The 140,240-nt window shown below is 44.0% G+C and overlaps 2 protein-coding genes across 2 annotated transcripts in view; one reads left to right on the top strand and one right to left on the bottom strand.

Moving 5' to 3' along the window:
* The window catches only part of calcr (calcitonin receptor), a 137,162-nt gene extending 133,208 nt beyond the window's left edge, over positions 1–3,954 (top strand). Inside the window, exon 19 of the mRNA XM_079570544.1 lies at positions 3,312–3,954. Coding sequence (XP_079426670.1) covers positions 3,312–3,530 — 219 coding nt within the window. The 3' untranslated portion in view covers positions 3,531–3,954. The remainder of the gene's footprint in view (positions 1–3,311) is intronic.
* A 16,437-nt stretch (positions 3,955–20,391) lies between these two features.
* On the bottom strand, positions 20,392–126,243 carry vps50 (VPS50 subunit of EARP/GARPII complex). The gene is made up of 28 exons (XM_079570538.1): positions 126,090–126,243; positions 123,957–124,025; positions 120,697–120,819; positions 119,764–119,835; positions 119,622–119,675; positions 118,903–118,973; positions 118,258–118,375; positions 116,550–116,585; positions 111,066–111,148; positions 103,832–103,874; positions 102,652–102,750; positions 97,559–97,699; positions 90,027–90,153; positions 88,621–88,706; positions 88,445–88,539; positions 87,800–87,898; positions 86,168–86,258; positions 77,970–78,152; positions 77,532–77,650; positions 75,281–75,387; positions 72,375–72,496; positions 60,938–61,018; positions 48,812–48,957; positions 45,602–45,698; positions 44,079–44,237; positions 33,161–33,282; positions 22,233–22,422; positions 20,392–21,363 (listed from the first exon to the last, which is right to left on the bottom strand). Exons 1-28 carry the CDS (start codon positions 126,120–126,122, stop codon positions 21,244–21,246), a joined length of 2,886 nt encoding a protein of 961 aa, XP_079426664.1. The 5' UTR covers positions 126,123–126,243; the 3' UTR covers positions 20,392–21,243.
* Between the last annotated feature and the right edge of the window lie 13,997 nt (positions 126,244–140,240).

Here is a 140,240-nt window from a genome sequence, read left to right as displayed (position 1 = left end):
GGCTCTTCCTGGCTGGGCCACTCGCTTTTGGCATGTCTGTACAGTATACAACTCTGAGTAAATGGCCTAAGTACCGTTCCTCTGAAGCTGCTGCGATAATGGAAATCCTTCACCACCGCGCTCTACCAAACCATAGGATTAGGATCATGGAGATTTTCCAGTCTGGATGACATGAAAAGAACTGGGACATTCTTTCAAACACTTTTGAATAATTTAGTCAGAACCAGAAAACCGTGTTCTGTATTCTCTTCCTCATTAAGACTAAAGTTCTAAGACTAAAGTGGTGATGGAGCAACAATGAAAATGTAACATAAACGTTAGTATCATGTGAAATGCTTTTGTGCTTGTGAATAAACCACCATTACGTGTGTTATTTGGAAATGCAGTATTGGATTTGAGCAGCTGTAGTCTCTTCCTGGAGCCGTTGGTCATGTGTTTCAAACGTTACATGGCAGTGTGCCGCAGGAGCTTCTGAGCCTCTGAACATGAGCGCATCAAGCTAACACCTGCCCGCTGCTGCTAATCTCATTACTCTCCACATGGCTTAGGGGTTAGACCACACTCACCACAGGCATCAGGAGTAAGACCCTGATAGTTTGCCCAGTGACCTGTCTGTGTAGCACCTGCAGCACAGTCAGGTCTATGTTTTCTTCGTACTCACGCAGTGTTCTCCCATGCACGTGTCACACTCGGGCCCTAACACCAGAACACAGGCTATGTCTGTATGTATATAGAGTCATTTATTTCACCTTTGTGCCGAGGATCACAAGGTGCAGCACTAAATGGACTGCTACAAGAGAAAAGCCTGAAATGTTCAGCATTTCATCCGTGCCAAATACTACTACAAGCCCAAACTTATTCCGTATACTTAAAGCCTGATTTAGAAAATGTGACAAAATGGGTATTTTTACTGTCATAGTCGTCCTTCAGAGTCAATATGTGACAAAAAGGTATACCCCATTTCATCAGGTATTGACTATTTGGGTTGACCATACACGACATCAACAAATCATTAATGACTACTTTACAACATACTTGTATGGGGAAGAAAGTGTGAAAATGTTACATTTCAACAGGGAAAAATGTCAGGTATAGGGCCTCTAACTTTTTACCATAACTTATTAAAGCAGAACTAAGTAACTTGTTTACCTTAAAGGGGGTAATATGTTTTTTTCAGTCCCATAGCACCAGTCTATATCACACTACAATGATGACAAACCTTCTGTTGGTCTGTAAATGCAGTAAATTAGAATAACTGCCTTGTATAAAATGTCTCTCTCAAAATGGCTGTAGTGAATGTCTTGAAATAGGCCTCTGTCTCTTTAAGAACCTCTGAGCCTTTCCGACACGCCCCCTCCACACGCTGTCTGTGGCATCAGTGGGGAGGGGGTTCTGCTGAGGAGCAGTGGTTGGTTACTCGCCTGGTGACGAAAGCTCGGAGGCGTCTCCAGGAGGTGGGGGCGTTCCTAGGAGGACTCAGGCAAACCTATCCCTAAAATGGCCGCCATCAGAGTTTTTACAGATGACTCAGAAATACGTGAATGTGCCAAGGCAACACTTCAGCCATGTTTTTACTGAGGGAATGACATAATAACATGATGGAAAGCTTGAAAAAGTCGATTTTGCATAATACCCCCCCTTTAATAAAGCCTTTCCGTAGTCCCTCTGGGGGTAATACAAGTGTTTATGGGATGATTGGAGGGTCTTTCATCTCCCCCTGGTGTCTCTGGCCAGAAAACCACAATTGCAACTTGACTGCCACCGGACCGGAGCACCAATACACACTAATGCGCTAACAAGGCAAAACTAACTGCGGGCTTTTCTGTCAGCGTCGTATTTACTACGGACAATTAATGAGTAAAAAAACGCAACATGCTATGACACCTGCAGTGCCACTTTAGGCCTCTAGGGGCATGAGTTACTGCTTTAAACAATGATACTTATTTATTATAACAATCAGCCCTTAAATATGACTCACCCGGGGTTCACAAAGAAGATTTAAGGCGGATAAATTGAATGATTGCATTGAAATCTGATTGAAATCGATGAAACTTTATGCTCCTCTCTTTAATCGTTAGCACGATCTTTTGTCAAAGGTTTTCAGCTAATGTTAAAAAGCTAATCCAGACTTTTTTTTTCCTCAGCTCAAACAAAAACAAATGTGCTCCCCCTCATTTCATTTAACATGAAAATCTCCCATTGTCTCGTCCAAACCCCAAACCCAGGTGCTGTTTCTGACGAAGAAACAGCTGGCGATTTTAAAGACGATTAATGAGATTGCGATTTTGATTACATTTGCCCAGCCCTAGGCGCCCATATAGGGATGTGTCCTTGGGCAAGACACTTCACCCTCCTTGGCTCCAGTGTCTGTGTACACTGGTGTGTGAGTGGGTGACTGGTTCCTTGATGTAAAGCGCTGTGAGTGCCTAAAGCAGGTAGAAATGATAAACTGCAGCGTGGACAGCACCCACCACCCGGACACGATGCTCATAAACCTACAGCGGAGTAGAACCTAGGATTTAGGTTCTAGATCAGGAGTGTCAAGCTCATTTTGGGTCGTGGGCCGAAATAAAGCTCTCACGGCGGGTCGCGGGCCACATATAGTAGAGAAAATGTTTCCAATAAATGAATAATAATAAGCTGTGATTTGGTCAAAACCCAAACTTAACTGTAGCTTCATTAATACACTTGTACACTTACACTTGTATTGCACTTTACAAGCCTGTGTCACAAGTTCCTCAAAGTACTACATAGTCGTCATTATTCATTCACTCCACACTCGGTGGTGATAAGCTGTTATTGAAGCCACAGCCGTCCTGGGGCAGACTGTCCATTTATCACGTGGCTATATAATGTGGTGTTCAAATCCTGAGCTCTTATTATGTCAGTGCCCTCTGCTGGACACGTGTGTTTTACACCCCTAGTGGCGAGAATGAGCAATCTGTTTATTCTTTAAAAAAACATAACTCCGCACAGGAATGGGCTAGAGACTTACCTGATGAAATGATGATTTGTTTGTGCAGTTTCAGAATGTATTTGTTGTAACATCTGTGTTATTTATGGGTCACTCTGTTCTCTGCATTGTGGGCCGTATTTTCCGCAGGTTTATTAGATCCAAATCTGCACGTTTGTTTGTCTGCTCAAATCCATATGACCTTCCCTCATCCTCGATTAATTCATTTAAAAGTATAGATGTGTTCTCCATCCATCTCTGTTTGACAAGTGGAAAAGCAAAGGAAAGCTGAGGTGAAGTGGCTGGGGCTTATTCATATTTAAAAATGTGCCTTGACCCCGCCCCCTCCTGTGTGCAGGTGCAGGCGGCCCTGAAGAGGCAGTGGGTGCAGTATAAGATGCAGTGGGGCCAGCGGCGGAGGGAACACTGCTCCATGCGCTCCACTTCCTACACAGCCACGTCCATGACCGAGGTGCCCGCCTTCATGTTCCCCCACGACGTGCCCGAGACGCTCAACGGGCGCCAGGCCGACCACTCGGAGCTGCTGACCCTCAAGACCGCCGACACGTACGCATGAGCCCCACGCGGCTCTGGACAGTCACCTACACTGGGACACGAGCCTGACACCGCCCTGGCGCTGGACCACACCTGCCCAAAGTATTATATATATATATCATCTTTGCTCCTGTAGATATGTTTGTGTGCAGTGCAGGGGCTGTTTCCACCACAAACATTACAACACTGTACAAATCCTCTCTCTGAGCACTGGAGACTCAGTGTGAGGCAGCAGCGAGGTGCGGCGCCCCCTGCTGGTGGTGGTGTGTTCGCCCGCTCCCACACAGCAGCTCCGGGGCTGAGGACTGCTGACCCAGCCTCTGGACTGACGCCAGCAGACGGCGGTGAGACTTTCTTTGGACACGTTCCTCTTTGTAAGACTTGTAATCAATCCAGCCGCTCGGCGCTTATTTAATATTCATGACTTTCACATGGGCGTGTTTTTGTTTGGGCGCCGCCTTTGTGTTCACGCCACCAGGATTTACACAGATGTGCTGTCACACATGCTTTGAAGAGAGGAATTAAAATGATGTGCGTCCAGTGAAATCAGTCGAGTGGTGAGTGAAACCTGGAGATGTTCTGTTTGAGGGCCATGGGGGGGGCCATGGGGGGGGGCGGACATGTTCCCGAAATCAACACGCTACACCTGGGCATCCTTTAGGTGCAGCTATTTTTCTCTTTTCACGTTTCTATCACACTATCTACTCAGGGTCAGTGAGAATATTTCAGTCACAGTAAAGTCACGTATTTGAGGTCTGTGTTTTTCTGGTTTAGTTCCGTTCAGGTCGGTTGTGGAGCCGCTGTAGAGCCGTTGTGGAGTCCTGATTTGGTCCAGTCTGAGAGCCATCCTATCATAAAACAAACGGCTGGTGCCAGATCACTGTATGTGTAAGCCTTTTGTGCAAAGCTTTGAGCGCACACGAGGACGTGGACTGAATCTTTTTTCATTTTCAGTGCACTCTCTCCTATAGGTGCTCACTTATGTCTGAGAGGTTTGTGGCTCTGATGAATGGGTCGTTTTCACTCCTAAAGCCGGGGGTTTACCACACAAACCCGCACAGTGTGGAATTAATGCCCTTCCTGGGAGAAAACATCCCACAGTGTTTGGAGGTGAAGGATCGGGGAACTATTTTGGAACATCCTGCAAAGATTTGAGATGAAATAATGGGGTGTAGTGGGAGAGCACAATCCAACATCAGTGATGAGAGCGCTTCATGCATCGATTAGCCGTGTGCTTAGTTTTTCACAGGTCTTAAGACATAATGTGATGGACCTGAATGACCTTCAGAAGCAGATTGAGCTGGAACTATAATATCTGCCTTCTCATTAGAAATTCAAAGCTAAATTCAAAACTTGGATATACCGAAAGGCCTGTAACAGCCTGTAACACTCACACCCCAGGACAGACCTCAGGCACTGATGGTCAGTGGGGAGTGAAGTGTAGAGTCCAGCTTTAGCTCAGTCTTATCGTCATGTCCAAAGCAGACACAGCAGAACCGTTCATCATTTGTTTTATGACGGGTTTTGTGGTGGTAGCTATGGTAACCGAGAAAGTGCCATCTGTAATTCCGGGGCCTATCCACATGGAACAAAAACTGGCACAACATTCAGGTCTTTCTGTCTGCTCAAATGCTATAGGTGTGAAAACATTTTTTCTGTTTGGAGATATGTTTCAAAAACTGTCTCACCCACGTGGAGTGTTGATGAACAGGGCCGTAGCCAGGATTTTAGAAATAATGAGTGCAATTTAGTGCAATCTGGTGTATCTGAGACAACCGTATTTCACATGAATCAGTGTTTTACACAGTAATAAGAATCAACAGGCTACATAATAATAATCATTCAGTGGAATACATATTTTTTCTCTTAAAATGAATGAGGAAAAATGCATATCTTTTTTTTCAAGTTGATTTTTTTAATCTAATTTGAATGTAATGAGATGTTTTTTCTTCATTTAAGCACAGATAGTTTTTTTTTATCAACTCAAATCAAGGGAAAATGTGACTATTTCAAGAAAATGTACTTCTGGCAGTGTTCACAGTTAGAATTATTTTTATGATTATATGATGCTATAATTATGTACAGTAAACATCCAGAGTTTGTGTTTTTCAATGGGGCCCCTCAGTCTCTATGCTGTGGGGCCCCAGACCCTCTGTTTCCCATGTCTGCTCCGTCTGTGAAAACTGTCTAAAACTAAAATCTCAGGATTCATGACTTTCTGTTTTTGTTGCTTTCATTTCGGATGGATTCGGAGGAAAGACTGAGGAGAAGGACCCATCACGGAAAGTCCACAGTGCCGTGCTTTATGACGTTTCCCTCCACAAACGCCGCTAAACCCATCGGCGAATTAAACCGCAGACAGGTGGCTGAAGGTTATCCAGTAACAGAGAACGGCTGAGGAAGGTACAGAAGCTGTGACTGAGGCGCGTTCAACCTTCCCTCGCCGGGTGCATCTTGTGCACATTACACAGCTCCGCAAAATGAACAGTTTGAGCTGCCTTCATAATGTATAACAAACCTCATTTTAGCTGCAGATCAAAGTTCTGCTCTGCTGCCCGGAGTCTGAATATCCTGTGTCTGCTGGAGCACACTCACTCAGCAGAGAGAACAAAGAAACGAGACCGAAAAGCCTGACCTCAATGACTGCATGATGACACATTCTAGAATAGGGGTGTCAAACATACGGCCCACGGGCCTGATCCGGTCCGCGAGTTGGTCTGGCCCCTGCCCTGTAGAGCATAAATTCCAGAGTATGTAAAAAAAAAGTAAGTCTCTAGCCCATTCCTGTGCGGAATTATGATTTTTTAAAGAATAACCAGAATGCTCATTCCAGCCACTAGGGGGCCTTACATTTAAAAAAAAAAAGGATAGAGTTCCACACGTGTCCAGCAGAGGGCAATACAGTGCAATACAAGTGTGAGCCGAAGCTACAGTCAAGTTGGGACTTTGATCAAATCACAGCTTATTATTATTCATTTATAGGAAACATTTTCTCTATTATAGCGGCCCGCGACCCGCAACCCGTGGCCCGCGGCCCGCAACCCGCCGTGGGAGCTGAATTTCGGCCCACGACTCAAAATGAGTCTGACACCCCTGATCTAGAACGTAAACACAACCTACTGACCGCTCCGCTGTGTAACAATCAAGTGCCAAAAACTGGCTGATCTTTTGTCCTGCTCTAACTGGCCTGTCCAGCTCGGTCCATGATGCCCCCGCTGCCCCGAGACAAAGACCTGACTCTCCGACTGTCTCCATAAGAACTGTATTAGACGTGTGAGAGACATGCATGAGGGCCTGTTCTCTCAGTCCTAACACTGTCATGATGAAGAGTCACAGTGCTGGTGACGGGAGCCTCCATCCTAACACTGTCATGATGAAGAGTCACTGTGCTGGTGACGGGAGCCTCCATCCTAACACTGTCATGATGAAGAGTCACTGTGCTGGTGACGGGAGCCTCCATCCTAACACTGTCATGATGAAGAGTCACTGTGCTGGTGACGGGAGCCTCCATCCTAACACTGTCATGATGAAGAGTCACTGTGACGGGAGCCTCCATCCTAACACTGTCATGATGAAGAGTCACTGTGCTGGTGACAGGAGCCTCCATCCTAACACTGTCATGATGAAGAGTCACTGTGCTGGTGACGGGAGCCTCCATCCTAACACTGTCATGATGAAGAGTCACTGTGCTGGTGACGGGAGCCCCCATCCTAACACTGTCATGATGAAGAGTCACAGTGACGGGAGCCTCCATCCTAACACTGTCATGATGAAGAGTCCCTGTGCTGGTGACGGGAGCCTCCATCCTAACACTGTCATGATGAAGAGTCACTGTGCTGGTGACGGGAGCCTCCATCCTAACACTGTCATGATGAAGAGTCACTGTGCTGGTGACGGGAGCCTCCACCCTAACACTGTCATGATGAAGAGTCACTGTGCTGGTGACAGGAGCCTCCATCCTAACACTGTCATGATGAAGAGTCACAGTGACGGGAGCCTCCATCCTAACACTGTCATGATGAAGAGTCACAGTGACGGGAGCCTCCATCCTAACACTGTCATGATGAAGAGTCCCTGTGCTGGTGACGGGAGCCTCCATCCTAACACTGTCATGATGAAGAGTCCCTGTGCTGGTGACGGGAGCCTCCATCCTAACACCGTCATGATGAAGAGTCCCTGTGACGGGAGCCTCCATCCTAACACTGTCATGATGAAGAGTCCCTGTGCTGGTGACAGGAGCCTCCATCCTAACACTGTCATGATGAAGAGTCACAGTGACGGGAGCCTCCATCCTAACACTGTCATGATGAAGAGTCCCTGTGCTGGTGACGGGAGCCTCCATCCTAACACCGTCATGATGAAGAGTCACAGTGACGGGAGCCTCCATCCTAACACCGTCATGATGAAGAGTCACTGTGCTGGTGACGGGAGCCTCCATCCTAACACTGTCATGATGAAGAGTCACTGTGCTGGTGACGGGAGCCTCCAGGTGTGGTCTTTGTCTGCAGCTACACACGCTCTGGAAGATATTTCCTTTTCATCACAGCATTATCATATTCCAGCCTCACTCCGCACACGCCAGCATTAGCATAAGTGTCTGTGGCCCTGCAGATGATTACCGCCTTCTGCCGCTCGCTCATTCTGCACAATAGAGGACTTATTCATTTCACCCGCGCCGCGGCGGCACCTGTCCTCACTCACTTCTACAACGATGTACTTTTCCACTTCACTCGCCCCCCCCCCCCCATGCTTTTGTCGTAGCATATTTCTAACATCAGTTCTTCACGGGGAGCATGTTTCAGAACTTTGAGGGAGCAATACTGTCACGTTCATTCCAACTGGGATTCCATCTAAATTTCTCTGAAAATAAAAGCACTGCTCGTCCATTTTCACTCAAAAAGTCTGTTCCAAATCCCACTCTGCTGCAGTTTGGCCTGGAATTGTGCACTTTTTCTTTTTTGTCAAACGTTTTCTCTTGTGTGTGATGTTGCTTTTGAAAGTCTCTTTGTGGCATTAAAATAGTATTAAAAAAGCATTGAATTTGATTTGCTGCCGCCTGCATAAACCCCAGGTAATACTGTATGACTTTATGAAGACTTTAATATCGGTGCGTTCCAGCAACGAGCAACTGCTGCTCACTGGAAAATGACGAGTTTCCTCCTCAGAGCGTTTCAGCGAGGGATGCACCGATACCAGTATCGGGTATCGGGCCGATGCCACATGTTTGTACTCATTCATCAGGTCCCGATACCAGAAACCGATACCACTTGTCGTGTGGCCGGCGCTCCTACAGGAGCAGCGAAAATAACAACAAACTGGAGAATTGTTTAGTGTTTAGCTCGGAGACATAGTCCCACCGTGTCCTGGATCTTCCACGAGGCCTTGTCCCACTAGGACATGCCTGGAACACCTCCAGAGGGAGGCCACCTCCTCAGCCACCTCAGCTGCTCCTTTCGACGTGAAGGAGCAGCGACTCTACTCCGAGCTCCTCCCGGGTAACTGAGCTCCTCACCCGATCTCGGAGGGTGCGCCCAGCCACCCTGCGAAGGAAACTCATTTCGGCCGCTTGTATTCGCGATCTTGTCCTTTCGGTCATTACCCAAATCTCATGACCATAGGTGAGGGCGGGAACGTAGATCGATTGGTAAATCGAGAGCTTTGCCCCGACTCAGCTCCCTCTTCACGGATGGAGTGAGATCGATTGTTGTAATAAATAAAATAAATTCAAGTATAGGGCCTTTAAGTGCAGTACCTCCGTAAACATCACTGACCACGTCCTCTGACCGCAGCTCTGGGGGAATCAGAAGGAGCTTCACCCACACCCGTGCACACAAGTATTCACTGAAGTCACTCAGCATTCAGCGGCTGTGACGATTGAAAGTGCACCTTCTTTTGGCTCCTTAAGCGCCCTCCGCTGGCAGCAGGGGGAATGAACCATCATAAACAAATATAAGCTGCTATATTTGTAAGGTGTGTCTCCTTGAAGCTTGTGAAAACAGAGCATGGTCCGCTCTTGTGCAGACGATGTACAGACTGGTTTCACGCTGTGGAAGACGCCGGCAGCCATTGTTCCCCTTCGTCCACCTCCTTCTCATCGACCGGCATCACCCAAACAAATAAAAGCCTTTTCTGAGATCCATGTTTTCTGCTGTCGTTGTTTGGATGTAGTTCACAGCAGCTACGCTCATTTCATCTCTGTCAGTAAACACAAATAACAGCTCCGTGTATTCAGCCAGTGTCACAAAAGAACTTCTTTTTTCTCTATTTTAACAGCAATATACAAAGCAAAGGTTTCCAAGAGTTTCAAATGGCACGTGCTGCACTGATTTCCGCCCTGTTTCATCAGTGAGTGACCTTCCAAACCTAGTGCTTTGAGGCCACGGAAAGATTTAAGATTTAAGACATGAGAAAGAAGAGAACCCTGTGATCAGTGTGGAGGAATGTTAGTTTCACAAGAATCTGAAAGTGCCTCGTGCTACTTTAACACAACTATCAAGTTTAGAGAACTTGGGACAACTTACTCTTTTCTCAAGTCATGGTTTAGATTAAAGCAATCACTTTGTTTTGCTGTGGATTAGTTTTTGTTGCTTTAAATTGATGACGTTCGTGCTTTGTTTCCAGTTCATGGGTTTCAAACTTTCAGAGTCGGCCCAGGCACTTTTACTAATGAAAATCGAAGGCGAACAGAGCAGCTCTTGGATGTTTCTGACCCACTAACTGTGAGCATTTGTTCACGGCTTCAGGCCCTGGGTTTATTTCTTTATTTATGAGTTTATTTGACAGGGACAGTACACATTAATGAACATTTCTGTAAATGTGTCAGCATTAGCAGCAAAGCTAGTTTTCAGCTGTCGTCCGTGGTGTATTACGCCAACAACAATTATAAAACATAAAACTATTTTAAAGTGGGAGCTACATACTCACATAACAGATGTTGATACAATTCATACAGTGATAACATCTGAATGTTTGTTCTGTGTCTTGCACAATAGAATGGATATTTTAATGCAAGGGCAGGTCATACAGTTGAAACAAAGGACATTATAAGGATAAATATGTACAATTATTTACAAGAAACCCCCTGTGCAGGATCCTCCTGACCCTCAGCTCAGTCCTGCATCAGGAGGTCTGTGCAGGGTCTAATGAGACATCGCTGAGTGGATTTCAAACAGTTTTTTAATTGAGTCCTGAATATGTTAAACATGGGGCATTCTCTTATCATGAGAGGGCTGATGTTCCAGATGTTACATCCTCTGAAAGAACAGTCTGCCCAAAGGTGGTCTGTCTGAAGGCACTTCACAGTCTCCTCTAACCGCAGACCGAGTGGCTCTGCCAGAGGAGGATTTCATCTTTATGACTTCCCTTAATGGCGGCGGTGCAAGTCCATGAAGTGTTTTGTAAACCACACAAGCAAATTTAAAGTATTTAAAATGTTCCCAGTTTAGAAGGTTATATTTCTCAAGAATGCGACAGTGGTTATGAAACAGGTTTTCTGGCAAAAATGTTAAAAGCTTTTTTATATAAAGATTCTATTTGCCTAAAAGTGGTTTCATTTGTAAGAGACCAGTTTGTAAAACAATATTCGATGTGTGAAAACACCACAGCAGAAACATCCTGGTGCCTGAAGTGTCATTGATGGCGAATATATCTGAAGTTATGAAGACTAAATGTAACAGTTTCACACATATTCTTGAGGTGACTTTTGAACGAGAGAGTAGAGTCTAGAACCACTCCAAGGTATTTGAGCTCTTGTACCAGTTGGAGCTCGTGAATGAGTAGTTTTTTTATTTTGTTTGGAAAAGATCATACATATGTGGGTGTTTCTGCTTCTGGAAGATCATTTATGTAAAGGAAAAAAAGAACCGGTCCTAAAATGGAGCCCTGTGGTACTCCCACTGTGCACCCTCGATAGACACTGTTGACCACAACACACTGCTTTCTATTGGTAAGATATTGTTTCATCCAGTTTATGGCGTTCTCTGAAAAATTAAAATGAGATCATTTGGTTAGCAGGGTTTTCAAAAGCCTTCTTTAAATCCAGAAATACGGCACCTACACAAGCGTTCTTATCTGAAAAGCTTTTGTTTTTTTTCTAAAAACACACTGATAGCACCCTCTGTTGAGTGACTCCTATTAAGATGTTTGGTTAATAGATTCACAACCATTTCTCTATCATTTTTGAGACTCCAGGTAAGATGTTAATAGGTCTGTAGTCATGCTTGTCAGTTTTGTCCCAGTTTTGAAAATTGGACTAACCACACCCACTTTCCAGGTGTCTGGGCCCATGGGGTGCTTCATTCACCATGTGGGTGATGGCCGGTGTCAGTGTGTCTTTATGCTCTTTTATAAAAGTGACATCAAGATGGAAGTCATCTTTAGCTTTGGAGCTGTTCAATGAACTAATAATGTCTCATCTATATTAAAGATCGGCTGTGCACGGCTTATTGGATTATTATTATTATTATTTAAGAGAAATGGGTCTATTGTGTTTTCATGTCTTTGAGTCCAGCACATGAAAGTGTTTCCCTGGTGTTCAGTCTGCTCTGCTCACAGGAGGTTCTTCTGTTCGCGTAAAAGTGCATGAAAATATAAAGGAAAGATCCCTCTCTGTGCCGTCCAAGATACTGAAGGTCAAAGCTACACGTAAGAGAGTGTGTGTGTGTGTGTGTGTGTGTGTGTGTGTGTGTGTGTGTGTGTGTGTGTGTGTGTGTGTGTGTGTGTGTGTGTGTGTGTGTGTGTGTGTGTGTGTGTGTGTGTGTGTGTGTGTGTGTGTGTGTGTGTGTGTGTGTGTGTGTGTGTGTGTGTGCGTGTGCAGAAACACCCCATGTAATGTGCTGATATAAATGCATGAGGCCCCGGGAGCCTGGGCAGACTGAGAAACAGGGGGAGTTCTGGGGCTGGACAAATCTAAAGGTTGCTATTAGGGCAGTTCATCCACTCCCTGAAGAGCACACACACTGGGCCTTTGTTTTTCTCCTCTCACACATGTTTTAGTTCTGACTTTTCTGACTGTACATTTAAGTGACATTAGGCCTTTCCCACTTGTATCCTCTCAGCCCTGCTCCGCCTACAGACGCTCACACCATTTACCACCACTCACATACATAAATAAAGAGGGAGCACGTTTAAATACTGACTTCTTTCCAACATCCCGATGCAGGAATGAGTTTAAAGCAAGTTTCACCATTAAATCTTTACCTGCCATGACGTGAAGCCTCGCTCTCATTGAGACGTTTTGATATCAAAGAAGAGCGCGGGATCTGCTTTACCTGCACACCCGCCCCAGGCCCAGCTCCAAACAAACCACCTGGAGACGCTTCTGTGCGGAGACTAACTCTTCTTGTCGTGAAGATCATCTTTCGAGCTGTTCATCGGAGCGTCCTAAAAGTGACACATGAGACACAACTTAGACTAAAACATCGTAAACACAGCCTTTAGTTTGACCATTTTTGTACTATTAGTATTTTGGACTTTTCACTTCCTTTTTGGACACTGACATAGAAAGTCAAACCCTTTTAAACCATGTTGTTACAATCAGGATCAGAGGGAGCGGCTCTCTGCAATGTCCCGACCAGGAACCAGGAGTCCCAGGAATGGAAAGAACCAAATTTACTCTTGTGAAATTGTAAAAGTCTCAATAAAAAACAAATACGAGTCAAGCATTTGGTACAAGACTCTTTCATGAGCGGCTGTTTAATAATAGCAGAGATACAAGTATGAAAGGCTTCACAGTGACTGTTCTGTTCATACATGTGGAACATTAAGGGTTGTGCGTGTGAGGGAGTTCCATTGTAAAGGTCCGTGTACTTCCCAGGCTCCGGCACGTACCTGGCACACACCGGGCCCTAATGGCTCAGATCACATGAGACGGGGCCTCCTCTGTCGTCTGGCTCCTGACTTCAGCGACTCACGGAACAGAACAACGGACCCGAACAGCTCCTCAGAGCAGGGCCGGCATGTGGCCTGTTTGTTCAGCAGACGGAGCTCCAGAACACGGGGAAGAGGAGCTCGTTTACCCTCACAGGTCTCAGCTGGGGCAAATACATGGCGTCAGTTCTGATGGAAAAAGATAATGTGTTTTTTCATTACACCGGCACAACAGACACCAGGGAACTGCAGGCGTGTTACTGGAGGGGCTGGCGGATTGTTACCAGTATCGGATTCGGGAAGAGATGGGATTTACGGCTCTTTACTGGGATTCATTTATTTCAAAGAGCCGGTCAGAATACTGGCTCTTTTAATAACGCCAGAAAACAGAGACTTTTTCTTCATTTAAATCATCTAAAATGACAAAGGGGCTGATATTTAGGCTGTGAAAAACCTGTTTGTGAATCCAGTCTAATAAAAGAGGCTGTAACTTTCCGGGGTTGGGCTGATTCCTGTGATTGTTCGGGAGGTTCAGGGGAGTTCAGGGGGGTTCAGGGGGGTTCAGGGGGGTTCAGGGTCACCTTAAAGAGCCGCTCGGTCACTAATCAGCATTTTACAACATGTATTTTGAATCGTTTTCCACTTTTCACTTGAAGCTATTTATCTTGATGACACAGAAGTGGATGGTCTTAACCAGGAGTGCCTAAAGTGCGGCCTGGGGGCCAAGTGCGGCCCTCCGGCTTCTTCTGGAATCTGCTCACATCGCCAGAGATGGTACGAGTTTCATGATCCCACACAAGTGTAACGAGAGGAACTCAGTCATGATCTTTGTGCGTGACTGAGGGCACGCACAAAGACCAGACAGGTACGGATCAACTCGTCTAAGCTCAGGTAAGAACATATCTCAGTGTGGAGAAACTGTGGCCTGTTCCTTTAAGGGAGAACAGTCTCACACCGCCATCGTCTCTTTGGCCTGAGAACTTCACTCAGCATTTATTGTGCTCAGAGACGTCTCAGTGTCTTACATGATCTTACGTCAAGTGCAGGATTAACATAAACGTAAACATTCTGTCAGCATCCAGTAAAAAGGAGACAGCTCCAGCCTGGAGAAACAACAAACCACATCTATGTCGTGGGAAAAATGTCGTTTCAGCTGAAATTTCAAATGGACTCATGTTATAGGGTTTGATCAAAGTGGACAGGAGCCTTTCAGATGTAAATACTGCTGTTAAGTTGCACAAGGCAAAAATGGAATGGTCGTTGGGTAAATGTGTGTGAGTGACCCTCCTCTGGACGTCCCTGGAGATGAGTGTAACCCGTCCGGACAGCGCGGTGTGATCCGCTGCTTTGGCTCGCGGCCCGGGTTCTTAGAATGGAGACTTTCTAACATTATTCAGTCCGTTTAATAAACAGGCAGTTCTGTTCCAGCGTATACGCCTCAGAGATGACTCAGCAGGTCCGGTGCCAACGCGGCTTTGAGGTTCTTTTCTGTTCAGTCCATTACTCAGGCTCAGTCTGTGTTGAATCTGCACTTTGTTTCTGGTCACCTGTTCTGCTGAAGCCTGTTCCATGTCACTCCTGGTCTATGTCTGTGTGTCCTGGATGTGCTGGGTCTGTGTGTCCTGGAACAGGCTCTGCTGCGGCGCTGTCTGGACTTGACGTTCCAGAATCCGGCGCTGTAGAAAAGGCTGAGCTGTGCTGCGCACCTTCACCTCTCCTCAGCTCGGCCTCGGGTCTGATGTCAGGCTCGGCTGGGCTCGCGGGCGGAGGCGCGTGGCTACGGCATGATCTGATAGAGCCGTTAAAGAGAAACATGAGCTAAATCTGAGCTCTATATACACTGGAGCCGCTAACTGTGGAGACAACCCCACAGAGAGGAGGAGTTCAGAGGTTCTCTCTTCATCTGGTCAGTCCAATGTGCACATGCAGAACAAAAAGTAAAGCAGCACAAGGTCAAATGGCACGTCAGGTGCTCGCCAGCAGCTGAGCAAACATAGCAACACTTTTGTTTTTGGTCATTTCTCATGCGCTGAACTCAAAGACGTTTTCTATAAACACAACTGACCCATGAGCTCCATCATCCCCCTCTGAGTGAGACATGTCAATGCTGATCAGACTCATGAATATTGCACAGGAGCGCTCGCCACTGTTTCAACTGTTAAACATCCCACATCAGCCTCTCCGCTCCGAGGGGCCTCCGTCCCCCCCCGACAAAAATACAAATCAGCTCGATTTTCAGCTCCTTCAGAGTCCGGCTCGATCAAGCTGTTCAGATCACATCAGACAGACAGGAAAGAGAACGGCAACAACATCCAAAATGTCACTGTTTTACACAGTGTAACCTGGATATTTCCCTCTGAGGAGTTTATCACAAAAAACAATCACACATTCATATTAAGCTTCCTTTGCTCTCATTCACGGGACCTTTTTTGCCCCTTCAGCTCCTAGTGCAGCTCCTCGTGCAGCTCCTCGTGGAGCTCCTCGTGCAGCTCCTCGTGCTGCTCCTCGTGCAGCTCCTCGTGCAGCTCCTCGTGCAGCTCCTCGTGCAGCTCCTCGTGCAGCTCCTCGTGCTGCTCCTCGTGCAGCTCCTCGTGCAGCTCCTCGTGCAGCTCCTCGTGCAGCTCCTTGAGGACTGAAGAGGAGGGAGTGGATGTCCATGTCGCTGTGAGTGGAGCTGAGTGACCAGGAGGTCCTCAGTCACACTGCAGTACAGGACGTAGAGTGGACATTTCGAACACTCAGACACTCCGTGACCATCACCACATGTGGCTGTGTGACTGTGCACGGCCTCATTATTATCATTAGTATCATTAGATCTACACTGACAGTAAGCACAGCACAGGTGTGACGGCCGTGTGTTTTCTGAGGCGCTCTCTCTCCACAGTCTGTTTGTTTTTCACGGTTTGAGAACAAGCATCAGAAGTTCAAACTACAGCTATACCACTGAACTCTAGAGGAGGCGATAAACTTCAACTCCACATGTTGGATCCACAGATGAAACGCTGCTCGCCGGCCGGGCCGCTATGGGTAGATTGATTTTTCTCCTTTTTTGTAATCCCTCCTCTTGCTGCTTGGTTTCCCTGTGTCAAGTGTGTGTTTGTAGATCACAGTGTTTGCAGAGCTGTTGTGTTTGGATGTGGCCACATCAACTACGATTTACTGACAATGACAATGATGACAATGATCACATGAGGTATTTAAACCTGGTCAGGTACAGCTGTGTCACACTGACCTAAGGATCTAAACACGACGTCCCCCTCAGAGCACCTGGTCCTCCGGTTATCCTGGCTCTCCCCTGTGGATGGATCTGTCGGTGCAAACGCCTCACTGTGTCAGTCTCTCACTGACAAAGGGCCCCTCCCATCTGATGATGGTGTTTTTATAGTCAGAGATAATATCCAGCGGTCTGAGTATGATGAAGGACAGCCTCCTCCTCGTCCAACCATCCGTGTTGGGCTCGGTCCTGATCCGAGCGCCCCCTCTGACCTCTGGAGGAAGTTGAGCACGGTGAACCCGGGACATGCATAAAACATGGGCAGCTAATCCTGCCCTGGACGAACAAAGGAAAGGTTTCAGTAAATAGAGAACACTGATTAGTGGATAAGCCCTCGCCCTGTGGGACCCCCCCTGTGGGACCTCCCCTGTGGGACCACCTGACCCCTTCTGAGCCCTCAGATCAAACGGCCCGGAGCCGGCTGAGGATCAGGCCGTCAGAGGTCCACGTCGGTCTCTTTCGAGACTGAGGGTCGGGGAAAGTCAGGCAGAAACGCATCAAACTGGAGCTCAAGTCAGAGTGTCCATACAGGGGCCAGTAGTTCTCCCATCATGCTCTCCTCCACAGTCAGGAGCAGGCCTTGGCACTGCTGAACAACACCCCCAGGCTCACATTCACTACGCTCCGGGTCCGGTCCTGATCCAGTCCGGGTTTGCCCCAAACTACCACTCACAGTGAGTCCGGCTGACACTGTGGCCGGCTCCGGCTAGTCCGGTGTCAGGACAGGTTTAGGTCTGATCAGTATCGAAGGCAGGAACCCAAAATAATTCTCTCTTTAGATCCAAGTTTTGATTCTGTTGGTCCAGAGACAGAATTAAAGGATGTGATTTTTTTTTCCGCTTCATTTTCCCCTAAATTTCCACCAAGTTTCCCCACATTTTTCACCCATCCATTGACATTGGAGATACTGTAAATTTACAAATCTTCCAAACATTGTTCTGTTTCCAGGTTTTAAAAGACAAATATTGTTTATAGGTGTCACGGGGCTTTGTGCACACGAGTAACTCTATTAAAAACAACAATACACAACGCAGAGGAAAGTTTAAAGTTTATTTCCTACAAAAATCAAAGGTTTAAAAGTATAGTCCAGGCCTAGGCTAAAATGGTCCAAGAAGCGTCTAAAAAAGGGGGGGGGGTGCACTGCCCGCTCTCCACAGCTCCTTCGTAGCCGCTCCGAACGGGAAGCCTAGAAGACAGGCCGTCAATACCACAGGCCAGTGACAGGTTAAGTGTAGCCCTGCGCGCACAGCTTCATGGAAGAGGCACTTCGCTGGGAGGAGGGGGGTCGCCGTACTCTCCCCCCCTCCACAGTTCCCATGACGCGTCCTGTCACCGGCCGCTCTTGCTGTCCCGTTGCCCCGCCGGCGTGTGCGCTCAGTCCCGGCTGGTCCCACTGCTCACTCCCACTCGCTCTGGTCACGCCCAGCTCTCACACCCGGTCTCCAGTCGCCCCGTGACATAGGTATCGGAAAGAATACTGTTTAGGTATCGGTATCGAAAACCAAGTATCGTTAAAGTACTCGTATCGAAAAACTAACGGTGTCCAGCCCTAGTCAGTAGAAGTCGACCGAAGTAGGTTTTCCGAAAGGCCGACGCCAATCTGCTCATACCGTATTTTTGACCGATATTTTTAGCCGATTTTTCCACATGTCTGGTCTATAATCCTGTAAAAAACAAATACTTGGCTGCTCCGGAAGTGGCTGATTTTATTGTATTACTTTAGGCGATTCAATAGTTTCCGCCTCAGCTTTGATTAGCTGCCGTTAGCATTAGCGTTGTTGCTAACCACGATCAAAAATACAATTGCGATGGTTAAAACTGAGTGAGTGAATTCTCCACATACTAACCTGAGTCAAACTTGGGGCGAACATTTGACTTTGCAAAGTTCCTCTGTCCCCCTGAGGTCCAGGACGTCGTGGGAGCGCTCGCCCCGACCTCGCTCGAAAAAACGAGAGATGCCGTTTCCGGAGATCTGGACTTTTGCTGAGCGCCAATATTGTAAAATCCCGAAAGATTGGCCGACCTCTACTAGTCGGGATATAAATGTTACATGATGGTTGATAACTGCCCACTCAGCTCCGTCCTGCCTCCACTGCCCATTACACATTGGTATTACGTTACTCGGGCTGACCCCCCGTTCACCTTGTCCCACAGGCAGAGAGCAGGTGTTTTCATCAGCGGGGCGCACAGAAAAACAAAACCATTTACACGCTGCGGTCCAGCTCGGGTCATTATGAGCACTGGGCAGGGGGAAACTGAGCGGTCAGCAGCTTAGAGCGTGGCGGCTTTATATTCTCGGTCTCTTCTTAGATCAGCCTCAGCAGCTCGTGGGTCTCCTCACGGCTCCTGTACAGTAAAATCTATTTGTAAAGTTACAGAGGCTCATGACGGGGCACTCCTCAGATCTTATCCCAGGACGGTCATGTAGCTCTAACATACAGCTCTCACACACGCAGAGCTCAGAGTCCACACCAGTGACACACACGAGTGGAGCGCAGTAGTTAAAGTGCAGGACGAGATGACGACTCAAGAGCCTTCTTCTAGGATGGACAACTCCTGTACGACTGAGAGCTTCCACAGTCATCTATCTTGCCGTAAGACAATGGACAGGGTTTATCCAGGCAGAAGCAAGTCAAATCTATTGCCATTTTAATGCCCAAATGCTATATTTTAATGCCACAAACAGAAGAAAAACTCGATGCATATTTCATTTCTTAGGATTTCCAACATGTCATCAGAGGGAAGATAATTGGACAAACTTAACATATTTAAGACCATCATTTTGGTATTATACAGTAAGAATTAAAGCTTTTTAATGCCCTGCAGAAACCTCGTCTTTCCCCGGAAGATGATTTTAGTAAAACATTTAACAAAAGGAGGAACAAATGCGGAGTCGGCATGAACACGTTTATTAGATCAGAATCACAATCTCAACACACATCATTGATTTACAATAGTGTTCACTGTCCCCAGCCTGGATAAATAGACATAAATAATAGACATTTGTCATACGCTAAGTCACCACCACAGACAGTCCATCGGGGGCGCTGCAGCGCAGAGGAAACTCGTTATAAAGAAGGTTAGTATGTTCGCATGTGTTCGGGCCGTTCCTGGCAGCGCCCTCTGGCTGTAGCCTCAGGAAGTTGATGTCTTTTAACAAATCTGTCCTTTCTGTCTCTGTGACCGTCACAGTCCTGGACCTACGTACATCTAGCTTTATATAGGCTTTACAAGTGGACATAGAAGGCATAGCTGTGCCTTAGAAACATTCTCTTGAGCGCCTCAGTGTGGAGATTTTACCTTGTGTAGCTTGAGATGATGATATGTGATGTACGAGAGGAAAGGACAGTTTTTGTTCCCTCTTCCACGCAACATAAGAAAAACTCCATGAAGTGAGACAATACTCCCATGATTGAACAACAGTGTGGCTTAAAGTCGATACATGGGACATGATACATAAGAGGCCCAGGCTGTGGAGCTGCCACTGCCCCATTCGGCGGCACTCAGGGTCATCGGTAAGTGTAGGAACGATTCATTTGAATTAGAGATTTCATTGTTTACTTCATGCAGAATCAGAGACTTTGATGATGCATCAACTTCAAGTGTGTAAAAAGAGTCAAACATGCTTAATGTCCAGGTGTGTTTTCACCTTCAGCAAGTGGCTCAATTGTAGAAAATAAACTTGCTTTGGGGCGTCTCAGGATTTAATTTCCATTTTTTCAAACTCAAAACATAGGCCCTTAATGAGCATGCATCTGGCACCAGTGGGAAGTATCCAAAGTTAAAAGATTAAACAAGCAGCCATTAACAGCATCTTATCAAAATGATGGCCTAAGAAAATGCAGTTGGAGTGCTGGAGGTCTGGGCTTTGAAAGTGTGGAGGACTCTTCTTGATTCTATCTTGACTCCATCTATTCACCTTATTCATTAACTCACGGTTGGCGGCGCCATCTTGTGTTCATGGCCAGACTGCAGGACTAGTTTAATTTATCATAATGACGCAACATGTGACGTTTGGCTGTGTAAATATATTGTTCGGCTTTGGTTCTTTACAGATCCTCACAGCCGAACCATTAATGCTGAGTCACAACAGAAATCTTGTGATACTATAGTTAAAAATAATGTGAATTCACTTTTTCACTCCGTCTTCCCGCTCTGTGATCAGCCCGAGGCCACACAAACTTATTTCCTTTGAGCTTTTTCACAAGTTTTCCATTTATTCCCATTTATTTTGTCACTCTCTGTAAGCGTATATTGTGTGTATTGAAAACCACGTGGGCGTGGCTGAATAAGGTGAATAAGCAAGAAACAGAAAGCACAGTACGGAGCGCTTCAGCAGTAGAAGAACAAACCACTGCAGGTTGGACGAGTGAACATTATAACATGGTTAAAAGCTCAAACATTTTGCATGATATGTCTCCTTCTTAAGGATCTGTGAGAAAGTGCCTGAAGTTTGTGATTCAGCCTAGTTACAGTCCCAGTGCACATGAAGTTAGATTACACAGAGCAAACAAAGCACGTTTTGGACTGACGAGTGACTTTCCAGCTGCGTGTGGACGTGGACAGGTCCACAGATGTTCTTCAGCCTCGGTCTCTACCTCTTGGGGCGGTCGATGTCGTCAATAGCCGCCAGGAGCTTCTGCCGAGCCTTCTTGTTGATGTGAGAGCCCAGGCACACGTTCACCAGGTTGGCCAGCTGCTTCATGGAGTATTCCTGGAGAGCACAAACACAGGGCGAAAGCTTGAACCTCCAAACAAGTCTGCACCGCGACTCATAATCTGATGTCCATGACCAAATGGGATGGTTGGAACTGCCTCACACCAGCTAAACACCCTGTCGCTGTCGGTTTCAGGCTTTCTCGTCTTTCCTCGGTCTATAAAGAACTTTCACACAGCGGAGACTTGGACTAACGTGTGAGGTTGTACTTATTTTCTACAGCTGCTTTACTTACTTACTGTAATACTAAAGCTGGACACAAACTATGTTCACATGAAACAGACAGGATTATTGCAGCTGATGCCACAGAGGGAGGCACTTATCTTTCCATTGGCACAAGGGGAAGGCTAAGCTAAGCGGCACGGTAGCACAACGGTTAGTGCTCTCGCTTCAACGCTAGAAGGTCCGGGTTCGATTCCCACCAGGGACGGGGCCTTTCTGTGTGGAGTTTGTATGTTCTCCCCGTGTCTGCGTAGGTTTCCTCCGGGCACTCCGGTTTCCCCTACCACTAAAAACATGCACAATAGGTCAGGATGAATGATGTGTGAGTGAAAGTAGTGGTGGTCAGAGGGTCCGTTGGCGCAGACGTGTGTAGTCGCGAAAGCGCCTCTGACAGTCTCCCCCAGGGGAAACTGAAGCTACAAACGTAGCTTTCCACCACTGAGTATGGAGTGAATGTACAATTGTCTCATGTAAAGCGCTTTGTGACTATATGTCTGTGAAAGGCGCTATATAAATAAAGATCTTCTTCTTCTTCTTCTTCTAAGCTAACTGCAGCGAAAGCTAACCTCAGCGTGAAGTAGTCACAGATATAGGACACATACAGGAATATCACAGCACTCCTCGTGCCCTGCGCTCTGACTTACCCGGTGGTTCTTGATGAACTGCTCCATGTCGTTCTCAGTCAGGTAGTAGGCCTTGATGTAGGTCTCGACAAACTCCTTATCGGGGATGGGCCGCAGGTCAGTGAGCTTCTCCAGCTTCATCAGGAACTGTTGGAAGTCCAGCTGCATCAGAGCGCGGCCCTCGTTACTGCACTTCTTCACGTTAGCATATCTACAGAGGACATATATGCTAAGTGTTAGCGTATCTCTACAGAGGACAGATGCTAAGTGTTAGCGTATCTCCCCAAAGGACAGATGCTAAGTGTTAGCATATCTCTACAGAAGACAGATGCCAAGTGTTAGCGTATCTCTACTGAGGACAGATGCTAAATGTTAGCGAATATCTACAGAGGACAGATGCTAAGTGTTAGCGTATCTCTACAGAAGACAGATGCTAAGTGTTAGCGTATCTCTACAGAGGACAGATGCTAAGTGTTAGCGTATCTCTACAGAAGACAGATGCTAAGTGTTAGCGTATCTCTACAGAAGACAGATGCTTAGTGTTAGCGTATCTCTACAGAGGACAGATGCTAAGTGTTAGCGAATATCTACAGAGGACAGATGCTAAGTGTTAGCGTATCTCTACAGAAGACAGATGCTAAGTGTTAGCGTATCTCTACAGAAGACAGATGCTAAGTGTTAGCGTATCTCTACAGAGGACAGATGCTAAGTGTTAGCGAATATCTACAGAGGACAGATGCTAAGTGTTAGCGTATCTCTACAGAAGACAGATGCTAAGTGTTAGCGTATCGACACAGGACAGATGCTAAGTGTTAGTATATCGACACAGGACAGATGCTAAGTGTTACGGTATCGACACAGGACAGATGCTAAGTGTTAGTATATCGACACAGGACAGATGCTAAGTGTTAGCGTATCGACACAGGACAGATGCTAAGTGTTAGGGTATAAACACAGGACAGATGCTAAGTGTTAGCGTATCGACACAGGACAGATGCTAAGTGTTAGTGTATCGACACAGGACAGATGCTAAGTGTTAGTATATCGACACAGGACAGATGCTAAGTGTTAGCGTATCGACACAGGACAGATGCTAAGTGTTAGGGTATAAACACAGGACAGATGCTAAGTGTTAGGGTATAAACACAGGACAGATGCTAAGTGTTAGCGTATCGACACAGGACAGATGCTAAGTGTTAGTAGATCGACACAGGACAGATGCTAAGTGTTAGTATATCGACACAGGACAGATGCTAAGTGTTAGTATATCGACACAGGACAGATGCTAAGTGTTAGCGTATCGACACAGGACAGATGCTAAGTGTTAGGGTATCAACACAGGACAGATGCTAAGTGTTAGCATATCGACACAGGACAGATGCTAAGTGTTAGCGTATCGACACAGGACAGATGCTAAGTGTTAGGGTATAAACACAGGACAGATGCTAAGTGTTAGCGTATCGACACAGGACAGATGCTAAGTGTTACGGTATCGACACAGGACAGATGCTAAGTGTTAGGGTATCGACACAGGACAGATGCTAAGTGTTACGGTATCGACACAGGACAGATGCTAAGTGTTAGTATATCGACACAGGACAGATGCTAAGTGTTAGCGTATCGACACAGGACAGATGCTAAGTGTTAGCGTATCGACACAGGACAGATGCTAAGTGTTACGGTATCGACACAGGACAGATGCTAAGTGTTAGGGTATAAACACAGGACAGATGCTAAGTGTTAGCGTATCTCTACAGAAGACAGATGCTAAGTGTTAGCGTATCTCTACAGAGGACAGATGCTAAGTGTTAGCGTATCTCTACAGAAGACAGATGCTAAGTGTTAGCGTATCTCTACAGAAGACAGATGCTAAGTGTTAGCGTATCTCTACAGAAGACAGATGCTAAGTGTTAGCGTATCTCTACAGAGGACAGATGCTAAGTGTTAGCGAATATCTACAGAGGACAGATGCTAAGTGTTAGCGTATCTCTACAGAGGACAGATGCTAAGTGTTAGCGAATATCTACAGAGGACAGATGCTAAGTGTTAGCGTATCTCTACAGAAGACAGATGCTAAGTGTTAGCGTATCTCTACAGAAGACAGATGCTAAGTGTTAGCGTATCTCTACAGAGGACAGATGCTAAGTGTTAGCGAATATCTACAGAGGACAGATGCTAAGTGTTAGCGTATCTCTACAGAAGACAGATGCTAAGTGTTAGCGTATCGACACAGGACAGATGCTAAGTGTTAGTATATCGACACAGGGCAGATGCTAAGTGTTAGTATATCGACACAGGACAGATGCTAAGTGTTAGTATATCGACACAGGACAGATGCTAAGTGTTAGTATATCGACACAGGACAGATGCTAAGTGTTAGCGTATCGACACAGGACAGATGCTAAGTGTTAGGGTATAAACACAGGACAGATGCTAAGTGTTAGCGTATCGACACAGGACAGATGCTAAGTGTTAGCGTATCGACACAGGACAGATGCTAAGTGTTAGTATATCGACACAGGACAGATGCTAAGTGTTAGTATATCGACACAGGACAGATGCTAAGTGTTAGGGTATAAACACAGGACAGATGCTAAGTGTTAGCGTATCGACACAGGACAGATGCTAAGTGTTACGGTATCGACACAGGACAGATGCTAAGTGTTAGGGTATAAACACAGGACAGATGCTAAGTGTTAGCGTATCGACACAGGACAGATGCTAAGTGTTAGTAGATCGACACAGGACAGATGCTAAGTGTTAGGGTATAAACACAGGACAGATGCTAAGTGTTAGCGTATCGACACAGGACAGATGCTAAGTGTTAGTATATCGACACAGGACAGATGCTAAGTGTTAGGGTATAAACACAGGACAGATGCTAAGTGTTAGGGTATAAACACAGGACAGATGCTAAGTGTTAGGGTATAAACACAGGACAGATGCTAAGTGTTAGGGTATAAACACAGGACAGATGCTAAGTGTTAGGGTATAAACACAGGACAGATGCTAAGTGTTAGGGTATAAACACAGGACAGATGCTAAGTGTTAGGGTATAAACACAGGACAGATGCTAAGTGTTAGGGTATAAACACAGGACAGATGCTAAGTGTTAGGGTACATCTGAAACAAGCTAGGTCTAACGCCAAACTCGATGCGCATCAGCATCCGCCATGATAAGAAGCGTCCGAATAGTGCTGTAAGTTAGTGACCTCACTGTGTGTTAGTGACCTCACTGTGTCAGTGACCTCTCTGTGTGTCAGTGACCTCTCTGTGTGTCAGTGACCTCTCTGTGTGTCAGTGACCTATCTCTGTGTTAGTGACCTCACTGTGTGTTAGTGACATATCTCTGTGTTAGTGACCTCTCTGTCTTAGTGACCTCACTGTGTCTTAGTGACCTCTCTGTCTTAGTGGCCTCACTGTGTGTTAGTGACCTCACTGTGTGTTGGTGACCTCACTGTCTTAGTGACCTCACTGTGTGTTAGTGACCTCACTGTGTGTTAGTGACCTCACTGTGTGTTGGTGACCTCACTGTCTTAGTGACCTCACTGTGTGTTAGTGACCTCACTGTGTGTTAGTGACCTCACTGTGTGTTAGTGACCTCACTGTGTGTTGGTGACCTCACTGTCTTAGTGACCTCACTGTGTGTTAGTGACCTCACTGTGTGTTAGTGACCTCACTGTGTGTTAGTGACCTCACTGTGTGTTGGTGACCTCACTGTCTTAGTGACCTCACTGTGTGTTAGTGACCTCACTGTGTGTTGGTGACCTCACTGTGTGTTAGTGACCTCACTGTGTGTTAGTGACCTCACTGTGTGTTGGTGACCTCACTGTCTTAGTGACCTCACTGTGTGTTAGTGACCTCACTGTGTGTTAGTGACCTCACTGTGTGTTAATGACCTCACTGTCTTAGTGACCTCACTGTGTGTTAGTGACCTCACTGTGTGTTAGTGACCTCACTGTGTGTTAGTGACCTCACTGTGTGTTAGTGACCTCACTGTGTGTTGGTGACCTCACTGTCTTAGTGACCTCACTGTGTGGTAATGACCTCACTGTGTGGTGATGACCTCACTGTGTGGTGATGACCTCACTGTGTGGTAATGACCTCACAGTGTGTTAGTGACCTCTCTGTCTTAGTGACCTCACTGTGTGGTAATGACCTCACTGTGTGGTGATGACCTCACTGTGTGGTAATGACCTCACTGTGTGTTAGTGACCTCACTGTGTGTTAGTGACCTCACTGTGTGTTAGTGACCTCACTGTGTGTTAGTGACCTCACTGTGTGTTAGTGACCTCACTGTGTGTTAGTGACCTCACTGTGTGTTAGTGACCTCTCTGTCTTAGTGACCTCACTGTGTGGTGATGACCTCACTGTGTGGTAATGCAGCAGAGAGGAGAGAGAGGACAGAGAGGAGAGAGAGGACAGAGAGGAGAGAGAGGACAGAGAGGAGAGAGAGGAGAGAGAGGACAGAGAGGAGAGAGAGGACAGAGAGGAGAGAGAGGACAGAGAGGAGAGAGAGGACAGAGAGGAGAGAGAGGACAGAGAGGACAGAGAGGAGAGAGAGGACAGAAAGGACAGAGAGGACAGAGAGGAGAGAGAGGACAGAGAGGACAGAGAGGAGAGAGAGGACAGAGAGGAGAGAGAGGAGAGAGAGGACAGAGAGGAGAGAGAGGACAGAGAGGACAGAGAGGACAGAGAGGAGAGAGAGGACAGAGAGGAGGCGTGGTGCAAGAAGGTAAGAGGACACAGAGCGAAGGCTTGTATATATATATATATTCACATGTGAACGGCTGAGTACTGCCCCGTTTGCAGCGAACAGTTCGCCCTCTAAGAAAGAGCGAAATGAAGGAAATGCAAATAAGCTTCAATTTGCATTTCTAAACATGAAATATGAGCCTTAATATTGAGGAGCAGAGGAGGCTCTGAAAAAGTCCTCCTTTGAGACTTTTACGCCCATGTTTCTGTTGTAAAATTTGTGTAAAATGATTCTGTTCAGAAATTATATTTTGTTTAGCTCCTTTTATTCTGCAATCTTAGATTATTTCCCAACATAAATAATATCATTAAACACTATGATCTCATATAATCAGATTAATTAATCATGGATAAAAATTGCTCATGACCCTGTCTGTCAAAATGACAGATTAATTTCCCCTAAATCAGGGGAGCCCAAACGTTTTGTCTCCAAGGGCCAAAATGAAAAAGTGCCTGTGAGTCGCGGGCCAAACACTGCGATGTCAAGCACAAAAATCACATATTACACATATAAAACTTACTTTATTTTATTTACTTTTTTTTTCTTCGATAGCCTACATTTGCATTTGATTCTATCTATGCAAATAACATGCTATATTAAAGCAAATGGTAACTATGGCAAAAGCCTAGTTTTAGTAGAACAAAACCAACTATTGTAGCAATTTAGTGCAAAAACAAACAAACACCTGCATCTACAGCACCTACAGTAACTTTACCTCATTCATTAACTCAAGGAAAATGCCACAATAGATTATTTTGAAATGTCAGTTCAGCATCAATTCTTTTATAAGCCAATTTTTAACATATACTGTTGTTGACGTCAACAACTTTTGCAATAAAAGTTGGAAAACTGTGAAAGTTGACGCTGGTGGTCAAAAAGTGTACTGCATCCATATTTACCATTGAGAATGAATGGGAGAAAGTTGGTATTAACCACACGCAGTGTAAAAGTAGGTCATTCTCTGGCGAGCCAACAGAATTGTTTCGGCGGGCCAAATTTGGCCCGAGGGCCCCACTTTGGGCACCCCTGCCCTAAAGCAATGGTCCAAACTGTGAATGTGGTGTACGAGTGCCTGTTCATCTCACTACTGTCGGTCCACTCCAAGGCAGCTGTGGCTACAGTAGCTGACAATGTTTTGAAGTTTAACGATAAAGTTTAAGCCACACCATGTAGAATTTAACCCAATAAATAAAATTGAAATAAAATCATTTATTTTATGACAGATATTTTCATAATTGAAAAGTACCTCATAAATGTCAGAAAAAAAATGTATGATGCTCACCCCTTCTAAGATATAACTGTAAACATCCATTCTTTTATTACACACTGCAGAAACAGCATTATCTGTGTCAATAGGAGCATGCTTTGTTTTGCCGCAACAGGCAAGGCAAGGCAAGGCAACTTTATTTATACCGCGCATTTCGTACACAAGGCAACTCAATGTACCAGCATAGTTCAAAATGTTACGCAGTGTACCTTTAAATAAAGTCAATACAACGTTTATGCTTCTTCAACAAAACAGTCCTAGAACAGTAATTACAGTAGTTTTGAGTGATCCTGTTCAGTTTGGTTGTTTCCTCTTCTACTGCTGTAACCCTCTGATCAGTATTTCCTTGGTTATCTTGGATCACATCAAAGGGTCTTCTATCAATGTCACTGAACTGCCATCATCGGGGCACCATTCATTTGTTTGCATACTGTAAGCTGAAAATAAAAGCTTGTCTTTTCTTTTAGTTCAGACCATTTTCACTGTCGCCCTCAGAGGGCAATGAGATGCCAACCACAACCGACAATCTCCTGCAGATCAACACACGCTTCACACGTGACGCAGCAGGACACACACTGGCTTTGATTGTGACTCTCTCAGAGCTCTCTGAGGTCCCTCTCCTCACTCTTCCTCTTCAGCCTCCTCCTCAGAGCTCTCTGAGGTCCCCACTCTTCCTCTTCAGCCTCCTCCTCAGAGCTCTGTGTCTGTCCTGGTGCATTCAGGGTGAAGATGAAGAGGTGTGTGAGTAACAGGCTGATGGGAGGACAGGACGCTCCCCACTGACTGCTAAAAGCCTGCTCTGTCACCTCAACATGTTTCAAATGTATGTATAGGCTGAACAATAAATCGGAAAATAATCAAAATCACAAAGGCCATTAGTTCTCAACATCAACAAGTGAAAAAAACGACATTATTCACTTAATGTAGAACAAACGTTTCAGGTCACATGACCCGATAAGTTCCATGTGGACATCTGGGCCCCTAAAGGAACGTGATATCAACACGTGCTCATTTTAAGGGTCAAAACAATTAAATATGGTTTAATAACGTGTTCCTTTGTTGTTTTGATTCTCAACAATGTTATTATTTATATCTTGAAAAAACTTGGAACGTCCACCAGTTTGGGAACTTTATAAAATACTTTTTTTTGTTTTTTCGTTTAGTAAAATTTTGACTTCAGTTTTTTAGCTGGGACAATCAATTTTGAATGCCACCTTAAGCTGCACAAGATGGCAAACCCAGAATGTAAAGATTCTGTAGTTTTCAGTCCCAACTCTTTTTGGTGCCAGTAGAAACATGTTTTTTGGATAACATACGGGTACCTTTGCAGGTGCACAGTTACCCAGTTCCAAACCATGCGGTTTAAACCTCCACAAACTTGTTCTGAAATGCATGTGATTGTTTTTGCGGTCTGAAGTGTTAACCCCCCTGGTCTCCTGTTAAGAGCCCACAGTGAGCCAAATGTGACCCACACTACGTGTAGATGCAGAGTTCCTGCAGGGTGGTCCGGGTCAAAAACGTTCAAAAGATCTGTGTCGTGGACACGCTCTCCGTCCACTCTGTGCTGCTTTGTGGCAGTTGAAACCATTTGAGCTTTTTATCTTTATTCTACACATGATTGACAGTATACAACAGGGGTGCCCAAAGTGCAGCCGGTGCCACATGCGACTCATAGACCAATTTACGGCGGCCCTCAAGTCTCTTGATGAATTGGTTCACATCGTTAGAGATGGTACTTGTGACCATTTGATCATTCTGCACGCTTATAGCCTCAAATTGCTTTTCTCTGTAAGACAGAGCTGCATGAAGCTTCAGGGTTTAGAGTGTTAAAACCAATGGCTGCTGGCTGCTCTGCTTTTTGGCCACAACACTAGAGGCCGCCATTGCTGTAGTACCTCCATATCGCCGCTGGTCCCCCATTGAAAAGCATTGGACGTTAGACACGTTAAAAACAACTTTAGAGCCTGGTCCCAAATTTTTTGGAACTATCTAGAGCTAGATATTCCCCCTGGGACAACGCTGGGTTAGTTACAATTAAGGGGACCAGGCTGGTTTTTGTAAGAAGAATTTTTGAAATCTCGTACTTAATGAGGGTCAGACAGTTAGCATTGGAGCTGCGCGAGCTACACGTCACGCAAATCCCGCCCTTATGCCCTTTTTAGGAACACGCTTCGTCAGAGCTGGGGAGGAGGAGTCTGTAAATACGCCATGATTTCCCCCTCGAGTGTGATCATTATGGTAAACGGGGAGGAGTGAGCAGAAGCTGTCCATTTATATATACAGTCTATGGTTAAAACCTCACTTAAATGCACCCAGTTGAAAGTTTCACTTCACTGACCACAGGTTTGTGGTCCTCAATGCCGTAGAAATGCCAAGAGTGAACGTGCAGAGTGAACGTGCAGAGTGAACGTGCAGAGTGAACACGCAGAGTGAACACGCAGAGTGAACACGCAGAGTGAACACGCAGAGTGAACACGCAGAGTGAACACGCAGAGTGAACACGCAGAGTGAACACGCAAAGTGAACACGCAAAGTGAACACGCAGAGTGAACACGCAGAGTGAACACGCAGAGTGAACACGCAAAGTGAACACGCAGAGTGAACACGCAGAGTGAACACGCAAAGTGAACACGCAGAGTGAACACGCAGAGTGAACACGCAGAGTGAACACGCAAAGTGAACACGCAGAGTGAACACGCAGAGTGAACACGCAAAGTGAACACGCAGAGTGAACACGCAGAGTGAACACGCAGAGTGAACACGCAAAGTGAACACGCAAAGTGAACACGCAGAGTGAACACGCAGAGTGAACACGCAGAGTGAACACGCAGAGTGAACACGCAGAGTGAACACGCAGAGTGAACGTGCAGAGTGAACACGCAGAGTGAACACGCAGAGTGAACACGCAGAGTGAACACGCAAAGTGAACACGCAGAGTGAACACGCAGAGTGAACACGCAGAGTGAACACGCAAAGTGAACACGCAGAGTGAACACGCAGAGTGAACACGCAGAGTGAACACGCAGAGTGAACACGCAGAGTGAACACGCAAAGTGAACACGCAGAGTGAACACGCAGAGTGAACACGCAGAGTGAACACGCAAAGTGAACACGCAAAGTGAACACGCAGAGTGAACGTGCAGAGTGAACACGCAGAGTGAACACGCAGAGTGAACACGCAGAGTGAACACGCAGAGTGAACACGCAGAGTGAACACGCAGAGTGAACACGCAAAGTGAACACGCAGAGTGAACACGCAGAGTGAACACGCAAAGTGAACACGCAGAGTGAACACGCAGAGTGAACACGCAGAGTGAACACTCAAAGTGAACACGCAGAGTGAACACGCAGAGTGAACACGCAAAGTGAACACGCAGAGTGAACACGCAGAGTGAACACGCAGAGTGAACACGCAGAGTGAACACGCAAAGTGAACACGCAGAGTGAACACGCAAAGTGAACACGCAAAGTGAACACGCAGAGTGAACACGCAGAGTGAACACGCAAAGTGAACATGCAGAGTGAACACGCAAAGTGAACACGCAGAGTGAACACGCAAAGTGAACACGCAGAGTGAACACGCAGAGTGAACACGCAGAGTGAACACGCAAAGTGAACACGCAGAGTGAACACGCAAAGTGAACACGCAGAGTGAACGCAAAGTGAACACGCAGAGTGAACACAGAGTGAACACAGAGAGTGAACACAGAGTGAACACAGAGTGAACACGCAGAGTGAACACACAGAGTGAACACAGAGTGAACAGAGTGAACACGCAGAGTGAAGAGAGTGAACACACAGAGTGAACACACAGAGTGAATGCGCAGAGTGAATGCGCAGAGTGAACACACAGAGTGAACACACAGAGTGAACACACAGAGTGAATGCGCAGAGTGAATGCGCAGAGTGAACACACAGAGTGAACACACAGAGTGAACACACAGAGTGAACACACAGAGTGAATGCGCAGAGTGAACACGCAGTGAACACACAGAGTGAACACACAGAGTGAATGCGCAGAGTGAATGCGCAGAGTGAACACACAGAGTGAACACACAGAGTGAACACACAGAGTGAATGCGCAGAGTGAATGCGCAGAGTGAACACACAGAGTGAACACACAGAGTGAACACACAGAGTGAACACACAGAGTGAATGCGCAGAGTGAACACGCAGTGAACAGAGTGAAGACACAGAGTGAACACAGAATGAACACGCAGAGTGAACGCGCAGAGTGAACACACAGAGTGAACACGCAGAGTGAACACGCAGAGTGAACACGCAGAGTGAACACAGAGTGAACACACAGAGTGAACACGCAAAGTAAACACGCAAAGTAAACACACGGAGTGAATATAGAGTGAACGCGCAGAGTGAACACACAAAGGGAACATGCAGAGTGAACACAGAGTGAACACAGAGTGAACACGCAGAGTAAACACACAGAGTGAACACGCAGAGTGAACACGCAGAGTGAACACAGAGTGAACACACAGAGTGAACACGCAAAGTAAACACGCAAAGTAAACACACGGAGTGAATATAGAGTGAACGCGCAGAGTGAACACACAAAGGGAACATGCAGAGTGAACACAGAGTGAACACACAGAGTGAACACGCAGAGTAAACACACAGAGTGAACACGCAGAGTGAACACGCAGATTGAACACAGAGTGAACACAGAGTGAACACACAGAGTGAACACGCAGAGTAAACACACAGAGTGAACACGCAGAGTGAACACACAGATTGAACACAGAGTGAACACAGAGTGAACGCGCAGAGTAAACACACAGAGTGAACATAGAGTGAACGCGCAGAGTGAACACACAAAGGGAACGCGCAGAGTGAACACACAAAGGGAACATGCAGAGTGAACACAGAGTGAACACACAAGAGCGTAACAGGAGTGTAAGAGGACCGTACCCCTCCACCAGCGTGCGGTTGGCCAGCCGGATGCAGTGCTCCCACAGGACGTTGGACACGGGCAGAGGGATGCGGACATGTCGGGACACATCGGCCAGGCGCTGGTGGAACTGCTCAAACTCCTGCAGCAAAGACACAGAGACAGGAGCTTTACACCAAAGTACAAAGGATTATAATAGCCAGAAGTTTAATGGTCCTGAGAATGGAATATAACCATGACCACACCAAGCCAGTGCAAAAAGTGCAGAGCTCCACTCCCGGTCCATGTGGGCACTTTCTGTGTGGACTTTGTATGTTATCCTACTTTCTCCTGTCCTTCCAACCCACATCATGAACCAAAGGTTCCAAACTTCTCGAGTTGGGTCCCAGGAGCTGCAGAGGTTTCTCTCAGCTTCTGACAGACTGTACAGGCAGAGGAACGAGTCCGATGGAGAGGAAAAATATGGGGACAATTGTTTGTCTATTCATTTGATGTAGGACAGTGATGCGTGGGTCGGTTTGGGTCACAGTATTATTATTAGATCGTAGGGCGGGTCAATACATGTACCTTTTTGTGTGTCTAATTGCAACTTCTTACATTTTTTACATGAACAAGTGGCAGAGTTTCATAAAAAAACCTCTGTTCAGTTTATTTAAGAGGGACTCAAGTTTAGTTTAGTTTAGTTTGTTTATTTGAGCAGTTGAATTTCTGCTCAAAAGCAGCAGGCCAAAGCAAAAGCTTATGAGCGCCCACCCCTGAAATCATTACAATAAGAAATTATATCACAACAGTACAAAAGAACATATTACAAAGTATAAAGTACGAGAGCATGGGAACACAGCATGCACACGGACACACAACTTACCCGTTTGTGATTTAACTTTACACATTATCAATGATACATATAGCAACATCATATTATGATTTGCCTCGTTAACAAAAGAATCTGTTACATTTCAGAGCGGCTGTTCTAACACGGACCAGAAACAGAAGTGAAGCAGAGCTACAACAACAGTCTCGTTACATGTACGATGTCTGGTGCTGTGGCTGCTGGGGGGCTGTCCTGTGGGTGTCTGGATGGAGGTGTGGTGTTTCGACCGCTCCTTGTCCGGGCACCCTGTGTTGGCGCCCTGTGGCTGCAGCCTGTGGCACCTTCCATCCTTGGATGGTGTTTCCTTACCTGCTTTATGTGTACCCAGCCTTATCTCAGCCGTATCTTAGCCTTATGTCCATCATTGCGTCCATAGTTTTACATTGAGTGTGTGTGATGTGCTTGTGTGGTGTGTCTCTGGGGAGGTGGGGAGAGTGTGAATGTGGCAATGCGTTTGTGAGAGGGGGTGGGCGTGAGAGAATGTTTTTAAATATGTAAAGCACGTTGTGTTACATGAAATGTATGAAAAGCGTTATATAAATTATGATTGATTGATTGATACAAAGAAAGTGACAAGAGGCGATCATTACTTACTTACAGATGGTTATCAATGCCAAACATAGTTAACATTCCCCACATAGTTTTGTGTTAAAAGGCACAGGGGTGAGAGGGGTGGGAGGGAGATCAGGGAGTTCAGTTTCCCGATGGCCCTGTGTACGAAACTGTTCCTCAGTCGACTGGAACTGCCCCGTAGATTCCGCAGTCTCCTCCCTGAAGGCATAACCTTGAAGAGACTGTGTGATGGTGCGAGAGGTCCCTGGCGATTTTGACGGCTTTGCGGGTGAGACAATGGAGTACATCTCCTTAATAGAGGGGAGAGGGGCTCCGCAGATCTTCTCCTCTGCTCTCACGATGCGCTGGAGGCTCCTTCGGCAGGAGGTAGTGCTGGAGCCGTGCCACAGAGTGATGGAGCTGGTCAGGATGCTCTCTATAGTCCCTCTGTAGAAGAACCACACAGTGATGGAGCTGGTCAGGATGCTCTCTATAGTCCCCCTGTAGAAGAACCACACAGTGATGGAGCTGGTCAGGATGCTCTCTATAGTCCCTCTGTAGAAGAACCACACAGTGATGGAGCTGGTCAGGATGTTCTCTATAGTCCCTCTGTAGAAGAACCTCACAGTGATGGAGCTGGTCAGATGCTCTCTATAGTCCCTCTGTAGAAGAACCACACAGTGATGGAGCTGGTCAGGATGCTCTCTATAGTCCCTCTGTAGAAGAACCACACAGTGATGGAGCTGGTCAGGATGCTCTCTATAGTCCCTCTGTAGAAGAACCACACAGTGATGGAGCTGGTCAGGATGCTCTCTATAGTCCCTCTGTAGAAGAACCACACAGTGATGGTGCTGGTCAGGATGCTCTCTATAGTCCCTCTGTAGAAGTTGGACATAACGGAGGCTGGAACTTTGGCTCTTCTCAACTTGCGGAGAAAGTAGAGACACTGAAACTTTTCTTGACCAGTGATGTAGTGTGCATGGTCCAGGAGAGCTTCTCTGTGATGTGCACACCAAGGAACTTAGTGCTGCTCACCCTCTCCACAGCAGTACTGTTGATTGTTAAGAGGAACATGCTGGACCCGCGCTCTTCGAAAATCCACAACAATCTCTTTTGTCTTCTCCACATTTAGAGAGAGATTGTTCTGTTTTCACCACATGGCCAGACTGCTCACTCACTCCTGTAGTTTGACTCGTCCTGTTGCTGATGAAGCCCACCACTAATTGATCCTACTATTAAAACTAAAGAAGTCTCGTTTCTGCCTCAAGCAAATCTTTTTTTTTTTTTTTTTTTTACCAGTTTGAATTCCAGGCAACCGGTAACTGGTCAATAACCAAGCTCTTAGAAGAATGCATTGGAACCCAACTCAAAGTCATAATTACAAGGCCACGCAAAATGGACTTTTATGAGTGTTTCAGCTGGTTATGATGGTTATGGACTTCGCCCACCCTGGACCTGTTCTCTCTTAAATAAAGTTTTTGAAATGGTTCATGATGACTGCCATTATTTTTTAAATCAAATTGGAAAAAAAAAAGGAAAATAAATAAAATAAAACTATTACGCAAACGTTTACCAGCGCCTCATTTCTAGATTATCAAAACGTTCGGAAAATGTGTCTTTGGATTTGAAGAAGAAGCCCTATTTTTCAAGTTTGTCTGTTGATGATCCTTTGAACCAAAATGTTCTCACAAGGACTTATTGGACAGTTTGTGTCAAACAAAGGAAACAGTCCCAAGATATATGACCTAAACAACAGTGAGTAGTGAAACTATGGCAGAACGTGAAGCTAGAAGCTCCAGTATTTACTACTCATAATATAAATACACAGTAACAGAGCAGTGCTTTATTCACCATGAAATATGTTCATGGCGACTGGTTCTGCCATAGGTTTGTTGGTTTTGGTTTAGACCTGACACTGTGTTTTGGTGATGACTAAAGTGACGTTTGCTCAGGAGCAGGGCTCAGGGACGGGGAAAAAATGACTTATTTTTATTTGCAAGTTGTTTTAGGTCAATATTGCCTCTTGCAATGCTTAAATAATGTTGCATGTGTAATAGGTGATCTCAAAATGCCAGGAAAAAGCAGAATATGTCTCCTTTAACCACTGCATTAGCGAAGTGAAATTCACAGTGTGTGCGTGTTTCAGGTAATAGCACAAGTGCAGGACCTGCAGGCATGTAACGTCCAAATGAAAAGTCACCAGCGAGATGGATATGAGGCAAACCAGCCATGGATACAGGCTCCTGGCTTCGAGCTGACCTGGAGCTGACCTCAGAGTGTTGATAATGAGAAAGTTGGCGTTGGGAAAGCTGTGAGCTCCGTTGTTTGTGTGCACCATGTCTCAGTCAGTGGAGCTATATTGAAGGGCTTAGTATGATTAGTTATTTTATTGCCGGGAATGTCCACGACTGTGACATCGCATTCCAGGCACACGTGGAAAAACATGTTAGTCGGGTCATGTGTTTTCAAAGAGAACATACAGTATCAGGATCAGAACAGACCCTTTCCCTCCACACCGAAGAGCATGTATTCAGTCACACATAATGCGACGTGTTTTACTAATGGAGTGGTGGCGGCACTATTGTAAACACACTTGGCGTTGTGCTGGCGGGGCTAACTTTTTGGTAGTCCAAGATATTTTCATTTATCACATTGCATTCCAAATTACTATGCACATTATATTGTTATACCGTCAGCATAATTTTCAAGTCTTTAACTGATAGAGGATAATATGAATGTGACTGAAAAAAACTTCCCGATAACAACGATAACAGTACTTTAAAAAAAAAAAATTATAACCACTCAAAGGACACAGTTCAGAATTATTATGCACAACATTGTTTCAGTACATTTTATAGGTTGTAAAGAACTGAAAATGGTCATTTGTTGAATTTGAAGCATTAGGAGGTCATATTTACTGAAATCAAAAGCTATTTCAATCAAAAACATCTTAACAGGTCAAGTTATATTTTACCATAGGAGCCCTTGTGTGAGAGCAGCTTCAAAATTCTTAAATCCATTAAACTTGTGAGTTTTTGGACAGTTTCTGCTTGGATTTCTTTGCAGGATGTTAGAATAGCCTCCCTGAGCTGCTGTTTGGATGAAAACTGCCTCCCACCCTCATAGAAGTTTTTTTGTTGAGGCTCCAAAGGTTCTCAATAGGGTTGAGGTCAGGGGAGGAGGGGGTCCACATCATGAGTTTCTCTCCTTTTATGCCCATAGCAGCCAGTGATACAGAGGTATTCTTTACAGCAGGACATGGTGCGTTGTCATGATGAAGATGATTTTGTTCGGGAAAACACGGCTCTTCTTTTTGTAGCATAGAAGAAAGTGGTCAGTTCAGAGGTCATTTTCACACCTTCAGGGATCCTAAAGGGGCCGACCAGCTCTCTCACCATGATTCTGGCCCAAAACATGACTCCGCCCCCTCCTTACTGACGTCACAGCCTTGTTGGGACATGGTGGCCATTCACCAACTATCCACTACTCCATCCATCTGACCATCCAGGGTTACACGGCCTCATCAGTGAACAAGACTGTTTGAAAATGAGTCCTCATGTATTTCTGAGCCACTGCAGCCGTTTCTGTTCATCAGCTTCAATGAACAGTTTAGGGGAGGCCGGATAGAAGGTTTATGCACAACTGCAGCCTGTTGTTGCTGTTAGGGAGACTCCAGAGGCACCAGCAGCTTCAAATACTTGTTTGCTGATTTGTAGCAGTTGCAGCTGTTCTATTAATCTGATGTCGCCACAAATCTCTTATCAGTATGATGATTACGCTTAATCTTTTGCAAAATATTGAAGGTTTCCATACATAGACCAAGGCATTAAACTATTTCACGCTTTTCATCAGCAGAGAGATCCTTTTTCTTTCCCTTATTGCTTTAAAATGATGGTCTGCTTAATAACGGTTAACACCCCTTTTCAGTAGTTTTTCCCTTAACTGGGCTTAACCTGAAAACTAATTATCACAGTTGTGTGAGATTGATGTCAGTGATTCAAAGAGCCCTGAGACACAAAACCATCCATGAGTTTAATTGAAAAACATTTTTTTTTTACCTTAATGACACTGAAATGTCTTTTCCATAATACTATTTGGAACACAGTGTAATTTGAAAAAAGTATGTCCAGAAAAGACAGCAAAGAGAGAGACTGATGTTTGTCAGTTTTTGATCTTTTTGTAAACTTCGGCCATAATGCTAAACTGTTGGCCGCTAACTGTCACTGTGTCTGCTGCTTCAAACATTTGCGATCTCTACATGTGTTTGTGTCTACATGGTGAGGGGCAGGTGGGGGTGAGGGGTGTGGTGGGGGTGTGCTGTGAGGTGAGGGAGGTGCGGCACCGGTCTCCTTCTGCGGCACAAAGTGGCCTTGCTTTTTGCGACGGCGGCGCATCTAGCGATGCAATGTGTTAATGTAACCATGCTGGTCTGCCAGGCGGGATCGCTAAAAGTAGCTGTAAATATTTATGAAATCATTTCTACGTGAAACATGATTACACACAGAGGCAGCTTTTTGCTTATTATAAGTTTAGCATGTCAGGATATAAGAGAGTTTAAGAAGGCACGTGGTGTTAGTATCATAATAGTTTGGGTAACTAAGAACATTTTCTCAATGGAGTGATTTGCGTGACTGCATTTCCTTGCCACTTTCCATGGCCACTTTATATGCAAATGAGTGTCACCGGCATTCAGCCGGTGATCAGGCTGAATTCATGAATACGAGATTGGACAGAGGTCTGGTTCACCGCTGCCGAGAATGCATTAGCTCTGTTCAACTCTATTTACAGGAAGCAGCAGCAGTTAGCCCCGCCAGCACAACGCCAAGTGTGTTTACAATAGTGCCGCCACCACTCCATTAGTAAAACACGTCGCATTATGTGTGACTGAATACATGCTCTTCGGTGTGGAGGGAAAGGGTCTGTTCTGAACAAGCGGCTGGGAAACGACATCGTGAAATACAGTGGCATAATGGGGGGTAAATGTGTGCAGTTTTCATTTTACTTTTATTTGTTTGCTGTTTAAACTAGATACACAAGTTATGTGTGAATGAATAGACAGATAAAACAGAATAAGCATTTAGAAGTTAAAATAAGCGGGGTTTTTTTTAAAGCTGCAATCAGCTATTCCATTTTGCCAGACCGGTATTGTTGCATTCCCACATTGCATTGCTAGATGTGCCGCCTTCGAAATAGTGAGCTAACTTTCTGTCGTAGAAGCTTAAAAAAAGCTCCACACCTCACGGTGCAACCCCAACACACCCGTCACCTGCTCCTGCACCATGCAAATACAAAGGCAGAGTAGGGTTCACTGACACCTAATGACATAAAATCCAGAAGACATAGCTGATGGCAGCTTTAAGTCAAGCAAACAACTGAACAAAAAACATTAGGAAAGATAAAAAAGGAGATGCACCAATCCAGCTTCTTTGCTTCAACACCAATACCAGGGGTATGAGTATCAACTGATATCCGTCACTTACCAATATGTTGCTGCGTGCAGGGTCCTATTCCCCAGTGTGAGATCAAGGTCTCATCTTTTGTTACATGTCAATTATCAATTACATCTATAAATACTGGAGAAACACTAAACAAGTGATCTGATCATTACAACTTGTGCATTTATTACTTCAGTCCATATTGATACAGGCTCATGAAATCAGAGCTGATCCTGATCAACTGTCAATATGAGCTGCTGCCGTCTGAGGAGGAGGTTTAGGATCCTCCTTCTGTAAACACAACTGTTCTAAAACACTCCTTTGTACTACACTCCATCAAATGAATGAACAAGAACAACTGAATGTGATAGTGTTAAGACGTTTTTGGTCTACTTTTGTAATGTCCTTATTTACAATGTGTTTGTCTTTCTCCCTCAGGAAACAAAAAGAGTAAGAAATAAATGAATTTATGAGCATTAGCAATTGAACTCCAGGTTCAGAGCTTAAAAATGAGGTACAGCATGTCCATACTCACTTAGATTCAGTTGGTGAAAGTCATGTTTGTAAAATAGTGAGAGCCATAATAGGTATTGGGTTAGTATCGGATGTTTGATACCATATTTCTTTAAGTATTAGCTCTTGTATCTGATACCAGTATGAGCTCTGTGCGTCCTTACTAATAACCTTTAAAGGCATCAGCAGATCCTAGACGGAGCTGAGTGACTCCGGTGACCGCTGCACGGGCCTCGGCTTCACACATCGGATTAGACTCGATTAATGAAGTGATGACAAGGCAGGAAACACGCCTCTGCACATGATAACACTAATGTCATAAAGAGCATCCATCTTCCATGAGAGTGTCACCTCTCTGAACCCGCCTCCTGTCTCCTGTCACTGCACATCTAATGCACTTAGGAGTTACAGGACACTCTGGAAGAACACAGTGTTTGTGCTGCACGCAGGGACAGTGAACACCTCAAATCAAAGTACAACACACACAAACAAGAGCAGAGCACACATCAGACACGCAGTCATTCTGGAGGCCTATAAAAAGCATCCACACAGATTTAAAAACATTTCTATTATACGCGGTGAATGGAATTGACCACTAACCTAAAAAGTACCTAAGGGGAGGATATGTGTCCCCAAATCTAAGGTAAACACATCCACTTCACTGATACCAGTTGTAACATCGATGTATTCACAATCACACACACATTTTTCATGATGTAAAAGGGGTTCAGTGAAACACATGACAGAAGCTGATGGCTCAGGACAGGAAACAGCTGTGAGCCAGGAGCCCTTTGGCGCCTCTCTCAGGTGTGTTTCCCACTGATGAAAAATGCATGAACGGGTAAGTGTGTGGAATGTTAAATAGACACATTAGAGGAGACGTGTGGGCCCAAAATACTCTTTAACCGAGCGGCACCAGGGCAGACTGCGCTGGATTATTCAGAGCGCCAGGAATTATTGATAATGAATGACGGGGAACAGATTTCAACACACACACACACACAAACACAAACACACACACACCCACGCACACAGCAGTTGTCGAGTTTTTTCCAACGCCATGCCACGCCCCATTTTAGCCGAGCACACGCTGTCCAGAGTATGTTTAGGTCAACTAAGGACGGTGGCGCAGCGGTTACAGCTTGTGCTTCACAGCTAGAATGGGGTTTATACAGGCAGAAGCAAGTCAAATTTAATGCTTTTTTAATGCCATGTTGAATGCCTAAATACTACATTTTAATGCCACAAACGCGGAAAAAAACAACATATTTCCTCTTTTAACATTTTCAAACATTTCATCAAATAGGAGAAAGAGAATTGGACAAAACAGCAATTTTTGTGGTCGGTTTTAGTCAAAACTGCTACTGAATATGTTTTACACCATCATTTTGGTATTTTTAAAGAGGGGGTATTATGCTTTTTTTCAATCACATAGTACCAGTCTATAGCACACTACAATGATGATACAACCTTACGCTGGTCTGTAAATTAAGTCAATTAAAACAACTGCCTTGAATATATTTGCTCTCGCAAATTGGCTGTACCAAACGTCTTGAAATAGGCCTCTGTCTCTTTAAGAAGCCCCGCCCCTTTCCGACACGCCCCCTTCAGCACTGTTTGTGGCATCATCACAACTGCATGCCTTCTCCTCTCGTCTCCAGTGCATTCTAATTCTATTGTTGGAAAGGAGCTACACTTTATCACTTTGTCCACGCAGGATATAATTGGATCTGCGTCTGACCCGGAAAGTGACTTTGGAGACGGACTATGTGTCCTCACTGCACGCTTGGAAGGAGCTCGTGCCTGAAAAATAACTGCTGTTTGGAGACTCTACTCCCTCTTTGCTACTGCCATGCCCTATGGATCTTCAACTATACCCCCATGGACTAGACCAGGATCTTGGACACTGAGGACACTGAGGACTGGATGGTCTGCGATCTCGGCTCGTCTGCTCAGGGACTCCCATCCGCCCTGGGTCTATAACCTGTCTGTCCATGGGAGTGGATCCCCCCTTCTGTGGTTCTGCCCGAGGTTTCTCCCTTTTCCCCCGTGGGTTTTTGAGTTTTTCCTCGCCGTGTTGGAGAGTCTAAGGACAGGGGACACCTGCACTGCTCGTCGCCACCTGCTGCCGACGCTTATTTGGACAGGTGGCGGAGTCATGTTTTGGGCCAGAATCATGGGGAGAGAGCTGGTTGGCCCATTTAGGCCCTTTTAGGCTCCCTGAAGGTGTGAAAATGACCTCTGAAAAATATGTGGAGTTTCTGACTGACCACTGTCTTCTATGCTACAAAAAGTCATGCATGACAACGCACCATGTCATGCTGTAAAGAAAACCTCTGCATCACTGGCTGCTATGGGCATAAAAGGAGAGAAATTCATGATGTGGACCCCCTCCTCCCCTGACCTCAACCCTATTGAGAACCTTTGGAGCCTCAACAAAAAAAACTTCTGAGGGTGGGATGCAGTTTTCATCCAAACAGCAGCTCTGGGAGGCTATTCTAACATCCTGCAAAGTAATCCAAGCAGAAACTGTCCAAAAACTCACAAGTTTAATGGATTTAAGAATTTTGAAGCTGCTATCACACAAGGGCTCCTATGGTCAAATATAACTTGAGATTTTTTTGATTGAAATAGCTTTTGATTTCAGTAAATGTGACCTCCTAATGCTACAAATTCAACAAAAGACCATTTTCAGTTAATTACAAGCTTTAAAATGTATTGAAACAATGATTTGCATAATAATTTGGAACAGTAGATTTTGAGGTTTTTACTATATTTATTTTTGAAAAAAATACTGATATCACTGGGATTTTTTTTCAACCACATTTAAATGATCCTCTACCGGTTAAAGTCTTGAAAATTAGGCTGACTCTCATTTGAATTGACAATTTAGAAAATCTTAGAAAAATGTCATTTGCATAATAATTTGGAACGCAGTGTATGGCCCAGAACCTCTTTCATCCAATGACCATATGTTGGTAGGACATTTGTACAAAATAAGTCTTTGAGCTAATTGTGAACAAAAAGTAATCATGCTTATTTGACGCCTCTCTAAAGTGTGTACAAAGACTACTCCAAATCAAGCAGTCAGAGGGCAGGGGGGCACTGATTTCCCGCAGACACTGGAAAAAGCATCTAAGATAGAAAGCCAATAACCACAAGGTTAAGGCAAGTCCAAATGACTTTATAAGTGCAGCAGGTGTTTGCTTCAAATAAGCATGATTACTTTTTGTTCACAATTAGCTCAAAGACTTATTTTGTACAACTGTCCTACCAACATATGGTCATTGGATGGAAGAGGTTATGGGCCATATACATTTGGAAATGATCAGAGTATATCCAGGATAGCAGGGGTGGGACGGTGAAAACGTTTTGGTTTGGTTTGTTTGTTTAATGTATTCATTCAATGTTTAAAATCAATAAAAAAGACATTGATCAAAAACAGAAAGGCCCCGTCCGACCCTGGGATTGAGCCCAGGACCTTCTCTGTAAACAACTAAATAAAACGCAGTAAATGAGTTTATGTAACTGAGTGAGAGCCATAATGGAATGGGAGATGCGTGTTACCTTGAGGAGCACATCTACGTAGATGTTGTGCTGGGACATGATCTCCCTGATGTCCCACTTGACTCCTGCCATCAGCAGCAGCATCTGCTCATAGTCCAGGGCTTTGGCTGCGACGATCCAGTAGATGGGCTTCCTCAGCTCACTGGCCGTGGACACAGTCTGGACAAGTACACAAACGTCTCTCAGTGATGTTGACATCAGATCACACAATGTTCTAATTGTGATTAGACTGTCTTCACTCAGGCTCATGTAGAGGCAGATCTTTATGTATCATGAGCAAGTTCTTGTTCACCTCATGGTGTGATCCAGTGCTGAAAAGCAAGGATGTTCTGGTCGTGTGTGGGGATGAAATGTTGCCTCATGTGTGTGATTGTACTTGGGATGTTTTTCCATGTTCAGGATCTCAACGAGGCTATCAATTCAATTGCTATAAATAATCAGCCACTTCAGTAAATGTGAGCCTCCTCGTGGATCCACTCGTGTGTCTGAAAGCTATCCAAAACAGAACAAAGCTTTAGAGGGCACATGAGCTGTAATTAAAAAAAAAACATAGCCCTGAGGAGAATATGAGACTGCTCCACAGAATCACAATTTAAAGACAAGATGACGAGGTGAACTTAAGCCTCAGATCTGACTGGACTAAAGCACTGACACTGTTAGTGATCGGACTGTGGAGGGACGGAAAATTCTCAATAAATTACCAAAAATAAAAAATATTGAATTATTAGTTGCCCATTAAAACATGCATTTGAGTGATGTCACACCCCTGACTTGTACAAGAAGCGTGAACTTTCCTAAACTTACATTCTGCGACCTTCAGTTGTTTTAATTCCCATATATTCCTGTTAATGCCCATACATTCCCATCGAATATTACCAGAACTTTGCAGTCCTAGTCCAAACACACTGGCAGAATGGTTTTCTCCTTGTCCCCGCAGGTTTGATTAAATGGTTTAAAAGTAACTAAAGCATTTTTTGTCTTCTTTAAAAAGAAACTGCTGACGTCTATCAGATGGAGGACCTGAGCTCAGCACTACTGCAGTATGTGGATACGTATGACTTGATATTTTCCAGACTTATGATGACCTTAATCACATGACAGCAAGAAAACAGTGCCACCAGACCCGATGAGATACAGCTCTATGTACAGTGCTAATTGTTCTTTGCACCAGTGGCTTGAGAGTCTTGTCATTTTACTTCTCCATGTGCTTCATGTATAAGAAATGACAAAAAGCTGACTTTGAACTTTAAATAATTCATCAAGGCTTTCCTTGCTCTGTTCAACTTCTGACACAGAGCTATGCATTACTCTATTGTAAGAAGTACAGGACAACATTTGCATTTTCTTTAAAGATCCCATTATGCTGGTTTTATAGACCACTCCTACTGTTTTTGCCGAGTTCAGTGGTTAATGTGCAGACACAGAGGACTTCTTTTCGTTTGCACTCGTGTGTGAGCTTCCATGCTCCTGTGGCGGATGTTTGGGGTACTTTCTGTGACAGCAGTACTGCGTGTGTGAAGTACCTGGGAGTAAAACTGCTGCAGGAAGGGCTTCTTGGCTGGGGGCATCATGGAGTCCAGATGAGACTGCAACGCCTCGAACTGCTCAGCCAGAAACACTCTGGAAAACAGTTCACTTCAGTCAGCTTTTGATGCCTTTCACTGGGCATTAGCATACACGAGCAGATGAAATACTCTTCCATGTCCTGACCCCAGGGCCAAGACAGGTACTGAATAAAGCCATTTGTCTCAAAGAAAATGTTAGGACACTTTACTCATGTTTATAGTTTTAAGAATAATAAAGCTTTGGTGTAGGTCTGTGGTATTCCCCCTGAAGTCCACCTAGTGGTTAGCGGCAAAGTCATTTCCGGGCCAGGAGGCACTCGGCAAAAAATGTTACAAAAGACGAGCAAAGAAAATGAATTTCCAAGAGTTTTAAGTTGCAGAAGGGGGGAAGTTTGTAAGAACATGTTGCACACAGTCTACAAACATTTAGAAGAAGAACTTTATTAAGTGTAAAAACATTTACAATAGGCCAGGATGAATGATGTGAATGTGTCTGAAGAATCGTTACAGCAGATGTGTGCAGTCGCGACAGTGCTATATAAATAAAGTGAAGTGTCTTGAACAGGCACTTCACTTGTCTTGAACAGGCAAGTGTCTTGCCCAAGGACAAGACACTTGCCTGTTAAATTGAGTTTATTTCACTCTATTTGAGGTTGTGGTCCTTGTGAGTGAATGCGTTGCTATTGATTTTCAGAGCAATGATTTGGTCTAGGTTCGATTAGGGAAGTATGTGTTATGGAATGGCAGCTGTTTCTCATCTCATATTCATTATAGGCTAAAACATTAAGGGTATGCAGCAGACCTTCGGACATCTCTAATCCCAGCCCAACTCTTGGAAATGGGTGAAAACCCCCTGTATAAGACTATACAGACTGATGTTTCTGTGTACACCACTGATCTGATTGCTATAATTCAAGCTTCACAGTGGGCAGAGCACACGGAACAAGAGAAAGGTGTGATAAGACACTCTGTTTGCCCTGGGATCTTGTGTGCTGGAGCCAATGCCAGACCTGACTTTGTGGCAACCTGCATGTCACTGTGCAGGACCAGCCCATTTGCCTCACTTTTTACTCACCCCCTCCAACCTCTCGGCACTCGCGGGGCCTTGCTGAAATCGCTCCCTCTCCCTTCACACTAGAAATACACATGCCTGCGACGTGAGGACAGGTGCATGCTTACACCGGAGAGTAACCCCACGAGCAACACCCACCAAACAACTTCAGTTCTACTTTCATTAAAGGTCCTATATCATGCAAAATCGACTTTTTGGAGCTTTTAGCCATGTTGTTATGCTATTTCCTTATCAAAAACACCCCCAGAGTGGTTTGCGGCTTCATTCACGCAGCTCTCAGTAATCCTCCTGAATCCTGCTCTCTGAGCAGCTGCTCCTCCCTCTCCTTGTGAACGGCTGAGTGTTCAGTTGTGTCGTAACAGCGGAACGGAAGTGCTCGACGTCTGTAATGTAATGTCTTAATTCTGTGCTTACGGCCTGATTTTAATTTGTAAAACAGCTTTTTCATTATTTCTGTCGTAAGAGAGAAACAAAGAGTAAAAAATGAAAAAAAAAAATGAAAAAAAAAAAAAAAAAAAAGGATGTGCCCGAAGTGCTTCCAGGTCAGCTGTGGCCAAAACAAACACATCACGTCTGAACAGATCAGTCATGTTTGCGCTGCAGCTGTGAAGATGGAGCTCGTTACCTACTCTGGACACCTGTTTTTTATTCTTAACTAACGATAATGTCACGGACGGAGAAAAAGAAGCGCGTTTGGCTACGAGGAAGAGGAGTTTATTCAACCTTTTTCAAGAAGAGGCCACTCAGCTGTTTTTTTCTCCTGGATTCAGCGACTATCACCAAAATATTGTTTTTCTGTGACTGTCACTGATGGATGTTTGGGGAACCAAAGTGGATTAACTTTTATAACCAATGCGAGTCCCATAATGTAAACAACGATGGAGCAGAGGGTGAGTCAGTCCAAACGCGGGTTAGCTTGTGTGTTAGCATATTAGCATGTGTGTTAGCCATTTATGAAGCTGTGTTGCAGATGTCAACTCCATATAACTGCATCGTGAAGTAACTTCACTTATTGTTGTTTATTTATATTACGGTAAAGTTGTATGAGCGGAGAGAGGGGGCGGAGTTAACTGAATCGAAGCGTTGTGTCTTCCGGGTTTGAAAAATACCTCCAGAAAACACTTATATTTATCACAAAAATGAGTGCTCCATAATGGTAGAGGTACAATATATCATATAAATGCCTATACTTAACTTTGGAATGGCTAAAATAGCATGATATAGCTCCTCTAAGGAGCGCCAAAATGCTCATTAACAACGATACTGTTATATAGGCATGTGTGGAAAGGCCTAACTGAGTTTGAAGAAGCTAAAATGTTTCATGTAAATATGACAAATCTGAATATAAATTATGAATTATTTACCACGTCAAGGACAACCATTTCAGCCAAACTAAAGGAGTTTGGCACTATAGTGGAGCAGTCTTTACTTGACGCTACGAAGCTGCTCTCCTCAGGTCAGTCAGAAGCTGTCACCTTGTTATAAGCCTTGTTTTAAACTATGTCTTACTTTTTGCTGCTGCATTATTTTGTATTATGTGCTTGGTATCTGCCATTAGGCCACATTTGGAGTAGAGATCAAAGTCATGCAAGAGACATCCAAACTCAGCACAATGAGAAAACAAAACATGCTAATGATAGGTTTACCCCATAAAACTGGACTGTAAGCCCACACAGTACTAACCCGACCCACCCGCACCCAGGGTTTGCCGCATAACCACTTCACTTCTGGGATAAGCTTAGCAGTTAATCTGTTTTATTCTCCAGTGAACGTCTGTTCACTATGAGTCTTTCCCGGATAGCTCTTTGTTTGTCCCTTTTTTGTTCCCTGTAGCGCCTCTTGTGACTCCTCCATTGTGCTGCGGGGGCTCTTCAGTGTTTTAGAAGAAGACATGTGTAGGTCTCAAATGTCTTTCGCTCATAAGCTTCTGTTTCTTTACTTATAAAAAGCTGCTTTCTTCAGGACCATTCTGGACTGTGCAGTACAAAAAAAATCAGCTGAATCCCACAAAAACATTGCAAAGACGTACAAAAGCATCCTGTAAACAGTGTGGAACACAGAAACCACAAAAGCAGTTGGCAGAAAAAGGTACTCACAGGGACTCTGTGGCCACCACGCGCTGGGCCAGGCCAAAGAGAGCGCTGCTGTTGCTCAGATCCACCAGCTGGCTCAAGTGAGGACTGGGCACCTTCTCCTTCCTCTCCTCTGGCGGACCGTGGACCACTGCACCCTCAGCCGTCTCCTGGAACACAACAAGCATGAAGGAGTTATGACTAGAACTGATATTTTACATATTATGACTTACAAATGAAATTGGGCTGGGCAATGAATCAAAGTTTTTGACTCACTCGGACAAACAAAACAGAGCTGTGTGAAGCTGGCCCCCTTTAAATGTACATTTATATTAAAAAATACGTCAATCGTTTGTGTTACGTCTGTGCTGTTTTGTGCTGTGAAAGTTTGTTTGTGCTGTTTTTCGCTTTTGAGATATTGATGATTCTACTTTGCATGCAGCGTGCGTTGCCGCGCACCACTAACATGTGTGCGCGAGGACAAACGTGGACGCCTATAAAGTTTGTAATATTTTAAAAACCGAAACAGCACAAACGGAAATCTTTACAGCACAAAACAGCACAGATATAGACATTTTAACCCGATTTGGAGCCTTATAACAGGCAGGGTGACCTCAGATCTGACCAATAAAACAATCACTAATATCTCAAAACCCAAGATTTGTACAGCACAAAACGGCACAAACGATTGACATGTTTTATATAAGCATGATGAGGGTTCATGGAGGTACAAAACAGGAAGCAACACGGATCTGGTGAATTTGAGATGAGATTCTTCCATGGTACACATTATTTTTTGGATTAACCTTGTTATCACAATGGAATACACCTGGAATCCCAGAAATCTCCTTGCACACTCACAATCAATCTATTCAAGGAAAATTGAAATGTATCAAAGCTAATCCCATGAGTGCCACCATTGTTTCAATAACAAAAGAGCACTTCTGTGGACGGGGAAATCATCTGTACGAATCAAATGTTTGCTCCACGCTAATGAAACGATACAGGAGGCGTAGACAGATCACGAGGGAGGGACGAGCGCATTAACTGGAGCTGATCTCGGATTCTGGGGAGGGGCAGCGCCGACACCCCCTGGGACCTCCACTCCATTAGTTTACACTGTGTTTGAAAACAGAGGGACAAAACCACAAGGATCTGGCGCCAAATGAAACGCAACATGCAATTAACTTCATAATGTGTTTCCTGATGAGGTCTGAGCAGCCACCGAGGAGGAGGCGGAGCGTCTGTACTCATAATATGACATTCTTATCCAGAAAACTCCAAAGGACTTACATATCAGAGAGAGACGTAAAAGCCAACAAAGTATTGATGTCCTCATTTCAGATGAAGGACAGTGTGAGTGTTGCTGATACAATGTACACATGATGAACCTTAACATTAATTATTAGTTAAATCAAATACAGAGTTTACACAGCAGCAGCAAGTTCAATTTGAAGCATTTCAATGCACATTATATTCAATTTTTAGGAAAACAATGCATTCATAATTTCTAAAAATGAGCAAACAATCACAGGAATGAAGGGAAGTTAAGATATTCAAGTGCAAATTAGATACAGCACGCCATATGAGGCAAGCTGTGTGTAAAAGTGACACATTTACAGAATGAAAAAAATAATAATAATACGTTTTTAAAGGTTTAAAGGTTTTAGACCAATGACCATAACAATATCTTATGCTCTGCCTGAGGTAGGGCCTGGTTGGTATTTGGATAGGAGGCTGCTTGGGAAACACCAGGGTGCATGGGGGAATGTAGTTTGAGAGTGAGTGGTTAGTGGTGGTCCGAGGGGCTGAAGGCAGAGACTGGTAGCGTATAACCATCAACTATCATCAATCATCATCATTAAAGGGACTACATGGATTTTAAAAATGTTTAAATTAGGTATTTTCTCCCCCTAGATGTCCTAAAGTGAATGAGCCCAGACCTGTTCACCACAACTGCCTCTATAATCTTGCCTGGCCTGCCAGACACTCCTCCTTTTTGTTCTAAAGTAAAACCGTCTGGACAGCTCCTCGCAGCCTATCATTTCACGATTTTACTCACATCGGTCCAATCACGCACCGAGAGGCGGGACTTCATTCCCCCAAGACGCGGAAGCCGTCACCACACTCTACCAAAAAAATTAAGATGGCGTGCACGGTGAGTGATACAATTAGGGATGGCCGATATATCGGCGCCACCGATATTATCGGCCAATATTTGTCTATTTTTGACATATCATCATTAACCATCATCATTAACAATCATCAGTATTAATATTATTAAAGGAACGTATGAAGCAATGTACGTTCCTACCCTCACCTATGGTCATGAGATTTGGGTAGTGACCGAAAGGACAAGATCGCGGATACAAGCGGTCGAAATGAGTTTCCTTCGCAGGGTGGCTGGGCGCACCCTTCGAGATCCTTCGGGGCTCAGTTACCCGGGAGGAGCTCGGAGTAGAGTCGCTGCTCCTTTCAACATGGAGTTGTTCCAGGCAGGTTCTATTAGGAGGAGGCCTCGCGGAAGACCCAGGACATGCTGGAGGGACGATGTCTCTGAGCTGGCCTGGTGTCGCCTCGGAGTCCCCCCAGAACAGGTGGATAGGGAAGTCTGGGCACCGCTGCTCAGACTGCTGCCTCTGCAACCCAGCCCCAGATAAAGTGGAAGAAAATGGACGGATGGATAGATGGATGAAGCAACATCAACAACGTCAAGAAAATGACATTGATTGCCTGTTGAAATCCAGTTTACTATGTTTAAAATTAATAATTAATAAGAATTTAGAATTTTTATTTTTCAATAATGACCTGGGTTGTGGAGTGGGTGAAGTTAATGGAGTCTTTTTAAATAATATTACTGAGCCGAATTCGATAACTGTCACATTGAAACACTTGCATAAAGCCACATTTGTAGATGTACTTTCCATGAGGTACGGACAGTCTGGACACAATCTGTGAGCGTTTATGGAAATATAGCATTATTAGAGAATTGAGGAAGCAGACATGGACTGAAAGATCGCATCTCAGGGATGTAGAAGTCAACACATTTATAATCCTGATGTTGTGAGAAGGAAGAGAGCGAGGTTGCTGTGTGGGGCAGTGACGTACAGAGACACGTGGAGTCCTGAACACATTGTATATTGTGTTCGAGGTGATTTCGCTTTGTGTACCGTACAGTGCGACAGTTCTCTGGAGAAATTAGCCCCTAATCGGCAAGCGAGGGCCGTTTGAGGACCCTCTACATGTAAACATACTGAAGGTCACTGGACAGTCTGCAGTGGAGCACTCCTATGTGCTGTAGGTCAGGACTGGCCCTTCATGGTGTAATGGGCTGATTAATGGCATCATCTCCTGCACCAGGCAGAGCTTTTAGTCTCATGTCTGGTTAGAGCTTGGATACGACAGACCCTCTGTGAAAAGGCTTGAGCTCATAGTGCGAGCAAAGCCACACTGCGTGACATTTAAAACCAGTAAGTAAAATAAAACAGTGCATTTATTTCAGTATGGTTGTATTTCCTGTCAGTGTCTCACCTCTCCGCTGACCTGGCTATACAGGGAGAGGGACATCGTCATGGTGATGTTACAGTTTTGCTTTGACCACAAACACAAGGTCTTCCACAGGTTTCATTTTGAAACTCCACAGCAAAAATAGCAGTGCCTAGCTGAGTATTAGGAGCATGCTTAGCATCGCTCACATACGTATTCCTATTTTCAGCTTTACCTAGGGCTGGGCACCGTCCGTTTTTCTTTAATACCACTTTAACGATACCTGCTTTTCGGTACTGGTGCCTTAACGTTACTTTTTCCCATATCTATGTTATTTTAATTAAAGTCAAAGTTTCATGTCTGGTTAGAGCTTGGATACGATACACCATCTGTGAAAAGGCTTGAGCTTATAGTGCCAGCATAAAGCCACACTGTGCGACATTTAAAACTAGTAAGTAAAACAAAACAGTGTACAATAACTTTCTAAAACTTTAGTAAGTTATTGTCTTTTAATTCATTTAAAATAACGTGTATAAAAAAAATATTGTGCAGGAAAACAGCACAACAAAAAGCAACACAGGCCATCACAGCGTCACCAGCAACTTCATGTTTTGAGCAGCGATGAAAAGAGAAGAGGGACATTATTACCTCCTGAGCTGCAGGGACAGGCCAGAGCCACATCATGGACAGGCCAGAGCCACATGAGGGACAGGCCAGAGCCACATCATGGACAGGCTAGAGCCACATGAGGGACAGGCCAGAGCCACATCAGGGACAGGCTAGAGCCACATCAGGGACCGGCCAGAGCCACATCATGGACAGGCCAGAGCCACATCAGGGACAGGCCAGAGCCACATCATGGACAGGCCAGAGCCACATGAGGGACAGGCCAGAGCCACATCATGGACAGGCCAGAGCCACATCAGGGACAGGCTAGAGCCACATCAGGGACAGGCCAGAGCCACATCAGGGACAGGCCAGAGCCACATCAGGGACAGGCCGGAGCCACATGAGGGACAGGCCGGAGCCACATCAGGAACAGGCAAGAGCCACATGAGGGACAAGCCGGAGCCACATCATGGACAGGCCAGAGCCACATCATGGACAGGCCAGAGCCACATCAAGGACAGGCGGAGCCACATCAGGGACAGGCCGGAGCCACATCATGGACAGGCCAGAGCCACATGAGGGACAAGCCGGAGCCACATCAGGAACAGGCAAGAGCCACATGAGGGACAAGCCGGAGCCACATCATGGACAGGCCAGAGCCACATCATGGACAGGCCAGAGCCACATCATGGACAGGCGGAGCCACATCAGGGACAGGCCGGAGCCACATCATGGACAGGCCAGAGCCACATCATGGACAGGCCAGAGCCACATGAGGGACAGGCCAGAGCCACATCATGGACAGGCCAGAGCCACATCATGGACAGGCCAGAGCCACATGAGGGACAGGCCAGAGCCACATCATGGACAGGCCAGAGCCACATGAGGGACAGGCCAGAGCCACATGAGGGACAGGCCAGAGCCACATGAGGGACAGGCCAGAGCCACATGAGGGACAGGCCAGAGCCACATGAGGGACAGGCCAGAGCCACATGAGGGACAGGCCAGAGCCACATCATGGACAGGCCAGAGCCACATCAGGGACAGGCCAGAGCCACATCATGGACAGGCCAGAGCCACATCAGGGACAGGCCGGAGCCACATGAGGGACAGGCCAGAGCCACATCAGGGACAGGCCAGAGCCACATGAGGGACAGGCCAGAGCCACATCAGGGACAGGCCAGAGCCACATCATGGACAGGCCAGAGCCACATCAGGGACAGGCCAGAGCCACATCAGGGACAGGCCGGAGCCACATCATGGACAGGCCAGAGCCACATCAGGGACAGGCCAGAGCCACATCAGGGACAGGCCGGAGCCACATGAGGGACAGGCCAGAGCCACATCAGGGACAGGCCAGAGCCACATGAGGGACAGGCCAGAGCCACATCAGGGACAGGCCAGAGCCACATGAGGGACAGGCCAGAGCCACATGAGGGACAGGCCAGAGCCACATGAGGGACAGGCCAGAGCCACATGAGGGACAGGCCAGAGCCACATGAGGGACAGGCCAGAGCCACATGAGGGACAGGCCAGAGCCACATCATGGACAGGCCAGAGCCACATCAGGGACAGGCCAGAGCCACATCATGGACAGGCCAGAGCCACATCAGGGACAGGCCAGAGCCACATCAGGGACAGGCCAGAGCCACATCAGGGACAGGCCAGAGCCACATCATGGACAGGCCAGAGCCACATCAGGGACAGGCCGGAGCCACATCATGGACAGGCCAGAGCCACATCAGGGACAGGCCAGAGCCACATCAGGGACAGGCCAGAGCCACATGAGGGACAGGCCAGAGCCACATCAGGGACAGGCCAGAGCCACATCATGGACAGGCCAGAGCCACATCAGGGACAGGCCAGAGCCACATCAGGGACAGGCCGGAGCCACATCATGGACAGGCCAGAGCCACATCAGGGACAGGCCAGAGCCACATCAGGGACAGGCCGGAGCCACATGAGGGACAGGCCAGAGCCACATCAGGGACAGGCCAGAGCCACATGAGGGACAGGCCAGAGCCACATCAGGGACAGGCCAGAGCCACATGAGGGACAGGCCAGAGCCACATCAGGGACAGGCCAGAGCCACATCAGGGACAGGCCAGAGCCACATCATGGACAGGCCAGAGCCACATCAGGGGTTTTCTTTCGGCTCAACTTTTCTAAACACACTGCGCTTCGACGAATCAAAAGCACTTCACACGTCAAAGATCTTTACATGGTGTGAGCGCTCACTCTGCCACCAATTATTTACCAAAACTGTACCAAAAATGTCTAATACAGAGTGAGCGCTCACTTTTACACAAACAATCTTTGATTTCCCCATTCCTCTGCGTAAACAACAAAAGAATGAAAAGTGAAGTGATTTATCTGCTACAGTCTCCTTTGCAAACAATAACACCTCCTGTCTCTGTAGTACTTCATTTTGTCTTCTCTCAAATGTTACGCTCCAGGACTAATTCAAATGTTTACAGTCAAATCACTTTTTAAACAAATTGCAAATATAAAAGCAACACTTCCTGTGTGCAAAAAATTTGCCAGAAGTCACTTTGGAAGATATTGTTGACTTGTTGTGTTCCATATAATTGACCTAATTTTGGGTGTGGGCGGGGCTACACACAGGTGTGCAATCAGACAATAAATGGCGGCTGCTCATTCATAAAAACCTGTTAGCAGGCACGCCAAACGTAAGAGATATTGTGTCTTGTATTTCCTCTGTGTTTTACCCGGCATCTCAAAGCTCTTCATGAGAATGGCCGCGCCAACAGATATAATATAATCTTTCACACAGAACTGTGACCAGCAGACACACAGAGAACTGGTTTGGAGCTGGTACTAATGAAAAAAGTTCAAACAAGGACACAACGCTTTTCTAGGGAATGTATGGAGAGGTTTTGCACATGAAGTTAGATTTGCTATTTGGCTTTCAAATAAAAAGTGCATTTACTTCTGTTATTCAACTTAAAGGGGCTAGATGCAAGTTAGCCATTTTATACTCAACACTGCCACCTCAGGTCGGACGTGTAACTGCAACTTCTATATTAAAGGATCTATATCATGCTATTTTAGCCATTCCAAAGTTAAGTATAGGCATTTATATGAATGATTGTACCTCTACCGCTATCGAGCACTCATTTTTGTGATAAATATAAGTGTTTTCTGGAGGTATTTTTCAAACCCGGAAGACAAAACGCTTCGATTCAGTTAACTCCGCCCCCTCTCTCCGCACATACTTTACCGTAATATAAATAAACAGCAATAAGTGAAGACACTTCACAATGCAGTTATACGGAGTTGACATCTGCAACACAGCTTCATAAATGGCTAACACACATGCTAATATGCTAACCCGCGTTTGGATTGACTCACCCTCTGGTCCATCGCTGTTTACATTATGGGACTCGCGTTGGTTATAAAAGTTAATCCACTTTGATTCAGGCGAAGGTTCACCAAACATCCATCAGAGACAGTCACAGAAAAACAATATTTTGGTGATAGTCGCCGAATCCCGGAGAAAAAAACAACTTCAAGTGGCCTCTTCTTGAAAAAGGTTGAATAAACTCTCGTCCTCGTAGCCAAACGCGCTTCTTTTTCTCCGTGACATGATCGTTAGGTAAGAATAAAGAACATGTGTGTCCAGTTATAACGAGCTCCATCTTCAGCTGCAGCGCAAACATGACTGATCTGTTCAGACGCTCAGGGGTGTGTTTGTTTTGGCCTCAGCTGACCTGGAAGCACCTCGGGCACATTCTTTTTATTTCTTTTTTTTTTTGCATCTCTCTTACGACAGAAATAATGAAAAAGCTGTTTTAAAAATTAAAATCCGGCCGTAAGCATAGAATTAAGACATTACATTACAGACGTCGAGCACTTCCGTTCCGCTGTGACGACACAACTGAACACTCAGTCGTTCACCAGGAGAGGGAGGAGCCTCAGAGAGCAGGATTCAGGAGGATTACTGAGAGCTGCGTGAATGAAGCCACAAACCACTCTGGGGGTGTTTTTGATAAGGAAATAGCATAACAACATGGCTAAAAGCTCCAAAAAGTCGATTTTGCATGATATAGGACCTTTAAGCTCGTGCATGACGGCACTTCGGACCTGAATTAACACCATTTTGAGCGACAGTGCAGGATTTTAGAGGCAGTCGTGGTGAACAGGTCTGAGCTCATTCTACACATTAGGACATGGCTGGAACATGTAGGGGGAGGAAAATACACAATTTTGAATTTTTTAAACTCTGTATAGTCTCTTTAAACTGTGAAACTAATATATGATAGACTAATTACATTAAAGTCAAATATGTAACCTTTATTTTTTTAAATGGAATATTTTGAAAATGGACTGTAAGCCATAATCATCAAAATCATAACAAAGGCTTGGACATCAGTCTATATCACATCTTAGTTTCACATTTTAAGTTGAATTATAGACATAAATGAATTCCATGATATTCTAATTATATGATGAGCACCTGTATGTGACAAGGCCATTCCACATTTGAAAGCTAAGAACCTAAAGCCTTCACATACTGAGCTTAAACTATTCGAGGCAGCTCGAACACTGGCTTGATCATGGACAAGAGCAGGGAATCCCTTTATATGTTCTTCCAAACTCTGATTTTGGAAGAACAAAACAAAAAATGGAACATAAACAATAATGATTTTTATTGTGGATAAATGAATATCATTTATTGTGGATAAATGAATATCATTTATTGTGGATAAATGAATATCATTTATTGTGGATAAATGAATATCACAATTGTAAGTGAGCTACACCAACATTCCAACAAGACATTTGAGACCTGACGTGAGAACGACGGACTACAATTTCACAAGCTATGTCCCGCCCACATCAAAATGATTTGATGTTATGTTGTTCCATTTTTCCTCCACATATGACGTTGTGTGTTCCTCCCAAACTATTCGACTTTGGGCCCATCAATCCACAGAATATTTTGCCAGTAGTGCTGTGGAGCATCCAAGAGCTCTTTTGCAAACCAAGTTACTATTTTGGGAGGAACACACAACGTCATGAGTGGAAGAAAAATGGAACAGCACATCAACATCAAAACCCTCTGCTCACTTTGAAGTCTGGAGCAGGAGAAACCATGGTGTGGGCTGTTCTGTTTCCTCGGGGCCTGGACAACGTGATATCATCAATAGAAAAATGTCCTTTTGTTTCCCTTATTGCTTGAAAATGATAATGGTAAACTAATTTGATGATTAGTTGTCAGTTAAATCCAGTTAAGGGAAAAAACTACCACATTATTAAACAGACCATCATTTTCAAGGAATAAGGAAAACAAAAGGACATTTTTCTATTGATGATATCACGTTGTCCAGGCCCCGAGGAAACAGAACAGCCCCACAACATGATTTCTCCTGCTCCATACTTGTTTATTTATTGACCTTTATTTAACCAGGATAGTCCCACTGAGATTAAGAATCTCTTTTTCAGGGGAGTCCTGGCCCCAGAGGGGAATCTATTGTACATGTTTTTAGTGGTAGGGGAAACCGGAGTACCCGGAGGAAACCTACGCAGGCACGGGGAGAACATGCAAACTCCACACAGAAAGGCCCTGTCCAGGTGGGAATCGTACCCGGGACCTTCTTGCTGTGAGGCGTGAGCGCTAATGCCAATGCCGATATGCACCATCAACATTATTAAAAAAGTCTCCTCTATAATCCTGTGTATGATGCTGCTAAACTGTAAAATGCGTGACAGCAGGGGGCACTTATTCTGGACAAAGGGTTGATTTATTTTAGCCTGTACAGAATGATGTCCCTCTGTATATTTTATACACAGGGATATCAGTCTGGGCACTTTTGCTGCTGCTGCCAAACTCAAACGAATCTGTGCAATCAGATTGGTGTATTTGTGGTCACACAATAACGATTTATGGGCATGGGAGAGAGAGAGAGAGATTTTCTCCTAAAAACGTAAAGTCCTTTTCGCTTATTGAACTGAGTTATGTGCAAAAGCCTGCAATGTAAAATATATGAAATATGATCCGAGTTGTACAAACTTGTGACCGATTTTCACTTCGAGTTTCCTCGGGCCCTGAGGCCTAGGAAGTTTGTACATTTTAGCTTCTGACTGAACTCCCAAACTTCCAATAAAAAAAAGAAAGTCTATCACTTTCATTTTCTGAGATATCGCCCTTCAATCGGCAAATCATCGGCTAATAAAATACACATATATCGGCGAGATACGTCGGCCGACTGATCAACCTCTACCCAGCATCAAACTGCCAAAGCAAGACTTTATAAATACTAAATCAGGACTAAAACAAGGCTAAACCACGAAAGACCAAAATTACACTTTTGAATGGCTTCTACTAATATGGATATAGCGTCACCTAATACTGTGATAACAGTTCTTTGGCAAATATAGGCATTGTTTTCTGGATCTACATAATGAGTAAAGCTTGTTACTGAAAAAGGCATTGCTCATACACCGTTAAAGTACTGATAATGGATAAAATGGCCAAAGTCCCCAGCGGTAGAACTGTGTTGTTTGACATGGATGTGTTTTCAGGTGTGGGTAAAGCCTGCTGGGACATGGCCAGTGTAATTGTGGCTGTAGCATTAGTGAGGACGGTAATAGGGACTGCTAATGGAGAGTCCGGTGCGTCCTAATGGGCTGAGTGGTCACAGAGCACTGGGGAGAGTCTATCAGGGGGCAGGGGACACTCAATGACAGGAAATGCATGAGGACAGACTCACCATATCAATGAGACTCAATGCTCGAACAGACTCAGGAGAGATCAACAACTTTGGAAAAATATACAATTTTCCATTTTTGTTTTTTCTTGACGAATGTGTGTAATTAGCAAATGACAAAGACTGCAGTTATTTAGGCCACAGGGTTACATTAAAGTCACAGTCTCTAAGTTTAAATGTTTTACAAATGTAAAAGTTGTGTACAATTGATGCCTGGGTCTGAAATTTGAGGCAACAAAAACAATATTAAATCATATGTTTTCTAAAGTCTCTTTAAAGACCTTGCTGATTTCAGCAACTAATCAGAATCCTCCGGCTGCCACTTTGACCAATAACACGAGCTTTCCTTTGAACCGGCCTGTCTGGTCCAATCAGGAAGGAAAGGGGGAGGAGCTGGATCGTTTACTTTTGAAACTTCTGTTCCTCCTCTCCTCATTTTGCAAACTAGGAGTGGCTTTCTGGTCAAAGAGGGGAGGAATTTGATTGTTTACTTTCATAATGAAAGTCCAAACGCAGCGCTGCTTTGTCTCTGAGTGCGGCCTCTGGGCTAAAGCAGCAACTGTGGAACGACACGTGGTTTGGTCTGCATTTCACACGGCAACTAAACGTCCTTTTACTGGCGCTGTGGCTCCAACATGATGCACGCTCACATCAGAGCATGCATCATGGATAAATACAGAGGTCATGGAGTGTGCGCGTGTAGAGCAGAAGTGAAGTCTGGAGCAGGACAATCATGGTGTTTTGTTGCCTCAGGGCCTGGACAACGTGAAATCATCAAAAAAATTTAAAAGTTTATCAAAATATTTTGCAGACCTGAAACATTTACAACATGCGTGGAATAAGTAAGTGAACCCCTTTATTAAGCATAAGTAAGTGATCCTTCTTTTGCAGCAATAACTGTTTTTCTGTAGTTGCAGATTAGACGTTCACAACGATCAGGATAAATCTGGGATCATTCCTCTTTACAAAACTGTTGCAGTACAGCGAGATTCCTGGGTTCAATTACTTTTCCCTCCCTGTCCTCTGAATGTTTACATGTTATTAGAAATGTAATAACATGTAAATGTTTGGGTGGTATTAGTTTAAGAAGACTCTGTTTACTGATTTTGATGCAGATCAGGCCACATTTTATGACCAATTTAGGCAGAAATGTGGGAAATTCCAAAGTGTTCACATACATTTTCCTCCATTATTAAACCTATATTAAAATGTTTATCCATACTTTTTATTTACTGTCATTATTGTATCGTGTAGAACACGGTGTCATCTACATGATTCCAGCCGCTGCTCATGGGTAATTACAATCCCCAACTAAATGACTCACCACATCGATGAGGCTCTCCTGGATGCGGTTGAGGGTGCTCCGGAGTCTGCTGCTGATCAGGCCCAGCCCCGACGCCTCGTACTGCAGAGACACAGATATCCACACATTCAGTGAGAGGGTCACTTCAGCTGCAACAGCAAACCATGACATTCTCCTCTGTCAAACCTGGTGAGTCTGAGCGCACTCTAGGCATAAACAAAACAGTCAGCTGAAGAGCAGCTGAGGGACAGTCACACTAAACCACAGCATTCCAACAGAAGCTCATCAGCTTTTTCCAAAGGAATTCTACATTAGATACCACTCAAATTTACAGATACATATTAAGAGGAAACCAGAACCCTTTTGTCATTGTTACTGAATGCAGAAATATGATCTAGGCAACTAACTGTCCTTCAGTACCCTGCCTAAATACCCCATAGTTACGCATGTACCAGCACCAAGGTCCAGGGTGTCACAATACTTTCCTGGCAACCACAAACAATACATCACTGGTCAAGAAAGAACAACAGCGTCTCTCTAGTTCCTCTGCAAAGTCCCACACTAATCATAGAAAGTGTCCTGCCCAGCGGCATCACTGTGTGGTACAGTGCCAGCACTGCATCGAGCCGCAGGAGCCTCCAGCTTTAGATGGAGTGTGTCTACCCTGGTGCTGACGGCTCTCTCTGGCCCTGCATAATGAGGCACAGGAGTGATCGCGCCTCATGGCCAAACTCGCACAACTGGAGTCTGCCCCCTAGTGTCAATACTTCAACGTGTTTGAGCCCACTGTCTTTAATAGGGGCACTGCTATTTAGCGCGTAAGGGTGAGAGAGTGCTCCGCTTCTATGGAGGCATGGAGAACCATGGGCAAATCTTTTAGCGGACTTACTTTACCCAATAAATTGGTCTCACTCTGAAATGCTGTACAGTATGACATGAAGAGCATGTATCTGTCAGATGGTAACGTTCTTCTCTTGAAGAGAAAAGATTGATGCTAAAGAGCCAGATGCTGTGTGCCGACCGGGCTGTCGAGCCTCACGCCTTCGCCTGCTGCTCAGTCCTCTGTGCAGCCGACCCCTATGGCACCCTCTGTGGGTGGTGAGCTCAGAGGAAGGCGGGCCCACGTCGTCCCTTTGGTTTGAGCCCGAGGCTAGTATAGGAGCCCCAACCAGGGTGGGGCAACGGAATGCAGAATTTCTAAAGTTTTTATCATAGATGTATTTGTGGGAGGTCATGTGACCATCCACATAATAAATCTAGTGTGTCACAAGTTTCTGAAAGTGCTACATAGTAGTCCTTATTCACTGACTACACACTCTGTGGTGGTTAGCTGTTATTGAAGCCACAGCCGCCCTGGAGCAGAATGTCCATGTTGTTCATATCCTGATCTCTTATTATGTCAGTGCCCTCTGCTGGACATGTATGAAAATCTTTCCTTATTTTAATTTAAGTTGCCCCCTAGTGGCTGGAATGAGCATTCTGGTTATTCTTTAAAAACTCTGCACAGGAAAGGGCTTTTTTTTTTAACATACTCTAGAATTTATGCTCTACAAGGCAAGGGCCGGATTAAATCATCTCGGGCTGCATGTGTGACACCCCTGCACTAGAAGAAGCACCTGCTGAACATTGTTTGGACCCTTGAAGCACTCACCCATCCTTTGTCTAGTCGAATGCTAAATTGGTCTGTTTCCTTACATGTCTCCATCAGTCACACAATTTCGGGACGCAACTTGCCCAGAGACACGTTGAAGGTTCACTGTTACCTATTAATATTCAGGATAAGGTGCAGACTAAATGTGCTTCTGAAAATCCTTGTAACATACTTGCTCAGCCAGTCCCTTATGTGCTGGCCACAGAGCTGTGCAGAGCTTGGACTGCGGTCCACTGCTCTCTCACTGCTGTGGATTACTCCATTACTTGGTCTACAGGAGCAGAAAGCTTTGAAAACACAGAAACAAGGCTGCGCTGTGCCTCGGTGTACACAGAGAGCGCAGTGCCACATAAATCCAGTTAAACTGAAGTATGTGCAGCAGATTTAGCCAATTAGGATTCTACTGCAGCACTTACACTGACTTTGACCCAGGGTCAAACCCCGGACAGGCTCCTGATTCTGGTTCAATTCTATAAAGATTCTATAAGGTCTACCCTCCCTGGTGGACATAAAGATACTGAACAAAACCCATGTCAGCATAGTGTGGTAAAGTAAACTGATGACATTTTGCTCTGAGCTCAGGCCAGCAGCCTGAGCCTACGCGTCTTCTTTTATGATAAATGTATAAATCACGTGTTTAAAGCCCCACACGGTTTGAGAAAAGCCTCTGAAGTGCCGTGATGCGGCGTGTGACGATCGAGATGTACGGGAAGTATTGTGAGAGACAAAAGTGTTTCTGGGCAACAAAGAGATTTTCACAACTATCTCCAACTTTCACAATCAAAAACAAGATCACTCAGGTATTGTAGCTTTAAAGGGGGCCTATTATGCAAAATCGACTTTTTCAAGCTTTACATCATGTTATTAAGTCATTCCCTCATTAAAACCATGCCTGAAGTGTTGCCTTGGCACATTCACGTATTTTCGAGTAATCTGTAGAAACTCTGATGGCAGCCATTTTAGGGATAAAACGCCTGATTCCTTCAGGAAACGCCCTCGACCTCCAGGATACGCCTCCGACCTTTCGTCACCAGCCGAGTAACCAACCACTGCCCCTCAGCAGAACCCCCTCCCCGCAGTGTCTAGCCCTAAGATGTAAACAGAGTCATCATGGAGGATTAGCTTCATGTGTTGTGAACCGGAGCCACAGCAGACTTTTACAAAGACACACATCAGTGTTTCTGTTACCGAAACAACCAGGATTAAAACCGGTGACAAGAACACTTATTTCAGTGTCTGGTTCTGCGCTGGGCCTTGATGATGCACAGAGCCTCCGGAGAAAGCTAATGCTAAGCTAAACCTCGAGTCATCACGTGAAAACGAGAAATATGCACAAATAAAGTCAATAAAACCACCACACACATAAAGAACCGTTTAACAATGATCACACACGGAGCCAGGCTTGTTGATTTGGAAGTTTATTGCTCACATTTCATCTACAATGGGTCATAGCCGAGTGGTTTTCTCCCGGAGCTAACAAGCTAGCCGCGACAAGCTAACGGGAAAATTCACTGAATACAAGCATATTATGCATTGAAAACGTCACTAAAACAGGCAACTGCTTGAAGCAGCCTTTATGATGATCACACACGGAGCCTGGCTTGTTGATTGTGTAGTTTATTGCTCTCATTTCATCTACAGTGAGTCGTAGCCGAGTGGTTTCTCCCGGAGCTAAGGCACTATTAGCCGCGACAAGCTAACAACCTTCACCTTCACAACATTCATTGAAAACAGGCAGCATATTATGCACAAATAACGTCAATAAAGCAGGCAACTACTCGAAGCAGCCTTTACGATGATCACACAATGAGCCTGGCTTTACACATTTGTGGTTTATTACAGACTTTTCATCAACAATGAGCTGTAGTCGATTATAACAAGCTAACGGGTAACCTCGAAAAAACATTGTCCACTTGCACAGATAATGTCCGTCTTTGAATCGTATGGGCTCCTGCAGATCCTGGTGTCGTCCATGGGGGTACAGTTAGAGATCCATAGGGCATGGCAGATGCAAAGAGATAGCCTCCAAACAGCAGTTATTTTTCAGGCAAGAGCCCCTTCCAAGCGTCCGGTGTGGAAGGTTTGTTTCCAAATAATATCCTGTGTGGCCATTGTTCACAAAGTGATAAACAGTAGGTCCTTTCCAACAATAAAAATTAAAATGCACCGATCGTAGTTTCAATACTTGAGACAACGAGCGGAGTGTTGTTGTGATGCCACAGACAGCGTGTGGAGGGGGCGTGTCGGAAAGGGTCAGAGGTTCTTAAAGAGACAGAGGCCTATTTCAAGTCATTTGCTAACGCCATTTTGAAAGAGCAATTTTATACAAGGCAGTTGTTCTAATTTACTGCATTGACAGACCAACAGAAGGTTTCGTCATCATTGTAGTGTCCTATAGACTGGTGCTATGTGGCTGAAAAAAGCATAATACCCCCTCTTTAAAATGTATTTTCAAACAAGGCACAATACAACTATATACTGGTAATCTTGAAGCATATTATCCTATAATATAGTTTGGCAACATCTATCACTCTACTTTTGGACGCATGACTGCACAACTAAAACCTTAAATGATATCAAATGTTCACTTAGGGACATGGATGCCGCTTTTATCTCCTATACACAGTATAAATAACATCCACTTTTACAATGTAAAATGAGTATTTTCCTCCAACTGCTCTGCACAGAAGTTGACTGAAAACAAATAGGTTAAGTTCACATGACAGTTTAATATTGAGGGCCTCTGTCAAACGGTAGATGTCACAGCCACTAAGGGCCTGGTGCTCCCCTGGCTGAGAATCATACAGTCAATATCCAAAATGCACAGGTATTTACCGTTTGAATATGAATGAGGATGGGAAAGTCGAGCTTCTCCATCTCAATAGGAAGAGGGCACAGAGAGCAGTGCCCCAACGACCTGGCACCACATGAACCCGGTTAAACATTCAGGCACATTAGCATTTTCAGAGCAGGGTCTGTATAAGAGAGAGCCATTACTGAGGAGAGGGGCACTGGCAAGGAGATGAGCCTGACACAGCCTCACTGAACCTGCCCAAACTACAGCACAGCCTCACTGAACCTGCCCAAACTACAGCACGGCCTCACTGAACCTGCCAAACTACAGCACAGCCTCACTGAACCTGCCAAACTACAGCACAGCCTCACTGAACCTGCCCAAACTACAGCACAGCCTCACTGAACCTGCCAAACTACAGCACAGCCTCACTGAACCTGCCCAAACTACAGCACAGCCTCACTGAACCTGCCAAACTACAGCACAGCCTCACTGAACCTGCCAAACTACAGCACGGCCTCACTGAACCTGCCCAAACTACAGCACAGCCTCACTGAACCTGCCCAAACTACAGCACAGCCTCACTGAACCTGCCCAAACTACAGCACAGCCTCACTGAACCTGTCAAACTACAGCACAGCCTCACTGAACCTGCCCAAACTACAGCACAGCCTCACTGAACCTGCCCAAACTACAGCACAGCCTCACTGAACCTGCCAAACTACAGCACGGCCTCACTGAACCTGCCAAACTACAGCACAGCCTCACTGAACCTGCCAAACTACAGCACAGTCCCAATGAACCTGCCCAAACTACAGCACAGCCTCACTGAACCTGCCAAACTACAGCACAGCCTCACTGAACCTGCCAAACTACAGCACAGGCTCACTGAACCTGCCAAACTACAGCACAGCCTCACTGAACCTGCCCAAACTACAGCACAGCCTCACTGAACCTGTCAAACTACAGCACAGCCTCACTGAACCTGCCCAAACTACAGCACAGCCTCACTGAACCTGTCAAACTACAGCACAGCCTCACTGAACCTGCCCAAACTACAGCACAGCCTCACTGAACCTGCCAAACTACAGCACAGCCTCACTGAACCTGCCCAAACTACAGCACAGCCTCACTGAACCTGCCAAACTACAGCATAGCCTCACTGAACCTGCCCAAACTACAGCACAGCCTCACTGAACCTGTCAAACTACAGCACAGGCTCACTGAACCTGCCCAAACTACAGCACAGCCTCACTGAACCTGCGCAAACTACAGCACAGCCTCACTGAACCTGCGCAAACTACAACACAGCCTCACTGAACCTGCCCAAACTACAGCACAGCCTCACTGAACCTGCCAAACTACAGCACAGCCTCACTGAACCTGCCCAAACTACAGCACAGCCTCAATGAACCTGCCCAAACTACAGCACAGTCCCAATGAACCTGTCCAAACTACAGCACAGCCTCACTGAACCTGCCAAACTACAGCACGGCCTCACTGAACCTGCCCAAACTACAGCACAGCCTCACTGAACCTGCCAAACTACAGCACGGCCTCACTGAACCTGCCAAACTACAGCACAGCCTCACTGAACCTGCCAAACTACAGCACAGCCTCACTGAACCTGCCAAACTACAGCACAGGCTCACTGAACCTGTCAAACTACAGCACAGCCTCACTGAACCTGTCAAACTACAGCACAGGCTCACTGAACCTGCCCAAACTACAGCACAGCCTCACTGAACCTGCGCAAACTACAGCACAGCCTCACTGAACCTGCGCAAACTACAACACAGCCTCACTGAACCTGCCAAACTACAGCACAGCCTCACTGAACCTGCCAAACTACAGCACAGCCTCACTGAACCTGCCCAAACTACAGCACAGCCTCAATGAACCTGCCCAAACTACAGCACAGTCCCAATGAACCTGTCCAAACTACAGCACAGCCTCACTGAACCTGCCCAAACTGCAGCACAGCCTCACTGAACCTGCCAAACTACAGCACAGCCTCACTGAACCTGTCCAAACTACAGCACAGCCTCACTGAACCTGTCCAAACTACAGCACAGCCTCACTGAACCTGCCAAACTACAGCACAGCCTCACTGAACCTGCCCAAACTACAGCACAGCCTCACTGAACCTGTCCAAACTACAGCACAGCCTCACTGAACCTGTCCAAACTACAGCACAGCCTCACTGAACCTGCCAAACTACAGCACAGCCTCACTGAACCTGTCCAAACTACAGCACAGCCTCACTGAACCTGCCCAAACTACAGCACAGCCTCACTGAACCTGCCCAAACTACAGCACAGCCTCACTGAACCTGCCCAAACTACAGCACAGCCTCACTGAACCTGCCCAAACTACAGCACAGCCTCACTGAACCTGCCCAAACTACAGCACAGCCTCACTGAACCTGCCCAAACTACAGCACAGCCTCACTGAACCTGCCCAAACTACAGCACAGCCTCACTGAACCTGCCCAAACTACAGCACAGCCTCACTGAACCTGCCCAAACTACAGCACAGCCTCACTGAACCTGCCAATCTACAGCACAGGCTCACTGAACCTGCCCAAACTACAGCACAGCCTCACTGAACCTGCCCAAACTACAGCACAGCCTCACTGAACCTGCCCAAACTACAGCACAGCCTCACTGAACCTGCCAAACTACAGCACAGCCTCACTGAACCTGCCCAAACTACAGCACAGCCTCACTGAACCTGCCCAAACTACAGCACAGCCTCACTGAACCTGCCAAACTACAGCACAGCCTCACTGAACCTGCCAAACTACAGCACAGCCTCACTGAACCTGCCAAACTACAGCACAGCCTCACTGAACCTGCCCAAACTACAGCACAGCCTCACTGAACCTGTGCAAACTACAGCACAGCCTCACTGAACCTGTGCAAACTACAGCACAGCCTCACTGAACCTGCCAAACTACAGCACGGCCTCACTGAACCTGCCCAAACTACAGCACAGCCTCACTGAACCTGCCAAACTACAGCACAGCCTCACTGAACCTGCCCAAACTACAGCACAGCCTCACTGAACCTGCCAAACTACAGCACGGCCTCACTGAACCTGCCCAAACTACAGCACAGCCTCACTGAACCTGCCAAACTACAGCACAGTCCCGATGAACCTGCCCAAACTACAGCACAGCCTCACTGAACCTGCCCAAACTACAGCACAGCCTCACTGAACCTGCCAAACTACAGCACGGCCTCACTGAACCTGCCCAAACTACAGCACAGCCTCACTGAACCTGCCAAACTACAGCACAGCCCCAATGAACCTGTCCAAACTGCAGCACAGTCCCAATTAACCAGCCAAACTACAGCACAGCCTCACTGAACCTGCCAAACTACAGCACAGCCCCAATGAACCTGTCCAAACTGCAGCACAGTCCCAATTAACCAGCCAAACTACAGCACAGCCTCACTGAACCTGTCCAAACTACAGCACAGGCTCACTGAACCTGCCCAAACTACAGCACAGCCTCAATGAACCTGCCCAAACTACAGCACAGCCTCACTGAACCTGCCAAACTACAGCACAGCCTCAATGAACCTGCCCAAACTACAGCACAGCCTCACTGAACCTGCCCAAACTACAGCACAGCCTCAATGAACCTGCCCAAACTACAGCACAGCCTCACTGAACCTGCCAAACTACAGCACAGGCTCACTGAACCTGCCAAACTACAGCACAGCCTCACTGAACCTGCCAAACTACAGCACAGCCTCACTGAACCTGCCCAAACTACAGCACAGCCTCAATGAACCTGCCCAAACTACAGCACAGCCTCACTGAACCTGCCCAAACTACAGCACAGCCTCACTGACAATGCTACGCCGTGTGCTTTGATCTGCCTCACTCCTCTTGAATTGAGATTGGGCCAAAAAAGACACCATGGACCAGAGCTGATTCAGAGGTTTCTCATAGAATAATGCAAAGAAGTGTAAAGTGCTGGTTCCACCTGTTTCGGGTCGGGCTCAGGCAGAAATGGTAAACTCTGCTCCACACTGCTCCTGTCACCACCTCTCTCTCCTCATTTCTTCCTCTTCTCTCTGAGATCATTCATGAATAGCCTGCTACATATATTCTCTTTAATCATTTATGCTTTCCAGTTCACAATGCACAATGTATACTTGAGAATGAAACACTTGGTCTGGAGAAAAGCAAAGAAAACCCAGATAGAAGCACCAGGCTCCGGTGTCAGGTGCTCCGTGCTGAAGTCCATGTGCAGCACCACTCAGGATACAAACCTGAACCAGTCTAAGGATATAGTTTGGATTCACGTGATGTCACGACATTCTAAAGAGCCTCTAAGTTGAACATTAAGGTGGTGCAGCTGAAAATGACATGACATGACAATGTTAACTGTCTTAAGATTTCTAGTCTTAGATTATCACTCATTTCTCTGTAATTCCTGGGTCAATTGACATGAAACAAAAACTGTCACAAAGTTCAAAGTCCTCTCTTCCAGCAAATATGAACAATGGACTAATTATTTCCTCATAAAAGCGTCCAAAAGTGGAGACAATATTCAAAAACATGAGCGGGATGTTGGTCAGTAGAAAAAGAATAATGTGAATCCAAACACTGTCAAATAATGATCAGGGAAAACATTTTCTTTATGGGAATTTCTTTCAAAAAAGGTTTCTCTCCCATAGAGTTGCACTGGCCCCTGCGTCGATGGAAATAGAATTCTAGAACATGAACGTGACCTATTGTGAAAATGTAGGTCCGACCCAAAGATGGCTCAAGTTTGTGTTGCACCCGTGCTGGGACAGAGAATCTGAGAATCTAAATTCTACCCTCGGCTGTGTGCCAGCACAGAGAGTGTTCAGGTATTTCATGAGTTGAGAAATTACAGCGGAATTAATCTGGCACATTTCCCACACAAGCACATTATGAAGTCACATTCCTGAACAGCAATAGGAAAACAGCAGCGACAGTAAAATCATCTGTGTCATGTGCTCACCTGTTAACTTTCATTTTTAGACGGTCAGGCAGAAGTTAAGAATCAGCGGCAGCATCTTTTATAAATGCATTTGTGACTCCCTGGATCATTAAGTCGGTTTTAACCGTGGGAATAAGCTTTTACCTGTACATGTAAACACTTAAAGCAAGAATGGGATCTATTTCTATTATTTGTCTGCACCTTTCGGATGTGCGTCCTGATCGTCCTTGGAATATAAACTATAGGCAATTAAAGCATGCAGACTTTATTTGGATGTAGCGTTTCTTCCAAACCTATACCAGCACCAGAAAGTCTTTACTTTATTTCTATTTGAGCAGTCGGGTTTTCAAGTGCCAGGATAATATTTATTGAGAAAAAAGATAAAGAAGAGAAAACACAACAATGCCCAAAAGGAGTAGAATGTATGGGAAAACTGTTGTGCAAATCAATCTTGTTTTGTCAGCGTGTTGTCAGTGTCGCAGCTTGTGGAAAATATATTGTCTTTGAAAAGTTGGTGAAAAGGCGCTGCAGGCCATGAAAGAGCAGAGTGAAACAGGGAATTATGTATAATTTACAGATACAGATACAAATATGAGGATAAATATGTTATTTTATTGAATGTTTTCAAAATGAGGCATGTCGGCTAAGTGTAGAGATGAAACGCTCCGGTCTGCCCCAGTACGCTCCTATGGAAATGTAGCCTAGTGAGATCAGAATGATTCCCCTCAGTATTTTTTATACAGCTCCCAAATGTAAGCCTTTGCAATCTAAAAATAGAATTACTCGCATGTTTGCGACTGCCAGCCTTAATGCTCTGGTCCACCTTAAAAGAAAACCTTCTCTCTCTACCTTAAGAAAAATGGTGTTATTGTTTTCACAAATGCTGCCTGTCAGCGACGGCAAACCTTCTGTTCTAAAATAGTTCAATATTCCTCCCAGTCACAGGCGCTGGGCCGACCTGCACCAGCCCATGTTCTCTGCGGATGTGTCACGTCACGAGAACCAGGGACACAAGTGGGCAGTCCAAGTTTCGAGAGAAGTTTTTTTTTTGAAAATTGGTGATTTTTGCTTTTTTTGCAGAATCTGTGAGTTGAGATCACAAAGAAGCCTCTCAGTGTTTTAGATAGCAGGATTGGTATATTTAAAAGCATGCATTGGAGGGTTTTATCAACAGTCTATCGGCGCAGTAGAGGCGTGTCATTGTCTGTGTGTCTGTGTGTGCTTAGGTGGCTGCTTCATATGCAGCGCTTTGGCCTCTGTATCTGATATCAAAATTCAATGAAGATGGACGCCACGAAAAGTGTCTTAGATGAGCTGAGCCGTGGCCGGTTCTGTTGTGCAGGTGCCAGGAGGAGGGACAGGCTGCAGCGAGGTGAGCGAGGATAAACATGTACGCTGATAACCAAAGTCTGCATAAGTTTAGTGGATATTGAATAGTTTAAGCGAGGTTACTTGTCGCGCCACGATTCAGCTCTGCTGATTCAATTCAACCTGTTCGCGCAGCTCTGAAAGCGAATCATCGGCGTTCTCACAAAACACAAAACATACAGTCACAAACACAATGTCAAGCACGTCTTAAAGGTTCAGGCAAAGGAGTTTCGGCTTGTAGCGCGATCTATGGAGCTGTCTCTGCAGCACAGAGTGAGGAGAGTGAAGGTGCAGAGAGGAGACGGTAAGTGTGGTGAAGCAGGGGCGGAGCAGAGAAAGTCAGGGGTTGGGAGGAAAACAAATCTGGTGTCCCATTTATAGCGTTCAAATAATATAATGAGTTTTGTAGATGTCAATGTAACAGCTAAAATGACACATCTAAAATGCAACAGAAGGCTGGAAGTGGTATGTGATATGTTTTACTGTAATTCCTTGTTCCCTGTTAAAAGCTCTATGTTTTTTGTGGTTGTGCTCCCACATTTTCCACTGTGCTCCTAAGTTTCAGAATTCGGAGCACAAGCGCTATCAAGAGAAAAAAGTGAATTTGGAGCTCTGTAAGGTGTAAAATGTCGTGTTTAAAGGCAGGTTGTGGAGCACGTACCGTGTCGTTGCATCCAAAGAAGGTGTAGACCGCATACAGGTAGTAGTCAAAGAGCTGCGACACACAGTGGATCACGTCAAACGCGATGGGCTTCAGGATGTTCATCATCTGCATGTACTTCCCTGAGGGAGGACAACGGGACACAGACTCACTCACTGCAGGACAGGACAGGAGCTCCTCACACATCCCGCCACTTTGGCCATACTCACCCACTGACCAAAGCTTTAACTCATCTAATTCTTTCACTAAAGAAAAAGGTCAACGAGCTGCTTGAAGATATTGTAGATGTGCTAGATACAGTTTTACAGGTATTTGGTATCCACATCAAACACATCTCAATCACTAACTTAATAGAAAATGCTATATCGCTCTAAAGCTGCTTATTCACAGATTCTCAGTGGTCGGGCTCCTGCATTGAAGGTGCAGAAAATAATCACTGGAGTCAATGAAGAAAAACAACAGTGAGCAAAACCCAAGAGCACATGTGCAACTATGCATTTCAATGCTCAATTGTACCACTCTTAAGACTAAATGAAGGCTTCAAAGAGATAAGATGAAGATTTTTCTGTGTGCATTAAAGTTTTAGCTCATAAAGAACCAGGATTTAAGATGCTCTGGGAATTACCTTTTACATCACTTTTACTTCACTCAAGTCACTTTTTAATCTCCTTTTTTGACCGGATTAAAGTAAAAGTGTTAAGTGGGCAAACACATGCAATTTCCTACACCTTGGGGCATTTCATCACCTGAAATAAAAGAGACTGGTGGACTAAACTAAATGAAATAAAATATAAATAAGCTTTGACTCTTAAAAGATCAGCTTCAATAAGATTAAAGACTAATATCATCCTGAGGTTATAATCGATAGCTAAGATATGGTCATCATTTCAAATTTATGTAAATTCAAGTAATAAGGCAAAGCACAGTCCTGGCAAAGGCGTAAAACATGAAAACTGGGGTCATTAAATGACTTTGCACCAAACCAGAGACCGTAGCCTAAACAGACAGGCTAAAAGAGTTCATATACAGTTGGAGCCAATAGCGCTCACTGCATATTAATGCAGTTTATTTCCCTCTCTCCCCCTCTGCCAGGAATGGGTTTATGAACTTTGTGGGCTGCAAATTATTCACAGTGCTACTCCATCAAGTTATAAACATGAGGGGTTCAGCACTGTGGTCGCCCACTGCTACTTACAGGCCGCCCCAGTGGCATCGAAGCATGGGTCAAATGCAGAGTGCTAATTTCCCAACCGGGACAATAACGTTCATTGGTCTTACAGCTCTTGTTATGGTTTCCCTCGTGCCCACTCTCCTTTCACACTTCCTTTGTCCCCAAAGCCTACTGTCGTTAAGCAGCAGCTTGCCATGAAGGTTTAGCTTTATGTCCTCCGCTGTCCCGGAGAACGAATATGAGACGAATGGGCACTGGGCAGATTGCTAACCCATTGGCCGGGTATTTGACTGATCTTCACTAAATAAACACACATTCAAAGCACAGCACTGTGGATCTCTGAACAGTTAAATGTGAACAGATAATGTCCATTATTTCCCCTAAATTACAGAGAAATCTCCATCCTCCTACAGTATGTGTGCCGCTTCTCCAACACACAACAAAATACTTTCAGTTTAAAGATTGGTTTCAAATATGAACATTTAACAATACAAATATACAGAGAGACAAAAACCTTTCTATAGTTTTCCAAAATCTGTGACAAATGTGTTGACTTTAAAACATTTGAAAGTGGCTACTCTAATACTTTAACTGATGTCGAGTTTTCATTTGATACTTATAACTAAGTGAAACTTGAGTCTGTATTTCTACAAAGTGTGAGCACTTCTACCACCACTGCACTGTAAACAACGGTCTGCTACTGGCTACGTTTACATGGAAAACAAAAATCTGATCATAATCTGAAAACTGGAGTTCTCATGGAAACAGCATAATGTGATATACATAATCTGATATCCACATAACCTGATTTCTTTCTGATCTTTCACATGTGTAGATAAACTAACCAGGAAAATACAGCAGAGGCCAAACTAAGACAAAGATTAAAACATGTTATGAAAAGAGTATTTTTGATAGAACCTGGAGTTTCGGGTTCTCTGACTTCTGAAGAGAATGCAAACACATCAGATCTGATTATTGGGTTATCTGATTTCTCCAGTTCTGATTTTTGATCATGTAAACGAAGCCACTGAGAAAAAAGTTGATTAGTGCATTGGTCACAATGCCACACCAGTGGAGCTATAGTCCAGTGGAGCTATAGTCCAGTGGAGCTATAGTCCAGTGGAGCTATAGTCCAGTAGAGCCATAGTCCAGTGGGGCTATAGTCCAGTGGAGCTATAGTCCAGTAGAGCTATAGTCCAGTAGAGCTATAGTCCAGTAGAGCTATAGTCCAGTAGAGCCATAGTCCAGTGGGGCTATAGTCCAGTGGAGCTATAGTCCAGTGGAGCTATAGTCCAGTAGAGCCATAGTCCAGTGGAGCTATAGTCCAGTGGAGCTATAGTCCAGTAGAGCTATAGTCCAGTAGAGCTATAGTCCAGTGGAGCTATAGTCCAGTGGAGCTATAGTCCAGTGGAGCTATAGTTCAGTGGAGCTATAGTCCAGTGGAGCTATAGTCCAGTAGAGCTATAGTCCAGTGGAGCTATAGTTCAGTGGAGCTATAGTCCAGTGGAGCTATAGTCCAGTGGAGCTATAGTCCAGTGGAGCTATAGTCCTGTGGAGCTATAGTCCAGTGGAGCTATAGTCCAGTGGAGCTATAGTCCAGTGGAGCTATAGTCCAGTGGAGCTATAGTCCAGTGGAGCTATAGTCCAGTGGAGCTATAGTTCAGTGGAGCTATAGTCCAGTGGAGCTATAGTCCAGTGGATCTACACCAGTGGTTCTACACTTGTGGACACTCACCCAGCAGGCGGATGACGTTGAGTGTGGTGTTGGTCAGGATGGGCTGGTTGGCCTTGTTCAGGTTGTAGTCAGACTTCTTCCTGCTGCGGATGGTTTCCCGGGAGACACTGCGGTGGGGGGTCAGAGGTCAGCGGCGTGAGAAAAGCGGGCGAACAGTGATCAGGGTTAACTGCACTAATCCCGTCTGACGCACAGAGAGACGGAGATAATGGATCAGAGCCCTTCGGTGAGGGTGCGTCACGTGGAGCCCGTTATGAGGGTCGGTTAACCCATTTGACCTTCTCTAATTCAGCATTAGCATTCTCATCCGGGGCAGGGTGTCAACACACTGACTATAGGTCATTAAAGCGATTATACGGCTAGATGTAGGAAACAATCAGATCACAGACCATTCATTACGGTCTGGCCTGAGCTCTGATGAATTCATAAGCAACTTGGAGTGAATCATTACAAGAAGTCATCTCATTATGATACATCGAAACCTTCTATAGATAATGGAGGTAGAGTTTGCGGTGAACCTCTTCACCCAGCGCATTTTCTCCAGTTCAGCTTTGCCTACATCTAAAAGCTTGACTGCAGAGCTTGGCCAGTGCAACACCTCATTTGAAAGCAAAGGCCTGCAAAACTGCGTTTTTGTCATGTTTTTGTCTCATTTTTACTCAGTTCAGGTGGAGGTTAAGAGGTTAAACAACATGTAAATCTCTCTACATGGTTAACTCTTTCAGGACACCGCAGCCACGTTTTCTTTGGGGTAAAAGTACATAAAATATACTCCAGGAATAAAGATAACACACACCCCACCAGCCCCGATGACCAGAGCAGCAGTCGCAAAATAAACCTTAAAGGCTGGTACCGAGCAGGAAAAAGGAGTCAGGCCATGTGAGAGGAAAACAGAATGGCTGAAAGTGCTTTGACTTTAAAACACAGTTACTGGATGGATTTTTCCTATGACATTTACCAGAGTGTGGGCTGGTGCCTCCCTCTGCCCCTCTGAAACTGCACTCTTGACTGCTATAAGAAGAGCAAACTCTCAGATTGTTGAGACGCCCATCTTTGCAAGGAGAGGGGCCCATCTCTGACCTCCAGTGAGTAGTAGCATATACTGACTTTTAGGGATAGATCTGCCCATACCCTAGTATCGATATATCTATACCAACCAGCTACTTTTTAAGTATCACTACTAATATGCAAATGCAAAATGAAAGTGCGGCATCAATTACAAACACAAAAGGACGATTTACTTGATTGTTCTGAGCCAAAACACCTCACAGCATCAGAGGACTGAACTGACTTTATTTGTCATTCAATGCATATTCATTCAAGTACACAGCACAACCTTTCATTGAATTGTACTCACACTTTCTAAAAACTGGCAATTATTAAAAAAATAAATGAGTAAAGTGCAAGCAACATGTGCAGAACGTCCTTTTGAGTCATTCAATCATTCACAGTCTAGTTGTCGCTAGAAAAAATGTATAGTATCTTGCAATCCTGAAAAAAATGCTACGGAATCTCATTCTTGAATGTATTTCATTCCACATTGACATTGTTTAATTAACCAGTTAAAGTAATATCATTTTCAATTCACTTAACAATATTATAAAAGAACCAGTTTTAGAAATGTATATTACCATATGAAATGAACAATATCGGTATAGACAAAAATGACCCCAAGAGTATCGGTATTGCATTGATTAAAAAAAAGGTAGCATCGGCCATCACTACTAGCTTACTGCCGGCAGGCAAGCTCACTTAAGTCTCGTCAAAGCTCAGACACAAAGAGATAAGGTTATATGAGGTTGCTGCCGAGCACTTACATCATGTGAATATCCCACAGCCTCCTGACTGATCTACAACAGTGTAAACTCCAAAAGAGGCCTATAGTGAGGCGTTGCAGCCTGCGCAGCTTTGTCAAAGCGGTTAGCCATAAAATCTTTTTTTATTTTCCAGTTAGAAGTAGAGCCACAGATTCATGTTGATCTTAATAAATAAACATAGTCTTTGATGAATTTGTTTTAGGCCCTTGATATACGAAACCAATCAAGCTCCTGAGCTTTAAAGCCCAGACGTCTTCACCAAACGCAGATGGCCATGTTTTCAGTCTCGCTCTGCTGCCAGAGCCACCGGAGCACAGAACTCGGTGTATACAACATACCTTATTTTTCAAGTTACAGTGTAAAAAAAATACCACGGCTCATGTGTCTAAAGTAGTTTAAAAAGGACACAATTTAGGATCTAAAAAGTGCTGTACCTCTTGAGTGGAGCGTCCCCCGTGTTCTCGTCCACATAGTCCTGCTTAAGTTCATCTGCGACATCGCTGTCACTGTCGTACTCCTGGTACACGCTCTTCTCCAGCTCATCCGACTCGTACTGCAGCACAGAGCATTCTCACAGTGAGAGGCTTCAACAATGCTTTACAATCAGAAGCATCTTGCTCATAACAGACTTTTTAAAGATTCAAAGTGGACGGCCTTGAGATTGACAAATATCAAACTGTTAATTCAATCATTTTGAGAGGAACAAAGTGATCGCTTCAGTGGGTAGAATTGTCTGTAAGGGTCAGGTGCTCTTCAGAATCAAAAAGTAAGTATAGGCAAAAAAAAAGAGAGAAATCCGAGGCACTCTGATACCTGGTAACTGTCGCACCCTAATCTGACACTTGTACCCAGCTGTCCCTCAGCAGACGTACCCCGTTTGAAGCCAGCACGTCCTCGCTCTCCTCCTCCTTCTGCTCCATGTGCATCTCAAACGGGTTTCCTTCCAGGAGGTACTGCTGAAACAGGCCGAGCTGCAGGCCCGGCAAAGCCCCTGAAGAGGCCAGTTTGCTGGGGGAGACTGAGGGAGAGCGACACTGGCCCAGGAACTTGAACTCCTGCAGATACACAGCATCAGCATCATCATCACACAACATCATCATCACACATCATCATCATACAACATCACACAACATCATCATCAACACACATCATCATCATCACACAGCATCATCATCATCATCACACAGCATCATCATTATCATCACACAGCATCATCATTATCATCACACAGCATCATCATTATCATCACACAGCATCATCATTATCATCACACAGCATCATCATTATCATCACACAGCATCATTATGATCATCACACAACATCATCATCATCACATATCATCATTATCATCACACAGCATCATCATTATCATCACACAGCATCAGCATCATCATCACACAACATCATCATCAACACACATCATCATCATCATCATCATCACACATCATTATCATCACACAGCATCATCATTATCATCACACAGCATCATCATCATCACATATCATCATTATCATCACACAGCATCATCATTATCATCACACAGCATCAGCATCATCATCACACAACATCATCATCATCACACAGCATCATCATTATCATCACACATCATTATCATCACACAGCATCATCATTATCATCACACAGCATCATCATTATCATCACACAACATCATCATCACACAGCATCATCATTATCATAACACTGCATCATCATTATCATCACACTGCATCATTATCATCATCACCATCACACAGCATCATCATTATCATCACACAACATCATTATCATCACACAGCATCATCATTATCATCACACAGCATTATCATCATCATCACACATCATCATCATTATCATCACACAGCATCATCATTATCATCACACATCATCATCATCACACATCATTATCATCACACAGCATCATCAATATCATCACACAGCATCATCATTATCATCACACAGCATCATTATCATCACACGGCATCATCATTATCATCACACAACATCATCATTATCATCACACAGCATCATCATCATCACACGGCATCATCATTATCATCACACAACATCATCATTATCATCACACAGCATCATCATTATCATCACACGGCATCATCATTATCATCACACAGCATCATCATCATCATCATCACACATCATCATTATCATCACACATCATCATCATCACACAGCATTATCATCACACAGCATCATCATTATCATCACACGGCATCATCATTATCATCACACAGCATCATTATCATCACACATCATCATCATTATCATCACACAACATCATCATTATCATCACACATCATCATTATCATCACACAGCATCATCATTATCATCACACAACATCATCATTATCATCACACATCATTATCATTATCATCACACATCATTATCATCACACATCATCATCATTATCATCACACATCATTATCATTATCATCACACATCATTATCATCACACATCATCATCATTATCATCACACATCATGATCATCACACATCATCATCGTTATCATCACACAACATCATCATCATTATCATCACACAGCATCATCATTATCATCACACAGCATCATCATTATCATCACACAGCATCATCATTATCATCACACAACATCATCATTATCATCACACATCATCATCATCATCACACATCATCATCATCATCACACATCATCATCATCATCATCACACATCATCATCATTATCATCACACAGCATCATCATTATCACCACACAGCATCATCATCATCATCATCATCATCATCACACATCATCATCATCATCACACAGCATTATCATCACACAGCATCATCATTATCATCACACAGCATCATCATTATCATCACACATCATCATCATTATCATCACACAGCATCATCATTATCATCACACAGCATCATCATCATCATCATCATCATCACACATCATCATTATCATCACACATCATCATCATCACACAGCATTATCATCACACAGCATCATCATTATCATCACACAGCATCATCATTATCATCACACATCATTATCATCACACATCATCATTATCATCACACAGCATCATCATCATCATCACACTGCATCATCATCATCATCACACATCATTATCATCACACAACATCATCATTATCATCACACTGCATCATCATCATCATCATCACACATCATTATCATCACACAACATCATCATTATCATCATCACACAGCATCATCATTATCATCACACAACATCTTTATCATCACACATCATCATTATCATCACACAGCATCATTATCATCACACAGCATCATCATTATCATCACACATCATCATCATTATCATCACACATCATTATCATTATCATCACACATCATGATCATCACACACCATCATCGTTATCATCACACAACATCATCATCATTATCATCACACAGCATCATCATTATCATCACACAGCATCATCATTATCATCACACAGCATCATCATCATCATCACACATCATCATCATCACACATCATCATCATCATCATCATCATCATCATCACACATCATCATCATTATCATCACACATCATCATCATTATCATCACACATCATCATTATCATCACACATCATCATTATCATCACACATCATCATCATCACACAACATCATCATAATCATCAGGATTGTCATCATCATTATCATCACACAACATCATCATCACACAACATCAAGTGTTCTAGGGAGGCTTTCGAAGCATGAACGATAATGAACAAATTAGGAATAAACAGTACTTATTAAAGGGTAAATGTATTAGAAAGAAATAATATTATATAAGAGCCACTGTAACAGTACAAAACTCAGAAAAGACACACATTTTAAAATCAGGTTATTACAAATATTTTGTATCGCTTTTTCTTAACGTTTCTTACGGTTTTCACTGTTTCTATGTTTTTTTGCTGTAGCACTTTGAGATGTGTTTTCACAATGTATTATTATTATTATTATTATTATTATTATTATTATTATTATTATTACAAACAATAATAAAAAAAATACCTCTGGTGCTGGGGAAAGGCCTGGACTCTGAACTCACACAGCAGAAGCTAATTTTGAGGAAAGACTGACTAACCATGTACAGAGCAGGTAAAAGTCAGGCTGCACAGTTGGAGAGGGTGCAAAGAAGAGCTCTGAAGATCATCCCACACACTGAGGAGAGAGCCTGCTCCTGCTCCTGCTGCTGCTGCTGCTGCTGCTGCTGCTGCTGCTGCTGCTGCTGCTGCTGCTGCTGCTGCTGCTGCTGCTCCACCACAGGGAATCACAGACTGTCACAGCAACAGCAGCTGCCTAAAGCCCACAGATTCCTCTACAGCACTCACACTGGACCGCATCTACTTAGTGCTATTCAATTCCTCATATGACAAATGAAACATGGTCAATGTGTACAGGAGAAGTAACGCAAGTTGGGTAAGAGATGGTATGGCCGTTGGTTCTTTTTAATCTACTTTAGGATGCTTTAAGACAGTGATTCCCCGTCCATATTTCTACAGTTCTGTCACATTTACACTGATGTTGGACTGATGTTTCTCTCTCGTGTTTGTGCATGCACAGCTCACCTCAGCAGTGACGTAGCCTTTTGTTTCAGAAGTGAAGGATTCAATTGTTGATGTCTTTATGTTTAAAGCCACAACGTGTAGAATTTGACCCAAAAAATAAAATTGAAATACAAGCATTTAGTTTATGACAGATTTTCATCAATGAAAAATCCCTCATAAATGTACAAACAAACATGTGCTTTTGCTGTAAGCGGCTCACCTCTCCTAAGACAAGACTACAACTTTACCGGGAGTGGGTACGTCTTCACCTCATTGCCATGGAGATGTCGAGTAAAGTTAGCAGAATTTCAGATTTAAAAAGGTTAAGTTCCAAGGTTAAGTTCCAAGTCCATTCTTTGATTATCCACTGCAGTAACAGCATTCTCATTGGGAGAAGATTTTGTACTGATGGCAACAGCATAGTCCAAAATGCTACACGGTGTACCTTTAAGTACCATTCAGTTTAAGAACTAATGAAATAAGTTGAAACTCAAACCAAGCTTCTAGAACAAAACATTTTACAGTAAAGCAACTCAGTCCAGATGCCTACCTGTTAAATCTTTAAAGCAGTCATCAGAAGTACAGTGGGGCAAAAAAGTATTTAGTCAGCCACCAATTGTGCAAGTTCTCCCACTTAAAATAATGACAGCGGTAAATGATGGTGGAAAATAAGTATTTGGTCACTTCAAACAAGGAAGATCTCTGGCTCTCACAGACCTGTAAATTCTTCTTTAAGAAGCTCTTCTGTCCTCCACTCGTTACCTGTATTAATGGCACCTGTTTGAACTGGTTATCTGTATAAAAGACACCTGTCCACAGCCTCAAACAGTCAGACTCCAAACTCCACTATGGCCAAGACCAAAGAGCTGTCGAAGGACACCAGGAAAAGAATTGTAGACCTGCACCAGACTGGGAAGAGTGAATCTACAATAGGCAGCTTGGTGTGAAAAAATCAACTGTGGAAGCAATTATCAGAAAATGGAAGACATACCAGACCACTGATAATCTCCCTCGATCTGGAGCTCCACGCAAGATCTCATCCCGTGGGGTCAAAATGATCATGAGAACAGTGAGCAAAAATCCCTGAACCACATGGGGGACCTGGTGAATGACCTGCAGAGAGCTGGGACCAAAGTAACAAAGGTCACCATCAGTAACACATTACAACGACAGGGAATCCCAGACGTGTCCATCTGCTTAAGCCAGTGCATGTCCAGGCCCGTCTGAAGTTTGCCAGAGAGCACATGGATGATACAGCAGAGGATTGGGAGAATGTCATGTGGTCAGATGAAACCAAAGTAGAACTTTTTGGTATAAACTCAACTCGTCGTATTTGGAGGAAGAAGAATACTGAGTTGGATCCCAAGAACACAATACCTACTGTGAAGCATGGGGGTGGAAACATCATGCTTTGGGGCTGTTTTTCTGCTAAGGGGACAGGACGACTGATCCGTGTTAAGGAAAGAATGAATGGGGCCATGTATCGTGAGATTTTGAGCCAAAACCTCCTTCCATCAGTGAGAACTTTGAAGATGAAACGTGGCTGGGTCTTCCAGCATGACAATGATCCCAAACACACCGCCCGGGCAACGAAGGACTGGCTCCGTAAGAAGCATTTGAAGGTCCTGGAGTGGCCTAGCCAGTCTCCAGACCTCAACCCCATAGAAAATCTGTGGAGGGAGTTGAAAGTCTGTGTTGCTCGACCACAGCCCCAAAACATCACTGCTCTGGAGAAGATCTGCATGGAGGAATGGGCCAAAATACCAGCTACTGTGTGTGCAAACCTATACAGACCTATAGTAATCGTTTGACCTCTGTTATTGCCAACAAAGGTTATATTACAAAGTTTTGAGTTTAATTTTTGTTATTGACCAAATACTAATTCCTGGCATTCCTGGATTTTTTTTCCACATTCTGTCTCTCACAGTTGAAGTGTACCTATGATGAAAATTACAGACCTCTTTCATTATTTTAAGTGGGAGAACTTGCACAATTGGTGGCTGACTAAATACTTTTTTGCCCCACTGTAGGTGAAATGATAAAGTCCTCATGACTCCTCCGTTGTTACTTTTATGGCCTGCTTACACCCCGACTTCACTAGTTTTGACGGCAGATGTTTTTTTTTTTTAGAGAATGCAATAGTTTTTATGAGGAGAGATGATTTGCCTGCAGATATGGAGCAGCTCGGGGTTTGGGTCTATTCTGCTGATTGGCAAATGAGTTTTTTAGCGAGCTTTATCCGAGCGTGACACAAACAAGATGAAAAATAGATTGTGTTCAAATTAGCTCCATTTATCAGAGGAAGCTGTCTGCGGCGCATGAGGCGGTGAGGGGAATTTCAAGCACAGAGCTATTGACTGCATACATTACACTGGAGCTGATTAGTGCAATGTATGCTGGGATATCGTCAGGCATACTCAACAACACTCATTCTCTAATGTGACATATGCTGCTGTCATTTAGAAGAGCAAGGTTAAACAGGATGTTTATAGCCTGAATCCAGGTTAGAACTTTGCTCCTTTCATCCACTTTACTTTAGTTATTTCTCCTTCAGAAACAACCATGTTTTCCTGGTAACGCTTCGCCAACTTATAAAAAGATTTGGCCGAAAAATAACAAACAAAAATGTTGTTTTAAATGCACTTAAAGCCACACCGCGTAGAATTTTACCCAATAAACAAAATTGAAATACAAGCCTTTATTTTAGGACAGATATTTTCATGATTGAAAAATACCTCATAAATGTACAAACAAACATTTATGAGGCTCACCGCTCCTAAAATATGACTGTAAATTTTACCGGGTGTGGGTACATCTCCAGCTCGTTTCCATGGAGATGTGACTAAAATCCGTAGAATTTGAGATCTAAACAGGTTAGGCTCTCATCCAAATCCAGTCTTTCATTACCCACTGCAGTAATAGCATTTTCTGTGTTGAGCTGGTCATTAGGAGCATGTTTTGTTTTGCCGGCAGCAGTATAGTCCAAAATGTTACGCAGTGTACCTTTAAAAATGACTGCACACATCAAATACAGTGCTGGATATGAAGCTTTATGCCTGACAACAACATTTTAAATGAAGCTAAATTATGTTTTACTTGTAATAGATACAGTAGTTATATTATTATATAGCTTATTGGCTAAAACAGACAGGGCTAAAAAATCCAGCGGGAGAGCGGGCCTAACTCTTTCAGTAGCAATAGCTGCTAGCTTTATGTTAGCTCTCTGCTACAAACAAGCCACTCACTGATCGCGAGGAAATCAGAGCCAGCTCAGGGAGGAATAAGCAAATAAGGGTTAGGGTCAGAAAGTGCGGATTGGCAGAAAATAATAGCTTAACTCATTTCCGGATACATAGCTTCTGTTGCAGTCTGTATTTTACCCTCAGGCGTATGAAAAAATGCCGCAATACTGTGTGGAGGAAAAAAAATGTATGTTTGCAAAATAAAAAATGTTTTTTCAGCCACAAATTCAACAAATGGATTAAATAGATGTTTTGCCCAGCCCTACACATAAATGAATACAGCCCTGGTGCACAGCGGCTCAGAGCGGGTTCAGACATGGTTTGTGGCCTTTAAAAAAGGGGAAGGTGCTTCTTATTACACAACACAATCCAGGAATTACAAATTGGAGCCCTTCAGCAGAAGAAGAAATGCTCTGCAAACACTGTGCAAAAGTTCAGTTTGTTTGTTTAAATGGGGGCCATGTACAAAACACATCCATCTTACAAAAGGAAATACACTTTGGAGATGATGAGATTTCCTCCACATTTCTCATTACAGTTGACAGCTGCATAAACAAAAGCATGACGAGTCTCCAAATTGTGTTGAGACAAAGGTCTTCAAATTGAAAATTTAGAGAGAGATTAATATCAATAACAGCGGCCAATCGGAAATGAGTGAATTCCACAAATGGACACGTCGTGTTTCTTGACTCTCGGGTCAAACGCTCGTGTAATAAGAGCCGTCTGTGCAGGATGGTTGATTATGGCCATAATTATTATTGACAACTTTTTATTACTAATATTTTCTTTATTTTCTCCCCATTTCCCCTAATTACATGTTTTGCTACAATTTCTCCCAATTTCCCCCAACTTTTTATACATTTCTTGACATTGGAGATGAGCCCCATATTGTACATTTACAGATCTCCCACACATTTTCTGGTTCTAGATGACAAATTAGTAGAGGTATCAAAAAACAAGTATTGGTAAAGTAAAATACCCAGCCCTAGCCTTAACACCTAGCATTTAGATTTATTCTGTGTTTGGTGTATTATTTATTGCTACTCCAGTATGTATTTTGAACTTGCTCACTCTGCCATTACTTACTACAGACCGCTGCTCAATTTCCTTCAGAATCAATGAAGTATCTGTCTAACCAATCAATCTTTCTCTGCATGACGTGTAGCAAATTGACATTAGTCTGTAAAAAATGAGTTTGAAACCCCGGATAGGAAACGATTTCACCGCGCGATAAGCCCGAGTGCTGTTGGCAAAGACTCACATGCAGCTGGGAGATGTTGAAGTTCGATTTGACCGGACACAATTCCCACGTCTCATTTTCCAGGAACATCCGCAGCTCCTCCAGACGGGCCCTGGGGTCAAACAACAATCACAGTGAGCCGCGCTGTCCCGGGGGAAGAGCGTACGCCAGGTGAAGTCACAACGACACGCGGGAGACACAACAAACACGGCTGTAAAGGCCAACAGAACACAGGGACGTACCAGAGCCAGGTCGCTTTCAACCCGGGGAGACAAGATAGACTGTTCCACTGGGGACCCACGTGACAACATCGCTTCACTTTTACAATCTGGCACAGCTGGCATTTACAATCCAGCTAAACCATGGGAACCTCTGGACAAGAACCAATCCGGTTCTTTATCAATTCCAAATAACTAAAAATAGGCTAAATATTAAGTGTCTGCTTCTTGTACTTTTATATTTCAAGATAATTATTCGCAACTTTCTATCTAACTTTCTAATACAAAGCATTTTGAAAAGCTATCGTAGAAATGGTTATTAACTGGATTTAAAGCTGAAATGTTTATTTCAGAGTTGGCAGGAAACACGGTAGCGCAGCGGTTAACTGTGTGGCATGTTCTCCCCGTGTCTGCGTAGGTTTCCTCCGGGTACTCCCCCGGTTTCCCCTACCGCTAAAAACATGTGCAATAGGTGAATCCTCCAGCCAGGTGATTCTGACCACCAGCCTGGCTCCACATCATGAAGATGGGTCCCCTGCTGTCGCCCACTGCTCCTTGCGGGTCGCCCCAGTGGCATTGAAGGATGGGTTAAATGCAGGAGGACAAATTTCCCTGCAGGAACAATAAAGTATACAAACAAATACATACAAACAAACGTGTTTCTCATTTGACTAATTCAACTTGCAACAGTCAGTGTTAATGACATGCAGAGGAGGAGCAAAATCCAACACATAAACTGGGCATTTCTATCATCTCCTGCTGAGAATCAGTATCGGCACGGTGGCGCCGCGGTTAGCACTTGTGCTTCACAGCAAGAAGGTTCTGGGGATTGATTCCCATCATGTTCTCCCCGTGTCTGAATGGTTTTCCCCTACCATAAAAACATGTACAATAGGTTCCCCTCAGGGGAATAAATGTCAAATAAAAATAAAAACAGGTTGTTAGTGATTGTGTTTCCTATCTCTCTCCCTTCCTCTGTTTTTATGAACGGGGGTTGATAGTCTCTGAATGAAGCACATGCTCATTGTTTTGGTTCTTCTGAGCAGAGCAGCTGCACGTTTAGAAGCTTGAAGAGAGGACTTTGGTTTGTGACATGATTAAAGTGGTGTGTGGATCTGCAGCACCTCCAGCCTGCAGGTTTATAATATAAAGAGGCTCACTGACAGACTGTTCCGATGGATTGCTCAAGTAGAACCAGTTTGACTTCCCATGCCCAATTTTTAAATGCACCAAAAAAGAAAGGTAGAAGAATACACTATATATTTTCTTTTTGCACTATGGGGTTTGTCAATTGCTGAGGGGGCGTAAAGGATTGGAGGCGGTCGCAGAAACCGTTGGCAGAGATTAGCAGCCATATATCTGCCCCAGAGGTTTCCGAAATAGTTTCCCCTCACCGAGTGTGGACAGTGAATGGATGACAGACTGAGGCGTTTACCTGTGGTAGTGCTTGAAGTAGTTGACGCTCTGCCGTTTGATGGACTCCTGTAGGACCTCAGACTTACTGTCACAGAACTCCTCCCCCACTTGCATCAGCCTGAGCAAAGAAAAGACACATGTCAGATACCGGACATGTATTCCATTGCTTTTTAATATCTATGTACATATTCTGGGTGTTTCAATTGGAAAATCCACGTTCATTGGCATGTGTTTTCTTCTTACACACAGACTTTAACTGAGGCTCCTTCTACTGGTAGCTATAGGAATCACTCTTCTAAAAACTTCCCGTTTGGATTCAAGGCATGGTTAGCAGGTTCAGCACAGCCTGGGGAAACACACTTTGAGCAGAACAGCTCAGAATCGATATAATGATGCAGTTGTATCCAGGAAGTACAGAAGGAATAGGTGACACCGTAGAAGAAGAAGAAACAGCTAAATTATAGGGGATCACCTTTGGACTACTGCGTGACTATAGTGAAATACTACTCCAGCTCTGTCTTTAACAAGGGAACAATATTATAACATGATATAAAGGTGTGTTGTATTCATATATAAGTGAATATCAGTGGGTATCTGAATGTGTGTTTGATATCGTGCCCTTCTGTAAGCTGTTTTGGTGCCGAGTGTGAAACAGCCTGGGCACCTGCTGATGACGTCCAGCACCACAATAAAGTCGTCGTATTTGAAGCTGGACATGTCTGTGCCCAGGATGAAGGGCTTGACCTTTAGCTGCACGTCCTGAGGAGACGAGAGAGGATTAGCACACATCTGAAAAACAACTCAAGAGAAACTGATGAGCAACAGCTGAACAGACACAACCTGCCAGATCCTCGTCAGGCCGTGCTCCAGCTTCTTCTTCACGTACGATCGGTCCACGCTCTCGTCCGACTCCTCTGTGGCGCCACCTGCAGGAGAGACATCCGTCATCGTATGGAAGTCGTCATGCTTTAGTCCCTTTTCTTCATTTAGATGACAAAAATATCTGGACATTTTAGCCATAGTTTGACTCCCATTAAATACTTTTCATTTAGTTTCGCTCTATTTTTAGGCAGCAAAAATAATACTTTGACTAAAATTATGACGAAATATTGTTGTCAATGAAGTGAACCCGACCCCGGGAACTGCCACCTTAAAGGAATAGGCCACCGTTTTTACATACTAAAATATGTTCTTACCTCACTTTAGTCGAGTTAATATATCCCCGTCTGGTCTTTGTCCGTGCGCTCTGTCACGCAAACGGAGCACATACGCAGCCTCTCCCACATGTCACATAGCTCCAAAAAAGCTCACGATAGAAGCTACCAAGCTCTTCCACGTGTTCCCTATTTAAATAAAGTTACGTGAAGTGTTTTCATGCGAAGTATATTTACACAGAAATGTAACATGTCGATTTTATAAGCAAATAAAGAGGGGGACTATATTGTGAGGCGTAATGATACGAGGAGCAAAACGTCCGCGCAGTAACTCCTAAAGGTTATTGACGGAAGTGAGCGGGGGAAGTCTTTAGGAGTTACTGCGCGGACGCTGTGCTCCTCGTATCATTACGCCTCACAATATAGTCCCCCTTTTTATTTGCTTATAAAATCGACATGTTACATTTCTGTGTAAATATCCTTCGCATGAAAACACTTCACCTAACTTTATTTAAATAGGGAACACGTGGAAGAGCTTGGTAGCTTCTATCGTGAGCTTTTTCGGAGCTATGTGACATGTGGGAGAGGCTGCGTATGTGCTCCGTTTGCCTGGCAGAGCGCACGGACAAAGACCAGACAGGGATATATTAACACGTCTAAAGTGAGGTAAGAACATATTTTAGTATGTAAAAACGGTGGCCTATTCCTTTAACGTGTTGGGGTTGGCATCGATTCTCATCATCTGACACTGAACCAATACCTTTTATGTTTCTCTCCGTTTTAAAAATGCATGCATCTCTAAACATGGACAGCTGTACCTCGACTGAAGGATCTTCCTGTAGAATTCAGATGCCATATTTATTCTACATAGTTTTACACACCACAAACACGCTTTTGATCCAAGCCCAACGCTCTTTAAACCACGGACCCTCTCCCTGCCCCTCTCTTTCTGTTCCCCATCACAGCCGTCTGGACCAACGACAGTGCTGCCCGTTCTCCAGCTGGCCGCGCTCCTCGTGTTCCCTGCTCGTGGTGCCCCGTGTGGCAGCGGCTCGTCACTGCACTGCACTCCTGCCTGTTCCAGTCCAGTACCTGGAGGTGTCTCCTGCTTGTCGTGCTCCTCATGCCATTGCATCGTACAGTGGTAGCTGAGCATCACTTCCCATAGTGCCTTGCAGAGGTCAGTCAGACATGGAATGTAGCTGTCCAGAGTGATGTGCTGTCGAAAGAAACCAAAGCGGCCAGCGTTATTCATAAAGGTCACATACGGCGCTTTGATCTGGCTTCTTATTATATTTGGATTGGATTTTTCACAAGTTAAAGGTAGGCTATATCGCAGGGGTGTCGAAAATGTCGAAATTCAGCTCACCTGGCGGGTCACAGGCCACATATGACGTAAACAGGGAAATACTATTGAGAAACAATAAATTGATAATAATAATGAGCTGTGATTTTAGATAAGAAATATTTAGAATATAAGGCTCATGGTGCACTGGTGGGATCTGGTAAACCAAAAATGTGGAACTTTCTGATTGGACGATCGACTTGACCACGAACAAACTTTTCCATCATGTGAAATGTTTTATGTAAACGTGACTAAATCGACATTACACTGTTAATATAATCAGCATTTTACTGCATATCTGGGAACACAGATCAAATATTTAAAAAATAAAAATAAAAGAGTCGTTAATACCTACAGTGGGGAAAAAAAGTCAGTTTCCCATAGACTTTCTATTGGATTTTGACCAAATACTTTTTTTCCCCACTGTATCTATCTGTGCTGTAGCTGCAAAGAAAATGGAATTAACTTATGTTCCCAACAGAGGAAGTGAGCCTATGTTGGAGAAATGAATAATGAAATGATCTTATTTTAGCAGCAATGCTTTGTAATGAAGGCCTCGTATGCACGGACATGACCGGAACAAGCCTGAAATGTACAGGATGACCTCATGGGCTTCATAAATGACACTTTGTGTTTAGAAGATGACCCGTCTTTGTTTTAAAGGCACTTTCCGGGACCAGTGAATAAGCAACAAACTGTATTTTCATCAATTTATCGATTGAGATTTTATTTATTCATCATAAAGTGGGAGGCCCGGCAACAGACAAGTGGAAGAAGAGGGACGGATCAACATATTTTGTAGAAAAACCTGAGACATTCACAACAGCGTGGAATAAGTAAGTGAACCCCTGTATTAAATATCAGCTGATCCTTCTTTTGCATCAATAACTGCTTTTCTGTAGTTGCAGATTAGACGCTCACAACGATCAGGGTGAATCTTGGATCAATCCTCTTGCTGCTGCAGTTCAGTGAGATTCAGGGGTGTACTTACTTTCTTCCACGCTCTCCTGTGAATGTTCACATGTTTTGGCCAATACAAATATGATCAAATGTAAATGTTTGGGTGGCATTAGTTCAAGCAGACACTGTTTATAAAGTTAATAAAGATTTATTGACAAATTTAGGCAGAAATGTAAGAAATTCCATCCATCCATCTTCTTCCACTTTTCCGTTTCCGGGTCGTGGGGGCCGCTGTTGGAGCTGCCCAAATCACATTGCACCAGCCCTTATGGCTCCTCTTGCAGGTGGTGGGTCCACAGAAGGACGGCCCCCGGATTAACCGGGCCTGTTGGTCTCTCATAAGGGGCTTCTGAACCGCTCTTTGTCTGACCCGTCACCTAGGACCTGTTTGCCATGGGAGACCCTACCAGGTAGTCTCGCCAACCAGACTCCGCTTCTCTACAGAAGAGGGTCTGGCAACACTCCACTGCGCGCTTTCAAAGGAAGTGACGCAGTGATATGGAGCCTACCGACCAATCAGAGCAGCTCCCTGAACGGGCGTCACGTTGTTGCGCCTTTGTTTTGTAGTTTTTCAACACAAGCAACCACTTCACGTAATGCTCCGTATGCTTGTATTCTTCAGTTTTTCTGACATAAATGACAGAAGTCATTTACTGAACTCCGTGTGGCAGGAGCGCCATTGTTAATGTCCGAATGATACAACTTTCTTGTCGCTGTTTCTGTCGTCACATCTGCTATGTTCTCATTGGCTGCTATGTTCTCATTGGCTGCTTCGGTTGTCCCACATTAGTTCCGCTTCAAGCAGTAGCTTTTCTACGACAGGGTCGCCAGACTAGTCTCCTGTTTATTAATTAACAAACATCGGAGATTAGTCTGGATGGCAGGCTACCTACCAGGGGCACGAAGCCCCCGACAACAGAGCTCCTAGGATCATTCTGGTGCTCAAACCCCTCCACCACGTTAAGGTGGCGGTTCCAGGAGGGGATAAGAAATTCCAATTCCACAAATACTCTTTATCAACTCAGTAATTGAGTAATTATTTGGATTATTTCATCAGTAAAGTTCCTCTAACTGAACTAATTTTGTTTAAAAGCTGATCATAGCAGTTCAGCACGTCTCCTTTAAGTCAGAGTTTTTGAGTGGAAGAACGCTCCAGTTCCCTGTCCCCAGTCGCTTATCTCTGAATGGTGACGTTCTGTAAAAGTAATTACAGAACATTCATTAGTATGCATGGATGCTGGATGGGTCACAGCACGCGCAGAGGCAGCACAGCGGGGGCCTATACCGCGCGGCGCCTAAACAACTCTTCTTTAAACAAGCTGAAAGCATCTTCTGATTACACCAGGGTAAGGGATGATAAAGGCTAATGAAAAACTTAATAGGAGCTCGATTCTGAATGTGTAGAGTTGGTCGCAGCAAATTAAAGAAAGAGATTTGCAATGAAGTAGAAACCATATGCGTTTGTCAAACTGGTGGCATAGTCTGGAGGCGCCTTTTCTTCAAATGTGCACCTCATTACAGTATTAAGGCCAGCTCTGGGCACAGGTGAACCTGGCTATGGCCCAGTGGTGCATTCCATTTTCAACCCTCCGAGGTCCATGCCCTTGCCATCTACAACATCACCAAGTTTGGCAGGTCATTTTGGAGAGGAAAGTGATAGAGACGTACGTTTTTTTGTGTTGGAAATGTCAAGCTTTGAAATGAGCCCTCTTCCTTTTACACCTCTGAGGGGCTGAGTAAGGAAGAAGAAACGCTAACAATAGTCAAAAAACTCACTTGTGTAATAATTGTGCACTCAGTGTGTGTCCAAATGGTGGAATAGAGAATGGTAGCCAGACAAAACATGGAATGCCAAAGGGCCAAAATGGAGCAAATATATGGCCAATGGGTCGAACATGTACAGAAAAGGCTTTGTCATAAAAAGGCATGTTTGCATATCACCATTATTATTTTTTATTGTAATTGAGCAGCCCAGCGTGACATCAACAGAGTTCTTCTTTGACAGCATTCCGTGACTCATTTTTGGTGCAGTACCATTTGTATGGCGTTTATGTGAGTGGCTGTAATAGTAAAGTGACAGCAGAGTTGTGCGGAGTTGTTAGCAGGACGTCCATGCTGCTTTAAGGCTCTGAACACACAGCAGGACCCAGGACTAACAGCAGTCCCTGAGAGCAGCCGATGCAGGGCGACAGGTAACCTTTAACTCTGACCAACAGGTCAGGCTGCAGACTCAACCACGTGCACCACCAACACACTAGTGTACTGGCACGCCCAATGTATACTGCAACAGGAATGAAACAGATCTGAGTGTTACAATATAAATACAAGAACACATGTTTGGCTATGAGAACGCCAACTATGACACTTCGCACTCGTCACAATTCAAATGTTTCAGTCTCATCATTGTGAGGAAACATCTTGCGATTTCATGAAAGAACTGAGGATTTCGCAAATCCTTTACAGTACTGTTTAAAGGTTCACAAAATACTTTATATGTAGATTTTGTGTGTTTAAGGGTTGTTTAATACCTATTGAACTTTCAGTCTGTGTCTTTATGCTTTTACCCTCATGTACAAAATAATAATAGGCCTAACAAAATAATGATTTTAAAATTATAATAAAAAGGCAATAGATTATTATTAGCAATACTTAAAGAGGGGGTATTATGCTTTTTTCAGCCACATAACACCAGTCTATAGCACACTACAATGATGACGAAACCTTCTGTTGGTCTGTCAATGCAGTAAATTAGAATAACTGCCTTGTATAAAATTGCTCTTTCAAAATGGCGGTAGCAAATGACTTGAAATAGGCCTCTGTCTCTTTAAGAACCTCTGACCCTTTCCGACACGCCCCCTCCACACGCTGTCTGTGGCATCACAACACTTTCTCAACAGTATTGAAACTACGATTGGTGCATTTTAATTTTTATTGTTGGAAAGGAGCTACTGTTTATCACTTTATGAACAATGGCCACACAGGATATTATTTGGAGAAGAACCTTCCACACCGGACGCTTGGAAGGGGCTCTTGCCTGAAAAATAACTGCTGTTTGGAGGCTATCTCTTTGCATCTGCCATGCCCTATGGATCTCTAACTATACCCCATGGACTACACCAGGATCTGCAGGAGCCCATACGGAATTCAAAAGACGGACATTATCTGTGCAGGTGGACAATGGTTTTTCGAGGTTACCCGTTAGCTTGTTATAATCGACTACAGCTCATTGTTGATGAAAAGTCTGCAATAAACCACAAATGTGTAAAGCCAGGCTCATTGTGTGATCATCGTAAAGGCTGCTTCGAGTAGTTGCTGCTTTATTGACGTTATTTGTGCATAATATGCTGCCTGTTTTCAATGAATGTTGTGAAGGTGAAGGTTGTTAGCTTGTCGCGGCTAATAGTGCCTTAACTCCGGGAGAAAACCACTCGGCTACGACTCACTGTAGATGAAATGTGAGCAATAAACTACGAAATCAACAAGCCCGGCTCAGTGTGTGATCATCATAAAGGCTGCTTCAAGCAGTTGCCTGTTTTAGTGACGTTTTCAATGCATAATATGCTGCTTGTATTCGGTGAATTTTCCCGTTAGCTTGTCGCGGCTAGCTTGTTAGCTCCGGGAGAAAACCACTCGGCTATGACCCATTGTAGATGAAATGTGAGCAATAAACTTCCAAATCAACAAGCCAGGCTCCGTGTGTGATCATTGTTAAACGGTTCTTTATGTGTGTGGTGGTTTTATTGACTTTATGTGTGCATATTTCTCGTTTTCACATGATGACTCGAGGTTTAGCTTAGCATTAGCTTTCTCCGGAGGCTCTGTGCATCATCAAGGCCCAGCGCAGAACCAGACACTGAAATAAGTGTTCTTGTCACCGATTTTAATCCTGGGTGTTTCGGTAACAGAAACACTGATGTGTGTCTTTGTAAAAGTCTGCTGTGGCTCCGGTTCACAACACATGAAGCTAATCCTCCATGATGACTCTGTTTACATCTTAGGGCTAGACACTGCGGGGAGGGGGTTCTGCTGAGGAGCAGTGGTTGGTTACTCGGCTGGTGACGAAAGGTCGGAGGCGTATCCTGGAGGTCGAGGGCGTTTCCTGAAGGAATCAGGCGTTTTATCCCTAAAATGGCTGCCATAAGAGTTTCTACAGATTACTCGAAAATACGTGAATGTGCTAAGGCAACACTTCAGGCATGGTTTTAATGAGGGAATGACTTAATAACATGATGTAAAGCTTGAAAAAGTCGATTTTGCATAATACCCCCCCTTTAAAGGAAGCAAAATGATGTGAATGGTTTCAAAAGACCTAAACAAATGAACCTATTGGTTTTATTTTTACCGTGACATTACAAACTCGGCTGCACACGGTTCTTTTGGGACTCTTCCTTTGGCAACATTACGCATTTAGCATGCAAAAATTGATACAAATTTGCTCTCTGCACATAATATTATTATTTTGGGCTGGATTTCACTTTTGTTTTTCAGTCTCAGATGAGCGTGCACCATTTGGCATAAATACTCTGTGACTCATGAGACGAGGTGGCAGTTTACCGTGGATCCTACAATTCTTACGATTAAACAACTATGAGCCTTTATAACCACGATAATAGTAAAATCAGTTAATCTTAACATCCCTACTTTGCACCATTTCACATGCTTTTATTTTTATATGCTAAAATAAATGCTATAAATTATTACATTAATTGCTCCGATTTGTTTATTTTTTGGTGGGAAAAACTTTAGCATTCCAGCTAGTGCCATGGCAGAGAGTAGTGGCGATTGCAGGCAAAAATATTAATATACAATCTTTGGATGCGGAGTCATTACTCAGCACCCCCTAAAAAGATTTTCTCACGGCTAAGGTCAGGGCTGCAAGTAGAGATTATTTATCAAAATGGTTAATATAACAATGACTTTTTACAACAACAACAATCTCGCTTTCCTGTGCCATTCAGTCTTTCTCTTATCTCTCCCTTCCTTGTTTGTTACAAACCGTGCAGAGGTCTTTGTACTGCGTCATCTCTCTCTCTTACTCCTTCGTCTGTATACTTGTTTGTTACAAACTGTGCAGAGGTCTTAGTACTGCGTCATCTCTCTCTCTCTTACTCCTCGTCTGTATACTTGTTTGTTACAAACTGTGCAGAGGTCTTTGTACTGCGTCATCTCTCTCTTTCTTACTCGTCTGTATACTTGTTTGTTACAAACTGTGCAGAGGTCTTTGTACTGCGTCATCTCTCTCTCTTACTCCTCGTCTGTATACTTGTTTGTTACAAACTGTGCAGAGGTCTTTGTACTGCGTCATCTCTCTCTCTTACTCCTCGTCTGTATACTTGTTTGTTACAAACCGTGCAGAGGCCTTTGTACTGCGTCATCTCTCTCTCTTACTCCTCGTCTGTATACTTGTTTGTTACAAACCGTGCAGAGGTCTTAGTACTGCGTCATCTCTCTCTCTTACTCCTTTGTCTGTATACTTGTTTGTTACAAACCGTGCAGAGGCCTTTGTACTGCGTCATCTCTCTCTCTTACTCCTCGTCTGTATACTTGTTTGTTACAAACTGTGCAGAGGCCTTTGTACTGCGTCATCTCTCTCTCTTACTCCTCATCTGTATACTTGTTTGTTACAAACCGTGCAGAGGCCTTTGTACTGCGTCATCTCTCTCTCTTACTCCTCGTCTGTATACTTGTTTGTTACAAACTGTGCAGAGGTCTTTGTACTGCGTCATCTCTCTCTCTTACTCCTCATCTGTATACTTGTTTGTTACAAACTGTGCAGAGGCCTTTGTACTGCGTCATCTCTCTCTCTTACTCCTCATCTGTATACTGTGCAGTGGCCTTTGTACTGCGTCATCTCTCTCTCTTACTCCTTTGTCTGTATACTTGTTTGTTACAAACTGTGCAGAGGTCTTTGTACTGCGTCATCTCTCTCTCTTACTCCTCATCTGTATACTTGTTTGTTACAAACTGTGCAGAGGTCTTTGTACTGCGTCATCTCTCTCTCTCTTACTCCTCATCTGTATACTTGTTTGTTACAAACTGTGCAGAGGTCTTTGTACTGCGTCATCTCTCTCTCTTACTCCTCATCTGTATACTTGTTTGTTACAAACCGTGCAGAGGTCTTAGTACTGCGTCATCTCTCTCTCTTACTCCTTCGTCTGTATACTTGTTTGTTACAAACCGTGCAGTGGCCTTTGTACTGCGTCATCTCTCTCTCTTACTCCTTTGTCTGTATACTTGTTTGTTACAAACTGTGCAGAGGTCTTTGTACTGCGTCATCTCTCTCTCTTACTCCTCGTCTGTATACTTGTTTGTTACAAACCGTGCAGAGGTCTTTGTACTGCATCTTCTGGAACTTGGTGTCTGCGTTGCCGGCGCACAGCTCCACGTAGCCCAGCACCACCTGGAACACGGTGTTGTGGATGGCCTGGGTGAAGTGCATGTGCAGCTGGTCCATGGCCATCTACAACAGAGGAGCAAAACCAGTGTCAGTAGAGGCACATCTGCACCGGCCTTCAGGCTTCTTCGAAATAACTGGCTCAAACACACTGCCTGGCCCACATGAAGAGGAACCTGCTAAAGAAGAAACTGAAGAAGAACCTGCTAAAGGAGAAACTGAAGAAGAACCTGCTAAAGGAGAAACTGAAGAAGAACCTGCTAAAGAATAAAACTGAAGAAGAACCTGCTAAAGAAGAAACTGAAGAAGAACCTGCTAAAGAAGAAACTGAAGAAGAACCTGCTAAAGAAGAAACTGAAGAAGAACCTGCTAAAGAACAAAACTGAAGAAGAACCCGCTAAAGAATAAAACTGAAGAAGAACCTGCTAAAGAACAAAACTGAAGAAGAAGCTGCTAAAGAAGAAACTGAAGAAGAACCTGCTAAAGAATAAAACTGAAGAAGAACCCGCTAAAGGAGAAACTGAAGAACCTGCTAAAGGAGAAACTGAAGAACCTGCTAAAGAAGAAACTGAAGAACCTGCTAAAGAAGAAACTGAAGAACCCGCTAAAGAACAAAACTGAAGAACCTGCTAAAGGAGAAACTGAAGAACCTGCTAAAGGAGAAACTGAAGAACCTGCTAAAGAAGAAACTGAAGAACCCGCTAAAAAACAAAACTGAAGAACCTGCTAAAGAAGAAACTGAACAAGAACCTGCTTAAGAAGAAACTGAAGAAGAACCTGCTAAAGAAGAAACTGAACAAGAACCTGCTTAAGAAGAAACTGAAGAAGAACCTGCTAAAGAACAAAACTGAAGAAGAACCTGCTAAAGAAGAAACTGAAGAAGAACCCGCTAAAGAACAAAACTGAAGAAGAACCTGCTAAAGAAGAAACTGAAGAAGAACCTGCTAAAGAAGAAACTGAAGAACCCGCTAAAGAACAAAACTGAAGAAGAACCCGCTGAAGAATAAAACTGAAGAAGAACCTGCTAAAGAACAAAACTGAAGAAGAACCCGCTGAAGAATAAAACTGAAGAAGAACCTGCTAAAGAAGAAACTGAAGAAGAACCTGCTAAAGAATAAAACTGAAGAAGAACCTGCTAAAGAAGAAACTGAAGAAGAACCTGCTAAAGAACAAAACTGAAGAAGAACCTGCTAAAGAATAAAACTGAAGAAGAACCTGCTAAAGAAGAAACTGAAGAAGAACCTGCTAAAGAAGAAACTGAAGAAGAACCTGCTAAAGAACAAAACTGAAGAAGAACCTGCTAAAGAAGAAACTGAAGAAGAACCTGCTAAAGAATAAAACTGAAGAAGAACCTGCTAAAGAAGAAACTGAAGAAGAACCTGCTAAAGAACAAAACTGAAGAAGAAGCTGCTAAAGAAGAAACTGAAGAAGAACCTGCTAAAGAATAAAACTGAAGAAGAACCTGCTAAAGAAGAAACTGAAGAAGAACCCGCTAAAGGAGAAACTGAAGAACCTGCTAAAGGAGAAACTGAAGAACCTGCTAAAGAAGAAACTGAAGAACCCGCTAAAGGAGAAACTGAAGAAGAAACTGCTTAAGAAGAAACTGAAGAAGAACCTGCTAAAGGAGAAACTGAAGAAGAACCTGCTAAAGGAGAAACTGAAGAAGAACCTGCTAAAGAAGAAACTGAAGAAGAACCTGCTAAAGGAGAAACTGAAGAAGAACCTGCTAAAGAACAAAACTGAAGAAGAACCTGCTAAAGAAGAAACTGAAGAAGAACCTGCTAAAGGAGAAACTGAAGAAGAACCTGCTAAAGAAGAAACTGAAGAAGAACCTGCTAAAGAAGAAACTGAAGAAGAACCTGCTAAAGAAGAAACTGAAGAACCTGCTAAAGAAGAAACTGAAGAAGAACCTGCTAAAGAAGAAACTGAAGAAGAACCTGCTAAAGAAGAAACTGAAGAACCTGCTAAAGAAGAAACTGAAGAAGAACCTGCTAAAGAAGAAACTGAAGAACCTGCTAAAGAAGAAACTGAAGAAGAACCTGCTAACGAAGAAACTGAAGAAGAACCTGCTAAAGAAGAAACTGAAGAAGAACCTGCTAAAGAATAAAACTGAAGAAGAACCTGCTAAAGAAGAAACTGAAGAAGAACCTGCTAAAGAAGAAACTGAAGAAGAACCTGCTAAAGAATAAAACTGAAGAAGAACCTACTAAAGAACAAAACTGAAGAAGAACCTGCTAAAGGAGAAACTGAAGAAGAACCTGCTAAAGAAGAAACTGAAGAAGAACCTGCTAACGAAGAAACTGAAGAAGAACCTGCTAAAGGAGAAACTGAAGAAGAACCTGCTAAAGAATAAAACTGAAGAAGAACCTGCTAAAGAAGAAACTGAAGAACCTGCTAAAGGAGAAACTGAAGAAGAACCTGCTAAAGAACAAAACTGAAGAAGAACCTGCTAAAGAAGAAACTAAAGAAGAACCTGCTAAAGAACAAAACTGAAGAAGAACCTGCTAAAGGAGAAACTGAAGAAGAACCTGCTAAAGAATAAAACTGAAGAAGAACCTGCTAAAGAAGAAACTAAAGAAGAACCTGCTAAAGAACAAAACTGAAGAAGAACCTGCTAAAGGAGAAACTGAAAAAGAACCTGCTAAAGAAGAAACTGAAGAAGAACCTGCTAAAGAAGAAACTGAAGAACCTGCTAAAGAAGAAACTGAAGAAGAACCTGCTAAAGAAGAAACTGAAGAAGAACCTGCTAAAGGAGAAACTGAAGAACCTGCTAAAGAAGAAACTGAAGAAGAACCTGCTAAAGAAGAAACTGAAGAACCTGCTAAAGAAGAAACTGAAGAAGAACCTGCTAAAGAAGAAACTGAAGAAGAACCTGCTAAAGGAGAAACTGAAGAACCTGCTAACGAAGAAACTGAAGAAGAACCTGCTAAAGGAGAAACTGAAGAAGAACCTGCTAAAGAAGAAACTGAAGAAGATCCTGCTAAAGAACAAAACTGAAGAAGAACCTGCTAAAGGAGAAACTGAAGAAGATCCTGCTAAAGAACAAAACTGAAGAAGAACCTGCTAAAGGAGAAACTGAAGAAGAACCTGCTAAAGAAGAAACTGAAGAAGAACCCGCTAAAGAAGAAACTGAAGAAGAACCTGCTAACGAAGAAACTGAAGAAGAACCTGCTAAAGAAGAAACTGAAGAAGAACCTGCTAAAGAATAAAACTGAAGAAGAACCTGCTAAAGAAGAAACTGAAGAAGAACCTGCTAAAGAAGAAACTGAAGAAGAACCTGCTAAAGAATAAAACTGAAGAAGAACCTGCTAAAGAAGAAACTGAAGAAGAACCTGCTAAAGAATAAAACTGAAGAAGAACCTGCTAAAGAAGAAACTGAAGAAGAACCTGCTAAAGAAGAAACTGAAGAAGAACCTGCTAAAGAATAAAACTGAAGAAGAACCTGCTAAAGGAGAAACTGAAGAAGAACCTGCTAAAGAATAAAACTGAAGAAGAACCTGCTAAAGAAGAAACTGAAGAACCTGCTAAAGGAGAAACTGAAGAAGAACCTGCTAAAGAACAAAACTGAAGAAGAACCTGCTAAAGAAGAAACTGAAGAAAAACCTGCTAAAGAAGAAACTGAAGAAGAACCTGCTAAAGAAGAAACTGAAGAACCTGCTAAAGAAGAAACTGAAGAAGAACCTGCTAAAGAAGAAACTAAAGAAGAACCTGCTAAAGAACAAAACTGAAGAAGAACCTGCTAAAGGAGAAACTGAAGAAGAACCTGCTAAAGAATAAAACTGAAGAAGAACCTGCTAAAGAAGAAACTAAAGAAGAACCTGCTAAAGAACAAAACTGAAGAAGAACCTGCTAAAGGAGAAACTGAAAAAGAACCTGCTAAAGAAGAAACTGAAGAAGAACCTGCTAAAGAAGAAACTGAAGAACCTGCTAAAGAAGAAACTGAAGAAGAACCTGCTAAAGAAGAAACTGAAGAAGAACCTGCTAAAGGAGAAACTGAAGAACCTGCTAAAGAAGAAACTGAAGAAGAACCTGCTAAAGAAGAAACTGAAGAACCTGCTAAAGAAGAAACTGAAGAAGAACCTGCTAAAGAAGAAACTGAAGAAGAACCTGCTAAAGGAGAAACTGAAGAACCTGCTAACGAAGAAACTGAAGAAGAACCTGCTAAAGGAGAAACTGAAGAAGAACCTGCTAAAGAAGAAACTGAAGAAGATCCTGCTAAAGAACAAAACTGAAGAAGAACCTGCTAAAGGAGAAACTGAAGAAGATCCTGCTAAAGAACAAAACTGAAGAAGAACCTGCTAAAGGAGAAACTGAAGAAGAACCTGCTAAAGAAGAAACTGAAGAAGAACCTGCAAAGAACAAAACTGAAGAAGAACCTGCTAAAGAAGAAACTGAAGAAGAAGCACAGTGACTTCAGACCCAAATTAACACTTTTTTGAGTGACAGTGCAGGATTTTAGAGGCAGTTGTGGTGAACAGGTCTGAGCTCATTCTACACATTAGGACATGGCTGGAACATGTAGGGGGAAAATACATAGTTTTAACATTTTTAACTCCATATAGTACATTTAACTTCAGATGTATCACAAATCTGGGCTTAAAGCAAAGACTCAAAATTCCAAAATTGGAGGAGGTTTTAAAAGGCCTACAGCTGCTGTAAGACATCTTATTTACAGGAGGTCAAAAATCACCACACATAAGTAAAGCCAGTGCTTGGTGATGTTAATTGGCTCTAGCGAGGACAGAAATATCCAATGATCAATAGTTATTTTCGCTCCTATTGAACTAGCCGTTCAAACAGACTCCGTGACTCCCAGCCCCTAGTCAGTCATGAGGAGCCCCCGTCCCCTCTGCTCACTGTCACAACAGGATCAATTACTTGAGCGCGTGCATGTATGTGTGCGATGTCGGCATGTTAGCATGGCACAAAGGCAGCCATGACACTCTTGGCACTCTCCTGTCTGAAAACAAGTTCAATGAAGCTGCCAAAAGCGTGGCGGTTTCCTGGGCCGCACTGACCTGAGTCTTCCCCAGCAGACTGTAGGCTCGCTGCACCTTGGTGTAGTGCACCACGTCAAAGTGCTTACACGTCTTCGACAGAGCCACATCCAACTGCTCCTGTAGAGGGACACACAGGGGAAAGGAGTTAGTGAGGGGGGGCAGAGGAGGCAGAGAGCAGGGGAGAGGAGGAAGTGAGAAAGAGGAGGCAGTGTGGGGGCAGAGAAGGGAGAAACATGAGAGAGAAGGAGAGAGGAGCAAGTGTGGGGGAAGGAGGAGAGAGAAGGAAGACCATGGGCAGAGCAGGGAGGAGAGAAAGGAGAGGATGAAGTGTGAGAGAAGAGGAGAGAGGAAAGAAGAAAGAAAAGAGATAGAGAGAAGTGAAGAGGCAAAGAAGGGAGTTCAGAGGGAAAAAGTGGAGACAGAAGACAAAGGAAAGAGAGAGAGATGGGGAAGAAGTGTGTAGATAACAAAGGAGAGAGAAAAGAAAGAGGGGGGAAAGAAGAGGAACAGAAGAAAAGAGGAGAGGGATCAGTGCTGGAAACCTGGCCTCACATTTCCATTCACACAGGGTTAGGTGTGGAATACATATGCTGGACCTGTACGCTCGCACTGCAGACGGAGTGGGGGGTGTAGACTTGGGGAAAAAAGGATGGCATTTAAAGTATAACTACAAAGATATAGATATAGATATATATAGCTGTACTGGATTGGATTTCAAAGCAAACCATGTGACCAAGGATGAGTTAATCTCTGGCTGCTGTATGACTGATAAAGTATTTACTATAGGATCAAGCTAAATCATAAATGGCTATGTTTTGTGTATGTGTGCATATTGTGTTCCTATGTTCCTTGTACTTTGTAATATGTAACTTTGTACTATTGGGATATGAACATTTTTATTGCAATGATTTTCGGGGTGGGTGCTCAAAAGCTTTTGCTTCATCCACTCCTTTTGAGCTGAATGTTAACTGCTCAAATAAACAAAAACTAAACTGTACTGATCAGTTTTATTTGTAAAATGTTGACATTTACAGTGAATATCCAGAGCCTCCAGGGTTGTTCCTCCTTTTTTTTCTTTCAAATATTGCAACTAGATTTACAAATTATCCAAATTCTATTCCCGTTGCACCATGTCCACCGTGACTTTAACATAGCGAGTTACTGAGTGCTGATGACTCGAGTAACACCATGTCCTCACCTCAATCTGCTCCAGCGTGTCCTGCAGTTTGGAGTTCAGTTCACTGCAAAGACAAAATAGGACTTTAACATCTCCATTCATTCAGCATTTCCTAGAACTGTGAAAAAGACAGAGAGGACATGATTCAAAGAAAGACTGCCATATTTTCTGCTGCAGGCGCTACACTCTACAACACAGTGAGGGCTGCTAATATATACATGACATGAGTGACATTTGGGAAGAATGTCATTTTATATGTCAAATCAAAGCCCACACTGAGCTCATCAGAATATTAAAATCCAATACATGCTGCAAGTAGAGGTCGACGTAAATATCCTGCCATTTCTGCACACAAAAATTATAGTATTTTATTTGCTTCTTTTCAGGCAAGCTAGACTCCACAAATTAGTTTATGATGTATTTTACATCACTAATGAATATAGAAAAAATACATGTGCTAGTCGACTCAACATTGACCAAGAATTCAAGGTCATTATTACAAATAGTGATTTCCCTCAGTTATTCTCTCAGAATTGTTTTTTGCCAGTAGGTGTTGGTAGTGAACATCTCACCCCCATCTCACCTGGCTGCATTCTATTTATTCCTTTACTCGGTGTTATTATGTTTGTGTCTGGAGCCCCGCCCACTGACACGTGACTCTAGGCTTTAATCAGAAGCCTCAAGAGGACGTCTGAGCTCTAGTTTTGTGTTGTATCTAAAACAATTACAAAAAGTGTTCCCAGTGCCATGATCTCCCTGTGACAGTTGTTTAACCTGCATCTGGCCTTGTCTGACCCTGCACTGTGCAAGCAGCTCTCAAACACGCTGTGAGAGGAGAGGAGTAGATAACTCCCACTAAAGTGTTTTAGATCGACAGAGTCTGCAGGGCTACCATCGGAGTTTGAGAGAGATTTACTACATTTCTTATCTATACATCGATGCAAAGAGCCACACTATCAAATGTACAAGTCCCAGCTCTTGGAAAATATAAGCTTTCATTTTTTAATTTTTAATGATAACAGGTTAACAAATCAAAGTGACTCTCATTCATACACCAATGGACACAGACATGGAGGTAAGGTGGGTGAAGTGTCTTGATCATGAGACGACCCGCTCTCCCATGTACCACTGTCGCCCACTATCAATCTGCAGTGAATCCTGAATGTTGTTGATGAAGGAAGATTATAAAATGGTTACTTTAAAAGATATGGATGTTATGATAATCAAGGATATCCTGCATAATCATGGCTGCCGGGATGCTCTCTCATCGAATGTAATTTCTCCATCTGTGAGATCAATAAAGTATTATCTTATCTTATCTCTTAGAAATCCACAGCTGTGAGAACTGATGTTTTTCATTTCTGTGTATGGAAGGGAAAATTGCCACGGACAGTGAGAACGGCCTTAAACAGGGAAAAACAGGCCACAATCTTTAAAGGGCGACATGCTGATGTAGACCATCAGCATCAGAGGGCTGTATATGTACTCCAATATTCTTGAGACACAGATCGGAGTGCTTCAGCAGTAATAAAATCTATTTAAAGCCAAACTGTGAAGCATTTCACAAATAGAGAAAAGTAGTAAAACACTACCATCATGGAGTTATCATTGATGGAAAACGCCTGGAACACGTCTTTAAAGTGAGCGACTCGCCTCGACTTAAGCCAAAGGCACACCAGAACACACTGGCCCACAGCACGTCGTCTGAGGCGCACACTGACACCAATACTGGGGGTTTGAATATCTGCCGATATCAGAAACTAACCGACACCAAGAGAATTTCATAAAAGTGGCTGCTGTGAGTGAAAAAAGTGAATGTTCTTCTTTTCTCCAGTGTGAGATCAATAAAGTCTTATCTTTTCTTGCTAATGACACGTTACAGATCAATAATTGATTATCTCTCTTATGTAACAAACTAATGTAAAATCATGAAACACTGGACTTTTCTCCACTAAATTCCCTTTGGTTATATGACGGGCTATTTGGTTTACATGAACATAAACAACTCACAAAACATGATCTGAACCTTACACTTGTGCATATGTTATATTAGCTACACTTTAGCAGCATTTCAAAACTACCTCAGCGATTGAAATAAATGAGCTCCAGGGCATCCACATTGACTGAGATTTAGTCGTGTTTTTAAAACAGTGAGAACTGGTATCGGTTCAGTCGGATTCAATAACTGATCGTATTTTTTCCAGAATCTCCTGCAGGACTTGCCTGGCCGGCCAAACTACATGCTTTTACATAGATATTTCAAAGACATATAGTCTGGGAGCAGCATGATCTCAACGATTTCCCGGTGGGCATGATTGACAGACGACATCAACCAATCAGAGCAACGTTAGATACGTCGCAGCAACAAGAGGCAGGAAGCCTTTCCAAAAACGTCCTTATTAACGAGGAACGCTTTGAACACTGTTTCTTGCTCCGGTTTTAGGGATTAACATTTTTTTGCATATGATTTAAAACATACGAAAGAGCAGAAGAAAACATCGTATCACTCGCCGTGCACGCCTTCTCTATTGTTTTGTTAAGAGTGTGGTGACGGCTTCCGCCTCTTAGGGGAATGAAGTCCCGCCTCTCGGTGCGTGATTGGACCGATGTGGGTAAAATCGTGAAATGATAGGTTGCGAGGAGCTGTCCAGATGGTTCTTCTTTTGAACAGAAAGGGGGAGTGTCTGGCAGGCCAGGCAACTGCAGGACAAACTAAAACAAGGGTCTTTAAAGGTGCATTATAGGACTTTTCTTAATGCGAAAAAACAAACTTGATATTTGTTTGTAATTGACCTTTTAGTGACACAGCAGCTATATGGGCGTTTAGCATGGCACCTTTACTTTCCTTTACGGCGGCCTCTACAACACTCCTGGATCAATTGTTATGTAGGTTTTCTGGTGAGATGGTCCGTCAGCAGTGAAAACCAACCAGAAACTCATAGAGGCCATAGAAAGGTCAAACACTCATTAGTAAAAGGTTGTTGTTTTTTTCCACATAAAAAGTTTCATAATGCATCGTTAATTTTTGTATTAATTTCTGTCAAAAACAGAATGGTTAGCTGAAGATTAGGAGCATATTTGATGTATTGCTGCTTGGAGTGTAAGGGCACAAATAAAGTATTGAACCATCTGGGTTCAGCACTTTCGGTTCTGTCACTTGTGGACCGTTTCTGTACAGTTTTGTTCCATTCCTTCAGCAGGACAAGCCGCCATTACCTCGAAAAGCTGTGAAAAAGCCGTCGTCTGTTTCCAGATAAACTTAAGCTGCGTCTGATACATGCGCTGGTGTTATTGTGCGCTGTCATCGCTCTAATGATCCAGTTTGTTCGGTTGTGTGAATCTCTGCGCAAAAGCCTGGTTTTATACTTATTAATAAACTATGAAGGATAAAGAAGATGATTGAAGAAATAATTTAATGTTGAGGATATATCTCCAGAAATGTTTTAAATAGACATAAATGGGTCTCAATAAATCATTCTCAATACTCAATTGTACTGCCCCCTTGTGGGAACTGTTATATGTGTTTTGAGTTTTGTATATTTTGTCCTCTTTTTGCATCCGTAGTTCAGCAATGTTCCAAGCATTGAAAGCAGTCTCTCTAAAACTCTGCAGTGTTCCAGCCTGTACCATTTAATTTGGCTCTACAAAAATATCTGTCTGTAAGTATTGAGATTATATTGATGTTAGCTTCCGTTAGATACCGAATGTAGTAATTTTAGTAAGCTTCCAATTCGTGATTTCTACGAATATATTAGGCGCTAATTTCGCTAGCTTCCCTATGGCTTTTCCCATGTAAGTTAGCATCGTGCTAATCGCTCGCTAATGAGATCGTTTTTTTTGGGTTTAGTTATCTCTGAGCTACTTATTTTATATTTTCCACCAAATGAGATTGTAATATGCACCTTTTGTGTTTCTGTATGTTACAGTTTTAAACAAAACAACAAGACGCTTCCTGGTCTTTTATTGGAGACTGTTCGCTATCTGTGAAGCTAGTTGACACACTGGGAAGAAGAGGGTTGGGGCTTTAAAACGAGCCCATCCATGCCCCGCTAAGCCTCTGGGAAGCGATGTAAGGTTGCGTTGAAAATGTGTGCCGTTGCCGTGACAAACTCGCTAATGATAATATATAGTATTTGTCCACAATATCTATTTCCCAATTATGTGATCTACAATGTGACTACAATTTGAACAAGCCCATTGGATTCCTAGACACCCAAAACATGGGGTTAGACACCAAAATGACTTGTCTAGGATGAATAAAAAAGGCATTTTAAAGCAGCACTAAGTAACGTGTTTACCTTAATAAATCCTTTCCGTAGTCCCTGTGGGGGTAATGCAAGTGTTTATGGGATGATTAGGGGTCTTTCATCTCCCCATGGTGTCTCTGGACAGAAAACCATGCTGCAACTTGACTGCCCCCGGTCCAGAGAAAGCAATACACACTAATGGAATCACGAAGAAGAAGCTAAGATGCTAACGGGCAAAGCTAACTGCGGCAAACGTCACTTTAAAAAGTATTTACAGCCAAGTTTGAGTGAAAAAAAATATTTCCATTGTATAATTGAATGCACAGTAACCCTCTCTCCCTTCGCCTTTCCTGTCAGCGTAGTATTACAATTAATAAGTTAAAAAATCGTAACTTGCTACTACACCTGCAGTTGCGCTTATGGCCTCTAGGGGGAAGAGTTACTTAGCACTGCTTTAAGGATCTCGCCACCCTCTTGGACGCCATCTTGAAAATGAGACCTTTCCAGTGGTCAGATTTTGGTAGACTTTTAGTATGTTAATAAGCACACCTGAAACTACAGAAAACCATTGAAAAACCTTTTGAAGCAATATTTTGGGGTCAAACCATATTTTCAGCCGGCTACTAGTAAAGGCAGAATATCAATACTGGTTTAAAACAATAACATTTTGCAACGTGTACTAAAAAAATACCGAACCGCAATGTCAATGAAGTGTACTGCTACACCCCTAGTTGCTGCTGGCATGTTTGTGTATTTATTTAGTGACAGTTTACTTCACTGAAACCTAAAACCTAGAACGTTTCACGGTGTGCCTTTATCTCTCGGTGCTCGACAGATCTTCTTAAACCGCTGAGGTAACTGTGACTTTAGTGGCTTATAGCAGATGACTCCAGAACGGCCCGCACCATCACACAGAATGCATGAATAAGAAATGAAAAAGAGCCGCTAATTAATGGCTCCCCTCAAGGTAGCACATATAATCAGAAGAATAATGATAAAAACATGAAAAGGGATTGAAGATGAAGATCACTTCCTCCGACAATTTTCAATTAGAGCTAAACGGTAAACAGGCCGCTCTGGGCTGCCCCCCACACATCAGAGGAGCCGCTCATGCATGCTTCAGTCAGCACAATAATCACAGCGTCATATCACAGTCACACATGGGGGGGCGCGCGCTCACAAGTCAAATTATTATCATATGCATTCACGGGTGCTCTGGGATTTGAATAAATACATTTGAGGGTCCTGTAGTCTCATTAATATTTACTATTTTTAAAGGGGACACATCATGCAAAACGGACTTCTTTTTTTAGCTTTTACCACGTTTTCACTTCAAAACAAAATTGGAATATTCAATCCTGTTTACTTTGGTCATTTCCTCTTCTATTGCTGAAAAGCTACCATTTACATTTGCTGAATAAGCAAAGTGCCCATTTTAACGGTGCATGCTAGGGTTTATCTGGTTCCTAAATTTCGGCTATCAAGAGAACCCACACCAGCGTTCAAATTTTTAAGCACCGTTTTGGAGTTTTCCCCTGACTAAGAGGCTCAGGGCTCTGCAGGCAGTAGCGGATCAGAGTGAAACATAAGTCGCTTTTCCTCAGCCCAGGTCAACCCAGTTGGCCGAGCTTTTTCATAACAAAGGCCAGTGTCAAACCGGTCGGACCAGGTATAGGTTTTGAAACGGACCTCTGGCTGTGGCCAAAGTGCAAAACCGAGACTTATGTGATCTGAACAGACGCTGGCATCTGACAGGCAAACAAGAGAGTGGACAGCCCTCACTATTGACACGCAGGTCATACTGATTTCATATTTCACAACTTCACACGGCTGTTCTAAAAGGGAATATTGCCGATATTAGTATTTAGCCGCTGTTTGCATAACTTTAGCTGGTGTTAGCACAACATTTGCAGGTAGCTTACCTTCATAGTTGTATTTAGCGGTTTCTTTTCTGTTTTAATACAGGTTGGCTCCTCTGAATGATTCCATAAGTCCCACCAGAAAGCAGCATTTGTCCACATTTGTTCTCATCGCGGCTCTAAAAACTTTTAATGACGATCTGTACAGCGTGCTCCTCCGTGAGGTCGAAGCCCACAACAAATGCAGATGTGTGTGTGGTGCAAACAGAAGTGTGTGCGGGGTAGAGTCAATACATGCACGTAGATCGTGGCGTGCGCAGTGGAACGACGGCTTATGAGACGCCACACTCTCCAACTCGTCTAGTCTCGGGAAGACTCATTGCGACTGGAAATTCTAGCAAAAACCAGGCAAAAAAAATTGTGTAGTGTGTGCTCAGCTTCAGCTAAAAATGAAAGCTTGTATTTTTCGTTCAAGGCATTTCCATTACTTCCTGCAGAGGGTTCTCCAATCAAACAATGAGATACAAAGCAACACAGTCCGTGGTGATAAAAGTGTCTTCTCCATACACAGAAAATAGAATCATTTGCTATAAAAAGTAAAATGCCCGTGCGGCGGGGATGAAAGCAGATTTACAAAACACGCTTTTTATTAATCACACTTTTTATAATTTACCCTTGTCATAAATTACACGTTTTATAAATCGTGACTTTTCATGCTTTCCATTTCTTGTTTGAGTCGTTAGGAACAGCAAAGACTTCAAACTACAAAGATGTTTACCCACAGGTGAGATTAGATAATAGAGGGGAGGGACTGAGCCAAGCTAAACTCATCCCTGTGGTCGCTAGCTAGTCTGCGGGCTAAGCTTGAACTTAAGTGTCGCTGACAAAGCCTTTAGGATGAAGAGGCGAAACGTTCGACACTTCAACGACAGAGTATAGAAGATGACTCAAGAACCTTCATTGAAGATGGCCAACTCCTGTACGACTGAGAGCCGACAGACATCTTCCAATACCTTCGTCTCTAATTACTTATCACAACATAATCACATTTGTTTTCCCCCTGTTTCATACCCGGCTGTGTGAGTTTTTGGATCTTTGGAGCGGGAGAGCGGGAGGATTATGGCGGGTCACTGAAGTGTGTGTGCTGACCTGATGCAGCTGTAGTGTTTGAAGGTGCTGGCTGCTTTCTGACACTCCAGACACAGCTGGATGGCACCAGGATAGTCCTCCTCCTGGACGCACACAACACACAGTCACATATTTCATTTAGCTTTCATATAAATGCAGGCAAAAATCATGAATAAAACGGAGCAGTAATTTACATCCGCTCTATATGAACACAAAGACATGAATAGCTCCCCTTTTTTGAAGCATACCTTTTTTTTTCTTTTTTTTCATGTAAAACAGGGTAAAAAATAAATGAATTAATTCCAGTTTAATGAGATTCTTAAATCTATTCTCTTTTCAATTCTTCAAACCAAAAAGGGGAAAAAGGACTAAAAGTAAAAGTGCAAAGACAAACACAAAAATGTACATAAAGGGGCTAGGTGCAAGTTGGCCATTTTATACTCACTACTGCCACCTCAGGTCAGTTGTGTAACTGCAGCTTCTATATTAAGCTCATGCATGACGGCACTTCTGACCCGAAGTAACACCTTTTGGAGCGACAGTGCAGGATTTTAGAGGCAGTTGTGGTGAACAGGTCTATAATAATAATAATAATAATGCATTGATTCACTAGGCTTCCTGGTGTTACCAAACAGTCTCCCATCCAAGTACCGACCAGGCCCTTCCCTGCTTAGCTTCCAAGGTCTGACAGGATTGGGCAGAGCAAAGGTGGTATGGCGGTCTGAGCTCATTCTACACATTAGGATATGGCTGGAACATGTAGGGGGAGGAAAATACTTTTAAAACTCTGTATAGTCCCTTTAAAAAGGCACTGTGCCTAATCATATTTATAGAAATGGAACAAGATTTGTTTTGTCCAAATTTAGTGCATTTGTGGGGGAAACAGTGTGCATCTAATTCTAAAACATTTGTATCAATTTTATGAACTTTCAGACTATTTATCTCGCATTTTTGTGAAAGTGACCCCGTGCAAATTGTGAAATGTGCCTATTAACTTGTCCCTGTGACAAATTTGGATGCTACAAATATGTTCGGAAAGTTACAAATGAGTTTGGACCACAGCTAACATTTGAATTTAGTGGTTTCCTCTTTCATTGTTTGCAATCAAACAAATCAGGTAAAAGTCTCAGATGAAAATTCTACACAAGAATGAAAACATCCACTTTATGTTGAACATATGTTGAACATAAAGTGTTGAAAAAGTTGAACGCTCTGAAAAAGTTGAAAGTGTGTTCTTTTTTTATAAAGAATTGTGTTGTTGTACAGAATGAGCTGCTGCTGTTTGTTCTCAGACATTGTAACTGTGGCGTCAGATTCACCTGCTGCCAAAATAAAAATAAACAGGTAAGAAATACTTGAAAATGTTGTGGAATAAAAAGCTAAATGTAGTAAAGACAAGTCAATAGTATTCATCTATAACTGTATACTAAATTGTGAAATAAAAAGAAGAAGTACCCACAGCTTCCTTTTGTTGATAAATGTTATGTTTCAATTGCTCACTTCCTGCTAATCCGTTATAGTGCGGCCTTTTCACTGGTATGACCACAGCGCCCCCTGCAGTGCGACCTCTTTAGAACAGTAAAGACCTGGGAAACTCAAATGTGTGGGAATCGTCATGTGACTTCTCTGAGGAAGGCAAAACAAACGCAGTATTCTCCTGGTGACATATCAGACTTGCGGCCCTGAAACTGTAATACATGCCATTTGAAATGCTAGATTAGAAGTGACAGTCCCATAAATAGCTATATGCCATTTTCCAGCTTGCACTCACTACGTAGCACCAGCCTTCAGTCAGTATCAATATTGTGTAGAATCTGCAAACATCGGACATTGAGTTCATAAAGTCGTGTGTGTGTTGGAAGTGTAGAACTCCTGACATGACGGCTGCCTGTGGAAATGAGTGATGTACCCTCACCGACTGACAAAGAGTGCACTCACACTCACGAGCATGTACTACAGAGGCACTGTGCGACTGACTGAGTAGACTTCATGACACTGGAATATTTTCTCCCGGGACTGGCAGATATTGCATGCATTATTTTGTACATCTTGTATGCATTACCAGGGCTGAATGTAACACCTCTGTGCCCTTCACACATGAGGCTGTGTCCTGCAGTACATCCGCTGTTCCTTTTCTTATCTTCGCAGACGGCTGACAAAGTTTGCTCAGAATATTGAGGCTAAAGTGAGGTTCAAAGTGCAGGCTGAAGTGCCCATATGACAGTCAGAACACCAATGCAGCCCGGGTCATCATGTGTGCTCCGAAATCCAATAGCTGGCCTTTGGTGAGGCGGCTTTGGTCTAAACTAGGGGTGTGACAATAGGAACAAATTTGCATGTTCTCCACGTGTCTACGTAGGTTTCTTGCGGTACAATAGGCCAGAATAAATGTAGTGTGTGAGTGAGTGGCTGTAGTGCTTTCAGTCAGCAGGGGCCAATACGAGTGAAGAGTCAGGACAGTAGATGGCAGCACTACTACAACAACTCTTACACAAAAATGACTTTTAAGATGAACTGGTTATGTTTTTTACTTTTGGAAACAGGACTGTGGTTTGTGACATCTCTGTCACCAGACGATCTAAACGGCAACTTTTTCAAACATGTTCAAAATCAGTGTCAAATACATTTACCTCTAACCTAAAAGGGACTAGATGGAAGTTGCCATTTTATACTCGCTACTTCCACCTCAGGTCTGACAAATATCTGCAGTCTCTATATTAGGCTTGTGCATGATGGCACCAGTCACCCAAGTGAACACCTTTTTGAGTGACAGTGCAGGATTTTAGAGGCAGTTGTGGTGAACAGGTCTGAGCTCATTCTACACATCAGGACATGGCTGGAACATGTAGGGGGTTGAAAAGACATCATTTTAACATTTTTGAAAATTGTCTAGTCCCTTTAAAGTAGACTTGAACATGGATACTTTTAGAATTCTCATTCATACAAGTTGTGTTTAAATAGAACAATATGAAATGTGAGCGACATCACGAGAAACAAAATCAACAATTACATATTGCTAGTGCTGTCCAACAATGAAAATATTTAATTGCGATTAATCTCATGAATGTCATTGTTGCCTTGCGATTTACCTGTTACCTGATCGGGGGCAAGGGTTAGGGTTAAGTTGCCCACCCGCGCCTGTGATAAATCACTGAAATTAAAAGCGTACTAGTAAAAAAGTACTTTATTTTTTCGATGCACATCTGAAAGAAACAATGTGTCGAAAACTGATTCATAACAGAGCGAGCCGTGTGGTAGTCATCTGTAGACATCACAATGATATAGATTAAATATTACGGCAGCAGCTACAGTCGCCCCGTCCGTGTGTAATCACTACCCACCTGCAAACCCACGGGGAGAATTCCAGGACGTAAAATCCACCCGTTTCCGCAACGTTTGCGCGACTGTGACGTGACGCGCTCCCACAGCAGCTGCAGGGTGGCTCCAATGGCCGCTGGCTGCTCTGCTTTATGACCACGACCCTGGAGGCCGCCATTACTGTAGTACCTCCATATCGCCACTAGGCCCCCATTGAAAAGCATTGGAGTTTAGACGCCTTAAAAACAACTTTAACGCCTGGTTTCATTTTTCTTCAACACTAGACTAGGCTAGATATTCCTCCTGAGATAACGCTGGGTTAATCACAATATATGAAACCAGGCTGGTTCAAGAATTTTAGAAATCTCGTACTTAATGTTAGCATTAGAGCAGCGCGAGCGACACGTCACGCAAGGGCTGAGTCTACGGTGGAAATCCCGCCCATATGTCCTTTTTAGGAACATGCTTCGTCAGAGCTGGGAAGGAGGAGTCATGGGGGAGTCTGTACATTCGCCATGAATTCCCCCACGGCCGTGGTCATTACGGTAAACGGGGAGGAGTGAGCATAAGACGTCCATTTTTTTTACAGTCTATGTGTTGCTCATGCGTCGGAAAATGTGACTTATGTTTACAAATGTTAAAATGAAGTATTTTCCTCCCCCTACATGTTCCAGCCATGTCCTAATGTGTAGAATGAGCTCAGACCTGTTCACCACAACTGCCTCTAAAATCCTGCACTGTCACTCAGAAAGGTGTTAAAGGTCCTATATCATGCAAAATCGACTTTTTAGAGCTTTTAGCCATGTTGTTATGCTATTTCCTTATCAAAAACACCCCCAGAGTGGTTTGTGGCTTCATTCACGCAGCTCTCAGTAATCCTCCTGAATCCTGCTCTCTGAGGCTCCGCCCTCTCCTGGTGAACGACTGAGTGTTCAGTTGGAACGTAACAGCGGAACGGAAGTGCTCGACGTCTGTAATGTAATGTCTTAATTCTATGCTTACGGCAGCTTTTTCATTATTTCTGTCGTAAGAGAGTTGCAAAGAGAAAAAAAAAAAAAAGGATGTGTCGAGGTGCTTCCAGGTCAGCTGAGGCCAAAACAAACACATCCCCTGAGCGTCGGAACAGATCAGTCATGTTTGCGCTGCAGCTGAAGATGGAGCTCTTTGCAACTTATTCTGGACATCTGTTCTCTATTCTTACCTAACGATAATGTCACGGAGAAAAAGAAGCGCATTTGGCTACAAGGATGGGAGTTTATTCAACCTTTTTCAGGAAGAGGCCACTCTCTCAGAAGCTGTTTTTTTCTCCGGGATTCAGCGACTATCACCAAAATATTGTTTTTCTGTGACTGTCTCTGATGGATGTTTGGTGAACCTTCGCCAGAATCAAAGTGGATTCACTTTTATAACCAACGCGAGTCCCACAATGTAAACAGCGATGGAGCAGAGGGTGAGTCAGTCCAAACGCGGGTTAGCTTGTGTGTTAGCATATTAGCATGTGTGTTAGCCATTTAAGAAGCTGTGTTGCAGATGTCAACTCCTTATAACTGCATTGTGAAGTATCTTCACTTATTGCTGTTTATATTTATATCATATTACGGTAAAGTATGTGCGGAGAGAGGGGGCGGAGTTAACTGAATCGAAGCGTTGTGTCTTCCGGGTTTGAAAAATACCTCCTGAAAACATTTATATTTATCACAAAAATGAGTGCTCAATAGCGGTAGAGGTACAATCATTCATATAAATGCCTATACTTAACTTTGGAATGGCTAAAATAGCAGGATATAGATCCTTTAAGGTCATGCATGAGCTTTATACAGAAAGTGCAGTTACGCGTATGACCTGAGGTGGCAGTAGTGAGTATAAAAATGACCAACTTGCATCTAGTCCCTTTAATAACACAATATTTTGGACAGCACTACATACAGGTACTGCACAATATAATGTGTCAGTTATTCATGAAAATGAATCCATACTAGAGTAGAAATTCCGGTTCACTCGTGTAAATATAGGTCACAATAGACTTAATGAATTTGTGACTACAGAGACTAGACTTTTCTCAGTTTGATTTTTGTAATTGTCAGTTGTAATTCTCACATTGAATTGACAGTTTTGATGAATTGACAGCCCTAACCCGCAGGTAAAATGGTAAAGTCCAGTCTGAGTAGAAGAGGAGAGAGTTCTTACCTCCAGCATCTCACTGAGCCGCACGTCTGTTCTTTGCTGCAAACACAACACAGCTTCTTTTCAGGACAAATACTTTAGGGTTCACAGTCACAAAAAATAGGCTAAATGGATTTCACTCTAACTAATTCACACAAATAGAAACATGTAACATTTACAGCCTTTTAAGATGAATAATATCTATCTGACTGGTGCAGACTGTGGAGAGTTTTAGTCAGGCTTCAATTCAACCAAACCGTTACTTTCATGTCGTGGATCCCTTACTTAGACATGATTGAAAACACTGTACACAACACACATAAACAATATCCACTTAGTCCATTATTAATGAACTCCTGTAGGGCTTGTCTGGGTGACAGGCTAGCTTTGTCCCAGTGGACCAGCTCATTAGGAACATCTGGACTCTGCGTTCTGGCCCCGCCCCCTCTGCGGCTCCCTTACTGTCAAACCAACAGTACCGGAATCAGTACAGTACAGATTCCAATGCATTGGTTTAAGTTCTCAAAGATAATTTATACGCAGGACATCACAGGCTTTGTTTTCATGTGCCGCCGCACAAGTTGTAACTTAAATGTGTGACGATATAAAGTCACGGGTCGAACGGCAGGAGGGGAGTGACCAGACAAAAACGCTTCAGTGACCCATCCATCCATCCATTTTCTTCCGCTTTATCCGGGGCCGGGTCGCGGGGGCAGCAGTCTCAGCAGAGATGCCCAAACTTCCCGGTCCACACACACCTCCTCCAGCTGTTCTGGGGGGACCCCGAGGCGACACCAGGCCAGCTCGGAGACATAGTCCCACCACCGTGTCCTGGGTCTTCCACGAGGCCTTGTCCCACTAGGACATGCCTGGAACACCTCCCGCGGGAGGCGACCAGGAGGCATCCGGAACAGATGCCCGAGCCACCTCAGCTGGCTCCTTTCGACGTGAAGGAGCAGCGACTCTACTCCGAGCTCCTCCCGGGTAACTGAGCTCCTCACCCGATCTCGGAGGGTGCACCCAGCCACCCTGCGAAGGAAACTCATTTCGGCCGCTTGTATTCGCGATCTTGTCCTTTCGGTCATGACCCAAATCTCATGACCATAGGTGAGGGTGGGGTTCTGGCGTTCGCTTCAGTGACAACAATAAAAAAAGAGGGGGAGCATTTTCACATAAGGACCAGTCTCTTCAGAGCCAGGATTCCACTTGTTGCATTGTGAGCAGATAAACAGTGGATTTTAAAGGATAAATCGCCCAATAAGCACTTTAATAATTCGAAAGACGTGTGAATAAACCAGTAGACCAACACATCAATAGCTTAAAGTTTAGACATTTGTGCTAACAGCAGAGCTGCACAACACACTCCCATCAACGCATCCTCAAGCAGCGCCACTTTCGCTTTATGTGATTAAAAACACCTTTCACAGCCAAGCCGTGAATCGATGAATCGTATAATATATCGGTAGAATAATCCCTTACCAAAATAATCATTAGCTACAGCCCTTATGGGAGAAGCCTACAGTTTGCAAATGGAGCATCTGCGCTCCTTGTGTGGTGACAGGAGACAGACTCTACAGTCGCCAAATACTAGCTCCAGATGGAGTTGTTCACAAAGAAAATCGCTCCACCATCTGCCAAGGCCTGCTCAGCGCTGCAGACGGGAGACTACGGTGGGTGTGAATATTCTCCTGACGGGCTCAGACTGTGGATGGCAAAGCGCGGCGAGCTGTACCAGGGTCTTGATGGTACGCAGCGATTGGAGCAGGCCGGTCAGCAGCTGTCTCCTCCTCTGATTGGCCAGCAGCCCCAGACACGCCTCGGTGAAGCCCTCCTTGGCCACGCCCAGCTGCCTTCACACACACACAGAAGGAAAAACAACTGAAACCAAAGGCAGAGGCAAAAGAAGCACACCGCACAACAGGCCACGGACATTTGTCTGAAAACGAGCTTCACGCCCAGATTTAATAAAAAACTCAAAAAGCTTTTCATAATGGTCATAATCAGTTAGGGCTGTCACGATAATTACCACATCAACTGATTGTTCATAAACAGATACATGGCAGATACACAATAGATCTCTGGGCTCAATATTTATCATCTGTATTTATTTGTCACAATTTTCACATTTTATTTAACCTTTATCTAACCAGGAAAGTCCCACTAAGATTAAGAATCTCTTTTTCAGGGGTCCTGGCCCCAGAGTATTGTACATGTTTTTAATGGTAGGGGAAACCTACGCAGACACGGGGAGAACATGCAAACTCCACACAGAAAGGCCCCGTCCAGGTGGGAATTGAACCCGGAACTTTCTAACTTCCCACACGGATAGGTCTGAGCTGTGAGTGAAGAGCACCCCTGATGTCACCAGAGCACTTACCTGCGGGCGTTTGTGCAGATGACGGCTGCCAGCTGCAGGTTGGTCTGCAAAGCTGTCACTCTCTCCAGCTCCTGAGCACACGGAGCACAAAATCACAAGGCCAAGCTTTACTCAGAGGTCTAACAGTAGTTTTGACCGACAGACACATGCCAAGTGCCACAGTGACTCAGGGAGAGGCCAATCGGACGCGCCCTCACCCCGACAAACTGCCATCCAAACTCCAACTTCATTACAACCCAGAAAATACTTTCAATTTGAATCCCTACAAATATGGGATTTTCCAACAGACTCTTGTTGTTTTAAGGATTAAATAAACCAACTAGACTAAAACTAAAACCTGTGCAAAGAAATGTTCTCTGGGAATGGCTCACGACCAGAGGTGGGGAGAATCCTAATGCCATGAAAGGAAAGGAAGGAAAGGGGCCACAAAACACAAACTACATCTATTTAAGGTCGACATGAAGCTTTTGCAACTTTTGAATGTACTCGTCCGTACAGATTGACGTCTCCAGAGTGCTTCAGAGTGGAGGGAGTGGCCACAGAGACAGAACTCATAACTACTCATAACTGTGCTCTGTGACAGCGTGGACACCTGCGGCTTAGAGACAAGTGTGGCCAACATATGCAAAAAAAAAAAAAAAAAAAAATGCAGTTGGTGCGGCTTATATTCAGGTGCTCATTAGTCTCTCTAAAAGAGATGACAGAAGCTCAGTGTGTACCTTCACATAGGCCGGCTGCTTCTCCAGGATCAAGTCGGCCACTTTTTTAGACACCTGCAGAGACATGCATAAACATTACAGAAAACTTTAAAGGGTAGTCCTTCCTATCGCCTGATTCAGTTTATATCCAATGCAGACTCACGGCGGCCTGCTGCCTCTTCAGCGTGTCCCTGTACTGCTCCAGCTCCTGCAGGTTCAGCTCAGGAGGCAGCTTCTGTTTAACACACAGGGATAGAGCCATGAACAGACAGGAAAGGACAGTTCAGAAACCTGCTGGTGAGCACATCAACATTGATACATGATTTTTACAATTTGTATCACCAAGAACATACGGTCTTCTCTTCTGTTTTGTGTTTTATTAGGAATCATGTCGTATAGTTACTGAAAAACTCATTTCGAAAACGCATAGTGAGTCAAGGGTCTTTCAGCTTTGAATAATCAGACAAATGTAGTGGCTGAGTGTTTTGGCCTGCTGGGAGACAGAGGGTTGAGGAGACTCCATTTGCCCCATCACTGAGCGGAGAGGAGCCTTGGTAAACAGACTCACTCGCTGAGGTTCCTCATCACTGGACTCTCATTTCAGATAGAGCTCTTCCCAGATAAGCCTAATGAGATCTCACAGTTTTGCTCACGGACACGGGCGAGCCGCCGAGACCCTGTCAGTCACTCCCAAATCCAGTCCCGCTCCAGTCCAGACTCAATTTGTTGGAAAGTATTCAGACTGACATTAGATCCACGATTCAGGTTTTATAATCAAGGCTCTTTTAAATATGTCCTGGAGCATGGGGATTGGAGAGAAGATGTAGTGACCCTGAAGACTCAAACTCATTAAGACACTAAGTCCTGTTTGCTCTGTATACTATTATACTACTATATTTATATTATTATCGTATTATAGTTTAGAATCCCCCTTTTCTTGTTTTTATGAGTCAAAATGATATCTGGAGCCCTTAGTCAGACATGACACACTTTAAATGTCATCTTTGTGTAGTCACACTGTAGGCAGCACTGGACTCATTCCCTTATGTTGCATTCACAAACACTCCCACTCCCGTCATCTATGAGCCGCACTGACCTCCAGCTCGTACTGCACCATGTCGAAGGAGTCTGTGGAGAAGTAGACCTCCTCGATGCTGTCAATGACCTCCTGCTCTGCCACCGGGTCCAGAGGCTGCTCCCGGAGCTCACGCATCTCCTCCTGCAACAAGCACACAGTCAGTGCAAAGGAAAACTAACCATTACTGCACTGCTCCATTTGTCAGGGATTCTTTTTTCAATCAAACAATCCCTTTGAAATGTTTTAGAGCTGAATGTCCACAGAGACAGAGACTGAAATCTGGCCATAATCAGACACTGCTCTCCAATGGCTCATTCTCGGGTGTGCATGTATTTATACGAGGGAACAACTCAGCACTCTGCGCCTTCACTCTCCCCACTCTGCGCCTTCACTCTCCCCACTCTGCGCCTTCACTCTCCTCACTCTGCGCCTTCACTCTCCTCACTCTGCGCCTTCACTCTCCCCACTCTGCGCCTTCACTCTCCTCACTCTGCGCCTTCACTCTCCCCACTCTGCGCCTTCACTCTCCCCACTCTGCGCCTTCACTCTCCTCACTCTGCGCCTTCACTCTCCCCACTCTGCGCCTTCACTCTCCTCACTCTGCGCCTTCACTCTCCTCACTCAGCGCCTTCACTCTCCTCACTCAGCGCCTTCACTCTCCTCACTCAGCGCCTTCACTCTCCTCACTCTGCGCCTTCACTCTCCTCACTCAGCGCCTTCACTCTCCTCACTCTGCGCCTTCACTCTCCCCACTCTGCGCCTTCACTCTCCCCACTCTGCGCCTTCACTCTCCCCACTCTGCGCCTTCACTCTCCTCACTCTGCGCCTTCACTCTCCTCACTCTGCGCCTTCACTCTCCCCACTCAGCGCCTTCACTCTCCTCACTCAGCGCCTTCACTCTCCTCACTCTGCGCCTTCACTCTCCCCACTCAGCGCCTTCACTCTCCCCACTCTGCGCCTTCACTCTCCTCACTCTGCGCCTTCACTCTCCCCACTCTGCGCCTTCACTCTCCCCACTCTGCGCCTTCACTCTCCCCACTCTGCGCCTTCACTCTCCTCACTCAGCGCCTTCACTCTCCTCACTCTGCACCTTCACTCTCCCCACTCTGCGCCTTCACTCTCCTCACTCTGCACCTTCACTCTCCTCACTCTGCACCTTCACTCTCCTCACTCTGCGCCTTCACTCTCCTCACTCTGCGCCTTCACTCTCCTCACTCTGCGCCTTCACTCTCCTCACTCTGCACCTTCACTCTCCTCACTCTGCACCTTCACTCTCCTCACTCTGCGCCTTCAGTCTCCTCACTCTGCGCCTTCACTCTCCTCACTCTGCGCCTTCACTCTCCTCACTCTGCACCTTCACTCTCCTCACTCAGCGCCTTCACTCTCCCCACTCAGCGCCTTCACTCTCCTCACTCAGCGCCTTCACTCTCCTCACTCTGCGCCTTCACTCTCCTCACTCTGCGCCTTCACTCTCCCCACTCTGCACCTTCACTCTCCCCACTCTGCGCCTTCACTCTCCTCACTCAGCGCCTTCAGTCTCCTCACTCAGCGCCTTCACTCTCCTCACTCAGCGCCTTCAGTCTCCTCACTCAGCACCTTCACTCTCCTCACTCTGCTGCACGAGGACACGTACGGGTTGGACAGACGTTTCAAGCGTCATTTTAGAGATGCCCCAGTCCCAGTGAGTTTATGAATGATGTATTCCCTGCAAACATGCGAGTGATTTTATTTTTAGATCAAAAAGGCTTCAATTTGGGAGCATATGCGACTAAGGGCGCACTCACACTTGTCCATCCGAACCGCGCCCAGGCCATCCAGGCCTTTCCTCAAACGAGCTGGAGAGTGGCACGGTTCGGATGTCAAGTGTGAGTGCGCCCTAAAATGGTCCCAATTTCGAGCCCTTTTTCATCAAGCTTTTCACACGGGATAACCGAAGCCTAAGATTCTTGTTGAAATTTACAGACATCTCCTGGATATGACGTCAAAGCGCTCCTTTTTGAGTTCATTTGTAAATTAACTTACACTTGAATGAACTTGTGAACATGCTTTAGTCTTTTACCATGGACAATTCTCAGAAAAAGGTGTTTAACCGTTGTTGGTTGTGTACTTGGAGTGACAAACTCAGCCTGGCTCTCTCTAAAGCGCATCTACATGCAGAACACCGCGTGGCTTCTCTTTGCATTTTGACTTTAAAGAGAAGGGAGAGAGGACAGAGAGGAGGGAGAGGAGGGAGAGGAGAGAGCGGAGGGAGAGGAGAGAGAGAAGTGAGAGGAGGGAGAGGACAGAGAGGAGAGTGAGGAGGGAGAGGAGGGAGAGGAGAGAGAGAAGGGAGAGGAGAGAGAGAAGGGAGAGGAGAGAGAGAAGGGAGAGGAGAGAGAGGAGGGAGAGGAGAGTTAGGAGGGAGAGAGAAGAGGGAGAGGAGAGAGAGGGGAGGGAGAGGCGAAGATAAGCCACCGACTCGGGAGCATCAATGACGTTGGAACTGCTGAATATCTCCCCACTCAACTGTCTCATGTAAAGCGCTTTGTGACTACATGTCTGTGAAAGGCGCTATATAAATAAAGATCTTCTTCTTCTTCACTCACCCTCTGTGTTTCTTACAGCTGTATTGTTTCTTATATTGAAATCTGAGGCTTAATATCGACGAGCAGACGATGCTCTGAGTAACTCGTCCTTTGAGACTTTTACGCATGAGTTGCAAAATTCATGTTTCATGATTGTGTCCTGAAATTATGTTTAGTTTAGCTCAATTTATTCTGCAATCTCTGGTTATTCCTAATTAAAATAACTGGCATAAATCTCAACAAAAAACGAATGTAATGAGAGGTGAATTAATGACAGATAAAAACAGCTCAGTGTGGGGTTTTTTTACAACGCTGTTTGTCAAAATAATAGTGTAAAATTATGCCTAACCAAACCACCGGTTCAAACTCTCTAATGCCTTTTTCTTTCTTCATCAAAAGTAAATAAAAATGCGCACAGGAAACAAAAAAAGCCTAATCACGTGTCGGATCCTTCCCGTTTCTGTCCAAATCACAGACATGCCTGTTCACATTGGATTAGTTTTATCACAGGACCTCGGAGCAAAATATAGTCGGTCATTTGCGGGGAATTTTTCCTTAGTAAATCACTGACACGGCGCCTTCGCACAGGATTAACATCACAGACATTCTCCCTGAGTATTGCAAATCGCAGGTCCCTAGATGCTCACGTTTTCTTAATCATTTCAGAAGTTCTTCAAAAACTATGAACTAATGAGAAGCAGGAGTGCAGCTCACCTGACTGGGGACCCTGAGGCTCTCCACGGGGCTGAGGTCCGGCATGTTCTCCTGGGGGCTCTTCAGACCCTACGGCAGCAAAGGACGGACAAGTCACTCAGAGCTCTGGACTCTTCAGGCCGTCCAAAGACTTGTGAACATGTCAAAAAAATTAAAATAAAAGCAAACACAAAAGCCTCAAACACACATTCCAAAATGGCGAGGTACAAATGGAAGTCCAGCTGTTTTTTGTTTTTTTTTCAGCAACTTTGCTCAAAAATACTATTATTTATTTATTTATTTAGCTAGACATATTTTGAAATTAACTGAAAGACAGGCACATCCAAAGTAATCATAAGTAGGTGACCACTGCCAGTAGCTCCAAGGGTCCTCTAGATGGCGCCAGAGGACAGTCAATACCAGCACAAACCAAGCTCATCGACACATGGAACGTTTTCTACTTTGTTGATTCATATTCGATGTTATTTATCCGTGTGTTTATTAGCTTATTTCCCAAATATTGAAGTGTTTGCATTTCCCTCGTCCTGAATGTGTATTACCTGCTTTCCCTGACACCTGAAGGAGGAGTTTACACTTTTTATTATTGCAAAATGTCATGTCCACTGTACACAACAGAATATCCAGTAATGGAGGAGTTATAAACATGAAATGCATGGGATTCTTCAGGGAATTTTAGCAGTTTATATTTAAGTCCTCCCTCCATTGTTCCATCTTGTTACCTTTATGCTTTTTTATGTTTGGTATTCTAAAATGTCATATAATGTGGCTAAAATTGTAGCAACAGAAGCAATTTCTGATAATGAATTATGGATCCAGGTTTAAATGAATGGGTATACTTTATTAAATTGACGCTATTCTTTAAAAAGACTGCTTTAGGGTTTCGGACATCTTGTTTGTTCCCACTTAGGTATTGTTACTAGGGGGGAAATAAACAAAAAAAACAAGAATAATTCTGCATTTCAGTGAGCGTGTGTTGAAGTGAGAGAAGAAAACAATGTAAAGTAAACAAACAGCGGCTTATGAGCTAAAGACATTTGAGACCTACACATTTCGTCTTCTGAAACACTGACGAGCCCCCACACCTGCAGCACAGGGGAGGCATCACAAGAGAAGCTACAGGAAACAAGGAAGGGACAAAGGAGGAGGTATCCGGGCAAGACTCACAGCTAAGCCACACATGCCTTCAACAGGGAGGATTGTGGTTATTGTTTCTTTCCGTGATTTTCCCCGGATGGTGACTGGTGGACAAACAGCTGATTTTTCCGAGCTTGAAGAGCTGTTTATTAAAATCACCGATCTTGTACAACACCGATCTTTTCCCAGATGCCATGCTCTGTGAGTGAACGACGTTTTGACCCGCCGTACAACTAATAATATCTATTTAATACATTTGCGTGACGTGACGACACGGTGATCCCCCTCATTGTTCTGGCTAATGGACGTTCACTGGAGAATAAAACAGATTAACTGCAGAAGATGGTGAAAGACTGTTGTGGAGCGGAGGGAGCGGCGCAGGAGGAAGGGGAAGGAGGAGGAGCTGACCAGTGCAGGACACCACGCTCTGAAACAGGGACAAACCCAGGAGGCGCTAGACCATTTCAGAGGATCAGAGGAGACTGCAGGCTGCCAGCCGGGTGTCTTCCGAGTGCTACGTTTTCCCCAGCCTCCAAAAACATGCTGGTCAGGTGGCCCCAGCGGCTCAGGACTAACACCTGAACTTACTTACTATAGTTTCATTTCCTCAAAATGCAATAACAGTCTCTCGATTTACATTGTCTCCATACAAAGGTACGAAGATTCGGTGCAATAATAAAGCGCTTGATTCTTGACGTCAGTTCTTTGTGTCCAGGTGAAAGTTTATATCTGGGACCTACAGAACTTAAAAACGCACAGATTTGACCTTTGCCTGCAGTGTCTCCCTTTAAGAGAACATCACTAAGAAGAAGCATTGCCCTCCGGGATGTTGGCTGGTTTGTCCGGGTCATTGATCAGCGTAAACGCACAGCTGTCAGAGGATGACAACATACAGAAGCATCTCCCTGTCTGTCAGTGCTGCTAGTGCTAGTGCTAATGCTAATGCTAACGCTAACGCTATCTTCCGCAGTGCTCCAGAGGCCCGCTGTGTGCGCTCACCTGCCGGGCCATGAGCGACTTGATCTTCTGCATGCTGGTCCCGGGCTGGGTCCCCTGGAGGCGGGCAGAAACACGGCCAGGAAGAAGCTATAGATCCATGAGAAGAAACACCTCAGACTCAGGAGAGCGACGCCATGATGGAATGTCACGTGACTTCCCCTTCGCTGAGTTTGTGCAGTGGCGGGAGCGGCTGTAGCGCCTCTAGCGGGCTGGAGATAGAGTTGGCACGTGACATATTTTATTTTATTTTATTTTATTTTATTTTATTTTATTTTATTTTATTTTATTTTATTTTATTTTATTTTATTTTGTTTTAACCCCTTAACCCCCATCTGAACTGAGCACATTTTCTCCATTTTGGCTTTACCCAAATCTAAAAGCTTGAAGAAAAAAAAGAGTCAAAATTGCAACATGCAACCAAAAAGTGATAAAAATGTATGACGAGAAAAAAAGGGACGACAACGTGGCAGTAATGCGAGGAAAAAGATGAGTTTAGATGAGTTTCGTTGGGGGGAAATGTAGCTCATACATTTCATACGAAACATGAAAGGTCATTTGTCCAAAATACATCAACCTTGCCAGGGGGAAGGGAAATGAACAAAATAAAGATAATCGTGACCAGATTTCAACGGTTAACTGCCTTCCTGTTAGTACATGGTTCAATGCTTTTAATTTACATATCAAGTTATTTGTGAAAAACATAAAAACAAACTGGGTTTTTGTTTGCATGTTTACACAATATAATATTTTGACAAAATAATGATTAGGTTAACAATAAACATCTTGTCAGGACTCATTAAGTCAGGCAGGGGCGGACTGGCCATATGTCCATTCTGGAAGAGCACAGAAGGGCCACCGGTCTGGCCTCTCACTTTACCTTACCCCGGGCGGAACCAAGCTTTACCCAAATCTAAAAGCTTAAAAGAAAAGCATCCAAAAACAAAAATGTGCTGGAAAAGCAACAAAAAAGTGACAAAAACACAACAAAATGTGATGAAAACATGACGACAAAGCAATGAAAAAAGCGATGAAAAAACAACAAGAACACGACAAAAAAGAAAAGAAAAACAAGAGACGAAAACACAACAAAAAAGTGACAAAAACACAACAAAAAGTAATGAAAAAGCAGCAAAAAGCAACAAAACCATGACAAAAATGCAGCGACAACGTGACAAAAAGTTACCGTCACTTTTCTAGATTTTAGCTTTCAAATGAGGCGTTGCAGTGTTGCTCTCCAGTCAAGAAGCCTTTAGATTTGGGTAAAGCCGAACTGGAGAAAATGCTCTCGGTAAAGGCGGGTGGTAAGAGGTTATGTCTTTGTGGAAGTGTCGCATTTGTGTTCATTTGGTCCAGGGCTGTTTTTCAGTCCCAGTCCGCCCCTGAAGTCAGGTGACGTCTTTCCAAAATTTCTGAATTACTGAACAAGTCCAAAATAGATGAGAAACAGTTTCTGGATGGGATCCACACATCTTTCTCAAATCTGCTGAGAAAATGTTTGACAGGGTAAAACTTGTGAGCAATTTTGAATTTAAGGAGATTTCGTTCATTTTGTTGGTGAGAAAAAACTTGCAGGGCAAAGTCCAGACCTTAGTCCAGTTTTTTGTCGTGAACAAATGAACCCAATAAAAGTGAACATAAGGTTTTGTAGAGATTTCACATTGAGAGAGAGAGGGCGATTTGCTTTGTTATTTTTACACAATGATGAGAAACATATTCTTCCACATGGGAACATGATCTGGGGATTGTTAGTGCTTCTCTGTCACCGTCTTATTTTCTTTTAGATTTTTATGGTCAATATTTTCAATGAAGGAATTACGGTTTAAAAGCAGAAACCATTTCAAGTATGCCATTATAAGTATTGCTTCACTGCTTTATATCACATTACACTGTTTTAAGCTCATTAAACAAAACAAAATATTACAGTAAATTACTTTGGGTTTTTGTCGAGACAAAACGTCATAATCTGCAGATGGTGCGCATGAAAAGAAAAGTGTCTATAATGATCTTATTTGTTTTCTCATAAAATTGCTAATGGGAAACAGGAATTTAATGTTAATTTCACCTTTACCTCACTCTTGGGCTAAAATGAACCCCAATAGAAAACCGACATCTTTTAAAACACATGATTTTTGAAGATGCAAACAAATAGAAAACCTTCCCAAATGTGTGTAAATAGTAAAATATTGTACTTATATGATAGTGATTTTACACAATAACCAGCAAAGCTAAAGCGTCTCATCTCCCCTCAGGTGCCGGGCCGGTCAAAGGTCAAAGCTGTGTTTGGGAACCCTCCCTCCTCAGTCTGCTATGACCTCAGTTCACATGTCCAGGGGCGACTGCTCGTACCGTGGGGACATGTGGACGCTGACTCTCTCCATCCTCACATAATGACTGTTTAAGGGACACTGATGACAGAGAAGACACCGCTGTTATTCCTCACAGGGGAGGCCTGTCATTATAGGAAACTGTTCCTTCCACTGTCTGCACCAGCACTCATTTCCCTCACAAATCACTGTTATTTTCTAAAGTGAAAATATACATATAGAGGAACACAGTGGGCCTATGTCGGTGTAATATGGTTTTGATATTTGACTTCAGTGGCATCAAACATTTCATCGAGACTGAAGTTCTCTTCACAGTCAAGGCCTGGTCAGCGTTACTTTAGCCACAAAAGAAGAGCTTTATTTACAGCATATTCAATGTGCCTTACAGATAATACAATATACAATACAAACACACAGAATACAGGAAAGGAGCTATATAAAAGTGAAACATTTCGACTAAATATTATTATTGGCTGAGACCTAAATGATTTTTGACCTGCTTGTGGTCCAGGTGAATGTGAAGCTGCAGTAAAGTGGTCCTGATGAAAACACCAGCGGCTCTTTCAGCACAGAAAAACAACTCACATTTAACTCTGTCCAACTCGTACTTTTACATCAGAGTACTTCTTCCACCTCAAACCAAAAGGCGGGTACTACTCAGTTACATTCACACAAGTATGTGACAACTTTTAAAAGGAACTGTACTTCTTGGAGTAGTTTTAACACACAGTCATTTTCATTTCTACTCGAGTAGCATTACTTTGAACTAGCAGTACTCTTTCCTTGTGTTGGACATGTTACTTTAAAATTGTGATATATTCTATATTTGTTACAGTTTTAAAAGTGTAATGCGTTTTTATACATATTACTGTTTCAAAAATATAGCTGAGTTACACTTTGAGTTACTTCTGAGTTACTTTTGGCAAAATAAAACTGAAAAAAAAGCAATAATGCCACAGAGCAGAAGTCAGTTTCCTTTTCCTTTGCTCTCCCTCATTCTCTCGTGTTTTGTCGACATTAACTTCACTGCAGATTTCATACCAGTGTCCAACTTGATTTGGTGCTATATTTTATTTGGGGGGAGTTTTGGCATTTTTTAACTTGAGTTACTCAAATTGTAATGACTAATCTCCCGTTAACTCCTATTGGTGCATATTTACGACATACCTCTTCTTCTAGACTGTGGCTGAAATAAGGCATGTTTTCCCTTGATGTCTGTTTGCACATCCATGCAGTACCTATGAACGTGAATGAAGCAGCAGCAGCAGTGAGGGCACTGATGACAGGAACAGCAGTAATGAAGATGTTACTGAACATCCTGATGCCCTTCCTGTTACCAGAGCTACTGCTGCAGGACGGCATCAGCTGCTCCAAATCAAAAGTTTAGAAGCATTTTGTGAAAAGCGTTACTGTTTCTGTTCTAATATCCTAACCTGAACACAAGTGTTCAGTGTACCTTACAGTGCATTTACATTTGTAATCATTCAGAACAACAAAGAGATTCTGGCAAACCTCAGGAGGGGGAAGCAGTGCTTCACCAACACTACAGTGTGGGTGGGGGGCTGCTGACCTCGACTGGGGATGTCGTCGGGCGGTGGAAGGAGTACTTCGAGGACCTCCTCAATCCCACTGTCACATCTTCCGAGAGAAAGCAGAGGCTGGGGACTCGGAGGTGGGCTCGCCCATCACCGGGGTGGTGAGAAAGCTCCTTGGTGGCAGGGCTCCGGGGGTGGATGAGATTCGCCCTGGGTACCTTAAGTCTCTGGATGTTGTAGGACTGTCATGGCTGACACGTCTCTGCAACATCGCGTGGCGGTCGGGGACAGTGCCCCTGGATTGGCAGACCGGGGTGGTGGTCCCTCTCTTTAAAAAGGGGGACCTGAGGGTGTGTTCCAATTACAGACGGATCACCCTCCTCAGCCTCCCCGGTAAGGTCTACTCCAGGGTGCTGGAGAGGAGGATCCGGCCGATAGCTGAACCTCGGATTCAGGAGGAACAATGCGGTTTTCGTCCTGGTCGTGGCACACTGGACCAACTCTATACCCTTCATCGGGTGCTCGAGGGTTCGTGGGAGTTCGCCCAACCAGTCCACATGTGTTTTGTGGATCTGGAGAAGGCGTTTGACCGTGTCCCTCGTGGTGCCCTGTGGGGGGTGCTCCGGGAGTGTGGGGTCTGGGGCCCTCTGCTAAGGGCTGTCCGTTCCCTGTATGACGCAGCAGGAGCTTGGTTGATACTGTAGCTTCATGAAGCAGCTGTTGAGAAAAAATAAGATTAAAGGGAAATGTATGGCTCATTTGGATTTTATTTCTCCTTAAATGTCTTTACTTTGACACCATGTTGTTGTTGTTGGACACTGTACAGTAGGGGGCAACGAGCGCTTTTGTTTGGCCTGCACTCCACCAATAACTTTAAAGAAGAAGAAAAACAGCTGTTGGTGATGTCACTTCCCCTTCCCGTGGGTAAGGACGGATTAGGATTAGTTGCTAGTGTTTAGTGCTTAGAGGCTGTAATTTGACGGTTTCAGTCGCAGCCTATGACTGAAACTATTAATTATGCATCGCCTCTAAAATAGAGCTCATGTCTGATGCTGTTCAGAACAAACTCACGACTTTAAAGGAAACATTTTATCTCACAAACCTGAACAAACAAACATTTTCTGATGAAGAATGATGTCTCTGGAGTAAAGGAAACAGAGCAGGAGGCAAATGACTTTTATTTAGGATAAACTTTAAATGAGGGCCGGTCAAATCGTGCTATGACCACTAGAGGGAGGCAGAAGAAAGGAGCTTACTTCAGAACAGCACTTACTGTGGAGCCGCAGGTTAACATCAGCCCCTGCCCTGTGTCTGCAAACACCAAAACTACACTTCAGTAAACGCAAATGTCCTGTTTCGATGCGTTCTTGGTCCAGAGGTTTGGTGCTTGTTCCTGTCAGAGTCTCTCCAGGTGGATATGTTTGAACCTCTTACCCCCGCTTGAACCCAGCACATTCTCTCCAGTTCGACTTTACACAAATCTAAAAACTTCTCCACTGGAAGGAGACAGAGTATGAGGAAATTTGTCTTGGGCTCATTGCCCGCAGCTGTCACTCATACAGTACAACCATTCATATAAAACAATTCAGTAAGTCAGTGCAACCAGTACATCAAAATAAAACAATTGAGTTCATCTTAGTTCTGACGCCTCTTCACCTGCTCTTTATCCTTCAGTTTATTTAGAAGAGACACAGAGTTGGGGAGAAATGAGAGCGTGTATCTGTTGCTCTTGAACCTGTGTGCTCTGTACCGTCTTCCTGATGGAAGAATTTCATATTCACCATTTTGACGCTCTTCTGTTGCTTTTTTTAAGCTTTTAGATTTGGGTACAGCCAAGGTGGGGGGGGTAAGAGGTCAAATAGACGAGAACACAACAAAAACACTTCCCAAATGTGACTACAAAAAATATGACAACAAAGTTCTGATCATTATCTTAGCTTTCAAATGAGGTGTCACACTGGTCTGTATGCTCCAGTCGAGAAGCTTTAAGATTTGGGTAAACTTTTTTGGGTCACTTTTTTTTGTCCTGTTTGTTTGAAGAACAAAACACATTTTATCCACTGGCAGAAAAACAAACCAGTTTAGGACAGTTGTAGTTGCCCGTGTCGGTCACACGGTGGCGCTGTGCCCTCAGATGTGATCCTGTCTGAGGGTTTTCTCATGAGGATCTCCACATGCTGATCCAGGAGGAGCCCAGGCTTGTGCACATTGAACCGTTTTAGGCCAAACAAAGTGAGGAGAGGCGTCTGTGGGAAAAGTTTTCTTAGTGTTTGCACCGATTCAGGCCAGTCCTTGTCTTTATATACGCTACTGAATACTCAGAACGCTACTGAATACTCAGTACACTACTGAATACTGCACAGGACCGGACAGGAGACTAAATACACTTATCTGAGCTTTGATGTGTCCTCGTGGAACACAGAAATGAGAAGTATTTTTGCCTGGTCGTCTCCAGCTGAGGCGTCTGTTCTCTGGGTCAGTTGAAGTATAGTTTGTGACTTCACTCTCCCCTCGTGTGATACATCCCTGAAATCCACAGGGCGTCGACTTTCCACATGTCATATTTGAAGTTTGTGTGATGTTTTTATCCAGTGCTGCTCACCATTTTGTTAGGGCTTGACTGGAGCGGTGGAAACCTACCCTCTATAACTTCCACACATCCAGATCCAGCCTGTGTGAATCAGTACAGAGACTGATAAAAGGGTTAAATCAGGACAAAAGACATAAATGTGAGAAAACACCGTTCAGTCGAAGTCACGTAAAGTTCCAGTTCATAGTTTGTAACATTTTGGCGATACATTATCTGCAAACAGATGTTATTCTTCATTTAACTCTTTCAAACACAGCACCGTGTAAAGTCAGTTTCTGCAAGTTTCACAGCACAGTTATTGTTCAGAACGATAAAAATGACGGTCTTGATCATGACTGCATTACATTAACGCTACACAAAAAAGCATCTAACCTCTTAACCCCCGCCTGTTCAACGTGGACAAAAAGAATATGTGGTGCATCTAAAATGTGACTCATCAAGTCTGAAAGTCTGTGGGAGCTGCTCGGCAGGACTGTCATTTATGCTTTAGGACTTCCTTCATTCAGCTCCAGTCTAGCCCCTGTTCCTGGTGGCACTTAAAGGTCAAAGATTAGGATGTGACACTTGGAGGTGCGCTCTTATGGTTTATAATAAAAGTCCTTACAAACCCATGTAAAGTCATATATTATTTGTTATTAATGGGCCTTTGAGGCAACAGATTAACTGCAAAGCTCTTCTCAGATGGTCAAAGACTGGTGTGGAGCGGAGGGAGCTGCGCAGGGGGAGGTGGAGCTGACCAGTGCAGGACACCATGCTCTGAAACAGGGACAAACCCAGGAGGCACTGCACCGTTTCAGAGGATTAGAGGACACTGAAGGCAGCCAGGTTTCCTCCGGGTGCTACAGTTTCCCCGACCTCCAAAAACATGCTGGTCAGGTTGACACACAGTGACAGCGCGGCTCAGTTGCAGCGGCTCAGGACTAACACCTGAACACTACTTTGTTGTACTGTTGTACAATGTCAAATAACACACTGACTTACTTCCATCTGACTGAAATTGCTCCCTCTCAGCCTGGTTAGAATCTGCTTGGGACCATTTGGGAAACAATATCACTGCTTACAACGTCTTTGTAAATGAATGGAATATTGCAACGATGATACCACAATATTCAATATCACTGTTTTCTCTCATATAGTTCTAGTTACAGCGAATCTCTGTATCTCTGTAGGAGCACCTGCTTTTGGGTTTTCTTTGTGGACACTCTGTTTGCATTTCTTACAGAATATGTGTTTGATTCAAGTTGTTTTATTTAGATAAACGCACATGCCTACATGTGCACATGAGACTACACAACCATAGGCAAGGCAAGGAAAGGCAAGTTTATCTGTGGCACATTTCATGTAGATGACAACAATTACATACAAAAATAAGTATAGGTAGATATATTAAAATGAGTTAAAACATAATAAATGACCATATGCAGCAGTAAATAGGTGTCCTTTCAGCCTGGATTTAAACACAGTCAGGGTTGAGGCCTGTCTCACGTTCTCACTGAGGCTGTTCCAGAATTTTGCTGCATGAAACTGAAACACAGCCTCACCGTGTTTGGTGGTGACACTTTGAACCACCAGGAGACCCCTCCCTGAGGATCTCAGGGCCTGAGGCGGTTCATACAGCTGTACCATGACTTATACACAAGCAGAGCTGTTTTAAAGTCTATTCTCTGAGAGACAGGAAGCCAGTGCAGAGACCGGAGCACTGGACTAATATGGTCGTATTTGCTGGTTCTGGTCAGGACTCGAGCTGCAGCGTTCTGGATGTTCTGCAGTTGTCTAACAGCTCGTTTAGACGAGAGGCCAGTGAACAGGCCGTTGCAGAAGTCTGACTGGAGACAAATGCATGAATTCGTCTCTCCAAGTCTGGTTTTGACACTATGTTTTTATTTAGCAATGTTTTAATAGGCGGCTGATGTAATGGACTTAATATGGTCTGAGGTCTGAGTCCATGATTACCTCGAGATTTCTAACTTGACTTTTGGGTCCCAGTGAAAGAGCGTCAAGATGACCAATGACAACCTCTCTGTGTTTTTGTGATCTCAGTTTTATCTGTATTCAGCTGGAGGAAGTTATTTTGCATCCACACACTAATGTGTTTGATACAGTGACACAGTGAATCTACAGGCCCATGTTCACCCACTGTCAGTGAAACATAGATCTGCGTATCGTAGTTGTGATAGGACACGCTGTTACTGGATAATGTTAATGGAAACATGTCACTCTTAGAGCTGCTTCAGCAGAGTCCTGGACCTGTGGCCTGCGTGGCTCCACGGTTGTTGTTCATAAGGTGTGTTGCTGCACAGATAGAGCGGATCGTCATGTGGCTGGAGGGTTGGCGGGTCGAATCCCACATGTTCATATTGTCACTGTGTACTTGGGCCTGACACTTCACCTCCCCAGTGTCAGACATATGAATGGGAGTGTGAGTGTGGGACTAGTTCCTTGACGTAAAGTGCTTTACGTTAATGGTAGAAAAGCGTTATATTAATGTGACCTGGCGGCACGGTGGCACAGCACACACCTCCTGTGTCTGCACTGGCTCGCAGTCAGCCATAGGATTAGATTTAGGATAGATGTTTTGTTAAAACTTGAAACTTGATTTAAGATACTGATGATGGTTTTCAAATTTATGAATGCATTGGCTCCATCCTATCTATCAGAGCTTCTGTCAATCCATGATCCAGGTCAAACACTGAGATCATCCAAAGAAATACATATGATTATTTCACGTTGTATACCTTTTAACTGTTTGTACTGGTTTAATTACGCTTTATTTTGTTTGTAGAACAGTTTGGGCAGATGAAGCTGTTTCTGAAGGAACAGGCCACCATTTTTACATACTGAGATATGTTCTTGCCAGAGCTTAGACGAGTTGATGTGTACCTGTCTGGTGTTTGTGCGTGCCCTGGGTCATGCAAAACGACCAAAGATGTTGTTAGCATTTGGCCTCTCCCCATGTATTCCTACAGCTCCAGACGGGGGTGAAGTTGTAAGCTACCACGCTCTTCCACGTATCAACTCGTCTAAGCTCAGGTAAGAACATATCTCAGTATGGAAAAGCGGTGGCCTGTTCCTTTAAATGTGCTAGTCGGAGCCCAATATACCTGATGCAATGCTCCTTTTCATGTTTATAGAATCAATCGTATCTTGGAGGCGCTTCACGCATTGGGCAAAGTGAGGGTCTGTTTGGAGGAACTGCGGTCTTTCTTCCAGTATCGACACTTTAAGTTCAGAGCTTCCTCACGTCCACCGTGTTGTCTGTAAATGTTATTCAAAGGTCATCTGTCCTGGTGCTGCACAGACAGGAAACTGAAGTGTATTAGAGACTCAATAATGTCAGTGTGGGACTTCAGACAGCGCTGCTCTGTAATCAGAACATCTGATCACACAGTCTCATAAACCTGCATCTGCCACTCCACAGTTCAGAGCACAAAGTCTCTTCAAAGGCACTGCACGTGTTGGAGGAGAGACATTTTGATATGAAGAGCCAGCTGCCTCCAGGGTCTGTACGGCAGAGTCCAGCTATATGGAACACTAATGAAATAAAAAGGATTAAAAAGGTCCGGGGTTCATGTTGTTGATTATATATACTATTACAGTTACCTTTCCAACTAAAAGTGGAATGATGGCACTGTCTGTGTGAAAAGCCCCTTGATATTAGTGCGTACTTGGGCTCTCAGTGAGGTGGTCAGCATGGCGCCATCACGGTGCCTCTATGACGCCCCAGGATCACCTGCTTTGGCCACTTTGCGACTGAAAACAGACGGGATAAAGCTCCAAATGAAGAAAGAGATCCAAACCAACATCCCAGAGCAAGGCTGGTCCTAAAGGGTCTCTGGAGCCATGTCATATATATGTTCAATCATGCGCCAATGACTCTGACCTGGAGGATATGCAGGACCTTTGATAAAGTCATTTAGGTGCTTTTAGTGTGAGAAATGTCTGTAGTGTCTCTTAGTGGTTTAAAATAAGACGTTACAATTAAGTTTGGATTGGAGACGCTGTAGGCAAATCAAAAACAAGGTGAAATTTGATCATTTATGATTTTAAACCTAGTTTATTCCCCTCTGAAAAAAAAAATCTTTCTGAGTCAAAAATAAACAAAAACTTGCATTCCATTCCCCCTTTATGTGAATGATCTACAGGATAAGATTTATAGTGAAATCTGTAAATATAAAGATCTGGTCTCATATGAGGACACAGGTGCACGTTTGAAATTCCCAGTCCACATTTGAAAGCTTAGAACCTTCAGCGTTCACTCACTGAGCATCAGCACACTGGCACAAATGAGGACCTGATCGTGCTTTACATCATATCATTTTATTTTATTTTTGATAACTGTTAGTACATGAACTTTACTGCTGCTGTCAGTAAAACTAGGGACCCACTGATCTGATGCTGGTATCGGATATCGGAGCCGATACTGGAAATAATTACGGTATCAGGTATAGGCTATTTATTTATTTATGTTGTTCCAAAATTTGTGCACTTGTTTTGACCGTTTTAAAACCACAACTTTAACCGACTTGATCAAAGTGAATTTCTGAGTTAGTTTGAAGTTTGTTAAGTGTGACGTCACGACTTCCGCTTCTGGGTACTAGCAGACCGGCTAATATGCAAAAAAAAAAACGTAAAAAACTCAACAACCATCAATATTTCTGAAGCTCAGCGGAGAGTGACTGAACATACTTATTTCTCAGACTCATTAGCCAAAAATGCCGCACATTCTGCTAAAAAAGTCATATTTACGAAAGTCTTTACTTCCGGGGTTAGCGTAGCTGCTGCGCCGTTAGCATTTTTCTCCGCTAACCCGGATGTACCAATTTAGGTAAATATTAGCTACTTTTCTAGCAGTAGGTGCGGCATTTTTGGCTCATGGGCCTGATAAATAAGTCTGTTCAGTAACTCTCTGTTGAGTTTCACAAATATTGATTGTGGTATTAAAGAGTTTTTTGTAGTTTCTCGAACATCTGCAAACCCGGAAGTCGAGCTGTGACGTCACCACTTAACACACGTATAGTGTGGCTAGCAGCAGCATGTTAGTGCTAGCGGAAACTAATCAAGGCTTGGTCAGAAACTATGACTTACTGATATAATAATATCGGCCACAGTTGAAGGTCTCAGTGTTTGTTATGAAATGATGCTAATGCTAAATGATGCTAATACACAGGATGTAGTGATCAGATTAATGTTGTGAGTTGTTTATATCGATGAACTAAGATAACCTGTGTCATGAAGCTGAGGATAGTTAGTGCATTCAGATGTAGCGTCTTTTTTGAAACATAAGATAAGACTTTATTCCTCTCACAAATTAAGAAATGAATCGGAGGACCAACCACTTTTTCACTCACAACAGACACTTTGAAGAAAGTCTTAGAAAGTCTCCTGGTGAAGGTGCTTTATTTGTCATTATACATCAACTGTACAACGAAAGTGTCCTCTGCATCTGACCCATCCCTCCACACCACTGGACGACCCATAGGGAGCAGTGGGTTGGTATCAGTCTCGATATTGGTATCTGAAGCTGCTGACTGAGAGACCTATCTGTGGCCTGTCCGTGGGGGTTGATCTCTCCTGGACATTAAGGACGGGGGACACTTCACTGCTGACTCTTCATTTGTCTGCTTCACTCCTGTCTCCATGATTTTCAGTTTGGTTTGACAAAAGAGACGCATACGTGGAGATACAGTAGGAGGCTCCTCTGTCAGAGGGGAGGGGCATACTGCCTTCATGCCCCGCCCCCTGATCCGTCCTGTGATTGGGCCCTGGGTGTGTCAGTCAGTCAGAGGCGTGGGTAGACTCCGCCCTCTCACACGTGGACTGGAGGATTATTGAGCTCACTTTGGGATTCCGAAAGTGCAGTGATCGCTCCACGTCACCACAGTCTGAGCTGATGGTCCACAGGCAGACACAGCAGCACCCGTCTGCACGGTCCATGAGGGATCACCTCTCATCAGCAGGGCTTCACTTCAACAAAAACGAATGCACGACCAGTCGCCATGAAAGTAAAACCTAAAGGAAACCTATCACGGTGATTAATGCACTGCCCTGTTTCTGACAAAGTGAGGAGAGTTTTGTCGTATTGTTGTTTCTGGGACATGTAATGTTAGGCCGTCCCGCCTTTGCTCTGCATGATCCCGTCAGATCTGGAGCTCAGCAGGAAGGACCTGGCTGGTCCTTGGATGGGAGACTGTTTAGAAAAACCAGGAAGCCCGGGTGAATGTAGTGAGTGTGTGAGTGGTTGGTGGTGGTCAGAGGGGCCGATGGCGCAGACTTGCCTCACTTCAGTCAGTCTACCCCAGGGCAGCTGTGGCTATAACAGTAGCTTACCATCACCGAGTGGATAATGACGACAGCGTAGTGCTTTGAGAAACTTGGTCATTCAGGCTTGTAAAGTGCAATACAAGTGTAAGGCATCATGTTAGTGTCACAGGCAGGTTTAGTGTATGTTGCAAGAAGTTACTGGAGCTTGTAGTCTCTCAATGCATATTACATCCCCCAAAAGGACCTGGCTGTAGTTTTACTGTCGGCTCTGGAGCAGCAGCGTCTTATATCTTAGGTCCTCATCAGGTGTGACAACAAACTGTCCAATAAAGACTCGTTTACGAAGTGTTCATTGGTAAAAGGCCGTGCAGGATGATCCCCACAGGCAGAAAGTTTAGTTTTGTATGAAGACAATGGTTAACAGAGCAATTCAGATGCATATTTACACAATATGTATCTGAAAAAAGAATGTCAAAGTCTGTTTTAGACCATTATTTTGCGACTTCATTGCTCGATTTCCATAGAAAAACTGTAATGTGTATGTGATGTTGGGCCAAAACAGCAAAGGAAACCCTTCAATGCTGATCTTAATGTAATCTAATCTATCTACAATCTGCAGATCCGCACCTCCGCAACGCTCTCAGGATGGAGAATGAAACTTTGAAATATGTCGAAAAAAAGGCCAGTAGCGGAATAAATGTAACAAGCTCTCCACAAAAAGTACAGATCAGCAGCACCTCTTGTTAAGCACAGTACTTCAGCCCATTTTCTCCCACTGGGTGTGCTGCGAGTCCAAGTCTGCCCACTTTACCTCTCAACTGTGTCATGATAACTAGAGTAAGTCTTTAGAGCATTAGGCAGGGACGTGAAGGCGAACAATCCCAAATGGAAGGGAGTCCAGTGAGAGTGGAGGACCTGACTGAGGGGCAGGTGTGGGCTTGTAGCGTGGGCTGTCGACTGAGGAGCGACCGGGAGGGAGGGACCACCTACACGTGCCCTCCTCCCAGTCGCTTAAGTCATTAGTGGCTCCGCCCCCTCCGCCGCTCCCCTAAAGGCTTTAAAAGGCTGTAAACGGCAGCTGCTCTTCTCTGCTACTGCTGAAGTGAACTACGGTTTACATGTGTGAACCTTTCTGTGGAAGACAGATACAGATAAATGAAATTAAAAAACTGTACACGTTTCAGAAGTCTTTAATCTTTTTTGGAGATTTCATTTGACACACATTTGAACGGAATGTCTAAAGTTTTGGTCCACTATTTCAAGCACGTTGACCAGTATATTGGCAGTTTGGGCTCAGATGTTCTTCTGTGGGTCTTCAGGGTCTGTGAATGATCGTTTTGAACCAGGGATTGGAGATAAACCACAGGAAATAATCACAGGCTAAATCAGGCGAGCACAGCCCTTTCAGTCTTCTCAAAACAAGTCCATTCAAATCATTTGT

This window comes from Gobius niger (assembly GCF_951799975.1).
Source record: "Gobius niger genome assembly, chromosome: 14".
Classification (NCBI taxonomy): Eukaryota; Metazoa; Chordata; class Actinopteri; order Gobiiformes; family Gobiidae; genus Gobius; species Gobius niger.
Note: the sequence above shows the minus strand (reverse complement) of the source record. Positions and strands in the feature narration are given on the sequence as shown.

Coding starts and splice junctions, on each gene's coding strand:
- vps50 (XM_079570538.1), bottom strand. CDS start 126,122: ATGCAGAAGATCAAGTCGCTCATGGCCCGGCAG. Junction 86,259..87,799: donor TACTTCAAGCACTACCACAG/GTAAACGCCTCA, acceptor GTTTGACCCCAG/GGCCCGTCTGGAGGAGCTGC. Junction 75,388..77,531: donor GGGGACGCTCCACTCAAGAG/GTACAGCACTTT, acceptor CCCCCACCGCAG/TGTCTCCCGGGAAACCATCC.